The following is a 144,179-nucleotide window of genomic DNA, read 5'->3' as shown; positions in this document are numbered from 1 at the left end:
AGGAATGATGGTTTCTATCCTGGGATATCAAAGTTTTCAAATTTGACTACTCAATTTTTAAATAAAAAAATAGTAATAACAGTTACCCTTAAAAATAAGAATCCAAATTTATTCTTATATGCCAGAATTCTATTCTGCGATAGCGTGTTCATTTTGGTCAAACACTGATCTTAACTAGATGACTCAGCAAAATTGTCTATTTATAAACCCTCTTTCTCTGATACCCTAATCCCATTTCCCTCTACCTGGAGTGTTTTGAAACAAATCTTCAACATTTTATCATTTTATTGAGAAATATTTCAATCAGTTCAGTTCAGTTCAGTCGCTCAGTCATGTCCGACTCTTTGCAACCCCATGAACAGCAGCACACCAGGCCTCCCTGTCCATCACCGACTTCTGGAGTCCACCCAAACCCATGTCCATTGAGTCGGTGATGCCATCCAACCATTTCATCCTCTGTCGTCCCCTTCTCCTCCTGCCCTCAATCTTTCCCCACATCAGGGTCTTTTCCAATGAGTCAGCTCTTCTCATCAGGTGGCCAAAGTACTGGAGTTTCAGCTTCAACATCAATCCTTCCAATGATTTCCTTTAGGATGGACTGGTTGGATCTCCTTGCAGTCCAAGGGACTCTCGAGAGTCTTCTCTAACACCACAGTTCAAAAGCATCAATTCTTCAGCGCTCAACTTTCTTTATAGTCCAACTCTGACATCCATACATGACCATTGGAAAAACCATAGCTTTGACTAGATGGACCAACCAGTTCATTCTGAAGGAGATCAGCCTTGGGATTTCTTTGGAAGGAATGATGCTAAAGCTGAAACTCCAGTACTTTGGCCACCTCGTGTGAAGAGTTGAGTCATTGGGAAAGACTCTGACGCTGGGAGGGATTGGGGGCAGGAGGAGAAGGGGACGACAGAGGATGAGATGGCTGGATGGCATCACGGACTCGATGGACCTGAGTCTGAGTGAACTCCGGGAGTTGGTGATGGACAGGGAGGCCTGGTGTGCTGCGATTCATGGGGTCGCAAAGAGTCGGACACGACTGAGCAACTGAACTGATCTGAACTGACTAGATGGACCTTTGTTGGCAAAGTAATGTCTCTGCTTTTGTATATGCTATCTAGGTTGATCATAACTTTTCTTCCAAGGAGTAAGCGTCTTTTAATTTCATGGCTGCAGTCACCATCTGCAGTGATTTGGGAGCCCCCCAAAATAAAGTCAGCCATTGTTTCCACTGTTTCCCCATCTATTTGCCATGAAGAGATGGGACCAGATGCCATGATCTTAGTTTTCTGATGTTGAGTTTTAAGCCAATTTTTTTCACTCTCCTCTTTCACTTTCATCAAGAGGCTCTTTACTTCTTCTTCACTTTCTGCCATAAGGGTGGTGTCAGCTGCATACCTGAGGTTATTGATATTTCTCCCAATAATTTGATTCCAGCTTGTGCTTCTTCCAGCCCAGTGTTTCTCATGATGTACTCTGCATATAACTTAAATAAGCTCTCTAAAATAATAATAATAATGACTCAGTATTTTCACACCTAAAACATTAACAATATCTTCTTAATAGAGTCCAGGATCTAATTAGCACACAGAGTCTCTTGCCTGTTTTGTATACTCAAATGTCAGTACACATACATGTTTATTTATTTTATAATTTGTTTATTTGAGTCATGATCCTACTAAGATATATATATATTACAATTAGTTGATATAACAATTAAGTCTCAATGTGTGGGTTCACTTTTCTGTTTCAATTTTTTAAAAATTAAGGATTGCATTTAATTGTTGAGGAAAATAGGTTATTGTTTTGTTCCACGGGCTGTTTTCTGATCCCTGAAGTGTTATATTTACATGTCTTTTTCCTCTCTGTATTTCTCATAGAGACTTCAACATTTAAGGAATCATAAGAGAAAGAGGGTTTATGAGCAGACAAGTTTGCTGAGTGACCTAGTGAGAGGGAGAAAGGGGTGATAATAGAGATTTAGGAAATGGAGCAAACAGGACTTACAAGTGTTTCATAGAAATCAATTATCTCCCCTCTTCTCTACATTGTATTTTTACATGTAAATGAATCATTTCACAGCTTTTTAACCTTAGTCTCCCAAATATTTATCTAAATCTCATACTTCTACAATAAGCCAGTTTCATATTCCTAATGCTCATGACAAGTCAAATGTCTTTTTTTATTGGAATATAATTGCTTTATGATGTTGTGTTAGTTTCTGCTGTACAATAGCGTGAACCAGCCATAGGTATGCATATCCCCCCTCCCTCTCATTCCCCTATTCCATCCCTCTAGGGCATCACCTCGGAGAAGGCAATGGCACCCCACTCCAGCACTCTTGCCTGGAAAATCCCATGGACGGAGGAGCCTGGTGGGCTGCAGTCCATGGGGTCGCTAGAGTCGGACATGACTAAGCGACTTCACTTTCACTTTTCACTTTCATGCATTGGAGAAGGAAATGGCAACCCACTCCAGGGTTCTTGCCTGGAGAATCCCAGGGACAGGGGAGCCTGGTGGGCTGCCGTCTGTGGGGTCGCACAGAGTCGGATACGACTGAAGCGACTTAGCAGCAGCAGCAGTAGGGCATCGCCGAGCACCCAGCTGAACCCACTCTGCTAAACAGCAGCTTCCTGCCACTATGTATTTTACATGTGGTAATGTACACACGTCAATGCTACTCTCTCGATCCGTCCCTTCCTCTCCTCGCCCCACCGTGTTCACAAGTCTGCTTTCTGTGTCTGCACCTCTGTTCTTTCCCTGTAAATAGGTTCATCCGTACCATTTTTTAAAAATTAAATTCAAACATCTCTTTTTTAAAAACCAAATATATCTTCTACTGAACTTAGCTCCTCGTCTAGTATGCTTTATCTTCCTGAATGTCACCATTGTCACAAACCCAGGAATTGTGCAGGACCTTGTCTCTACTCTCATTCACTAAGTCAACCACTTGCCAAGTCCTGTTTGCTCCATGTCCTAAATCTCTATATATTATCACCCCTTCCCCTTTCCTATGCCCTGTTCTTAGTTGAGACTTTCATCTTCTCACACCAAGTTTTTTTGTCTCACTCTGTATTATTAGCATAGACCAAGTTATGGTAATAGATCCAAAGATACAATGACTCAACATCATAAAAGCTTATTTCTGGTTCACAGGACAGCCCAAGAGTGTATTTTAAGATAATAGGGAGGCCTGTAACGATGGCAGCACCAAAATCTTCATGACTTGGTTTCCAAAGTCTCAACCTAGTCAGTCAGGAAGAAGAAAAGCGTAAAACCCAAGATAAGCCAGCCTTTAGTGGACCTGACCAAAACGTAGCACAATTCACTTCCACACACATTTCACAGAATAAGGACACACAGCCACACAGAGACTGAGAAATGTGGTCCAGTAATGTATCCAGGCCAAAGAAGCCCAGTTTGGAAAACAGCTGATCTTCTTTGCCAAATACCTGTTATTTATTCATCGTTCACATTGCCACCAGAGTGTTCCAACAGGAAAGCTAGGTAATATTTGTTGAGTGGGTGAGTGAGGCTGTCAGTAAGCAAGACGCTATTGCTGCTGCTGCTGTTGCTGCTGCTGCTAAGTCGCTTCAGTCGTGTCCTACTCTGTGTGACCCCATAGATGGCAGCCCACCAGGCTCCCCTGTCCCTGGGATTCTCCAGTCAAGAACACTGGAGTGGGTTGCCATTTCCTTCTCCAATGCATGCAAGTGAAAAGTGAAGTCGCTCAGTCGTGTCCGACTCTTCACGACCCCATGGACTGCAGCCTACCAGGCTCCTCTGCCCATGGGATTTTCTAGGCAAGAGTACTGGAGTGGGGTGCCATTGCCTTCTTAAGAAGCTATAAAGATTCTCCTCAAAATTCTCCAACAGCTCTCCATCCATCGCAGGGTAAAAACTGTCACTTACCACTGCATCAAGGCCCATACTTCTCCGCTTCTGATATCCTTCCAGCCTCATTTCACATCATTCACCTCTTCTTGTGCTTGTACTCAGCCAGATTGGACCATTCGCCATTGCCCAAATTAGCCAAGTTCTCACATATGTTATGTACACGTTTCTTCTCCCTTTTCCATCCACGAAACTCCCACTCATCCATCCCTCAAGCCTCAATTCAAGAGCCATTTCCTCTTGGAGGCCTTCAACAGCACCTCACCTCCACTTCCACGCCAGGCCAAATAAGAGGCTGGCTTCACCTTTGGCACTTCAGTGCCTTGTAGTGACCCCTGTTCTGTGCTTATAGGACCTGTCTCTCCGCTGGGTAGCGAGCTAGCCAATGGGAAGCAGCGGGGGTGCCACCTGTTCTCTTCCTATCAGTGATAGGGTGGCAACCACTTAGGCAGTTTTAACTTTCTCCCTTTCAAATTCCACCAGTTTGTAGAAGTACAGCCAAAAAAAAAAAAAACACACACACACACACACAACAACAAAAAAGCATATAGACAAATGCATTAGATAGGTAAATACAAAATTTCCTCCTCCTGTTGGGTAAATGGCACCCTCACCGTCACCCACAATTACCCAGACCATGTACGGATGTCTGTATATACAATCTGATGGGGATTGCCTTATCTCCCCTCATCATTTACATTTAAATCCTCAAATCTTATACATTCTACATTCTTAATATCACCAAGTTCCCTTCCTCTCTGAGTTCCACCTTGGCAAGTTCAGCCCTTCTCCTCACTCTTCCTTTCTCCTAAAGGAACTCGCCTTCATCCTACACAGTGTTTTCATGCTACTGCAGATCTGGAACTTTCCATGACACTCTCATCGGTCCCTGGACTTCCAGGTAGCTTAGCTTTAAAGAATCCACCAGCCAATGAAGGTGATGCAGGAGACTCAGTTTCAACGCCTGGGTCGGGAAGAACCCCTGGAGGAGGAAGTGGCAACCCACTCCAGTATTCTTGCCTGGGAAATCCCATGGACAGAGGAGCCTGGTGGGCTGCAGTCCATGGAGTCACAGAGTCGGACACGACTTAGCAACTAAACCGCACGACCACACACTACGCAGGAACAGACAAAAACTTCTTCCAAACTGACACTGACCCCTGGCCTTTCTCACTAAGGTCAACCAGTATTCCATTAAAAAGTTTCAACCACACCATGGGGCATTCTTTCCTTCTGACTCATATTACCCAGAAGCCTCTGGTTTCCCAGAATTTATGTTAAGTAGTGGCTGTCAGAGATGATAATATTTGCCAACAGTCCCTGGGGCACACTGCTTTACATTTTCCTGAAACAAATAGGGGATTATTTTGTCCATATTTCTCATTTCTATGGGCTTTTGCATGTATTAATTCCCCCTCCTCTGGCATTAAACAGCAACATATTCCCAGTAAATCATGAAAATTACATTATTGTCTTCTAAACATCAGTTGCCAATTAAGGTTGACAAACAAGCTCTCTGACATTCTCTTGAACATCTTACTCACGTGTGGGTACAAATGTCTCACTCATTTTGAGAAATACTCATCAGAGGCAAGCAGGCAGAAGTAAATACTTGAAAATTTGATTTTTAGCAACTTCCCTTCATCACCTATTCAGTTCTATATGCCTGCATTGTTGTCCCAAACAATAATGTTTGAAACTGTCCAGATTAAAAAAAAGTATCATGCTGCAATCATTGTTGATCTAATCACATCAAAATACTCACTGTTGTTATCTTTTCTCTCTGGCCTATTTTCATCCTTTTTTTGTACCCCAGGAGTGTGCTTTATCATACTTCCTCCTACCCATAGGTTAGTATATCCAGATTTTAGCTTTAATGTAACATTCCCAAATGCCAACATCTCCTCTATGAAATTTCCACGATGCTATCCTGCCCAGCATAATCTTTCTGTCCCCAATGCAGTCCCTGTTCTAATATCTAGTACTGCATTTATAGACATTATTTAGAGTCTTAACTCCCCTACTTCACTACAAGGTCCTTAAGAAAAGAATACACATGCTCTTACTATGTTATCTTTACAGGGTCTATCAAGAGTATTGGGTTTATAGATTTTCATTAAGCATTTGTTGAAGAAATACATTTCCCCTGGATGTAAATGATTGTCCTAGTTAAACTGTCGCTGTAAAAAGTTTTAGTGAATAATTCAGACGGATTTGGAAGAAGGTTTTCACAATTATTTGTACAGTATTTGATACATACAATGTAACCCAAGTTCCACTATTCTAAAGATTCACCATCTTTGCTTAGAAGACTCTTAGTCATGGCTGGTGTATAAGCTTCTTGAGGAAAGGAAGGACGTTGCCATTGTTCCCCTCTGTGTGCCTGGTATGTAGTCAGTACTCAACACACACAAAAAAACCAAATTAATCCTTCTAGATTCAGCTCAATTTCTTTCAAAAGCTTTTCTAACCAACTCTGGTTTCATTTATGCCTGATGCTACATGTATATGTGTATAAGTTGTTGTTGTTCAGTTGCCAAATCATGTCCGACTCTTCACAATCCCATAGACATCAGCACACCAGGCTTCTCTGTCCTTCATTATCTGCTGGAGTTTGCGCAAATTCATGTCCACTGAGCCAGTGATGCTATCCAATCATCTTATCATCTGTCAAGCCTTCTCCTCCTGCCCTCAATCTTTCCCAACATCAGGGTCTTTTCCAGTGAGTCAACTCTTCACATCGGGTGGCCAAAGTACTGGAGCTTCAGTTTCAGCACCAGTCCTTCCAATGAATATTCAGGGTTGATTTCCTTTAGGATTGACTGGCTTGATGTTGCTGTCTGAGGGACTCTCAAGAGTCTTCTCCAACACCAGAGTTTGAAAGCATCAGTTCTTTGGTGCTCAGCCTTTTTATTCATTTATTTTTAAATTGAAGGCTAATTGCTTTACAGAATTTTTGTTGTTTGTTCTCAAACATCAACATGAATCAGCCATGGGTGTACATATGTCCCCTCCCTTTTGAACCTCCCTCCCATCTCCTTCCCTGCATTCCTTGAGACATACAGAAAATTCCCATTGGCTATCTATTTTACATATAGGAATGTAAGTTTCCATGTTACTCTCTCCATACATCTCACCCTCTCCTCCCCTCTTCCTGTGTCCTTTTTGGTACAGGTCTTACATCCATACATGACTACTGGAAAAACCATCGCTTTGACTATACAGAGCTTCGTTGGCCAAGTGATGCCTCTGCTTTTAAATACACTGTCTATGTTTGTCATCGTTTTCCCTCTAAGGAGCAAGTCTCTTTTAATTTCATGGCTGCAGTCACCGTCTGCAGTGATTTTGGAGCCCACGAAAATAAAATCTATCACTGCTTCCACTTTTCCCCCCTTCTATTTGCCATGAAGTGATGGGACTGAAAACCATGATCTTAGTTTTTTTTCACTCCCTTCTTTCATCTTCATCAAGAGGCTATTTGATTCCTCTTTGCTTTCTGCCATTAGAGTGGTATCATGCATACGTAGATATATTCATATATACAGACACGTTTGCTTAAAGAAAGGATGTTGTATACATGTATACATCCTTTCTTTAAGCAATCCAATATAACAATCATCTAAAGAAAACATTATTATTCCCTTTTTATTAATGAGAAAGCTCAGAGTTAGATATCTTTAAATAATCAGGTAACAATCTGAGTGGCAGACCTCGAAATCCAATGTGAATGGGTCTAATTCCATATGGTTCTTTTTACTGCACCACAGTGTCTCTTATCATTTCATGAGACTTACAATTTTCTTCACTTTCCAAAATCAACAGCATAGTAATACAATCCTTCCAGGATTAGCATTAACTTTAATAGCTATACTCCTTTGGGATCTATTTCTCTCTGGTCCTTACTTTGTGGTACACTCTGCTTGGGAAAGTGTTCTCCAGTGCTAAGAGCTCCCATTCTAGTGCTGGGCTATCTTGGCTCCCTTTTCTGTATATGAAGTGAAGTAATAATGTCTTTTTCTTGGACTTCTCTCAATTCTTGTAGTTTAATAAAGCTTACCAAAACACACTAAAATTTTCCCCCCTCTGGTCACACTTCCTCCTTTCCATTGATGACCTCTTTCTTATTATGGCCCAACTCTTTTCTAATAATATGTATTTCATTTTATCATTAATTAGCTCACTCTCCATTTTATTTAATTATACAAGCAATACATCCTCATTGTAGAAATGCTACAAAATACATATAAATAAAAGGAAAATATTAATAAGGAGAAATTCCACTACCTAGGGAAAAACCCTAGTACTGCAGCAGTCTTCATCTTGCTTTAGTTTTATCTATTTAAATATATTTATATAAGTATATATACAGGTTTTAAAAAATAAAATTGTATTATACACCTGAGTCAGCTTTAATTTTAAAAGTTTCTTTTAGTGTTCTATGGACATTAAAAATATAAAAGTTTTGTTTTGTAAGAAATAAGATTTGTTACACATCTAAATATATATTATCAATGTATATTATTCAATTGTTTCATAATCATATATACTTCTGTTTATTTGGTTAGTAAAGACTCAGAGGAATATGCTAATGTTTCCCTGCACTATTGTTTGGAACCTTTTTTTCACACATAACAAATAGATTTAGCATTATGTATTTTGTCATTTTGTTCTTCAATGCATATCATTTGATTGCAGTTAAGTATTTACCGAGGTTTGAAACTGTCAACAATAAAACAATCTCTTTGTCCTATTTGTCGATTTTTATAGGAATGCAAAAACTTTCTATGTAAATTGGGAGTCCTGCTTTAGTTTTGTTTGTATTTGTGTGGTATGCGTGAAAAGTGTGTCCAGCTCTTTGAGACTCTATGGACTGTAGCTGGCCAGGCTCCCTTGTCCATGGAATTCTCCAGGCAAGAATATTGGAGGGGGCTGCATGCCCTCCTCCAGGGGATCCTCCCCACCCACCGATCAAACCTGAACCTTCTGAAGTGGCAGGCAGGTTCTTTAACACTAGTGTCACCTGGGAAGCTCTTGAATGACATATTTTTGCCAGTTTTTGCATTTTTAATCCAACATTTATAACAGCTCCTGGCATGTGGTAGGCATTCAGTAATTTGATCCAAGGATTGACTGAATCAATAAATGCTGATTAACCTTTGTTACCTCATCTTAGATGTCTGTTGTAAACAGAATCTTATTTGATTTTGTTTTTTGACTGACTGCAGCCATTAAATTAAAAGACGCTTACTCCTTGGAAGGAAAGTTATGACCAACCTAGATAGCATATTATAAAGCAGAGACATTACTTTGCCAACAAAGGTCTGTCTAGTCAAGGCTATGGTTTTTCCAGTAGTCATGTATGGATGTAAGAGTTGGACTATAAAGAAAGCTGAGTGCCAAAGAATTGATGCTTTTGAACTGTGGTGTTGGAGAAGATTCTTGAGCGTCCCTTGGACTGCAAGGAGATCCAACCAGTCTATCCTAAAGGAAATCAGTCCTGAATGTTCACTGGAAGGACTGATGTTGAAGCTGAAACTCCAATACTTTGGCCACCTGATAGGAAGAACTGACTCATTGGAAGAGACCCTGATGCTGGGAAAGATTGAAGGTGGGAGGAGAAGGGGATGACAGAGGATGAGATGATTGGATGGCAACACTGACTCATGGACATGAGTTTGAGTAAACTCCGGGGGTTGGTGATGGAGAGGGAGGCCTTGGTGCTGCAGTCCATGGGGTTGCAAAGAGTCAGACATGACTGAGCGACTGAACTGAACTGAATAATCTTTACCTTTATTGGTGATTTTATCCCACTTGTATTTATTTTTAGGTCATATACATTTGGATCTACTTCTTGTATGTTTTCAAATGTTTCATTACCATTTTCTAACTTTCAGCTGATGCTCTAATAATTTTTCCTCCAGTTAGGAATTTGGAATATTTTAGTTCTGCCAGTGGTTATCTTTTTTAAAAAACTACTTAAATCCATGCTTCTCTTCTATATTCTCAAATGTCTCTGGTCACAAATGAACGGTATCCATTGGTGTCTCCTATAAACGTTATGGAAATCAGCGTGTGTGTATGAATATATATTGGTGGCTCAGTGGTAAAGAATCCGCCGTCATGAAGGAGATGTGGGTTCAATCTCTGGGTGGGGAAGATCCCCTGGAGAAGGAAATGGCAATCTACTCTAGTGTTTTTGTCTGGGAAATTCCATGCTTGGAGGAGCCTGGCAGGCTATAGTCCATGGGGTTGCAAAGAGTCAGACACAACTTAGCAAGTAAAACAGCAATATATATATATTTACCCTCTTACCACCTCCCTTCCAGCTGCCATTTAACCCATTTTGGGTTAGTAAGATACGTTATTGTTATTTATCTCCGTAATCTATTATATTCTTTCTAGTTCTCTAATCACTTTGTCCTTTACCTGTGTTCTCAAAAAGCTTCTTACTTGCCTTTCATTGAGTTAATTCTCTACAGTATCGATTCTGCTCTTTATTGCGTCTTATGCCACCGTAATTTCTCTTATACTCTTCCTTGTTTCCTCACATATCAGTCTCACATTTCCATTTTATTTTCATCTTGTTGTCTCACCATAACATCTTTTATAGCTTATTCAAAGAATTCACAATTTCCTTAAGTACCCTGAAAACACTGAGCAAATATTCCCTAACATTTAATTGTCTTTCTTAAAGTATGCTCATTCTGTGTTTGGAAATACTATGGTAATCCTCTAATGTATGTGGCAGAATTTTTTCACATATCTCAATTTTGTTTCATTGCTCTTTAGTCACTTTTGAAACCATTCATTTAACTGAAAATATGTATATTAGTGGAATATATATAATGTATTATATATACATTAGTGGAAGATCTCCACAGGTTTGGCCCTGGAAGAAAAATGGTGAAATGGAAAAAAAAAAATCCTAACTTACTAGCACTAGCTTACAGTTTCATCCTCTAGCGTGAAAGGCAGACTTTAAGTAGGTGAGGAAGTAAATATCCAAAATGAGAGGCGGAGGTGGGAGGGACCAAGCAACAAGGGGGAAGGAGGGTTCCCTGTTTGGGGTGAGGCTTTCATTGGCCTGCAAGCATGCTCAGTCGCTCAGTCCTGTCTGGCTCTTTGTAACCCTACTGACTGTAGCCCTCCAGGCTCCTCTGTCCATGGGATTTCCCAGGTAAGAATACTGGAAAGGGTTGCCATTCCCTTCTCCAGGGGTCTTCCCAACCCAGGGATCAAACCCAGGTCTCCTGCACTGCAGGCAGATTCTTTATCATCTGAGCCACCGCGGAAGCCTTCATGGGCTTGGACTGGGCCTTCTAACCGTCTCTTGCTGGTTGTAGGAAGTTGCCCACATGAAGACTGATCTCTTTGCAGATGTTGTACCTAAGATGGCCAAGAATTTTAGGCAGTTCTGAAATGGAGAATTCAGAAAAGATGGGGTTCCAATAAGATACAAAGGTAGCATCTTCCACAAGGTCATAAAAGATTTCAGGATGGAGATTTTGTTAATGCAGATGGTACTGGAGTTGCCTGTATTTTTCCAAGGGCAATTTGCAGATGAAAATTTTAAGTTTAGACATAGCTCCAGGCCTGCTTCCCATGGTAAACCAGTACAAATGGCTGCCAGTTTTTCATCACCAGCTCTAAGTGCAATTAGCTAGATGGAAAGCATGTGGTATTTGGAAAAATCACTGAGAGACTTCTGGCCATCAGAAAGATTGAGAATGTTCTCCAAGGCCCCAACAATAAACCCAAGCTGCCTGTGATGATCTCACAATGAAGGGAGATGTAGACCAGAGGGAGACTGAATCAGACCCTCCACCTCTGCCACTATAGGCCTTCCCTTGCTCAGGGTAATGCTCTTCAGTAAGATAAACTGGACTGGCCCCTTGTTGGCTGCACTGCTGGCTGCTGCCCCATTTGGTCAAGAGACCTTGGAAGCCTCACAGATTCAGAACCCAAGATTTCATGTTTAAGCTTTCAACTGTAAATAAAGTTGTTTTTGAAAAAAGAAAAGAAATATCCAAAATGGATCAGGACAAATTATCAAAGAAAAAGAAAGGAGTCTTATGAGAGAAAACCTGGGAGAACCTACCTTACATTGGGTGATCCAAGACATCTCTTTTTTTGTAAACAATACAGATTTTATTAAAATGTTCCTACAGTGAAACACTGTATAATATACAGTTTTACTGATACACATGCCGAGAAGTGACATTTAAGATAAGATTTGGAGGATGGAAATAAGCAATCTATATGAAGAAAGAGTGTAAGAGTGAACAAGGTAAAAAAAATCCCCAGCACATGTGAAAGCCCTGAGGCCAGAGTCATTGGCACTCCTCTACCCTCAGCACTCTGGAAGAGACAAAGTTCAAGAGGTCGGTAAAAACCAGGCCATGCCCAGCCTTATACAAGCTTGGCTTTTCTTGGAAATGTTAAAATAAATTACTAGGATCTGTAAGGGAAAGGAGTGTATGATCTGATTGGCCTTGTGAATGCACTAAGCTGCTGTCTGAAGCATGGAGCAGAAAGACAAAAGTAGAAGCTGGGGACCAGTTAGGAGGCTGGGTTGGGAATCCGGATGAGAAATTATAGTCGTTTGGATCATGGCAGAGGGATTCAAATTATATTTTGGAATTAGAACCTTGGAGTAGATAGACTGGATTAAATGTGGCAAGGAAGGGCTTATTAAACAAGAGGAAGAAATAACAAGGCTTGAGGCGTGAGCAACTGGATTGACAGTGCTGCTGTTTACTGAGATGTGAAAGGCTAGTGAAGGAACAGGTTTAAAGCCGAAAGTCAAGAGTTTGGGACAGGTTACATTTGTGATTCACTTGAAAAATGGATAAAATTGAGATTCTAAGGAAAGATCTGGGAGAGAAATATAAATTTGGGAGTTGGGATCCAGAGGTATTTAATATCTCATAAATGCATTAGAGCATCTCAGGTAAAGTACAGAGAGAAATGGTCATGTACCATAGTGTGGGGGCCTCCACAGTTTAGATGTATCAGTTCAGTTCAGTTGCTCAGTCGTGTCCGACTCTTTGCAACCCCATGAACTGCAGCACGCCAGGTCTCCCTGTCCATCACCAACACCTGGAGTTCACCCAAACCCACGTCCACTGAGTTGGTGATGCCATCCAATCATCTCATCCTCTGTCGTCCCCTTCTCCTCCCACCTTCAATCTTTCCCAGCATCAGGGTCTTTTCCAATGAGTCAGCTCTTCACATCAGGTGGCCAAAGTATTGGAGTTTCAGCTTCAGCATCAGTCCTTCCAATGAACACCCAGGACTGATCTCCTTTAGGATGGACTGGTTGGATCTCCTTGCAGTCCAAGGGACTCTCATGAGTCTTCTCCAACACCTGGTAAAGAAGAAAAAAGTGAGAACAAAATCTGAGGACTGTGGAGCCACAGAAGCAAGGAAAGGAAAATATTTTAAGAAGAAAAAGTGGTTGTCTTTCATTTACAATTGCAAAGTAAGATAATTCTTCACACTTTTTCTCTTAAGGACTTTCCTCCAAACCACAAGGACAATGAGAACAGAAACACAAATTCAACTTTAATGAATCCTGGAGACATCTGCAAATCATAAAAATATGAAGAATGGAAAAGATACGGGTGAATAGTAACAACCTATCAGAAAACAGTAGAAAGTAAAACTTAAATGCCTGCCATGAAAGATACTGATGAGAAGAAAGTCAATTTATTCTGCCAAACCCCCAAAAAGGGGTGCAAAAAGCAGAGTGTTATAGACAGAGGGGTCAAACTGAAAACAGAGCTTTGAGATCTGGATCTTTTGCTTCTTATTATGAATGCACAGCCAAGCAATATTTCCAAGCAATATCTGGAAAGACATTTCCATTAATGTGAGCAAAAATAACCAAAGAAACTTTAAAAATGAAGTTGAAGAAGAAAAAGACAATGAAAAGAGCGGATGAAAACGTAGAAATTTTAAAAACTGTAAGGACTTCCCTCAGAATAATGAGAATATGTGTGCCTATAAATCAACAACAGGAAGCCACGCAGAAGAGAAATTCAGAGAACAAGCAAGAGATTCTGGAAATGAAAATGTAACTTAAATTCTTTTTAAAAAATCAATAGGACTGGAAGATAAAGTCAAGAAAATTCATCAGAAAGTAGAACAAGGAGAGAAAAGATGTTTAAAAATCCAAAAATTCACATATGACTAAGAGGAGTTCCAGAAAGAGAGAACAGAGAGAGCAGTGGGAGGAAAATTATCAAAGACACACACACAACAATTTCCAGAAGACATGAAACTCTAAATTTAAAAGAGCTACTATCACAGAAAATGAATTTTTTTTAAAAGTCCCTAGGGCACATGATTTTAGAGCACCAAAAGTAAAAAGATTCTGAAAGCTTCCAAAGAGAGAGAGAGGAAAAATGGGGGGGGGGGAGGGGCTGTAAAAGAAACAGAAATCCAATGCTATGAACTTTACATCAGAGGTGGCACCATCATGGAAAAGTTGGGAACCTGGCTGCCTGGGTTAGAATCCTGACTTTAATTTACATCCTTTAGTCAAGGCTATGGTTTTTCCTGTGGCCATGTATGGATGTGAGAGTTGGACTGTGAAGAAAGCTGAGTGCTGAAGAATTGATGCATTTGAAGTGTGGTGTTGGAGAAGACTCTTGAGAGTCCCTTGGACTGCAAGGAGATCCAACCAGTCCCTTCTGAAGGAGATCAGCCCTGGGATTTCTTTGGAAGCAATGATGCTGAAGCTGAAGCTCCAGTACTTTGGCCACCTCATGCGAAGAGTTGACTCATTGGAAAAGACTCTGATGCTGGGAGGGATTGGGGGCAGGAGGAGAAGGGGACAACTGAGGATGAGATGGCTGGATGGCATCACAGACTCGATGGACGTGAGTCTGAGTGAACTCCCGGAGATGGTGATGGACAGGGAGGCCTGGCGTGCTGCTATTCATGGGGTCGCAAAGAGTCGAACACGACTGAGCCACTGAACTGAACTGAATGATGTAACATTGCACAGTTAATAACTATTTATGTCTCAGTTTCCTCATCTGAAAAATGGCACTAACAGTAGCATTGTCTCACAGAGTCGGACACGACTGAGCGACTTCACTTTCACTTTTCACTTTCACGCATTGGAGAAGGAAATTCCTTCTCACAACTGGAGAAGGCAACCCACTCCAGTGTTCTTGCCTGGAGAATCCCAGGGACAGGGGAGCCTGATGGGCTGCCGTCTCTGGGGTCGCGCAGAGTCAGACACGACTGAAGCGACTTAGCAGCAGTGGCATAGGGTTGATATAAGGACTTTGTTGTTGTTTAGTTGATAAGTCGTGTCCGACTCTTCTGCAACCTGGTGGACTACAGCCCCCCAAGCTCCTCTGTCCATGGGATTTCCCAGGCAAGAATACTGAAGGGGTTTGCCATTTCCATCTCCAAGGGATTTTCCTGACCCAGAGATCATACCAGCATCTCCTGCGTCTCCTGCATTGGCAGGTGGGTTCTAAGCCACTGGGGAAGCCTGGTATAAGGACTAGATGAGTTAATATATGTAAAGTGCTCAGAATATTGTCTGGAACCCAATATTCCCAATTTAAATATCTCCTACATAAAGTTAAAGAAGACAAATTGAACAGGACTTCAAAATTCTATGGCTAGGGACTTCCTTGGTGGTCCAGTGGTTAAGAATTCACCCTATAATGCACGGGACAGCGGTTCAGTCCCTGGTCAGGGAACTAAGATCTCACATGCCATGGGGCAGCTAAGCCAGTGTGCCACAACCAAGACCAGACACAGTCAAATAAATAAATAATTTTTTTTTAATTCTAAGGATCAGTTGCTGCTGAAAAGTCATAACTAAAACGCTTAAACAAGTATGAAAATAGAAAAAACATCTTTTCAGATGTGCAAAATAGCAAGGAAAAAGAATTTATTTCCTCTGTACCTTTCCTTAGGAAGTTCCAGAATTATAAGCATCACTAAAACAAGAATTAAATCAAGAAAGAGAAAGACACAGCAGCCAGGAAGGGACTGGAAGATAAAGGGGGGAGGAATGTAACACAAGGGAAAAGGAAAGTCCCAGGATCATATCAGGCCAAGAGGGCAACCACTGACAATCCAGAGATGGCTCCAGGGAAATAAATGGAATGAATGTGTTACAGTTGGGTTTGCCCACATGGAACACTACTTGAAAGAGAGGAGGAAAAATACCAAAGGGTACAAGGCACAAGGAAATGGACAAATGGAAGCAGATTAGGCAATTACTAACTACGGAAAAACCAAAAGTTATTTAAAAAACAATCAGCACAGTGCTTGGCAAAGAGAGCATTATTTATTTAGTCCAGTGATACAAATATTTAATAGTGATTTAACTGAAAAATGTGATATATCGACACCAAGAGCATTGAAAAGGGGTAAAAATATGGGAATATGTGTGCTAAATGGCATCTTCCAAATAGTAAATAAATATAAACTTCAAAATTAAAAAATAAAGAGAGTGCATATTGACACATCATTTAGATACATAGAGATTATTATCAGATTGGGTATTCACCTCCAAACAGTGTGTATAGATTCTTCTTGCTAATCTTGAGCACCCCCAACACCACCTTTTAGATCCAACTGGAAGGTTGATGATGGGTGTTCTCATAACCACTCCAAAAGAAGTTTACAAAAGGCTGGAGAGAGCAGAGACCAGAGCCCGCCCCAGGGTCAGGTTGGGGTGGGGGAATTTTTCTCTGCTGTTGGACTTCCGTATTTCATTCTCTTGTCACAGGAAAGCAATTTTCCATGCCTTGCGCTTAGTCGCTCAGTCATGTCCTACTCCTTGCGACCCCATGGACTGTAGCTTACCAGGCTCCTCTGTCCATGGGGGTTCTCCAGGCAAAAATACTGGAGTGGGTTGCCATGCCCTTCTCCAGGGGATCTTCCCAATCCAGGAATCGAATCCAGGTCTCCTCCATTGCAGGCAGATCTTTACCACCTGAGCCACCAGGGAAGACTACTGAGATGGATCAAAGAAAATTCCCAATTGGCCCTTGAGAGATCCCCTCGAAAAGGGAATAGCTACCCACTCAGTATTATTGCCTGGAGAATTCCATGGACAGAGGAGCCTAATGGGCTATAGTCCATGGCGTAGCAAAGAGTCAGACACGACTGAACGACGAACACTTTCGTATTATTATTACAGCCACACCCCCCATCCTCACTCATAAGCTTAATCATTTTAAATTAAGGTGTGTCAAGAGAGTTTCCAGGATTTACCTTCTTCTCTGTCACTTCTGTCTGGTCCCATTGCACTATAGCTAATAGAAATTCTTTGAATTTTGTGGAATATAGTCGGCACCATTCCCTGGTTTCAAAACAAATTAGTTGGGGATATTTTGGTTTTGTTTCTTCAATGTCTTACCCATTTCTAATTCTGAGAAAGCTTCAGAATTTTGTACTTAAGCTACCATCTTTCCCAGAAATCTGTGGCAACTGGCAAGGTTTCCTGATTCTCCTAAATGTGTTTAACACATATCTAAATATTTTTACAAAATGTATAAAAAATAGACCTTTTCAAATTCATAACCTAAAAAGGACTTATGCTTCAACCTATATTACTTCACACCACTTAGTCCTGTATTGATTCAATTATACATTGTTAGCAAGGATGTTTAAAATTCTAATGCAAACAAAAGGTGGTATACCCACACAATGGAATATTATTTGACCACAAAAACGAATGAAGTACACCATGGATAAAATGTGAAAGAAGCCAGTTACAAGCGGCCATATGCTGTATGATTTCATTTATACGAAATGTCCAAACTAGACAAATCTGTAGAGACATAAAGTACTTTACTGTTTCCCAGGAGGTGTGGGGAAGGAAAATGGGGAGTGACTGCGAACAGATACAAGTGATGAAAATGTTTTGGAATTAAAAAGTGGTGATGTTTGCACAACTTTCTGAATACACTGAAACTACTGAAGTATATATTTTAACAGTGTGAATTTTATGGTATGCGAATTACAACTCAATAAACAATATCTCTTGCAATCTCCCTGGGGGCTTGAGACCTGTTGAAAAATTTCAAGCGATAGCATACACAATTGAATGCAAAAAAAAAAAAAAAAAACCAAAAAACACGGTACTATGGAGAAAATCCCAAGCCCTAAATTACCTAAGGTAGAGTTTTATGTACCAATAATAGAATAAAAAATATTATTAAATGTTAAAACAAAATGGAATTTCTGAAATGCATATTGCATGCTACCATTTGTATAAAAAAAAAGAAAATAGAGGCTATATAAATGATTTTATGTATACATAAAATATCTTTAGGCAATACATAAAAGTTGGTTACAGTGGTTACCTCCAAAAAGAACTGGCTAAGGAGAGTATAACAAGGTGGTGAGACTTTTCGCTATATACTTTATACCACATATACTGTATCAAACTTCAGGAGATGGCGAGGGATAGGGAGGCCTAGGCTGCAGTTCATGGGGTCGAAAAGCGTCGGTCATGACTGGGCAACTGAACAACAACTGTATAAACCATAAACTTTTTAAACCATATGAATGGAATAATCATTCAAAATAAATCAAAATTATTCTTGCCTAATTATACTTCATATTACAAATGCAGTCTCCACTAGAATTGTGGATTTGTCTATTTCTCCTTTCAGTTGTATTAGCTTTGCTTTCATATAGTTGAAACTCTAATGTCAGATGTACACACATTTAAAGCAATTACGGCTTCTTAATGAGTTGACCTATTTTATACTAAGAAATGTCCCTCTCTCGCAGACATAGAGAACAAACTCGTGGACACAGTAGGGGGAAGGAGTAAAAGTGAAAGTGTTAGTTGTTCCATGGTGTTCAACTTTTTGCAACCCTATGAACTGTAGCCCATCAGGCTCCTCTGCCCATGGAATTCTCCAGGCAAGGATACTAGAGTGGGTTGCCATTTCCTTCTCCAGGGGATTTTCCCGACCCAGGGATCAAACCTTAGTCTCCTGCATTGCAGGAGGATTCATTACCATCTGAGCTACCAGGGCAGGAGGGGGTGAGACAAATTGAGAGAGCAACATGGAAACATATACTTTACCATATGTAAAACAGATTGCCAGCGGGAAGTTACTATATGGTGCAGGAGCTCAAACCGGTTCTCTGTGACAACTCAGAGGGATGGGATGGCAAGTGGTGTGGTAGGGGGGTTTAAGAGGGAGAGGACATATGTATGTCTATGGCTGATTCATGTTGAGGTTTGACAGAAAACAAAATTCTGTAAAGCAATTATCCTTCAATTAAAAAAAAAGAAACGTCCCACTATATTTTGTAATATTTCTTGTTTATAAGTTTATATTGTCTGATATTAGTATACCCAGGTTTCTTTTTATTAGAATTTGCATAGTATATTTTTCCCTATTCTTTCACTTTAAACCTGTCTTTATATAAAAAATGAGTTATCGAATTTGACAATCATGCTTTCTCTTCTATCTTTTAATAGATTATAACATTTTCAAAAACTATTTTAAGATTATTTTCTACTAATTTCATCACTGTTATTTCCAGGTCTATTTTATCAGTCAATTATTTTGGTAATAGACTTTTTTAAAAAGCAGTTTTGGGTTCACAGCAAAATTGAAGGGAAAGTTCCCATATACATCCTGCCCTAACAAATGCATAGTCTTCCCGTTATTAGCATTCCACACCAGAGTGGAAAATCTGTTACATTTAATAAACCTTGACACATCATTATCACCCAAAGTCCATAGTTTAAATCAGGGTTCACTCTTTGTGTTGTATATTCTATGGATTTTAACAAATGTTTAATTGCTATTATAAGTTCATGCAAAATGGTTTCACTGCCCTAAAATTCTTTGTTCCACCCATTCATCCCTTTCTCCCTCTAATCTTTGGCAACCACTGATTTTTTTTAACTGTCTCCATAATTTTGCCTTTTCCAGAATGTCATATAATTGGAATCACAATATATAACCTTTTCAGATTGGCTTCTTTCACTTAGTAATACACATTTAAGTTTCTTCCATGTCTTTTCAAGACATGATAGCTCATTCTTTTTAGTGCTGAATAATATTCTGTTGTGTGAACATTTCACAGTTTATTTACCTGTTCACCTACTGAAGGACATCTTGGTTGCTTCTGAGGTTTGGCAATAGTGAATAAAGCTGCTGTAAACATCTGCATGCAAGTTTCTGTGTAGAGATAAGCCTAGAAATCCTATGAGGTTGAAAATATGCCAGAAGAGGAAAGGTATTAGGGCGTCCCTGGTGACTCAGATGGTAAAAAATCCACCTGCAATGTGGGAGACCTGGGTTCCATCCCTGGGTTGGGAAGATCGCCTGGAGGAAGGCAGGGCAGCCCACTATAGTATTCTTGCCTGGAGAATCCCCCTGGTGGGCTACAGTCCATGGGGTTGCAAAGAGTGGAACACGACTGAGCGACTAAGCACACAGAGGAAAGGTATAAGACTAAATAAGTAAAAATAATGAAGCAGTAGAGAGCGGGATGCTGAAAACCAGAGATTTGGGAGACATTTGAAAATTGGAAACGGAAGGATCAAGTCTAAGAGAATGATAGCTGCTAGCTGAAGTGGAGGGAAAGAAAAGATCTATGAAAGCGATCATGTCAGGGAACTGTGGGTCTATCAGATGAGAACCTCCCAGGAATCCTAAGATTAAGGGGTAGGCCTGAAAAATTCCATGGACAGATGAAGCTGGCAGGCTACAGTCCATGCGGTTGCAAAGAATTAGATACAACTGAGTGAATGAGCACACAGGAAATCAGAAAGTAAGGTGCTAGTCATCAGTGAAGAGGAACAGATGACCAGGAAACTGCAAGATGGAGGAGTACTGAATTGCAAAGTCTAATGCCATAGACTTCAGAGGGGATGTGTTTTTTTGGTTTTGGTTTTTCAGGACAAGAGAAGTAACAGTGAGGAGCAAGGACCATGCCTATCCCATCACTCCATCCCTACCAAACCTTGAGTTATCTGCAATGTAAAAGTAAAGTCCACTTCCCCTTGAGGAGGTTACGGGGAAAGCAGTGCCTTGGAGGGAGGTCAGATATGAGTTATAGATTACTAATGACAGTTAATATCATGAAACAGAAAAAAATCACCCAAGCAAGCTGTTGGTGTAAAAGAAGGGAAGAGGGAAAAGATCAGAACCCTGGGAAACATGGGCATCAAAATCTCACACTGAATTTTTAATTATTTTGAATTAAAATAACACATGTATATAATTTTTTTGGCCATGCTGTGAAGCATGCAGGACCTTAGTTCCCCCACCAAGGACTGAATCTGTGCCCCCTGCACTGGAATGCAGAGCAGAGTCCTAACCACTGCACCTCCAGGGAAGTTCCATGTGTACATAATCTTAAACTTCAAATAATGCTAAAAGGCTTATACTGAAAAGGGACAGATTCCTACCTCTGCCTTTCTTCATGCCCTGACCTTACTCTCCAGAGGGTCAAATCCATTGTCAGCTAGTCTTGTTTTGCTTGGTATTTGCCTCCATATGTTTAATTAACCATTATGCTTCTCTCTCTTGATTCATCAATGTTAGACTTTAGGTATTAACCATTGCCTTTCCATTATGGTGGACGAGGGCTTAACTCATCCATAACATCATCTTTGTTCACACACCACCACCGCACCTCAGCCAACGTCTTAGTAATTTTCGATAAAACCACTGATCAGTGTTTACCTTCTAGTAATGCATGTTAATGCTTCTGAGGAAACTTTGCTATCATATGTTCTTTCTGTATTATTCAACCCTTCATTTTGCACAGAATCAATAAATATCCCATCTTTTCATTTGTTTGATTTTCAATGTACTTCTAACATTTTTTTGCCCAAATGTTCTAACATCTCTGTCATCTACCATCAATAACTTACTGCATAGACTCAAACACATCAGTCCCATTTATTTCCCCTGGAGATCTTTCTCCCTGAAGACTCCACATTTCTGCTTCTTGGCTGGTGTTTCTCTAGGCGTGCTGCACAGCTCTTATTTTTAGGACTTCTCTTTGCTGCTTTCCCTCCCCTTTTCCAGATCCCATGTCTTCCTCTTTCTTGGTTTACTTCTGCATTTTTGTTGAACATATTCTCATATACCTTCCTAAGAGAAGTCGCATGGGAGATAGAGTTTCTGAAACCCTAAACTCCTGAAAATTTGTGTATTCTACTTTTGTACTTGATTGATAACTTGATGAGGTATAGAATTTGATATATTTTTTACATATACGATTTTTGAATGTGGATTTATAATGGAATTAATGCATTAGATATTATAAATAGAAAAATGAGATGTGAGGGAGTAGAGACAAGGGCAGATGTCCTTTTTGAGCTTGGGACTTCCCTGGGGGTTCAGACGGTAAAGCGTCTGTCTACAATGTGGGAGACCCGGGTTTGATCCCTGGGTTGGGAAGATCTCCTGGAGAAGGAAATGGCAATCCACTCCAGGACTATTGCCTGGAAAATCCCATGGACAGAGGAGCCTAATAGGCTACAGTCCATGGGGTTGCAAAGACTCGGACACAACTGAGTGACTTCACTTTAAAAAGCAAGAGGAGAGAGATAACTAAATATGGTGCAAAAGAGAGTTTTTTTTTTTAATTTCTTCACAATATAAATATGAAGGAATTTAATAATATTTGTGTATTTCAAGGGCTTCCCAGGTGGCTCAGTGGTAAAGAATCCACTTGTCAATGTAGGAGATGTGGGTTCGATTCCTGGATCAGAAATATGTCCTGCAGAAGGAAATGGCAAGTCACTCCAGTATTCTTGCCTAGGAAATCCCATGGACAGAGGAGCCTGGCAGGCTACATAGTCCAAGAGGTCTCAGAAGAGTCAGGCATGACTTAGTGACCAAACAACAACAACATTTATGTCAAAAGAGACTAAAGAAGAACAGAAAGAGAAGCCAGTAAAACATGATCTTTTCCCTAGGAAAGAGAGGGATAAAGGCATAGTTGAAAAGTTAGCCTTAAACAAGAAGAAAAATATTTTTTCCTCTAAAATTAGAGGAAGGCAGATTGAGGGAGGTAGAGGGTTTGTTGATGATGGCCATAAGAAGGTCAGGATGTTGAGGCAGTCCACACAGCACAGTGACCTTAATTTTCTCTCTTCAGTAGAGGCATGCATGGGTTCTGAGAGAGAGAATAGAGACGATGGGAGCAATAGACTGAGTAGGGAAGCAGAAGTTTAGGGATGGGAGAAAGCTGGATTAGTTGAGTTCAGTTCAGTTGCTCAGTCATGTTCAACCCTTTGTGACCACATGGACTGCAGCATGCCAGGCTTACCTGTCCATCAACAACTCCTGCAGCTTACTCAAACTCATGCCCATTGAGTTGGTGATGCCATCCAACCATCTCATCCTCTGTTGTCCTCGTTCTCCTCCCACCTTCAATCTTTCCCAGCATCAGGGTCTTTTCCAGTGAGTCAGTTCTTCACATCAGGTGGCCAAAGTATTGGAGTTTCAGCTTCAACATCAATCATTCCAATGAATATTCAGGACTGATTTCCTTTAGGATGGACTGGTTGGATCCCCTTGCTGTCCAAGGGACCTTCAAGAGTCTTCTCCAACACCACAGTTCAAAAGCATCAATTCTTTGCCGCTCAGCTTTCTTTATAGTCCAACTCTCAAATCCATACATGACAACTGGAAAAACCACAGCTTTGACTAAATGGACCTTTGTTGGCAAAGTAATGTCTCTGCTTTTTAATATGCTCTCTAGGTTGGTCATAGCTTTTCTTCCAAGGAGCATCTTTTAATTCCATAGCAGTAGTCACCATATGCAGTGATTTGGGAGCCCCCAAAATAAAAGTCTGTCACTGCTTCCATTGTTTCCCCATCTATTTGCCATGAAGTGATGGGACCAGATGCCATGATCTTAGTTTTCTGAATGTTGAGTTTTAAGCCAACTTTTTCACTCTCCTCTTTCACTTTCACCAAGATGCTCTTTAGTTCTTCACTTTCTGCTGTAAGGGTGGTGTCATTTGCATATCTAAGGTTATTGATATTTCTGCCAGCAATCTTGATTCCAGTTTGTGCTTCATCCAGTCCAGCATTTCTCATGATGTACTATGCATATAAGTTAAATAAGCAGGGTAAAACCTTGATGTACTCCTTTCCCGATTTGGAACCAGGCTGTTGTTCCATGTCCAGTTCTAACTTGCTTCTTGACCTACATACAGATTTCTCAAGAGGCAGGTAAGATGGTCTGGTATTCTCATCTCTTTCATAATTTTCCAGTTTGTTGTGACCCACACAAAGGCTTTGGCATAGTCAATAAAGCAGAAGTAGATGTTTTCCTGGAACTCTTTTGCTTTTTTGATGATGCAACAGATGTTGGCAATTTGATCTCTGGTTCCTCTGCCTTTTCTAAAACCAGCTTGAACACCTGGAAGTTCACGGTTCATGTACTGTTGAAGGCTGGCTTGGAGAATTTTGAGCATTACTTTGTTAGTGTGTGAGATGAGTGCAATTGTGCGGTAGTTTGAGCATTCTTTGGCATTGCTTTTCTTTGGGATTCGAATGAAAACTGACCTTTTCCAGTCCTGTGCCCATTGCTGAGTTTTCCAAATTTGCTGGCATATTGAGTGTAGCACTTTCACAGCATCATCTTTCAGGATTTGAAATAGCTCATCTGGAATTCCATCACCTCCACAAGCTTTGTTTGTAGTGATGCTTCCTAAGGCCCACTTGACTTCATAATCCAGGATGTCTGGCTCTAGGTGAGTAATCACACCATTGTGATTACCTGGGTCATTAAGATCTTTTTGTATAGTTCTCCTAAGTATTCTTCTTAATATCTTCTGCTTCTGTTAGGTCCATACTATTTCTGCCCTTTATTGTGCCCATCTTTGCATGAAATGTTCCCTTGGTATCTCCAATTTTCTTTAAGAGATCTCTAGTCTTTCCCATGGAGAAAGCAATGGCAATCCACTCCAGTACTCTTGCCTGGAGAATCCCATGGATGAAGGAGCCTTATAGGCTGCAGTCCATGGGGTCATGAAGAGTCTGACAGGACTGAGCAACTTCACTTTCACTTTTCAGTTTCATGCATTGGAGAAGGAAACGGCAGTCCACTCCAGTGTTCTTGCCTGGAGAATCCCAGGGACGGCAGAGCCTGGTGGGTCTATGGCAGAGCCTGGTGGGTCTATGGGGTCGCACAGAGTCAGACACGACTGAAGTAACTTAGCAGCAGCAGCATTCTTTCGCACTCTATTGTTTTCTTCTATTTCTTTGCACTGAGAAGGATAGCAGAGTATAATAAAGTTGGTTAGCAAAGTATAAAAGGATTGCCAAGTAGCTGAGTTACAAAAATAATTGCTACTCACTATCTTTCTCTATATTTTAGAATGGTAAGTCAGCCTCATTGGAAAAGACCCTGATGCTAGGAAAGATTGAAGGCAAAATGAGAAGAGGGCAGTGGAGGGTGAGATGGTTAGATAGCATCACTAATTCAATGGACATGAGTTTGAGCAAACTCTGGGAGGACAGAAGAAAACAGAGGAGCCTGGTGTGCTGCAGTTCATAGGTCACAAAAGAGACATGATTTAGTGACTGAACAACAAGTCAGATAGGTGTCCAAGCCAAACACTTTAAGTTCCCTTTCCATGCTGCCAGGATGAATCAGGGTCAGCTTTGAATGGGAAAGCCAGAAGTAGAGAGAGAACATGTTGGATCTCCTTGTGCCTAACAGGTCTTTACTGAATATGAAGTTCCCACTTCCCCACAAGTGACCCTCCCACCCTAAGATCAAGTTGCTAAGGGTGCCCAGGCAATGTACCGAGCTGCCTGAATCACAAGCGCTGTGGAATTGCTTCAAAAACATGCTGCACAGGTGGTGACAGAGCCAAGGAAGAGAGAACATGTTTAATAACTTGTTTACAGGGCTTTTTGTTGTTACGTGTCATTTTCTCTCACAAGATATGATTTATGCAAAGCACTGCCAAATATGTTTAGCAACATGCCCTGTTTCCAGGGAAATCTACTATACTATATTCAAAGCTGTAAATGCAAAAATGTGCATTTTTTTTTCAGATGAAGAAACTGAGGCACAGAGTGGGTGAGTAAGGCCAGAGCTAGTAAGCAGTGGCATAGAGAATTAATGTGATGATATGACTTGGTCCAAATCATGAACTCTACTCCCATTTTACCTGAAGTATACACACACATTTTGTACACTCAAGCATTCACTCAGCTATTACATATGGAAGAGTTGTACACTTGGAGAGAGGAAGGGAGGAGACAAAGAGGATGGGAGAAGAGAAAGTCTCTCAAGTCCACCATAGACAAAGAGCTGGCAGAGCGCTAGCATCCATCTGAGAAGAAACTGATAACACAATATAAACCAAATGCACCGCAAATGGAGTCTTCTTTGAGGCTCCCTTGTAAAAACTGTGACCCAGCCCCTGCTTATATATCTCAAAACGTACAGCTAAAAGCAAACTTAAGTTCTTCTTCAAGCTATAATTCTTCTGTTGGAAATTCTGTTAGCTAGAACTGCACTGTCCAATAAAATGCAAACCTTACAAGTAATTTTTAGTTCTCCAGTAGCCATGTGTTTTAAAAATAGGTGAAATATTTATAATAATACATTAATTTAGCCCAGTATACCTGAAAGTTATTTTAACATTTGATCAATATAATGATTACTGAAAGAGATATTTTACATCCCATTTCTCACACTAATTCTCCAAAATCTGGTACATAACTTATACTTCCAGCAAATCTCAATTTGGACGAGTCATGAATTTCAAGTGCTCAACAGCCACATGTGGCTAGTGGCGATGGTATTGAACAGTGAAGAGCTGAAAGTTACTTATTGGGAGGCAAACTCGGCCTTCAAATATTCCATTCATAAATTCTGGTTATACTCCATGGAGTGAGAGAGTACAACTCACCCCTTTCAGGGGCCTTAGCCTCTTTAGGTTTACAGCTAGGGTATAGATCTAGAATTGAAGCAACTTGCCCAAGGTCATCCACTGAGTGATAGGAAACCCAAGATGAGCACTCAGATGTTCTAACTCCCAGGGCTGTGCTCCTTGGAAAACACCATGCTGTTAATACTTTCTCTCGCATGGCAGACTTCAAATGTTTTACAACATTTGGAAATACCCTTGGACTTCTTTTCTCAAGGAAAACTCTTTTAGTTGACCTCCATATGTGCCTCTCAGACCTGCGCCTTGCCTAATAGGGTATTTCGCATATTGTAAGCGCTGTAAAAATGGTTTTTAATCAAATGAGATTTGTGCATTGTACAAGCAGTACATATAGAAATTATTATTCAACTGCCATTATGTAGTTATTCAAACATTGTCACATGTACACCATGTAAAAGCACTGGGTCAGATGATCATAAAGGAAAAATGAAACTTGAGATGACCTAATTTGCCCTCGTGACATCAGATAATCGCTCGATTATTTTCTAATGTTCTTGAATTCCGTGCTACAGAATATGGTATAGTCTTTTTCTGGGAATCGGTGTTAAACACCCTGGTCTTCATTATCCAGAATGTATCCCTCTGGAGAGTTAAGGCAATCTTTTCTCATTTCTATGTGACAGAACTTTCCTCCATTTCCCCTAATTTGTCACAGATTACTGTGAATGATTCTGAGACCTCATTTTCAAGTTCCTTCATCACTCTGAAGATTAATTTGTTTGGAACTTTGTTTTAGGTAAATGTCCTCTTACTTGCCTATTCCCAATCAAAGCTCTTACTTCAGTGATCCTCAAAGTGTGGCCTCCAGCCCCTGCAGAATATTGAGATCCTTTCAGCAAAACAAATGAATACATTTCCTGTCAGTAATAAATTTCAAACTTTAGAATAAAAATTAATATATTTTTTAAATTTTTATTTTTACTTTATTTTACTTTACAATACTGTATTGGTTTTGCCATACACCAACATGAATCCACCATGGGTGTACATGCGATCCCAAACATGAACCCCCCTCCCACTTCCCTCCCCACAACATCCCTCTGGGTCATCCCCGTGCACCAGCACCAAGCATGCTATATCCTGCATCGGACATAGACTGGTGATTCAATTCTTACATGACAGTATACATGTTTCAATGCCATTCTCCCAAATCATCCCACCCTCTCCCTCTCCCTCTGAGTCCAAAAGTCCGATATACACATCTGTGTCTTTTTGGCTGTCTTGCATAGAGGGTCATCATTGCCATCTTTCTAAATTCCATATATATGTGTTAGTATACTGTATTGGTGTTATTTTTTAAAACTTATATCTGCCACCATTAACTTGACAGCTTTCCAATATTTAAAGACTTTTCTAATGAGCCTAGAGTGATATTAGCAACCATGATTTTTTTTTTAACATTGCGTAAGGAAATGTGTCAACATTCGGAAGACCTACACAATTCAGTGAACCAATATTTTCCAAATAATCCATGTATGATGTTACAAAGTCATGCATGGGTGAAAGATCCATTCAAAGAACAGGATGAATCAATGTGTTTGCATTAATATAGAATACAAAATGTTCAGTGAAGGTTTCCAATTCCACATTGTCCCTAACTTTAAGGAAATTACAACTTGGTGGATTGGTAGTACCAAATAAAAATATCTACCCTGGTAGCTCAGACAGTAAAGAATCTACCTGCAATGCAGGAGACCCAGGTTCAGTCCTTGGGTTGGGAAGATCCTCTGGAAAGGAGCATGGCAACCCACTCCAGTATTCTTGCCTGTAGAATTCCATGGACAGAGGAGCTTGGCAGGCTACAATCTGTGGGGTCACAAGGAGTCAGACATGACTGAGCAACTTTCACTTCACTTAACTCCACTTAACAATTATCTGAAAAGGTTGTTAACATACTTCTTTTCCTAACTACATACGTATGTGAGGCCATATTTTCCTCACATACTATAACCAAAAACCATACCATAATAGATCAAATGCAAAAGCATGTATGAAAGTCCACGTAAAAAAAGATATGAAAAAATGTTTTTTTAAAAGCTGCTCTTATCACTAAATTTCTGTTTTGGAAAGCATATCATCTTCATCAAAAATGCTATCTTAATATGTAGTGAATGTATTTATTGTTACTTTTTAAATTAGTAAACATATGTCAGGTAATAAGGCTTGAGTTTTAATTCCCCCTTCTTTTTTAGCTATAAAGCATCTTTCTTTTGGGGCTTCCCTGGTGGGTCAGTGGTAAAGAATCCACTGCCTGCCATTGCAGGAAATGCAGGTTTGATCTTAGGGTCAGGAAGATCCCCTGGAGAAGGAAATGGCAACCCACTCGAGTATTCTTACCTGGGAAATTTCATGGACAAAGGAGCCTGGCGAGCTACAGTCCGTGGGATCGCAGAAGTGTCAGACACCACTCAGTGGCTAAAAAACAACGAGCTACACATGTAGACCTCACCCTGATACCTCATCTGAAGAGGCCTCCCCTGCTTATACTCAGTCTTATCTCCTGTCTGTTTCCATCAGAGTATTTGGCTTGGTTCTGTAATTACCTCATTTACTTCTTTACCATCTACTAGCTTTCTCCATCTGGAGAAGGCAGTGGCACCCCACTCCAGTACTCTTGCCTGGAGAATCCCATGGATGGAGGAGCCTGGGAGGCTGTAGTCCATGGGGTCATGAAGAGTCGGACACTTACTGAGCAACTTCACTTTCACTTTTCACTTTCATGCATTGGAGAAGGAAACGGCAACCCACTCCAGTGTTCTTGCCTGGAGAATCCCAGGGACGGGGGAGCCTGGTGGGCTGCCGTGGTGGGGTGGCACAGAGTGGGACACGCCCGAAATGACTTAGCAGCAGCAGCAGCAGCTTTCTCCATCCACAAAGGACACGTGTGCACTGCCAGTGGTGGGCACAGGAATAGAACCTTAATTGGGGCTTCCTATGTGGCTCAGCCGTAAAGTCTACGTGACAATTTAGGAGATGGGTTCAATCCCTGGGTTGCGAAGATCCCCTGGAGAAGGAAATGGCAACCCACTCCAGTATTCTTGCCTGGAGAATCCTGTAGACAGAGAGCTTGGTAGGCTACACAGTCCATGGGGTCACAAAAGAGTCAGACATGCTTAGTGACTAAACAACAACATTGACCTACAGCACTATGTTAATTCCAGATCCTGGAATGCTTCACAAATTTGCAGAAGCCATGCTAATCTCTATATCATTCCACTTTTACTATATGTAATGCCAAAACTAGTACTGAATTTTAGTTTCTAATATGGTAAATATCAATAGGTAAAGCACACAAACAAAAGCTCGTTGAGATCCTCGATAAATGTTAAGAGTATAAAGGAATTCTGAAACCAAACACTTGAAATGTGCTCCTTACACCATTGTTCTACCCATTCCAGGCTGAAGACCATGTTCCCTTAAAGAAATGAAAGGTTTCCTTAAGTTGTTACAGGAAGTAGCATGTATAACACCATAATTAATGGCCTTGGGTCGGCAATCAGATTGACCTGGATTTAAGTCCTGGTTCTACTACTTACTAATTTTGCTATGTTCAACAAGTTGTTAACCCTTTCTGTACCTCAATTTCTCATGTATCAGATGGATATAATCATACTTCCTACCTTATGAGAATTAAATGGCAAAACTTGTTACACTTTTTAATCCAGAATGCTCATTGTCATCGCAAAGTTTTATACTAACAGTTGAAAGTAATATGGTGCTACTGTAATAATGGGAGATATTCTAAAGCCTTGAAATTCTCTTCCTTCATCAGGAAGTCATTTTTTTTCCAGATGACTGCAACACCAGTTCAGTTTTTCTCCAAACCAACCAAGAAACTTGTCAAGATTTCTAGGTGCTAGAAACTTTAAACATCAAATCTTTTCTGTTGGAAAACTGAAAGGCATGTGTTATGCCTACATGATTGGTCAGTTTTCTGAGGATATCTCTGTAATAAAATTCATATCCAGGAAAAGGCCCAATTACAAAGGTTAAATCAAAGGGTTAACATGAGCAGGTGAGCAAAGTGATTACCCAGTACTGACTCTGAGGATGAGCTTAACCATTATGTATCTGGTGATGACTCTCCCATGTTTCAAAATTGCTTTTACTGTGGGTATACAAGACAATAGACCTAATCAGATACTATTTTCTGTCCATGCCACTTTGGATACTGTAAGTCACAGAGCATTTGAAACAGGTTTTTACATATTGCATGCATGCTTAGTCACTCAGTCACATCCGACTCTTTGAGACCACCTGGACTTTAGCCCACCAGGCTCCTCTGCCCATGGAGTTCTCCAGGCAAGAATACTGGAATGGATAGCCATTCTCTTCTCCAGGGGATCTTTCTGACCCAGGGATGGAACCCGGGTCTCTTGCATTGCGTGTGAATTCTTTAAAGTCTGAGCCACCAGAGGAACTATTTACATATTAAACCTGCATAAAACACTGTAATATGAAATTGACATAATCATGTTTGGACCTATGATAATGCTAATTTTTCACTCAGTGTTGTTGACAAACAGCAGGAACTTTATATATAGCTGAGGGAGTCCCATGAATGTTCTTGGTTTAATATCTTATTAAGGTACTTGTAGCTAATTGCAATCAGATATATTTTGCTTTTCAAGCACTCACCCACGTTTAAGGCTTTAAACTCAGCATGAAAATCAGACATTTATTAATTTATCTTCAAGTTTGCTGACTCCAATCACTTCCATTTTTCTGTTGTCCATGTAGTGGTTTTTATTTTTAATATCAGATGGTATACTTTTTGTTGTAAGATTTCTATGCGATTCTCTTCATAATTTCTGTTTCTCTGCTGAGAACTTTTTCCATTCAGTTCAAGTATGTTTATCTCTTGAAGTATAATTATAACAGTTGTATTTACATCTGATAATTCTAACATCTGGGTTATCTGGAGGCTGGCTTCTCAACATTTTTTTCTTAGAAAAAGTATTCTTGGTTCTTCCTGGTTATGCAAGTTTGGATATTGGTTTATACGCCTCTGATCTTGTTGGAACTTGGGGGGATGGGGAAACATTTTGTTTGATTGTTTAGTTAAGCAATCAACCCAATAAGGCTCAGACTGCAAATTCTGCCTCACTTTTTGTGAGTGGGGGCTCCGACCTCAGTTTCATTTGTGAAGGCTGCTATGGTGCCTTAGGTCTGTCCTATGCATGCCCGCTCAGAAGTGAGCCCAGGACACGTGGAATGTCACACAAAGAATTAGAAGGTTTTCTAACTCTGGATTTTCCTCAGGATACCTTCAAGATGTCCCCACTCTCCCCAGCTGCATGCTGTCTGACTCAGATGAAACTCTTTTTTTCTGGTTCCTCTGGCACGTAAGCTGGATGTCTCCAGCCATGTACAGCTCCACATGAGGCCCACTCTTAAGGCTGAGCTGTAAGAGAAAAGAGAAATCATGGGAAATCCTCATACAAGTTGCTTTTCCAAGTTTTGACACTCCTTCATAGTCTGCTTGCTTTTGTTTACTTTTCAGGGTTTGTAGGTACTATACTTGGAGAAGGCAATGGCACCCCACTCCTGTGCTCTTGCCTGGAAACCCCATGGCCGAAGGAGCCTGGCAGGCTGCAGTTGGAGAAGGAAATGGCAGCCCACTCCAGTGTTCTTGCCTGGAGAATCCCAGGGACGAGGGAGCCCGGTGGGCTGCCGGCTGTGGGGTTGCACAGAGTCGGACGCGACTGAAGCGACTTAGCAGCAGCAGGAGCAGCAGCAGCAGCAGGTACCATACTTGACTTCCACATTTGCTTCAGAGGTTGCCATTAGCAAGAACTGAGTGTTCTGGGCACAATTGACTGGATCTGTAAGTTCCCTGCCTACTTCTCCAAATGCTTTCTTCCACCACTCTGCACTGTCACCTACTCTACACCAGCCTTTTTCTTCTTACAGTTTCCTACATGACTAAGTTTGCACCTACAACAAGCTATGGAGCTCGCTCTTCCCTCTACCTGAAATCTGTTTCCCTGCTCTTAAATAAACACTCCATGACCTTTTCTGACTTCTGAGTGTGCTTAGTTGCTAAGTCGTGCCCAACTCTTAGCCACCCATGGACTGTACCCTGCTAAGTTCCTCTGTCCATGGGGATTCTCTAAGGCAAGAATACTGGAGTGGGTTGCCATGCCCTCCTCCCTGGGATCTTCCCAACCCAGGGATCAAACCCAGGTCTCCCTGGGTTTGCAGGCGGATTCTTTACTGTCTGAGCCACCAGGGAAGCTTTCTGACTTCTACACTACCATAACGCCCACTGGACATGGAAAGCATGCAACATGTCCTTGTTGGATGGCTAGCTGGCCTGCTTAACTGATAATCAGTTACTTTGAAGAGTCCAGGTATTCTGGTCCAAGCAAAAATAAAATGTGAGTTTAGTTGATCAATTTAATAATAAATTAGTAAATAGAAAGATCTCTCATTCTGTCTTGATATGAAAATGTGTCAACAGCTTACTATCATACCTGTCAAGAAATTTGCAAGATATATTTTCCTCTTTTATGGCCCTTGTAGCTCACTTGGTAAAGAATCTGCCTGCAGTGCAGGAGACCTGGGTTCGATCCCTGGGTTGGGAAGATCCCCTGGAGAAGGAAATGGCAACCCACTCCAGTATCATTGCCTGGAAAATCTCATGGACAGAGGAGCCTGGTGAGCTGCAGTCCATGGGGTCGCAAAGAGCTGGGCATGACTGAGTGACTAACATTTATGGTTCAAACAATTTAGTATTTCTCTTTGCAATTCATTTTGCATGACATACCCTGAGCTGAAGCTTGCTTTTCTCCTGTCAGTAATAAACAATATAGGCATGACTTCATTACCGCTAGTTGTTGAGGCTTTGTTTGCTTTGTAAATTCGATTCTGTTTAACAGGTAGGAAACAACCCTGTTAAAATCTGGATCTACTTACTAGTTGTCAGATGGGAAATTTAAGGACTCTGAACTTCAGCCTTTGTGCAGAAAATGAAATACAACTATCTGCCCTGAAGGGTAGGTAAAGTACATGAAATACCTACCACAGCATCTGGCATATACTGCAGACTCAAAAGAGCATTTTCTATTTTCCCATCCGTCCGCCAGCCCCCAGTACTGAGAGTCAGTTTGAGCTCTCCCATGCATTACTTCCTGCTTTCCCTTCTTTTCTTACTTCAGCTTCCTCTCTCTGTGTTTCATTTCGGTCTCTAGGTACCAGACCTATCATCACAGAATTCCCGTGAATTTTAAATATGTGCCTTCAGGTTTTCTGATGTAGAGCTGTGTTTGATTTTCCTGAAAAAGATTCAAGTTGCTTGAGGTTTTCAAGGACCTCCTAGTCAAGAATTTACCTCAATAAATCATGTTCATAGTGATATTTTTGTTTTAATCTTGTTGGATTTTTAATAGAAACAATGGCTTCAGTCTTCTCCAAGGACAGCTAAAACACATTAAATATCTGCTGGGTCTGGCAAAAGGGAAATTTTAGCTTATATGCACCTACTATTTTATAAAAAGACTAAGACTTATTTTCTCCTTCAAACATTCATTACTATACAGTACTAATCATCATAACAAGCCCATGCATTATTCATATGAATTGTGATAGCTATACACAGTACACAATTAGCCAATTAATTAAAGAACACTTGTGGGTCCCTTGTTGAATATAACCATGCAAAATGTTTTCTGACCAAGTATACTTTCATGGAAATATTGAATAAAACTGGGAAGTTTGATAATTTTCATATCCATAAAATTTAAATACATTTATCTTCCTTACCGATAATAAGAATTAGAAAACTAGGAAATCTTTCATTTCAAAAATGTTATAATAGAAAAGGAAAGCATGAGTTTCACAGTATCTATGGGTCATATTTTTGCCTTTGCATACTGTTCACTGACTACGCTAATGCCTTTGACTGTGTGGATCATAATAAACTGTGGAAAATTCTTCAAGAGATGAAAATACCAGATCACTTTACCTGCCTTCTGAGAAATCTGTATGCAGGTCATGGAGCAACAGTTAGAATCGGACATGGAACAACAGACTGATTCCAAATTGGGACAGGAGTACAACAAGGCTATATACTGTCACCTTGCTTATCTAACTTATATGCAGAGCACATCATGTGAAATGCCAGGCTGGATGAAGCACAAGCTGGAATCAAGACTGCTGGGAGAAATATCAATAACCTCAGATATGCAGATGACACCACCCTTAAGGCAGAAAGCAAAGAGGAACTAAAGAGCCTCTTGATGAAAGTGAAAGAGAGTGAAAAGGCTTAGCTTAAAACTCAACATTCAAAAAACTAAGATCATGGCATCCGGTCCCATCACTTCATGGCAAATAGATGGGGAAACAGTGACAGACTTTATTTTCTTGGGCTCCAAAATCACTGCAGATGGTGACTGCAGCCCTGAAATTAAAAGACACTTGCTCCTTGGAAGAAAAGCCATGACAAACCCAGACAGCCTATTAAAAAGCAGGGACATGCCAACAAAGTCCGCCTAGTCAAAACTATGGTTTTTCCCATAGTCCCATATGGATGTGAGAGTTGGACCATAAAGTTGAGCACCGAAGAACTGGTGCTTTTGATTTGTGGTGTTGGAGAAGACTCTTGAGAGTCCATTGGACTGCAAGGAAATCAAACCAGTCAATCCTAAAGGAAATCAGTCCTGAATATTCATTGGAAGGACTGATGCTGAAGCTGAAGCTCCAATACTTTGGCCACCTGATACGAAGAACTGACTCACTGGAAAAGACCCTGATGCTGGGAAAGATTGAAGGCAGGAGGAGAAGGGGACAACAGAGGATGAGATGGTTGGACGGCATCACTGATGCAATGGACATGAGTTAGAGCAAGCTCCAGGAGCTGGTGATGGACTGGGAAGCCTGGTGTGCTACAGTCCATGGGGTCACAGAGAGTCGGACACAACAGAGCAACTGAACTGAACTGATAGATTATATTTACCTGGGAAATATTAAATAGAAAAATATGACTAGCTCATTTTTTCCCAAGTCTCAGTTATTTCAAGAATAAACACTATGGTAAAAGCGTAGCTTATTTCCTTGAAAACTAGGTTGGAGACTTATTTATCAAAGCTTAAAGGAGCAAGTCACAAAAATATTCCAATGAGAGGTTCAGGAGATATTCCCAGTAAGTTTAACCCTTTAGCCAAGACCAATGGATACATGCAATATGGTTTTCTAAACTGATTTGCCAGTTCGCACGTTAGGGAAGCCCATTCAGATACCTTAAATTCTTTCTAAAGTAAAATGCACTAGGAAAAAGAAGCCATGGACTCAGAATAAAAACAAAAAGCAAGACTGTCAAGGAAATCTTTTAAACCACGTAAAACCCCATTTTAAAAAAAGCTAATAGATAACATTTTCTTTCAAAATTTTATGTCCAGTTATACATAACTGCCTTGCTAGGAAAAGAAACTGGTCACTAGCAAATACCAGTTAAACAATGGCCAGATAAATAGTTGCAAATTTCTATTGTATTGACTTAATTTAAATATACCGTTTCCCTTTGATCACAAAGTTAAACGTCTTATTTCTTGAATGGAGTAACAGAAGAGTGTGTGTGTGTGGTGGGGGGGGGGGTCCCCTCTTTGTGAAAAGACATTTCTTTCACTGTTATACAGTTCCACAGGATTTTGCTTATGAGTTAAGAATATAAAGCACTAGGCCATAAATTTCACTTTTCTTGAGTAACTCAAAATTTACAACTTGTTTCCTATCAATAAATCGTAAGTGACATTTCCTTTCAGCTTTACAGAAGTGTTTATGGCCATAACAGAGCTTTAACGTCTACTGAAAAGTGCTATCAAATATTGCCAAAATACACACACACACATTTAGTAAGACTGAAAGAAATTTAAAAATGAACACAACTCTAACAATGAAGAGAAACAGATTATTTATACAGATTTTGCCAAACCAATTTAGAAAATAACATACCTTAGAACATTGTAACTATTTTGAGTAGCAGTCTTTAAAAAATTTTCCCTAGATATACTAACGTGAGCACCTGCGTCCTCAGTAATGTCCGACTCTTCATGACCCCATGGACTGTAGCCCATCACGTCCCTCTGTCCACGGGATTTTCTAGGCAAAAATACTGGAGTGGGTCACCATTTGCTTCTCCAGGGGATTTTCCTAACCCAGGGATGGAACCCGGGTCTCCTATGTCTCCTGCATTGCAAGGTGAATTCTTTACTGCTTGGGCCAAGGCTCAGATATACCAACAGTAACCCTAAAAACTCAGGAATCAATATAGTTGTAAAAGGCGAGAACAAAATTTCATACAGGATGAGTGCATCTTGCTAATTAAAAGGATGAACAATTCTAACTACTGTTTCAGGGGAGGCCTATCTGGACTTACCCTATTCAACAGCGCAACCTCTGCTTCCATGTACTTGGTTCGTCCTTACCCTGTTCACATTCCCCACCCCTCTCCCCACACAGCATTTATTAACTTGTAAGTGGTGTGGTGACCATTCATTATCTGTTATTCTCCCTTACTAGAATGTAAGATCTATGAGGACAGGGATCTATTGTTCACTCATTTGTATCGCACATATCTAGATCAGCACCTGATGCGTATCAAGTGCTCAAGAAAACTGAGTGACTTAGTTTAGTTTCTTTATTGCGTCATGCTGTTTTGTCGCTGTTTTGCTTTTTTTTTTTTCCAGTTTGCTTTATTCTTAACTCCCTCTTCTTTGCTCAACAAAGCCTTCCCGGTTTTGTTGTTGTTCAGTCACTACGTCATATCCGACTCTATGCAACCCCATGGACCCTCATGTACTTTATTCACTATCTCCCAGTTTGCTCACATTCACGTCCATGAAGTCAGTGATGCTATCTAACCATCTCATCCTCTGCTGCCCACTTCTCCTTTTGACTTCAATCTTTCCCAGCATCAGGGTCTTGTCCTTCCAAAGCATAAACTAGAATACAATTGATGATGCGATGTAACAAATTGTCCCCAAATCTCAGTGGAAGCTAATCTTTACTTCTTGCTCATGCTAATACCTAACACATTCAATACAGGGGGAGGATTTGAGGAAGTTTTGCTCCATATAGTCACTCACAGCCAGGCTGACAGTTGCTCCACCTGGAACACATCATGTCCTTGGTCACTGTAGTAGAGAAGCCTAAGGATTGTACAAGGGATTTTATTTTCACTGCTTTTCCTTGGAAGTGTCATACCACTTCTCACTGCTAACTCACGGGAATAAATTAGTCAGAAGGGCTCCTTCTAACTTAACGGGGGTGGAAATTTAGAGGAGCATATGGAAGGTGTGGTAATCATCATCGTGTCACGTATCAATATTATAACTATTTAAATAAAGTCCATTTTCTCTATTAGAATGGAAACTCCTGAAGGGCCAGAGGTTGTTGGTTGGATCTCTAATATAATCCAAACATCTACGGACTTGACAAACATTTGTTGAATAAAAAGTTTAAAACCAAGTATTAAAAATAATTAACCTTTTTAATTTTTTAAAGAAAACAAATACTGTCCATAAGAAAGCATTTCTGTTTTTATGTCCATCAGTAGCCAAATGGAATTTTGATATAAACATTTCCATCATACCAACTTGGATAAATGCACAACTTAGAAAATAATTCAATAATGCACGTATCAAGAGTCTACCAACAAATTCATTAATATCCAAGATTCATTACTGAATGTCAAAGTCAACCAAGGTTAAGATTTTCATTATGATGAACTGTAAAATTCCAGTGCCAACTGGTTGCCTGAATCAAACTGTTTAATCCCTAAAACTGGAATCTAGCACTCTCAAACACGTAGTTCACCCAGCCACCCAGACCTCACTACACACACACCCTCTCACACTCTCTTTTAAAAACTGCCCATTAGGGCATTATAATGGAAAAAGAAAATAGAAACTGAAAGAGCATTTGTAAACATGGGATATCACTTAGACAACAGAGTAGGCAGAAAAATCCTAAAAGTGTACATGAAAGCCGATAAATGATAAGCTACAGAAAGCCACATTTAACCATTTTAAGAATTTCACAACAGTGAGCAGATTTGACAAACTGAAACACCAGAGCCAGGACTATGAGCTTTGCTCCACTCCAGGACAAACAAAATCTCTAACCATTTTAAGAACAGATGAGAATCCACATGTAACAAAGGAGATATAAACATTATTTTTAATTGAAAAAATGAAAAATATAAATCCTTGTTAAACATTTCATTTAAAAATATGCAGCTTTATTTTAAAATGTGGTAATGCTCAAAAATGGCAGTTGACTTCACTCATATATGTAAAAATGTTGGTAAAATATCAATACATTGGTTTATAAGTTATGTACTGCCCTCCAACTAAATTTTTTTTCACCAAACTTCTTAACTGTCAAGAAAAGTCTTATGTCCTAAGCCCACCATTATTAAACATGGTTAAGTTCCAGAGCTAAAAGCGAACCATTCAAGAAATAGGTTTTGATGTGACAGAAGCCTCATGAGCACAGATATAGAGGCAGCTAAGCGATAAACCAACAGTAACTTTCTTTTTTGCAGGTGTTTAATTCACTCTAAATTGAGCAACTGTTTGGGAATTATAGAGTGAAAAGCTCATCCTTCTTTTCCAACTTATAAGGGAAATAGAAAGGTGATGATGAAATTAACTACTAATAGTGTTTCATACATTCTGTTTAGCACATAATTCCAAAATGCAAATGTTTGAAAGTTTTTGAAGAGAAATATCTACAATCTTAAGCCTGTCTATGCTAAATAAATGTAACTGTCTGATTCACCTAGATATGTATTATTCTGATGCCAACAATATTTAAACGTCTCTGACTGACCACTGAATTGGAAAGGGCTCTCCAGTACACACACAATCTGCATCTGCAGCACTAGAAAGAATCCAATCAATGTCCATTTTCTGATGTAATTTAACATTCTACAAATCCATGAAGAGAAATACTAAGCTTAAAGGCTTTGAGAGCATGCACAGTACAAATTTCACCATTTAAAGAAAATATATACATGAATATACAAGAAAAAAAAACAGGATTGTATAGTCACTGAAGTAGTAATAATGGCTATTTCCAGGTGGTGGGATTATGAGTGAAGATTTTTCATGGGAAACTGTTCTCAACATAGCTAACTTAAAAACCAAAGGGTATTACCAACCAATGAAATTACTGTCCTTTACGACTTCACATTACAAACTTTTAAAGCTACCAACATATGTATTTGTCAGAGTGGCTACATATATTCTGATACACTTGGAAGATCTCTTAAAAGATGGAAAAATAGCAAGATCATAAAAGAATATATTTACTCTAAAATTAAAAACCACTGATAATCATTAGGTTTCCTACAGATATATAATTCCATAGGAAAATCAGTCTCTTTCATCTCATCTTTACAAGTTTTTAAATGTTTTTCTCTATTATCTTTTTTGCTAGTTTTTTATGTATTTATACCAGTTTGGACTGAATATTTACACTATTTCCATTCACAAACATTCCTCTCTGAACTAGTAACAGCACTGCTTATCAAAACTTACACTCAAGCCATTTAAGACTAAGTTTTAGATCTGTGGCTAATTATCTGGCAAGAATAAAAGAATAAGAAAAGTTTCATATTAGCAGCAAATTAACTAGATTTAAGGGTCTTGATTTGTTGTGAGCCTTTGGAAGCCTGCATATTAAACACCGGTGATTTTTAAATTCTCAATGGAAATGGTGATGGCATTCACTTAACCAAACTAGCTCAAATTAAGGGTAGTGAGAACATGCAATTAAAAAAAAAAACTACAGTAAATTCCTATTTTTCAGACATCTCCAAGATCATCTTATAAATCAGAATGATCTTAGACTCCAGTATGGTTTTCATCCATACTTAAATATCTAAAAAGAAAAAAAATGTGTGTACTCACACACACACACACTTTTCATACTTTATATATTATTCACTTTTTAAAAGTTAGAGAAAATGTAAACTTGAAATAACATTGTTACATAAATGATCTGCTTTAACATTTTTATAAGCTACACTTTCACTTATTACCTTACTATGCTTTGTGAAAGGATATGCCTTACTTAGTCTTTGCACTCTTAAAAATATGAGAAATAACAAGATTAAGTTCAGGAACATAAAGTCTTTAGACTATTGTGAAATATCAATTTTTAAAGAGCATAAGTCACAATGATCAGATGAAGCTTCCCATGTTGATGGCGTATTACAGAATCAAAGAATGGAAAAGCCACAAAATTGAAATCTGAGATATCAAATCCATTCTGGGCAATTATCTTCAGATACCCCACTTAGTAGAGTATATATATATAGATATATGCATGATTTTTCAAAAATCGTGAACATTTTGGGATTAGCATATTATTTAATATGTGCAATTTAAATTGTGCTTAAAACAATTTACTAAGTATTAGACTAAGATCCTAAAAAAGCTAGATGCCTCTCAAACATGAGTAGATTGGTACTCTACTCCCAAACTGATAAGGGCCCATGTTTTTATGTAACTGTAGGCTTTGAAGGACAGCAGGGGGTTCAAAAAAAACCTTACAAAAAACTTATTAATCACATTTGGCTGCCCATCATTAAAATGTCAGTGAACCTAAGCAATTTAAATTATAAATATTCTCATTTAATAAAACACCCACACAATGACAAGAATGAGACTTTAATCAGTTTTAAGTGGAGTTTATAACACTAAGAGATAAAGGGTTGTTAACAAACACAATAACAAATGGACATCTGATTGGCAGGAGGCATTATCCTGTACACATCGTATTTTTTTGTGCATCCTCAGTGCATAGCATTTACACACAGAGCCACTGCTGCACAGCACAAGAGTATCTGAAGAGGCTGAATCAGAGTAAGGCTGTTGAACAGACTGAAGTTTTTTAGTATATATAATCTATATGAAAACAGATTGAACTTTTGAACTGGCAGGGTAGAAGGCAACTCTGCCAAACACTGCAGTTAAAGCCCCCACTTTAGTGCACAGTTCCACCCCTTCCATCTGCATGCATGACACATTAACAGTATTTAAAGGTAAACGAGGCACTTTGTGGCAACCACAGCCATCGTTATGAACATATTGCACAAATTTTCTAGAACTAAACAGTAACTTGTACCCTACTTTTATTTTTTAAAGCTGAAACATTTGATGCTGCCGGTAAACTCCACTCAAGTTTATAACCTGTGCCACAGTGAAGAATGGTGATGCTATTTACTCAACTACCCTTTAATAATTATGGCAGAAAGATGTTCAAGAGGAGCTACAGAGGACTTGGGATGGTACAGGGCCCAATTGTAAGCTTTCTTAAAAGTGATGCCTTCAAGTAACTTCAGACAAGTAAGCGGCTGCACATCCAAAAAGTCTAAGAAAACATTCCAGAAACTCAAGAGATTTACCTACAGAATGCATTTCAGGCTAATCATGAATACTGTCATAAATAAAGTTTTAATTAGGACTCGGAAACCTTTCAGTCATAGCAATTCTTGTCAAATTCTATGGGCATGGTAACTGAAATAAAGGAGAGTAGTATGTATAATATATATTTATATATATATAATATATATAATGCCATTTTTCCATTTCCAATGACTACACCATAAAATGTAAGCAAGGCTTCTCAAAAACATTGAAACATTCAAAATCAAAACCCTCATTCAGACCTTCACATTCCAAAGGAAAAATAATAACAGTGCAAAAGCCCATTATAATGTCATTATTTATGACCTGGCCCTCCATGTTACATATTGGAACAATACAAGTTATGCTTTAATATACTGTGCCCAAAACTGTAACAAATAACAGTATTAATAACTATCTTCAAAACACAAATAGTTGATTTTCATTTTAGTCAACACTTTTCAGCTTTTATGAAAGACAAGGTGAGATAAATTTCAATGATGAGAGCTGAGGAATAGGTGTCTCTAACTTTACCAATTTAACTTATGAGCAGTCAATCAATTCTCTACATATCAATGTTTAAATATCAATGTGTAAATACTAACCGCTTTGTTAAAAAACTTTAAAACCTTATTTTTTGAATGAAACTGACAAGGTATGGAAAACATGTCAAGATCATTTTCCAAAGAATATTTTAGATGAAGCTCTGCCTAATCTATTTACCATCAAACTCTATAAATGCTGCTCTAGTAGGTCCTACGCAATCTGTATTTGTAAATTAACTAGGTCAGACCACAGCTAGTGAACAATTTCAGCACCAATAAGTTATTGAAAATGAGATTTTACACCATTAAGAAATAAATTGGCTGGATAGTCAAACATTTCAAGGTCAAGGTGTAATTTGAAAGATATCAAATTTCTGGGAAAAAAATTATTTTTAATCATATCTTCACATTAACTTTACAATAGTAGTTGTACTCTGCTTAAAATCATATGCAGTCTGGGCATATCAAATATATGATATTTAAGAAGTGAAATTGAAGCCCTAATCCTAACTCTAGCACTATGAAGAAATGATTCAACACTGCACATTTAAAAAAATCTATTCTTTCAATAGCAAATTGATAAAAGCATTATGTGGGACAATTTCTACTGAAAAAGTAAATGACTTATTATTTGTGCAGTGTTGAAAATTTACTGCAACTCTAATTTCCTTTTTAACACAAATAACGTCCTTTTAAATATAAACATTATATGTATTCAATATTCAAGTAAAATTCCCTAACAGTTAATGACATTTAAAAAATGTGCAAAACTGCAAAACTCATTGTAATAGAATGTGTAAGGTCAAAAGGGTGGAACGGCTGACATCTATTGGATTGAATAAGTGCATCATAAATTTTTAAAGAAAAAAAAAAACCGCTTACTGTAGAATCTCAAATTGAAATTTCCTGTGCAGCATTACAAAATATTGTATATTTAATGAGAAAAAAGAAGCTTGTAGGCAGCACATGAAGCATCCACAGCAGGTACATGATTGAAAACTAATAACATAAGTGTAAGTTGTTGACTGATGTAGGTACTAATAGCATCTGACTTTTAGCACTGGCCTTGATTACACAGGAGATGGAGCAGTCATTACAACTGAGAAAACATATTTAATAAATCATTGTCGATTTTTATAATGTTTCAAGCCCATTCTTTGTTGATAGCCTCCACATTTGTATGGTTAAGTCATTGTTGCTGTGTTTCTTATCTATGACCACATTACTTTTATATCCCTTCATTTGTGGATTCTTAAGATGTTGTGGAAGGTTCATTCCTGTACCCCAATACAGATTCACTCCCTCTAGCTGCCTTTTCTAGCACCAATATGCTTAAAAAAAATAAAATGCACAAATAACAAGCAGTGACAGCGGCCAATTCTTCAAACGTCCAGATTAATAACTGTAGCATGCTAAAGAAAGGTGCGTGTAAATAGCTGGAGATGGTATATGGTCCAGAATCCAGCACACAACAAATGCCTTTCTGAGCATTCCCTCCGTTCCCCTAACCCGAATACATGCATTAGAATGTAGCAAAACCTTTTAGAAACTCCTCTTAGCCAACTGCAAACTTATCTGTTGCCACAAGTGCAAAGGGGTAGGATGTGAACCTGTGTATCACAAAGCTCTTTAGCCACTTCAGTTGGTGACAGAACACAAAATGAGAAATTCCTACGTATACACATCAGTCTGTCTCCACTTTTTATAAAACTGGAATAAAATGGGAAAGTGCCATCTTTATTCATCCTAATTGAATTTTAAATGTCCTTTTGACACAAAAAGGTATATACATGACACTACACAATCTTTTTTCAACTGGACAACAAGTGTCAAAACCCTGTGGATGTATAGGGTAAAACAAGATTGGTCAGGAAAAGAGAATTGTTCCTATAACTGGTAATCTGACACAATGTCCTATTGCCATTTAAAAAAAAAAAAAAAAAGGTCCATTTTCAGTTTATTCAAGTTTGTTTTCATGGTGTTTTATCCCTCTTGATAAAAAAAAAAAATCAGACTTTTGTAATTTGTGTATGCTGATCTTCATCAAAAGGTTCATTCTCTGGGTCAGAGTCAGTGGTGTCAGAATATCTGTAATGATCAGGTTCATTGTCACTGACATCTGGTGTTACAGACGTTGAACTGCTAGCCTCTGGATTTGATGACTCCTCTACTGTTTTTGTGAAGTACAGCTTCACCTAGAGAAAGAAGAGAAAGTGTAAATGGAAAATCCATAAATCTGACCACTCTCAAAGATACATATCTTTATCGGATTCATTTTTAAGTACTATGACATACATAACCCTTAAAGAGCCTTTTCAATGACCTTCTCAAGATTTCCTACATTTTCTTTCTTGGCATACACTGAAAAGAAACTGGGATGTTAATATACTATGTGTTTTTTTAAATAAGCATAAACTACAGGCATTAATGAAATAATTCTACAAAAGAAAGGTACTGATTTCAATAGTCCACATAATATTTTTTCGATCACAAAATTCAACTCACATAGAGTTGAGTTTCAAAAGAATATTTCACTTACAGCCTGTCTGAAATTCAATGTATTTTCTAATACAGATAATATTAACAATGATGTTTAGGATTCCATTCACCCTAAAAACTTCACTGAAAGGGAGTAATAAAAAAGTTAATATCATACAGTGCTCTAAATAGTGAACCAACAACCTTTATAAGCAGAGGTGAAATAACTGTCAAAACAACTCTACAGGATAGGTCTTTCTGTTTTAAAAGAGAGAAAGCTATAGTTCAGCAAGGCTAGGACACTTGCTAAAGGCCACATATCTAGTAGGCAGTGGACATGGGATTTAAATTAGATCTGACATCCAATTCTTTGATCAGGCTATTATAGTGTCCTAGCTTTCATTCTTGCCCTCCTCTTGCCTTTATTTTAAAGGAGAGGACAGAGTAAACTTTTAAAGACAAAAATCAGATTACCTCTCTCCTGTGGAGAACACACTCAATGTATTCACACTTGGACTGATGTGTGTTAGTCAAAATGATTTCTTATCTATTGCTCTTCAAATACACTAAGCTCACTCTTGTCCCAGGGTTCCTACACCTGCTCTTTCCTCTTTTCCCAGGTATTTTATAGCTCCCTCATTTCACTTAGGCCTCTAATTAAAGTCAACTTCTTGGAGAGGCCTTCTCTAACCATCCCACTAAAAAATACACCAAGGCCACTCTCTCTCCTATCTCTGCTTTATTTTTCCAAAGCACTTACCATTATATGATATTATATGTGTTTGCTGATAACTGCAATAGCTTTTATTTGTAATAATAAATATAAAACCTCTTGTAACATTAAAACAAAAAAATAAAATTAGAGGAAGTCACACGTTAAAAGCTAGTAACTGAGGAAAATGTTCACAGAGAAAAGAAAGTAAACAAACTTACAAATTCTAAAAGACACTTCAAAACACTTTAATTATAAGATCTAAAGGTACTTATTAGCTCCATTTTCACTTGAAACAGGTAGCCCCTCTTTATTTTTATTACTACTAGCAATATCCTTAAACTTAGGTGAAGAGAAGTGGGAAGGAACTCAGCCCTTTAGGAATGATTCATGTGGAATGTTTTCACTGCTTCTACCATTCTCCCTCTCCATTTTATTGGGATGGAATGAAGAGAGAATTTTTAAAAAGAAAGGAAGAGGGTGTGGCGAAAGGGAGAGAGAAAAATCAAGTACAATAGAGAAGAAGAAATGAGGATAAGAAACAAATGGCAAACAACCGTTAGGGAATGTTCACAAGTCAGATTTTTAACCTGATTTGAATTCGCATCTAGAAATGTAAACAGAAGTACACAGATACATGTGACATACAGATAAAAGTAAAATGAGCCAAATGATTCCGTAACAAGAGGAGGTAGGCAGAGTTCAAAAACAGAAGAAGAGGAGAGGATGATCAGAGAAGGCCTTTCAGAGCACATGAGATTGAAGCGAAGGTTAGAATGTAAGGACAGCCAAGTGAAGGGCAGGCAGAGGCTGAGGGCTGGAGCACTACGGGGAGAAGGAAACGAATTGGAAAGACGTGAGGCAACTGAAGAACTGACAAGAGACCAGTCTGAGTGAGCTGCAGGAAGAGAATGTGGCTAGACTAGACGCAGAAAGTAGTCCCATGCTAAATTATACAGCTCTCTGTAGGGCCCATCAAAAAACCACAGATCTTTAAAAAGTATAAACAAGACTGATGATTACAATCAAGTCATTTTTAAGATAGCTCTAAGGAGTTGAGAATAAAATGGAGAGGGAGAATGGTAGAAGCAGTGAAAACATTCCATATGAATCATTCCTAAAGGGCTGAGTTCCTTCCCACTTCTTTCTTCACCTATTCCTACTTCATATTCAACTTAAATCCCCTCCCCAACTTCTGCCCCATATTTCACCAAACTGCAAAGAACAGGGTAAGGAAAAGGTAGCCTTTTGACTCTCTGTGCACCCTGCATTTCATTAGAAAGTTTTAGGTTACTGCTAGGTAAACAATGCTTACGAATATACTTAATTTAAAAATTAACCATTCAAGTCTTTCACCAGCTATATACCTAGAATAAAACAAACACACAGAGCCACTCACCAACTTCTCAATATGGTTTTAACTGACCTTAAAATTTGGAGAAAAGTATCGGTTGGCCTTGTCTTTATTTGCTTTGTCGAGATCATTTTTTGTTAAAGTGAGCACTAGATATTCCTTGTCATTATCTGCACGCTCTATACTGCAAATACTATCAATTTCTTGATCACATAGACTTCCATTTTCTACTTTTTCTGAGGTTTCCTCTGGTCCTGGTATGAAGAATGTGTTTACCCAAAAGTGAAACATTTTGTCCTTTAAAAAAAAAAAAAGGCATATTTGAATTTTTTTTTTTTAAAGACAATGCTAATTTATTCAACATTTGTCCTAGGAAGTGAACAAATCATGCCATGTACTATTTAATATTCTGAACAAAGGTAAACACAAAAACTAATACTGGACAATCTATGGGTTATCTATCTATAGCATCTAATTCCCATAGGAAGTTTCCTTTAATTCTAATCTAGACCAAAAATGTATTTCCACAAGTGCTAAAATAAACTTACTTTAATACCTTAAGTAAAATACCTTTTCTAGTCTAATGTTAGTTTTTTAAAGTGTTGAGTTTATATTATATGCTAAAAAAATTCAGAAATGGATTTAATTTCCTCTGTGTTTCAACAAGCTATTACAAAATTTACTTTAACAAAAGCTCTTGAAATGTCAGTTCAACTTTCCAATGAAGCACTGAAGGGTGTTATGAACTTCAACTTTTCGTTGTTACAAAATGCCTGCCTAAAAAAAAAATCACTTCTTACTAATAATGAGGTCTTGTAAATAAAAAAAAAAAAATCACATCAGAAATTCACTACTTCAAACCTTTCCTGATCAACGTAGAAACTGTTCTCTCTCTAGATTAGTGGAACTGGCCTGTATACATCATTTGACAATTAATGATGTACAACCCTGTGACATCTTATCTGGTACCTTAAACTGCCATTTAAATCTTTTATTCTAATTTATCTTCAAGTTTATTTTCCTGGGAAGATGGTAAGAACCTTAAGAAACTTATCTCTTAAATGTTTTTGTATCTTTTAACAGCACCTAGCACAGCAATAATGTGGTAGAAATCTGTTAAAACTGTTTTATTAATTTCAATTATTTTAGAAAAGTTACTGAGTTAGTAACTACACACATACTTAAGAGTCCGAAGAAAATAAACTAGCAAAATTTAAAACTTCAAAAACTGTGGATTGTGCTAATGCACTAATTATAGAAAAACTGCTTTGTTTAAAACAAACCAAACTCTTGCAACATGCAAGGAAAATCACATAAAATGAAAATAAATAAGGTAATTCAAGATAACAAAGTATTATAAATATTTAACTTAACCTTCAATTTTACATGTGTTAATGTAAATTGGAAGAATAAGAATTAGTGCAGTCCTAGAAGTATAGAAAAAGTGATACAGGTGTTTATTTTTAAAAGCAAAATATAAAATTTTTATGTGTGCTAGTCTTATGATGAATAAAAGAAAAAATTTACCTTAACTGCAAAACAATTATTAATACCTCTTGGATTATTGAAAAATATATTTTCAAAGTTATGGAGATATACTTAACTTTTATTTATATAGTACACATAGGAAATGGGTTTCTGGTGAAAAAAAATCAGTTTTACATCTTGTGATTTTCCAGCTACTTGGATTCTGGATAAAAAAAATATATTTCTTCTGATAAGCAAAATAGAAGTCAAAATTCTTGCAGTTAATGAAGCCTCCTCATTTTCTCTCAACAACAACAACAAAAAGCTAAAATTCAGGAAAATGAAATCAGTCTGACTATGGAGACTGTCTAAAAATTAGTGATACACTACTACCTGGTATGTTTAGGAGGCAGTAACAATACACACAGCTACTGTTTCTGCTCATTACTACCTAAATATTTTGTACCTTAGGCTCACCTTAAACGTTCACACTTAGTATTTTAAACCAAGACTGTTTGTTTTAAAATGAGCTCCTATATTCTCTAAACATAGCTCAGTGAGATGCAAACCTCACTAACTTTCTAAACGTGTATATTTAAATACCACATTTTTTCATTCTTTATTACTTCCTCTTCATATTTATTCCTCGCCTAGCTGAAAATTGAAATAAATTTACTTCCTCAGTAAATCTGAGGAAGCTAAATATAAAATGACCCAGTCTCAACAAGCATTAACCAAAATGGGGGAAACAGATTTTATTTATACAAACAGACCAAAATGTTTTTTCAAACTCGTGCCCCATGCTTACTTCTCAGTTTAATCAATCGTCTCTTCTAACAGGACTGTAGCCGATTGAATGGGGTACATATGCAATCTTCAATACTTTTATAGAGTTTATTTGCATAAGCCAAGTTAAGAAAAATTCATCTCAAATTACAAAGTCAGATGGCCTTTTCCTTCTGCTAGGGCTATGTACCACTATAACGGCTGACTGATGCCATAGTAAGCAAAGCATGTGCAGATTTAGTAGAAAACTATTCATGATTTATTAGATGTCAGACAGAAAACACATCTTTTAGTCTCTCCTTTCAGAATGATTTCTGCCCAACTAAATGCTTTAAGCAAAAGATCTGAGGTTACTATTCAAGGTATGGCTATTTTGGATATTTTTCCCAACAAAAGTAAAGAGCAAACCTTTTTTAGCATCTTGTTCTGTTTGTGGAAGAACTCTACTTTGATGTCACCACACACAGGCAGCGGCTGAGGGAACTCAAAGTACATGAACTTGTCTTCCCGTCGTGTGGGTCCTGAATTGGAGGAATATATCTTCACCTTTAGCTGGCAGACCACAAACTGAGGATCTGCATGGTCAAATACATACTAGTATCACTTCACAGGAAATGTTTTTAACTGTCAAAAGCTATTTTGATGATTAGTATTAGCAGCAGACACAAAGTAGTAATTTTGCATCTTTAATGCCCCAACTAAAACAAATCAATGGTTACAAAATAACAGAGATACATAGATAGAAATAAATCAGTGGAAATAAACTACAGCAAAATATAATCAATACCAGATTTTCCCTAATTTGTACCATCAATATGAGGTAATATTAAAAGGAACTTTTAAAACAGGTATTTGCTGCAGTATTTTAAAGTCTGTAAAACAGAATAAAAACCACAAAATACCAATCCTTACACATTCAGAAGAAAATATAACCTATAACAAAGTTATAGTACATTCCATAAACACAAGTTTCAATAATTATAAAAATATTAACCATATTTCATTTTACCTATAATTCATATTTTATTTTTAAAGGTATATAAAGCCACCACCACAAGAAACAGGAGGAAAGAGATTTGAAGCGTTTGCAAAGAAATGCAACAGACATCAAGTACAAATTATAGCACAATCTCCCTCTCTTTGAAACACATTCCATTTTCATTAACAAGTATTTTGACTTTGGTCCATGTCTGTTTTAAAATATATGGTAAAAAATAATAATAATAATAAAAATAAAATAAGCTCAAAATATATCATGTTTATATTAGCAATGCAATTAAAAGGCAGCTAAGTGTGAAAAGAAAGGCTTATGTGTTTTATTTTTTAAATCGACTCATAAATACATTTATGCTAATGACACTGATGACAGAATTTGGCTTCCAGTCACGGACACTAAGATCCTAGCAGTTAAGAAAGAAAGTAATTAAACTGAGGGGGGAAGAAATGGGTTTTTAAATTTTCAAAACATACCAAGATAATTACGAAATAAAAACATAAGCTTGCATAAAGTGAATGAGAAATATATAAATATATAGACATAAAGTTCTCATCACCAAAAGACATCATTCTTAAATATGGGGGGAAAAATGTATCACATTCTTTATCAATGTGACCGAAGCTCTGGACAAGGCAAAAAGCTTATTCAAGCTAAATAAATATTCCAGTACAATAAACACCTACTGGCTCATCTATACAATATTTAATGCAGTATCATCAATCACATAATAAATAAATAGTAAGCGATAAAAAGTATGAGTGTTTACTGCAATATGGATTTGAGAGACACTGATGAGAAAAAGGAACTCTAAAAAGAGAAATGTTACACTAACAACCTATCAATAATCTTCACTTCCTTGACTAAAGATTCAAAGTACAATGCGCTATTTTACAAGACTTAATTTGATACTGAAAATTTCACTGAGAAGTCCAGCTTGAAGAAGCGAACAAAGTATGATTTTAAAACTGTGATAAAAACCAAACAGGATGAAAATGCCTTGTAATCATATTCATTCAAACTCCACTAATTCAGAATCTGATCATCTTAATCTTAGGAGTTTAAAAAGCAAACTCACTGTGAAATCTGAATTAACAGATCTTAATTAACCTACGTCTAAAATGTGCACCTTCAAGAATTTCCGAGCTGTATAAATATTCTCATTAGAAGTTAGTGTTACTTAGACATTTCCTCAAAAAACTAGGCTCAAGTTTTAGTAAGCGAAAAACATTCCCTCACATCCCTAAAGAAGACAATTTTCTTTACAGTATGAATTTCACATTTTAGATAGGTAAGACCACACTTAACAGAAGTCCAACATCAGTATGGTTCTTTTGACTAAGACACGACTGATATATATATATGTCTTTGATAGGACAAACGGTGCTCTAATAAAACAGAAATGAAATAAAACTTAGAATTTTATATTATGAGAGAAAAATCAGTGATCATCTTTTATTAACTTTTTTAACCCTTTTAGATATATAGAAGATAGTAACTTTTTTTAAATTCAGAAATATTAAGACAATAATCAAAAAAGAAAAAGGTTGTTAACTCCTGGCAACTTTGCAGAAGATACTTTATTTCCACGTTTTGTTTTCTTCACTGATTCCTCTTCCTCCTCCTAAACCGAAACCATTATGGATCCTGTTTGTCTCAGCCCTCACACCGTTTCTGTCTGAGCCTTCCCACATTCTCAGCTCAGTTCAGTTGCTCAGTCGTGTCCGACTCTTTGCGACCCCATGAATCGCAGCACGCCAGGCCTCCCTGTCCATCACCAACTCCCGGAGTTCACTCAGACTCACATCCATCAAGTCAGTGATGCCATCCAGCCATCTCATCCTCTGTTGTCCCCTTCTCCTCCTGTCCCCCAGTCCCTCCCAGCATCAGAGTCTTTTCCAATGAGTCAACTCTTCACATGAGGTGGCCAAAGTACTGGAGTTCCAGCTTTTAGCATCAGTCCTTCCAAAGAACACCCAGGACTGATTCCATATTCTAGCCCTATATCAAATTTATATGAAAGGTTTAACTACCATGTCTCGTTCCTGATGCTTCCAACAGTATGACATATCTTTCATATAAGTTCAAATCCATACTTTCAAGTACCAATTGAATATGTTCATGTAAACAGCTCACCTTTACCTGATTTAAAACATATGTTTAAAACCAAAATATCAACATTCATGTCTCCAAGTCTCAGATTCCTTTTTCTTTCTTCCCTTTTCTGTGACTTATTCACCTGACCAGAGTAAAATATTTAGATATAAATGGCAAAAGAAAAACTAATCATTTGACTGCCCCAGCAAAGCATACCTGGCTTAAAGAAAGTCATGTAATTCAACTGTTTAATTTTCCACTGTTTTTCCTTCCCTCATGCAGTCACTACTTTCTACAAAACTGTACCTAACTACAGCTTACGCCTCTGCTACGATCACTGACAACACAGCATGTATCAAATCAAGTCCAACATGCCTGTTCGGAGTCTTCTAACAATCAGCCACACATTGTATTCCTATTCTGTTCTCCATCTCTATATTCTTGTCCAGCTCATTTCCTTCTGCTGTGCTTCAATTCAAGCTATTTCCTACTGCCTGTAATTTTCTTTAGTTTAAAGGCCAATCTAAATTGCATGCTTTCTCCAATGTTCAATAAAGAGCTGGACTTCCTTCACAAAAGTATTTGACAACTCCCCCCAACTTGATTTTTCTGAATATACTATTTGTAATTTACACGTATAACCACACATTTAGTTATATATTACAGCTTTACTAGACAGTATTGAATCATAGTATGTAAACAAAGAACTAGAAAATTGGTAAAGATTAAACAGATCTCAGTAGTAACTTGCAAAGTTTAAATATAATACTAAGAGGTCCAATATACACAGACACACACAACACACATGGTTTAAAGGGAGAGCACAACTGCAGAGAAGAACTGACAGACGTTTGCTAGAGAGACCAATATGGAAAAATAAAGTAGAGTAGATAAAATTACTGAACTAAATGTGTATTTCTGTAATATTTTGTACCTTGCCATTTGGCTCTTACACTGATATCTAACACTACAGGAAGAACATGAGTTTTTTTGCGTTTTTTTTTTTTCCCCTTTCCCTTCTCTGCTATAAATCTAAGTTCGTATGTCAATCACCTCTTGACAGCATAGTACCTTGTACTCAGCAGTTTTTAAAATTGTACTGAGATGACAAAAACATCAATGAGGTCTCTTTGAAGTCTTCCACGTGCTATGTTAAGGTCTTTGATAAATAAAATTAACTTGCCCTAAGAATACAGGAAAGATCTAATGAAGGTGATCACACCTGACAACATAAACAACATAAAGAAATTAACTCCCTAGGTATAAATTAATTCAGCATCACAAGGCTTTTAAGTTACATAAATACTGTAAGAAGAAAACTTTAGGCTAAAAAATAAAACCACCAACAAATTGCAAAGTATCAATGAAATACTGTTAGAGGTATTAGAAAAATAACACAGTTACATCTTACCTAGAAACTATAAAACTGTATTCTAAATAAACAAAACACAGTTCTTAAACATGAAATGCAACAGGAAATGGCAACCCACTCCAGTATTCTTGCCAGGAAAATCCCATAGACAGAGGAGCCTGGCGGGCTACAGTCCATGGCGTCACAAAGAGTCAGAAAGAACTGAGCACACACAGACACAAACATGAAAATACGACTAATCACTTCCAAGACAGAAACTAATACAAAAGACTCTGTAACAGAAAAAAGCAGCACAGTCTGTTCTTTTCCAGGGCTGTATTAACACTTCCACATGTTCTCTCGTGACCGCCTGCTCAGGGTCAAGGTTTTAAGGTTCCTATCAGTCTAGCTTAAGAACTCTGGCAAAGAATAGGAGAGAAGCAGAAAAGGACCAGGAGACCTGAGGTAGGCTTACAGAAGTCAGGATGAGAGAGAAAGGCAGACATCAATGACATGATCTTCTTTAAGCACTTTTCTAGGAAGTTTCAGATTTCAGAATATCCTCGTATTATTGATAAAGACAAAGAGGTGCGGTAGATGATGTGCCCTTGGTTACACAGCACATTAATGACAACTCTAGCACTGGAGGGAGACTCACGGGTCTCAGTCACTTAGTCATGTCCAACTCTGTGACCCCAGGGACTGACTGCAGCCTGACAGGCTCCTCTGTCTATGGGATTTGCTGGGCAAGAATACTGGAAAGACTTGCCATTTCCTCCTCCAAAGCAATCACGCTCGAGGGCACCCATGGATCAAATCCACGTCTCCTGTACTGGTAGGTGATTCTTTACTACTGAGCCATTTGGGAAGCCTCTTTAGCACTGGAACTCAGATCTAAAGCTAGGCTTTCTCTAATATTCCACACTCAATCAATATGCTTCAGCATGTTGCTATGTCTTATAACAGTTTTCTTTTTAACATCCTTATCACCATTTCTATTAACATCTGGTCTTCCTAAGATACTGAGGAATTGGTTCCTACCCTAACACCACTGAAGTGCTGAATCTCAATGCTACTCATACTGAATCACTGACAGGACAAGCTTTAAGTCACCAAGTCAGAATATAGGCTGCATTTGGTGGTTGTGGCATGGACTACTTCTTTCATAAATATAATATGGCTTCAAAGTCTTTCAGACCCAATGGTCTGGGCTTCCTTAGGCCAATGTGTGCTGAACAGCTGAGTTAAGTAATCAGTTTTGACACCTCAGAAATATACAAACTTGCATAAAGTTTAAGTGTGATAAATTTCTTTATAGACTTTTCATAAACTTCTACATATGTTAAGAAAAGTGTTACAGTAAATGAGAGGATGAGGATCTGGAGCACTTACTGCAAGTTCCACCACTGAACATGGGAATAGTTTCAAACATCATCTTGTGAAACAACAGTGCCACTGGTCTGTAATCCAGATGATTCTTTAACAGGTAGCTATAATAATACACATAGCGCCTCTGACTGGGAATAGTTACTCCCTGGTGAACAGACAAAAAAAGACAGAAAGGCAAAGTCAGAAGAAAAGTTTCATTGTGTCTGCTGAAGTACATATATACATTAAAAATTTGACCTTAAATGATCTAACATTTAAACCTAGCTTGGTAATAGAGTAAATCAAAGCAACATCAATATGAAGGAAATATCATAGTAACTCTCCTCCCTTAAAATCAATTATCATAGCACTCCCATCTATTCAATGGTCACAACAACCTTTGAACTATGCACCCAATAAGCAAAGGCCAGTGCATATCCAAAACAACTGTCAAAAGCCTTCCCACACAGGGTTCCCCCCAAGGATTTATAGAACAAAATTCCTCACGAACCTGGATACCTATTTTCTAGGCAAAAGAATCAGCAAACTAAATAAAGACATATTGCCTTTATGAGACAGAAACAGCAGCAGCAAAAAAGATGTTGGCTTTAGAACCCAACAAAAACAAGAGTATGTGGCTGACACAAATGTATGCTATAATCTGATAACAACGGTACTTAGAGGTGTCCCTGAGCTATGTTACCTTGGAAATACATAATGTTTTAGAAAAGTTAAGTATGTTCTTGTTCAATTGCGAAGTCACGTCTGACTCTTTGCGATCCCATGAACTGCAGCATGTCAGGCTTCTCTGTCTTTCACTATCTCCTGGAGCTTGTTCAAAATCATGTCCACTGAGTTGGTGAGGCCATCTAACCATCTCATCCTCTGTCATCCCCTTCTCCTCTTGCCCTCAAACTTTCCCAGCATCAGGGTCTTTTCCAATGAGTTAGCTCTTCGCATCAATCAGGTGGCCAAAGTACTGGAGCTTCAGCTTTAGCATCTGTCCTTCTAATGAATATTCAGGGTTGATTTCCTTAAGGATTGACTGGTTTGATCTCCTTGCTGTCCAAGGGACACTCAAATATACAAATGCTAAAAAAAATATACAATTCATGTGGTGTTTAAATGGAGACCCTGACTTACCTCAAGAAAAAAAAAAAATCTAATGTGGGCAGCAACGCATTCACTAATGGGCTGAGTAAATGAGGTATTAGGGAACTTACTGAAGGTTTCTTTTCCTGTTACACAATATTACTTTAGGAAAATTTAAACATTCAACCTAGAATTTGCAGTATTTCTCTTTTAGATGTTATATCAGCATCTAAATTGCCCTATGTTGTAAAATCTCTGGACTTTTATGCTTTCCTTCTCCAATGAATAGTAGAAAGCACATTTATGTAAGTTTAAAGATAAGTATGTTGAATGGCAGGTATATAGGTATTCATTTCAGCACTTTCATAAAGGTTAGTATGATTTTATTACAATTAAAAAAATACATAAAGTGCCAAATAATGGACAAAAGTCACTTCAAAATCTAAGATTATGGCTATAGCACAAAGATCATTTAATCAGGAGACTTGGATGTGAATGCTGATAGTCAAAATACAAATTTTGTTTCTTCAGGAAAATGAAGACAATAATACTACCTTCACGAGATTCTCATGGGGATTAAACACTAAATGAAGTTTACACAAAACCATGCTAAAACAACAAAATGTTACAGAAATCCGAATCAGTGATTTTAGAAATTCTACCAAGTATTTAAGGTATAATTTTTGGAACTGTAGTAATATTTTTAGTTCTACGTATTTTCTTAAACAAACAGAACTAAAGCTGTGTTATTTTAAGAGCTGCTACAAATACCAATGTAAAAATTTATCATTAAATTTTAAAAACTGTTAAGCTTAAAATTATTCTCTATATCATATTACTTAATTCCACTTAACCTTGTCCCCCCAAAAAACCCTTTTCATGTTTATCAAGATAAAATACAGAATTGCAAAGCAGGTTGGGGGAAACAGCACACAGAAGATGGATGGGGGGGAATCTTTTTTGAACCATGTATATTTATAACCTAGTCTAAAAATTAAAATCAAATTAAAATTTAAAAATTAAATCAATGGAAACCTTTAAGACGACCAAGCTGTCAAGTTATTTATTGGGGTTTAGTGGAATGAAAGATGATCTTTTTCGTCCTCATCTTCATTCTTGATATAAGTGTGCATGAAATAACTAGAAGATTTTCAAAGTTTTAATTTTATTCAAGTAGCAAGTGATTGGTAGTTTATCTGCAATACAGGTTTTAGAAACTCAGTTAATCCTTAACAAAAAGGCAAACGCATAGAGAAAAAATACTATGAATCTAATAGCTGCCAGCAATGAATGAGTAGTTAATGTGTAATTACAAGAATCAAAATTACTGACACATTTCAAAGAAAAATGCTGGAAAATGTAATTTAAATGTATTGTTTTACTATCAAATTATGTATAATTAGTCTTCTGTATCTTAACTTTGCAATCCTTATCTGTTAGCTAACCAGCATCTCAAATTCAATGTGCCCAAATTAACAGAAATTTAAAACTTGTGGAGAGATCAAAAGCTTCACAGATACAGACAAGCAAATGCTCAGAGTTCAGCACCACCAAGTCAGGTTAGTTTTCTGTTAGGTCTCTGTATTTGGTAATACATAAACTCTAGCTTTGTTTGGGGAAAAAAAAAGTTGGAAGGTCCAAATGTGTACTATAAGCCCTTGAGATGTTGTCCTCACTCTATTCTTGTCTCTCACAGCAGAGATGCACCTAACTAAAATTTAAATAACAATACAATGAATCACAATGTAATCTAAGATTTGAAATAAAACGACTAAAACTTCCACACTAAGTTGACAATGTGATTTATAACGTTTTAAACATCATATATCCTGAGTGCATACACTGGAAACGATTCATGTGCACGTTTTACCTACAGCATCTTGAATATTAAGATTAAATTTAAATATATATACATATTTTTTAAAAATCTAAGAAATGAACTTACTGATCTTAAAAAAAAAGGGCTGACCTTTAAAAGCTCTTGAAGATTAAAAATTACATGTTCAAATTTTTCCATTTTTCATTAAATTAAGACTAATAAAATCAATTCTATTCTTGAATTAGTAATTTTAAAGCTAAACTGGTCTATAACTACATCCCTAAAATATAGTTCTACTCTCTACCACTAAACATTCTCCTAGAAAATTACTTATATTCTTAACTTTGTTTCCTCAAGTAAAACATTAAAATCACTTTAATTTTAGCTAAACTCAGCATTCTACGGTTGGCTTAGCATCACATTCCTGGCCATCATCTCAAAAAGCAGCCACTGCCTCTTCAATCCCCTTTTATTCACTGGCCAGGAGGATGTTTAGTGTTCCTCCCACTTTTCCTCCTAACTTACATTTCTACTGTCTTTACTTAGCCTCACCAATGCCAAATCTGTATCATTCAATAACTCTTTCCCCTGGGATACACTTATTAACACCTGACTATAATGTTTTCAGCATTTTGTTTATCCACCTCTCTTTCTGTCCAGTCCCAAACATCACCGTCAAATAACTAAGTTCTCATTTTACTGGAAACCCTGAGGTAACCCAACGTGAGCACCCTCAGAATTATTTTCTCTCACCTTAAAATCTTTTTAGTGCTGATATTTTATAGAAGTGTCTCTTCATGTTCACACTGGTTCCATTTTTGCAAGTGTTCTATTAATTATCGCCTCTCTGACATCGGCCTTTATTCTCTCCACCTGTCCATCCTAATAAAAAGCTCAGATAACTCATCCTTTATCCAAAATAAGCAAACAACTCTAAGACCAAAAACCTATTCTCTCCCCAAATCTTATATCCCTCTCAAACTTCCATCTTCTCTCTCTTTATAAACTCTTGAAGAGAAGTCTCCTTAACTCTTGGAAATCTGTTAGCATAAGGCTGATTTCTTAAAGGTCTTTAGTTCTAATGGTCAATAGTGGTCATTTTCTATTGTTTTCCTACCACCATTGTGGCTCATTTGTTTGGCTGCCATTCTGAAAACTCCCTGCTTCTTTCACAGGATACACTCTCTAAAGGTATTTTCTTATCTTTATTGGCTATTTCTTCTCTTCTCGTCCCCCCAAAATCAATCTCAGCTATCCCCTCTTTATATCAATCCTATCTACTTCAGTCTCAGTTCAGTCGCTCAGTCGTGTCCGACTCTGCGATGCCATGAACTGCAGCACACCAGGCCTCCCTGTCCATCACCAACTGCCGGAGTGCACCCAAACCCACGTCCATTGAGTCGGTGATGCCATCCAACCATCTCATCCTCTGTTGTCCCCTTCTCCTCCTGCCCTCAATCTTTCCCAGCATCAGGGTCTTTTCAAATGAGTCAGCTCTCCAAATCAGGTGGCCAAAGTACTAGAGCTTCAGCTTCAACATCAGTCCTTCCAATGAACACCCAGGACTGATCTCTTTTAGGATGGACTGGCTGGATCTCCTTGCAGCCCAAGGGACTCAAGAGTCTTCTCCAACACCACAGTTCAAAAGCATCAATTCTTCAGCACTCAGCTTTCTTTATAGTCCAACTCTCACATCCATACATGACCACTGGAAAAACCATAGCCTTGACTAGACGGACCTTTGTTGGCAAAGTAATCTCTCTGCTTTTTAGTATGCTGTCTAGGTTGGTCGTAACTTTCCTTCCAAGGAGTAAGCGTCTTTTAATTTCATGGCTGCAGTCACCATCTGCAGTGATTTTGGAGCCCCCAAAAATAAAGTCAGCCACTGTTTCCCCATCTACTTCAGTAGTTTAATTATAAATCTTACACATTAACTCCAAAAACTGTGTCTCTCAATATGACTTCACTCCTCACTCCCAGTCCAGAATTCACATGGCTGGACATTTTGAGCTGGAAAGTACGTGAAAAACAATATATCAATATATCAGAACTGAAGCTTTCATATTCTTGCATGGACCAACATCTGTTAGTTACTCACTGTTTTCTCCAGCATCTGAGGGCCAAATCTCTTCTAATACCATCACTATCATAGAGCAAAGGAAACACACTTTTCATTTGACAAAAATATAAGATTAATCACATAAACAATTAATTCAAAATGTTAAATGGCTTCCCAGTGTCTACCCAAATAAGAACAAGTTTATCAAATACTGTAATTCTTCATGTTTGTTGTTTAGTTGCTAAGTCATGTCCAACTCTTTCACAACCCCAGGTTCCTCTGTCCATGGGATTTCCTAGGCAAGGATACTGGAGTAGGTTGCCATTTCCTTGTCCAGGGAATCTTCCTAAACCAGGGATCAAACCTCCATCTTCTGCTTGGCAGGCAGATTCTTAACCACTGAGCCACACCAGAGAAGCTCGTAATTTTTTAACAAACGTAAAAATAAAGTCCAACTTCATTTTCTACTCTTATCTCCCACAACTCCTTTCCACATACTCTTACTTTTGGCCAAACTTTTAACCTCCCCTGTATTATGCTTTCTGGTTTTAAAAATGTTATCCTTATCACACTGAGGTAGGAGGGCAATGTGAGCAGTCCTCTGGGAAGTTACATCCCTTCCAACACCTGGATCAATTTAAATAACATAATTATTTGATGCTTCAAGGTATTATAGCAGGCTGAAATACAAATCTGGTACTTAATTCTTGAAGGCTCCTACACATTTTCACTCTTAGATGGTCTATTCAGACTTTGTATTTCACCTTGAAACATTTATGATAACACACTTATTAAGAAAGTCATGGTACATATACACAAAGGAATATTACTCAGCTATGAAAAAGAACACATTTGAATCAGTTCTAATGACGTGGATGAAACCGGAGCCTATTATACAGAGGAAGCCAGAAAGAAAAACATCAATACAGTATATTAATGCATATATATGGAATTTAGAAAGATGGTTATGATGGAATTTAGAAAGATGTCTCACCCTATAGGTGAGACAGTGAAAGAGACACAGATAGAACAGACTTTTGGACTCTGTGGGAGAAGGAGAGGGTGGGATGACTTGAGAGAAAAGCAGTGAAGCATGTATATTACCATATGTGAAACAGATCACCAGTGCAAGTTCCATGCGTGAATCAGGGCACTCAAAGCCGGTGCACTGGGACAACCCAGAGGGCGGGGATGGGGAGGGAGGCGGGAGGGGGGTTCGGGATGGGGCCACATGTACACCTGTGGCTGACTCATGTCAGTGTAAGCAAAACCACCACAAGACTGTAAAGTAATTAGCCTCCAATTAAAACAATTTTTAAAAAACTGTCCATTTTCCACTGACATTTTCAAATTCATTAGCATAGATCTGAACATAATTTTTAATACCACGTTCACACTGTAGTTCTACCTCCTCTCTCAAACCTAACATCTGATTTTTCTGTTTTCTCTTTTTCCTTTGATTGGCTTCCAAAAAGATGTATTGATTTTAATGGCATTTTTATACAATCAGTGTTTGGATTTATTAGTTCAAATGGCTTACTGTTTGCTAACTCATAAATTTATATTTTCATCTTTATTAATCCATCTCTCTACAATTTGCTATTATCTTAAAAATACCTAATATGAATTTCTATTTCTTCAATGACCAAAAATTATTTGAGTTTTTAAGTTTCCAAATAGTTGATTTAGTTTGATTAAACATTTTAACAAATTTTCTCATTCTACTGAATTATAACAAAGGGACGGAGCTTATATAGTTCTACTTGGAGATGAGATTTTTACAGTTGGCCTAATGAATTATTAATATTTATAACTTTTTAAAATGAGAAAACCAATATATTTTATGGGAGTTTATTATATTATTCAAGGACTCTACATATCTTCTTATTTTGTATCTTTCTGGTCTTCAAGTGAGGGCTCCCCAGGTTGCTCAGTGGTAAAGAATCTGCTTGCCAATGCAGGAGACACGGGTTTGATCCCTGCGTCCAGAAGATCCCCTGGAGGAGGCAACAGCAATGCACTCCAGTATTTTTACCTGGTGTATCCCATGGATAGAGAAGCCTGGCGGGCTGCAGTACACGGGGTTACAAAGACTCGGACACGACTGAGCAAAGGAGCACGCACGTACAATCTTAAAGTACGTTAAAAAGATTTCTACTAGCATTGCCATCAATTTTTCTAATTTCTTCCAGTTTTTGCTTAATATATTGTGATGTTATGTTTAACACCCTATCATTGCTAAATCTGCATTGTGGAGTGTGCCCTGTGTTAATACAAAATGGTATTCTTGGTCTAGTTTTACACATTTTGCTGTGCATCAACCCTCTTATATCATCTTCTTCAAGATGAACTTACAATCTAGATTCCTCAGTTTAAAAAGTAATTTTCTTCCTCAGTACTCACTGGGACATCTAAACTCAGAAACAATGTAAATGTTTTAACATGACACTGTTTGCTTGAAAATTTGGAAACCCATGTTTCAGAGTGATCACAGTAAGATTATTACAGTAAAGTAATTCAACAAAGGAAGAAATATGGTTCTTAAGAATGGTGATTATTACAATGACATCACATAACAGTGTATGCTTAGGTGCTCAGTCGTGTCTGACTCTGTGCAACCCCATGGACACAAGTTATTGTATATTAAGCTACAACTACAACCACTTTATAAGATAGATCTCTTCTATTTTAAGGATAAGAAAACAGTCCTAATGTACATAATCACTTTGTTAAAATACAAGATCTGAACCTAAATAAGAGTCTTTTTTTTTTTTTTTTACTCCTATGTCCTGGGTTTTCTAACAGTATGCATGCTAACTATGTAAACTGAAAGATGTCACAACCTCTCAGAACTCTTGTTTTTCCCACTGACAAAAGACCTCCAAAGTTTAGAGTACTACTGTGCTTCAGTTTGATGAAACTAACTATAAACAGTGTGCTGAATAGTGGTACACTAACCACAGAATCCTTGAGAATAATATGAAACAGAAAACTGCTGCTTTTCTCTTTGTGTAGCTACAGGTTTATATGCTGTCTACTTTGGCAACTGCAATGGGAAGAGAGCAACGATGCTCTCTATGTAGCATCCTTTCCCCTTTGGGACGCTCGCTCTCTCCCTGTGACTTGCGGGGAGAAAGAGGTGGGGCCTAGTCTTCAGCTTTGGATATATGCCCCAAGCCTCTGGCTAGAATGTTTGTTTAAGGATCGGGACATACCCTAGTTCAGGTAAACTGGAACCTAAACCAGAAATTTTTGCTTGAATTGTAGCTCTCATCCCACTGCAGTTGCTAAAGTAGCACGCAAACCCGGAGCTACTACCTTGCCATTACTTGTGAAAAGTCTGCCTAAAATAAAGTATAGAAAGATGAAAAACGAGAGTTGAGAGACAGATTTCTGACATATGGTAAACATCTAGCTCCAGGTCAGAGTTTTTGGGTTTACACAAGCCAATAACTGTCTCCTCATGTTTAAGCTATTTTGAGTTGGGTTTCTGTGACTTGAAACTGAAAGAGTTCTAATACATTAAAATACACTTTTTTTTCCTTTTTAAAAATGTCTATTTTTACTTTGGCTTTGGGGATCATAATAATAAAACTAATTTGGATAGGAGAACATAGTACAGTAAAAAGAATACTGGACTAGAGGTTAGGAGACATGGTTTTCAGTTATTACACAGATTAAATGACCAGGGGAAAATGATCTTTGCAAATCTATTTTACCATTTATATTAAATGGGTTCTGAATTAAATAACTGCTAAGATTCTTCATGGCTCAGTGGTAAGGAAACCACCTGCCAATGCACGAGACAAGGGTTTTGAGCCCTGATCAGTAAGATCATCTGGAGAAGGCAATGGCAACCCACTCCGGTATTCTTGTGTGCGAAATCCCACAGACAGAGGAGCCTGGGGGGCTCTGGTCCATGAGGGTGCAAAAGAGTCCGACATGACTTAGTGACTAAACAACAAAAGATTCTTCAAGGTATAATAACAACTTTATGCATATTTAGATCGGATAACAGCGAAACACAAGTTTAGCCCAGGAGAATTACTGCGTTAGAAAAAATAAAAACCTTATAGTCAGCTTTATTAAGCCAAAAAAGAGGATAATTATAGCTTACTTTGTTTGAAATGAAAAGATGAGAAATTTTCATTAGGTTACCATATGGGGAAACTTAATAAATAGACCAGAAAAAAATAACCTGATTATACTAGCACATAAATTCATTCCTCAAAGAAACTAGAAAACTTCCTCTTCTTGGGGTCACTCAGAATAAAGTGTCTATTACTTTCTAGAAGACAGAAGTCTTCATTAAAGATAAGCTAATGAATTCATGTATAGAGATCATAACACACAAGAACTTTAATAACTGCTTTGAAAACAAACCCTATCAAAAAGAAAATCAAAATCTCAAAATTTTTTCCTAAAAGTTAAAGTAAGTAAGTATTAATGCATACTTAATCTGCCACCATTCTAGAAGGGAGAAGACAAAAGAAAGAGAGGAAAAGCAGAGATTTGGGGTATGTTTGTCAGGAATAGAAGTTTGTCTCTCTGAATTCAGAAATATGGGGCATCTTTCCAAAATATACACTTACCAGTATTGGTAGGGCATTTTAATTCAATTCATAGTTGGTGATAAATATGGTTATCTATTTTAATTCTGAAATATAAGTACAAATGCAGATAGGGTAAGTCATAGACTAGATGGGAAGCAACCCTAGAAGCTTTATTTGAGTGGGAACCATCAACAGCTCATTTTAGACTTTTTGCCATGTGCTCATAAGGTAAAGACCAAATATGCAAAGAAATGATTCCTAGAAAAGTAATAACATGATTGCTTTCTTATAAATTACTGAATGAAAGAGTCTTCCCTCAGGGAGTTATCCTACTCTCAGAAAACTTTTTTAAGTAAAAGGTTATCAGTTGTACTTTTACTTCTCTGCAACAATCAAACCCTGAAGTATTATTTGGGTATTACTAACTGCACATTTTATGGTGAAGAGGCACCTACTACTCTACCATCTAATTTGTACCAAGTATACTGAGAAAAATGGCAAGACCGCACTAGATTAATCTGAGGAGAATCTCTGCAAAGTCGATAAATCTTAAAACAAAAACAGGACAACTAGCTCCTCTTTCTTCAAATCAAGGGGGAGGAGTGGGGAGGAGCAACATGGTAGAGAGGGTAGAGGAGAGGGAGGGGAAGGGGGAAAAGGGAGAAGAAATGTCTTGCTCCTATAAAAATGTCAAAAAGATATAACTTTCTTCAGTATCTTAGCGTTTCTCTGTAGTTAAAGTTGGGCTTCCCTGACAGCTCAGACGGTTAAGGATACAAGCAAAAGAACATTAAAGATAGTTCTAATAAAATTAATCCTACACAAACTGCAAAACCGATAAAATGCATGTATCTTCTATAATTGTGGTTCACAATTTCAAAAATTCAAATTCACAGACTCAACCTAAAATACTGGTAAGAGGATAAATCTCTTAGCAGATGTTTCAAGAATAAAACTACTTTGGATAATCAATTATATTTATTATAAGATACTTATTTCTCTGGAAAAATTCCACAGTTAGATAACATCAGCTTTAATATGCTCCACCAAGTTTTCTTATGATAAGATTTCTCATTTTTATTTTCCATTAAGTTTTCTTATGAGAAAGACATTTTTAAAAGTTAAAAATATATTATTATACATATTATTATTTCTAACCATCAAATGAAGTCATACTTGTAGTTTGCAACAGAAAAAGTAAGACTGTTGTATTACCTCTATCAAACAATTTTTTCCATTCCAAAAAAACCTGAAAACTACGAAGCAGGCCATGAAAGGACTGGAGGCGCCACTTCTCTTCAGCATATGACGTCTCAGCTTAGCCAGCTACCAGTTTTCATCAAATACATGCACGGTGACACAAGCAATAACTCCTGATTTGGAGTCCTTTTTGGAAACTTCAGAGGACATTAATATTTTCAAAACGGTGAAGTTTCTTGGCCCAGAAAAAGGCTTCTGAAACAATCTCATTATTCTGTAGACAGAGAGTACACCTTAATGCCTAGCAAAACATGGTTTTATGGCTCTGGTAAAATCAGAATCTACCTGTCACTGTGACTCCATCCTGAGTTCACCAGAATGCACTAATGTATAAGACTCTACCATTAATCCAAAGAGAAAGCTTATCTACTGTTGTGAAAGTATCCTACTGCTTCACAAGAGCCAAGTTTTGAATCACAGACTGTGCAAGAGGATTTGTCACAAAAAAATCTACTGTTGAGAGAGGTGCCAAATTCAGGAAAGTCAGGACTTTAAATAAAGAATTCTTATCAGGTTTTTGTCAACAAGTGGTAGCATCTATGCAATTCTTTGCTACACATTAAGTTCACTGGCTTTAGGAAGACAAATACTATAGCATAATATACGAATTCATTAACACAACTTAACCCTTCAATATTGAAACAAAACTGTGGAGTCATAACCCTTTCCTTCCTAACACATGCAGGATCTTGCCAAAAATGATCTCAATAACTAGAAGACAAAGAAAACTATGCAAAATGAATTTATCTGAAAAGTCTTAGAGAATTCTTATTTGCTAACACAAGCCTACTTTTATCTGGCCAAAAAAAAAAAAAAAAATCCCAGTTTGCTCTTTCATGAGATAGGGTTCTGAGCATTTGTTTTCACCAAGAATGAAGTCAAAGCTAACTGGATATCAACTATGACATAAAAATTGCCAAGTCAAAGACAATGGCATAGTTTCAATGTGTTAAAGGCTAAACAGTAGGACTCTTTCATAAAATTTACTACTGAGCAGAACACCAAAGTTTAATTTTGGTTAATCTGTACCACTTGGATTTACTCATTACTCTCAAGCAGTGGCCACTGATTCTGGCATAAAAAAGTGAAACAAAATTCAGAGAATATTTATAGATTTTTTTCATATTTTTTAAAAGGTGTATAACATAAATAGTTTAAAAGTCCCTACCTTAAAGCTAGTTCTATGAAGAACAAGCTAGAAAGACTGCCAGGAGAAGTATCAGTAACCTCAGATATGCAGATGACACCACCCTTATGGCAGAAAGTGAAGAAGAACTAAAGAGCTTCTTGATGAAAGTGAAAGAGGAGAGTGAAAAAGTTGGCTTAAAGCTCAACATTCAGAACACTAAGATTATGGCATCTGGTCCCATCACTTCATGGTAAATAGATGGGGAAACAGTGGCTGACTTTATTTTTTGGGGTTCCAAAATCACTGCAGATGGTGACTGCAGCCATGAAATTAAAAGACACTTCCTCCTTGGAAGAAAAGCTATGACCAACCTGGATAGCATATTAAAAAGCACAGACATTACTTTGCCAACAAAGGTCCATCTAGTCAAGGCTATGGTTTTTCCAGTAGTCATGTATGGATGTGAGAGTTGGACTATAAAGAAAGCTGAGCACCAAAGAATGGATGTTTTTGAACTGTGGTGTCGGGAGAAGACTCTTGAGAGTCCCTTGCACTTCAAGGAGATCAGTCCTGGGTGTTCATTGGAAGGACTGATGTTGAAGCTGAAACTCTAAACTCAAATACCTGATTTGGAGAGCTGACTCATTTGAAAAGACCCTGATGCTGGGAAAAATTGAAGGCGGGAACAGAAGGGGACAACAGAGGAGGAGATGGTTGGATGGCATCACTGACTCAATGGACATGAGTTTGGGTAAACTCCGGAGTTGGTGATGGACAGGGAAGCCTCACATGCTTCGGTCCATAGGGTCTCAAAGAGTCAGACACGACTGAGTGACTGAACTGAACTGAAAGCTAGTTCTGGCTTCACATTACACAGTTTTCTATTTTTATTTTAAATTCTTTTTACCTTCTTTCTTTTCAATGACCAAACTGTGTGGTGCTCATCAACCCTGTTTTACATTTCTACCACTGCTTCGGTGACTGTACTTTAATTTGATCCATCTGTCTAGCTCTTCTTCTCAGTCAGTCTCTTTTCCTTGTGCTGTCCTACATTTATTCACTTAAGTACAGAAAAATGTACCTTCTGTATTTTCAGTTAGTAAAAGCAGCTGTTTCCCTCTACATGAAGAAAGAATGAACCAAAATAAACACCTCAGGTTCTCCGCTCTGGAATTCATTTTAGTGCTATCATTTCATGGTACACTCAGTATACAGAAATGTATAACAAATTATTATAATCAATATTCACCAAATCATGCATTAACAGTAAGATTCAATTTTGTAAACTATCATCAATACACCATGCTTTGGTATCTTTAGATATAATTCAAAAAAGTAACAACAAACAAAACAGGTGAGGAAGAAGTGAAGGAACAAAAATCAGTGCGACTATACAGCTGAAAACGATAGTTATGATCACCTATGTTTCTGTTTTGAAGTTAAATTAAATGGAAATTAAACTCAAAGAAAGCCCTCCTCATTGCAAAAATTACTAAAACTATAATAAATTTTCACATAAAGTTCGGATGTCTTTCTCAATAGAGCTCTCTTTCCCCTATAAATACTTTGTCTTTTTCTTTCTTGGAGACAGAAATGTACAAACTCCCTTTGCAAGGAATGTAAACATGTTTTGTCATACTTACTATCCAAAGAAATAAATTCCTTGAAAATCACTGTAAAAATTCTCCAAGAGTTCACTTGTATTACACAAATTTGTCAATGATTTTTAGCAGCCTTTGGTTTTCTGAATAAGAGAAGAACCTTTGACTAATCTTAATTATAATTTCACTTACAAATATTCAAATCAAAAAACAATCTTTATGTATTATAAAGGTAAAGATCACTCATATTTTACTAAGTAATGATATCCAAGCTATTATCCACAGACATTTTATTTTCAAGCAAGCTTCAGGAATATAAATCTTACTTTTGATCAACGTGCTACTTTTTAAAATACTTTGTAAAGATTTCATGAGACCGAACTTTGCAATCCTGTTAATAGGTAAGATCTGCCAGCATGATATGCAAATGCAGGAATGAAGAGAAAAACTTGAATGAATCTGCCATTTGCTCATATGAAAGTTAAGGTAGCATACTGACTTAAATGTTTAGAGGAAGGAAAATAAGGGTTACCAATTATCTTTGTGAGAATTTATTTTCCAATAAATTCTCAGATCTAAGAAGACAGAAGGAAAAAAAAATCAAACGTAACTTACCTTTTTGTCTCTGGTCCTTACTTCCCCATAGAAATCTAGGGCCTCTTGTGCCTTTAAAAATTTGCCCCGATGTAACAAATATGCACAAATCATTACACCAGTTCGTCCCTTTCCAGCTTTACAGTGAATTGCTGCAACATGATTGTCATCTTCACTTAGCCATTGGTCAAGATCTTCACAAAAGGGTTTGATAAGTTCTAACTGTGGTGGATTATGGTCTTCAAAGGGATACTGTGCAACTGTGATAAAAAGATAACCGCAGAATAAGAAAATAATCTCACTTGAATTGCTTATTACAAGTAGGCTAACTTTAGAAATGTTGCATACAAATAGTTTAAAAATATCTGAACTATAGAGGAAAAGAATTTATTGTCTGATAATTTTCTAATTTTCGAACAGAAAATAATCTCTCATTAACTCAAATTTATCCATTCGACAGGTAAGACAAGTATTATTTTCCTCACTCTATGATGGAGGCAATGGAGGAGCAACATATCAGAGGTCACAACATAACGGAGGAAGAGGCAAACTCAGAATGAAACGTCGCACGAGCCTCTTAGCAGGGCTCTCAATACGTTTCCTAGCAAAAGGAACTGTAACATCTATAATATCGCATTATCACAAAACATGTATTCCAAAGAAAGTACAGATCACTAATAAGTCAACAATGCAGAAGACTGCATTTTATGCTTGACGTGACAGAAAGGCCAAGCATATTATTTTAAAGATGGTCTCGAAAATGCAACTGTTGCGTACACACAATTCTAAAGACATTCACAAAAGACACTTAAAAAATTTTTCTTTTATAATGTATGCAACTACAGCAAAGTTTATAGAGCAAAGTTTCAGGACTTTTCACATAAGTTATAAGAACTCAAAATTTCTCTGCTCCCCATAGTTGGGGCTGAGGTTTTAAAAAAGTTTTTCTAGAAATAGGACTTTAAATATATCAACTTAAATTTTACCTTATTGGTCTCTGCCTAGGTTCCACTCTATAAAAATCCTGACTAACATTCAACTAATTATCCTTTGTGTCACTTAAATATGTGAAAAGTATGTCTTTTATATCTTCAACCAAATCATTCATAATGTGACACGAGATATACTCAATGAAGCCTTTGGTCTGACAGAACAGCTCTTCAGACAATGACTACTACTACAGGGAGTCGTCAGGACAGCTCTGATTTGGTCATCTGCCCAGCTGAACCATCATTTCATCTTCATTTCCCCAGTGGCATCCAAAAATATCCAGGAAAACCTGTTAAATGTCTATTCGAAGGTGGATAAAGGTCGATTAAGACACTCTTTGACCAGTAAACAGCAAAAATCCACTAAAAATGAAACATTCTTAGTAATAAATCTACCCTAGCTCTCAGTTATTAGCACTTCTAAATTCTTAAACCAACTGTTTGAAAGTCTGTCCCTAAATATTTAGGAAGGAACAATGGCAAATGTATTAATCTGTAGCTCAGGCATCAACTTTCTCTTTGTGACTACCACAGCAGCATCTTGCCAAGCTTCTCAACGTTTCAGGTCTCTCGGGGTTCAAAGAGTTTCACAAACACAAATGAAAGTTTTTGTGGACTCTGAGATAAAATATGCTACACCTGGAGAATAACTCACTTAAAGCAGTTTTTGCTTTCATCTATCAGGCTCCGTTTATCCATATTTCATTATACCCTTTTCCACTGTGCAGGTCATGTTCCATTACAGAATTAAGCCATTCTCCTTTCTCCCTGTAATCTCTTACTATTATGCCAAATGCCTCAAATCACAGATATAACCCTCTATTCTGTTAGTCTATAAACTTCTCCTAGTTTTCAGTTAATTCAATTTAGTCATCCTCATTTACATGATACTTATTTCCAAAAACACAACAGCAAAGTTAATTTCACATTTTCTCAGACCATCTTTAACATAAATATATTACTTAATACTTGTGATTATTCATTATTGGTATGACAGTAAAATTTAGACTGTTGGCTTCAAGTTATCTAACATAATATGTGTACCTGTACTTACCTCTGCAATTAAATTTGGCGGTATCATAATGTCTTTCAGCACATCTAAAAGAAAAATTTTAATTTGATATAAAATTATCTTCTGCACTTGAGGGAAAAAAGTGCAATTGTAACAAACATTTTCTGAACCTTTATAATATACCAGGCATTATGTTAAATATCTTATATTAACTACTTTTTTTAATCCTAAGAGTCCTATGAAGTAGGTCCCATTCTTTAATCCACATTTTACAATTAAGGAAATCTAGGTTTAAAATGCTAAGTGTACACAATCAGAGCTTATACATTGGTTACAAAACCTGTAATGTCACTAATATAAAACAGGGCAAATTCACCTGCATCCACACCATCACCATTTCCTTTATGAAAATTATACATGCTAAAGGATTTGTTTTTTATTTCACAAGTATGTGTAAATAACTAACTAGTTTCAATTTTATCTTTGCCTTATAATTGAGCATACATAGTTTTCTCAAACTATTAGTATAAAAGGTGTATGTTAAAAGTTAAAAAAAAAAGTAGGGGAAAATTTAAAGCAAAGAATAAAAGTGAATGATGCTAATCTACTCAAACACAGCATTTACTCAGTTATTTTAAACCTGATCTTTCCCTCTGTAGATAAGCCAAAGGTCATCTTTTTCAATAATCTCTCAGATTGTTTTAATTAAAGTCTGAGAGTAATGAAAGAGTAGTAAGTAAAATCAATACAGAAAAACATTGACTTAGCATATTTACAGCATGCTAAAATTTGTCTTTTTACCAGTAGTCACACATTTGCTATCACGCACTGGCTGACTCATGATTAACAGGCCACATTTATAGGCTCAGAAAGGGATTCCATACATTAGAGTTTATGGTCAGCAGCATCCTGGTAACTCCAACGACTAGCCAAACCAGGTATTTTCAAAAATTTAGCACTTTAAAACAAATAAAGCCTCTTAATCCGACATTGCAAAATCCCCAAATTTTTAAACATCTGAAATTTTCTCTTAACTGTATGGTAAGCTCAACTGCAGGAGAACTAGGTCTGAGTTTATAAAAATGTGTAGTCTTTAATTAATAGAAATACATTTAGAACGAAGAGTGAAACAATCTATTCTAGGTACTGTTCCAAATCCTGCTGGGGTGTTATGTAATACAGAATATATGTTTCCATGTTAACGTTCTAAAAAAACTGAAAAATTCTGAATGCTGAAACAAAACTAGTTCAAAGAGTTTCAAATAAGCAGTTATGGACCTGTGTTTTACATTTAAAAATCCTGAGAACATCTGTAAAGTTCTTTTATTTTAAACGGTTTTTAAACTGAAATCCACATGAAGATAGGGAATCTCCTGGCAGTCAAATGGTTAGGATGGTGCTCTCATTGCCGAGGGCCCAGGTTCAATCTCTCGTCGGGGAACTAATATCCTACAAGCCTTGTGGTTGTGGCCAAATAAAAAAAAACGTCACATGAAAGTTGAAATAACTCTAAGCAAACTGCAATCCACTAATTTTTAACTGGTCAGATCTGAAACAAATCAACTTTTATACTACCACTGAAAACCAAGTTTTCCCATTTTAGGATATTATAATTCAGTATATTGACTTTGCTAGAAAGAAAATTTATTTAATAATGACATGCATACATACACATCCTTGCTAAATAATTTCATATTCACTTAAATTTTTTAAAAATGACATGATAAAGAGAACTAACCATGGTACAGATTAAAGAGGAGTATGGTCAATAGTGAAGAATCCGTGAAAAATGAAAGTATCTGATTCTGTGACCCCATGGACTGCAGCCTGCCAGGCTCCTCCGTCCATGGACTCCTCCAGGCAAGAATACTAGAGTGGGTTGCCATTTCCTTCTCCAGGGGATCTTCCTGACCCAGGGATAAAATCCAGGTCTCCTACATTGTAGGCAGATCCTTTACCATCTGAGCTACCAGGGAAGCGAGGAATCATGTAAAGATAGAGCTTAGGAGACAAGGGGAGCACTGTATGCCAGGAAACAATTCTAAGAAACCGATCTCATGACAGCAGAACAAAAATAAACATTCTGAATTTTATACAGCTTTAGTTATCTATAAAATTCCCATACTTTTCCAGCAGCTCACACACTATGACTACCTTCATACTTTGATTCTCAAGTAATATTGTTAACAGGAAAAAAACAGAGGGAAAGTGAAAACAATGAGCTACTAAATGTCTACTAGATGTGCATACCGTACAACCAAGATCCCTTGTTTTCAAATTCATCCTCACAATCATATAAGAGTTAGTATTATCTCCAGTTTATATATGAGCATTACAAAACTTGCCCCAGACCACAATATATACATGGAAGAGCCCAGCACTTCTGATTACAAAAGCTGAACTTTTTTCAGTACTGTTTCACACTTCCACATAAAATAAAGAATATAAAACAGTTTAGAAAACAATAACAAATTTTAGTCAAAGTCAGCATTCCTACAAGAGCATTATTTGGCAACACAGAACCAACAAATAGTGATAATGAAAACATGACTAAAAAATTGCAAAAATCTCTACAAGTATGGATAGGGCGTATGTAAAAACATATACTGGGTCTGGTAGGGATAAAAGTGATCTGGGAAGAGGTTAGTAGGGTAAAAAAGAAGACCCTCAATTAAAACCTTCTCTGATAACTGCACAAATACACACATACACTATTCCTTATAAAATTTTTTGTGGTATATTAGTGATAGGACAAGTTTTTCAAATCAAACCAAAATTGAATATACATGAATGGGAAATGGGATTTAACCAAGACAAGTGTTAGGAAGATTTAACCATTTATGCTTTCTTATAAAGAGAACTCAAAAGACATCTTTTTAAAATCATCATCTCCTTTAGCTTTTAACAGATAAGAAAAATGAAGATACACTGAAAGAGTTTTTATGAAGCAGCAAAAAATTAAGAAAGGGATAAGATTAATAGGGAAAGCTTCCAGAGAAGTGAGACTTGCCATAGATTCAGCTAGGCATGTAGGTCTCTACTTTCTTCAACAGAACTATCCCTATCTTACAAAAGAAAACTTAATAGATAACAATTAATAACAGCTAAAAGTTTACCACAAAAGGATGGAGAGTTGTATGTTAAAGAGAATATATGATGAAACAGTCAACCTTTTAAAAATTAGTATCTAAGGAACATTCAACTTCCTCAGAGGCAAGAACTATATTGCATCTTTCTACCCTATCTTCCCCCTCCTCACCTTACCCCCCTCAGAAGATAGATTATAGAGGAACATACAAAGATGAAATACACACACTTGCACAAAACAAACTGATTAATGTACTAATTCACCAAGTATATCTGAATTTGGTTAATGATTTGAAGCTAATTCTGTCCTTTCTTAAAATAACCTTACTGAATGCCCAATAATATAGAGATATAAACATAGTCAATTATTAGAAAGTCCACGTTAAGAACTCATCTACATCCACATTATGTCATAGTTGCCATAAAAACTTTTAATATACTATTGAATATAGTTATGTTAAGCATAAGTATTTTAAGGTCTTTCCACTTACACATGGTTTCAAAGACATATATCACATGTTATTAATATCCTAAAAATAAAAGAAACAAAATAGAAATATCTGCTACTTATCAGACTCACTTACCCAGAGCCAGAAATATAAACAGGGATAGGTAAAGAAGATTGAAAAATGATGTCAGAAATCAAAACATTCTACAACTTGGTAATTCTAGAAATTTCTGAAGTAAGTAAAATTTGGGGAGATTAAAACAAACAAAAAAATCAGAAAGGGAATATTGGTATCAACAGTGGACGGTCTGCTAACATATGTACCTGTGTGACCTTGTTCAACTCACTTAACTTCTCTAGGCCTCAGATTCCCCATCTGTAAAATGAGAAGGTTGGACTAAATGATCTCTTTCAGGTACTTTCCAGTTCTATGATTCCATTAAATGGATGGGGGAATAAGCGAGTATAAAATATGTGCACCAAAAGCTACTCTCAACTAATAATGAGACAATTCATTAACTTGAGAGTCCAATGTTTGGATATACAAACAGGCAATCAAGTTTCCAGGTTAGATCCCAATGCCAACTTTAACCAAGTAACACAAGTGACCCACAATACTGACAGGACAAACCTAAGTTCTAAATTCTGGAAGCAGGAAGCCACTGCATACAGGAATGAAAAGTATTTCCTTTCTTTTCTTTGGATATAATGTTAAAGTCTTCCTTCTGGGGCTCTACATGCTCAATCCCGAGAATCTAAATCCAAAAGGACTCATTTAGTGGACTCCAGCTTTGAAAGTTAGTTCATGACCTCTTTTTTTTTTTTTTTTTTTAACTTAAATTCTGAATCCATTTGTTCAAAAATTACAAAACTCTGTAACTTATTTTCCTCCACATAAACCTCTGGCACCTGCAACAAAAGTTGTTGCAGAAGAGGTTAATCCAGAAAAGAGAAAGATATATGCACAGATCATTTGTAAACTGCTGCTGCTGCTAAGTCACTTCAGTCATGTCCAACTCTGTGTGACCCCACAGACGGCAGCCCACCAGGCTCCCCCGTCCCTGGGATTCTCCAGGCAAGAACACTGGAGTGGGTTGCCATTTCCTTCTCCCATGCATGAAAGTGAAAAGTGAAAGTGAAGTCACTCAGTCGTGTCCAACTCTTCGCAACCCCATGGACCGCAGCCTACCAGGCTCCTCCGTCCATGGGATTTTCCAGGTAAGAGTACTGGAGTGGGGTGCCACCTAAACTAAGTTTCTACAGCACCTGTTACTTTCTTTCATTTGATTATTTTAACACCACCGCTCCCTCCACACACCATAATCTGACCATAATGGACCCAATCTGGCCAAATCTGGCTTAATTACGGCACGTTCCCAGACAGTATTACACCACCAAGCTTCTCACATGCCATGCTCTAGGTCTACAACACCATCTTCCCTCCTCCTAAGCCTGCAGGTCAACCTTCACGATTCCTTTCACCTCAGCTCAAGCATTCCGTTCTTTATGAAATCTCCCCTGTAATAGGCAATCACTATTTTGACTGTTGTCCACATAGCTCTCTTCTATACAAGAGTTACCTCTTCTATCATACTTTGTCTACTTTTTACATTAGACTAATTACTTGAGGGCTGGAATGACATCTTATTCACCTCTGCACTAGCTAACGTTTTAGAATGTCCAACAGGTAACAGCCACTCAGTAAATGTCTGCTTCTTTGTGGATCTGAGGAAATCATTTTACAACTAAGAGACACAACACCTGTGCCTATGTCACTCTCAGATCTTCTGAAGTCTTATCAGAGCACAAAGATCACCAAATTAAAGGTAAATAAGCAACATCCCATAAGCCAATAAGGCACTGCTGCTGCTGTTAAGTCGCTTCAGTTGTGTCCGACTCTGTGCGACCCCACAGACGGCAGCCCACCAGGCTCTGCCGTCCCTGGGATTCTCCAGGGAAAAACACTGGAGTGGGTTGCCATTTCCTTCTCCAATGTGTGAAATTGAAAAGTGAAAGTGAAGTTGCTCAGTCGTGTCAGACTCTTCATGACCCCATGGACTGTAGCCTACCAGGCTCCTCCATCCATGGGATTTTCCAGGCAAGAGTACTGGAGTGGCTCGCCATTGCCTTCTCCCAATAAGGCACAGAGACGCTTTAATTTTTTGGTGAATATTTGAAAGCCCACTCTAGAAAAGAATCTTCTTACATCTGATAAACTCTACAGAAATTAAATAGTGGACAGTATACATAACTTGGGATTAAAAATTTTTCCAATGCACCATTTATACATATCACCCAGGAAAAATAAAAGCCGTGTAGAAACATAACACATTTTATATATCATTTTTTAGAATTAGAAAATGGTCAATATTTGGGGAAGAAAAAATGGTCAAGGGCAAAAAAGGGAAGATATTAATATTTTCCTCACATTTTTCTTTCCTTTTCTTTTTTTTCCCACATCTCTACCCACAAAGTCAAAAGGAAAAGTTAAAGATAAGGTCAGCTAGCTGAATTAAGAGGCAATCCTTATACCCCTGCCTCAAACAAGAAGAACCACCCATTTTAACAATTTTAGGTAACTTATTTATCTTATATACAGTTAGAGAATATACTAATAACTTTTTCAATCAATTGACCTAGAGACACAGAATAAAATTATATTAGAAGCTTCTCTCCATAGAAGATGGCATTGATGCTTTAACAGAAGCTCTGTGTGAATTACACTTCCAGTTACCACATGGTTATGGGCGCAAAGATGGGCTAGATGCCAAGTCATTTAAAGCAGATCAAGCAACATGAATCTGTGCTGACACTGTTTTACCTCATCACTACACTTTCTAAAATGACCTAACAATGCTCTCAATCAGACTTCGTGAACTAATTGTTTTAGGAATACAATTCTGTTAAATTTTATCTTTAATTCTACTTCACTCTAACAAGGAAACAACTTTCACTCAATAGTTATTTTAGAAGATATTTGCAAGCATACAAACAAGAAAATATACTTACAGATTGTATATCTTGTAATGGTTTTTATGCTTTGAATCCAAAAACCTTAAAACAAAACAAACAAACAAAAAGCCACCATTAACAAAAATGAGCTAACATTTGAAATTACATTAATACTATTGAGAAAAACAAAAAGACAGATTCTATTTTTCCTAATCTCAAATGTAATTTAAGAAAAATAAACTCCAATAAATATTCCCTCCATGGGTTTAAGCTAGTAAGCAGTTCCTTCTTATATAATTATTATATTACACAGATTTATACAATCTGCAGTAAAGCCATAGCTTTTCATAAAATGAATATTTTCATAATCTCTCTTTAGCCTAACATAATGAAGTTGAGTGTTAAGAAATAACTTCTTTAAAAAGCATTATTAGCATTTAGCTCAAGTTACCTAGCTTATACATTTTTCTGAGTCACATGCAATCAAGTAATATTAAAAATAATCCTGGTAACTCAGTCATCAATTCTTTCAAACTAAAAACATTTGATATTTGAAAGATGCAAGTAATAACTACTAGTTTTATACAGTGTATTAAACATTTCCACATACATATTCTTATTTGATGCTCACAAACATCTGAGAGGTAGAGCTTATTCACATTTTACAGATGAGGAAAAGTAGGTAAAAGAAATTACAGGACTTGCCTGAGGTCATACAGCTACTACGTCAAAAATCAACACCAAAGACCTGGCTCTCAACAATTAGTGGAGAAACTAAACAACAATTACAGCCAACACTTTATGTGCCAGGCACTACTCTCGATACTTTATACATATAAACTTATCAAATCCTGTGAGGGAAGTAACAGAGGGATTAGAAATTTGTAAAGCTGAAGAAATAGAATAAATAGAAGAACAAATGGAAAACAGCAGAGACAATTTTAAAAGACCTAAATCTAGGAGATGCAACATATGAATAGGTATCCCAGAGCAAAGGATGGAAAATACAGAAGAAATCCATGATATAATTCAAGAAAAAGACCCCAAACTGAAGGTCGTGAATTTCCAAACTGAAAGGGTATAATGAATATTTTTAAAAAAAATTAAAACAGATCCAAATAAAGGCATGCATATTTTAGCGAAGTTTTGGAATACTGAAGAGATAAACTAAGATCCTAGAAACTGCCTGAATCAGGTTTCATTAAAAAAATCTGGAATCAGAATAACTTCATACTTTTTAATGGCAACACCAGCAGCTAGAAAACAATTAGACAAAACCTTGTGACTTTACATTATTCCTAGTCTAGAATTCCACAGCTGCTGCTGCTGCTAAGTCGCTTCAGTCACGTCCGACTCTGTGCAACCCCATAGACGGCAGCCCAGCAGGCTCCCCCGTCCCTGGGATTCTCTAGGCAAGAACACTGGAGTGGGTTGCCATTTCCTTCTCCAGAATTCCACAGCAAGATACACTATAAAACAAGTGTGAATCTGTAATAAAGGCATTTTTAAATAAGCAAAGTCTCAAATAATTTTGATTTCCACATATTCTTTCACTCAGGAAATTATGAGAAAATTATGAGAAAATGTGTTCCACCAAGACAGGGGTGGGAAACCTATGGAAAAAGATGACGAATTCCAGAAACTGAAGAACTCAACTCATGAGAAGAAAACAGAAAACAGGGAACCCCTGAATGAACAGTGAAGGAACATCTCAAGTAGACAGTCATAGAGCAAGCTCAGAGAACAGCTAAGCCAGTTTAGGGACGAACAGAAGGTTCCTGAAGAAGACGAAATTGATATAACGCCAAATGTGCTCAAACATTTCCAGAGATTCAAACTTAGAGGCAAGTTAATAGATAAATTAAAGTTAAGAAGGCAGAGACTAAATGAGAGAGAGAGAAAGGAGAAAGGGAGAAAGAAGGGGAAACAAAATGCGTAGGAAAGACCAGCTATAATATACTATATCGTTTACACTGAGTTCAGTCGCTCAGTCGTCTCTGACTCTTTGTGAACCCATGGACTGCAGCACGCCAGGCTTCCCTGTCCATCAACGACTATGGACAACAAACTCCAAACTCATGTCCATGAGTCGGTGATGCCATCCAACCATCTTATCCTCTGTCGTCCCCTTCTCCTCCTGCCTTCAATTTTTTCCAGCATCAAGGTCATCTCCAATGAGTCAGTTCTTCGCATCAAGTGGCCAAAGTATTGGAGATTCAGCTTCAACATCAGCCCTTCCAGTGAACACCCAGGACTGGTCTCCTTTAGGATGGACTGGTTGGACCTCCTTGGAGTCCAAGTGTCTCTGAAGAGTCTTCTCCAACACCACAGTTCAAAAGCATCAACTCTTTGCCGCTCAGCTTTCTTTATAGTCCAACTGTCACATCCATACATGACCACTGGAAAAACCATAGCCTTGACTAGATGGACCTTTGTCACCAAAATAATGTCTCTGCTTTTTAATACGCTGTCTAGGTTGGTCATAGCTTTTCTTCCAAGGAGCAAGTGTCTTTTAATTTCAGGGCTGCAATCACCAACTGCAGTGATTCTGGACCCCAGAAAAATAAAGTGAGGTACTGCTTCCCCATCTATTTGCCATGATATGATGGGACTGGATGTCATGATCTTAGTTTTCTGAATGTTGAGTTTTAAGACATCTTTTTCACTCTCCTCTTTCACTTCCATCAAGAGGCTCTTTAGTTCTTCTTCACTTTCTGCCATTAGGGTGGTGTTATCTGCATATCTGAGGTTACTGATACTTTGCCCAGCAATCTTGATTCCAGCTTGTGCTTCATCCAGCCCAGTGTTTCTCATGATGTACTCTGCACAGAAGTTAAATAAACAGAGTGACAATGTAGAGCCTTGACGTACTCCTTTTCCTATTTGCAACCAGTCTGTTTTTCCATGTCCAGTTCTAACTGTTGCTTCCTAATCTGCACATAGGTTTCTCAAGAGACAGGTCAGGTGGTCTGACATTTCCATCTCTTTCAGAATTTTCCACAGTTTATTGTGATCCACAGAGTCAAAGGCTTTGGCATAGTCAATAAAGCAGAAGTAGATGCTTTCTGAAACTCTCTTGCTTTTTTGATGATACAACGAATATTGGTTAATTTGGTCTCTGGTTCCTCTGCCTTTTCTAAAATCACCTTGAACATCTGGAAGTTTACAGTTCACATATTGTTGAAGCCTGGCTTGGAGAATTTTGAGCATTACTTTGTTAGTGTGTGAAATGAGTGCAATTGTGCAGTAGTTTGAGCATTCTTTGGCATTGCCTTTCTTTGGGATTGGTATGAAAACTGACCTTTTCCTGTCCTGTGGTCACTGCTGACTTTTCCAAATTTGCTGGTATATTGAGTGCAGCACTTTCACAGCATCATCTTTCAGGATTTGAAATAGCTCCACTGGAATTCCATCACCTCCACTCGCTTTGTTCATAATGATGCTTCCTAAAGCCCATTTGACTTCACATTCCAGGATGTCTGGCTCTAGGTGAGCGATCACAGCATTGTGATTATCTGGGCCGTGAAGATCTTTTTTGTACAGTTCTTCTGTGTATTCTTGCCACCTCTTCTTAATATCTTCTGCTTCTGTTGAGTCCTTACCATTTCTGTCCTTTATTGAGCCCATCTTTGCATGAAATGTTCCCTTGGTATCTCTAATTTTCTTGAAGAGATCTCTAGTCTTTCCAATTTTATTGTTTTCCTCTATTTCTTTGCATTGACTACTGAAGGCTTTCTTATCTCTCCTTGCTATTCTTTGGAACTCTGCAGGCAAATGGGTTTAACTATAAATGACATTTATCTAGTTATAACATAAAAACTCAATATTGATAAAATCAAAATTACAATATAACCACTGGAAGTATGGGAGAATGAAAACATGTGGCTGGATTAAGGGGAAAAAAAAAGTCCATAAACTTGAATGTGAAAAAGTATGTTACACAGTCAATCAAGCAGTACTTAAAACTTTATCACTAACTGATGTCACATTATGGTTTTCAAAGACACCAAAATATTATTTACAATCAACACTGCAGAATTAACATTAGACCTGCCAATAGATTTAAACGTGTTTATAACTATTATTATATAGGTATTTTAAAATACTTTATAACCACTATAATAAAAATACAATAGGCATATTTATAATCCTATGAATTTTATTTTATCAATTTAAATCATTCTAAGAAACAGTTCATAAGCTTCAACAGACTGTCTACAAGATACACGGCATAAGATTATGAACTCTTGCCATGGGGCAGTGGTTGTTAATAAACCCTATAAATCTATCTGATTCTAGTATTTCATATGTACATATTTAAGGTATGTGTAAATTTTCCTAATTCTTTTTTTTTAACCCACTACTTCAACCAACCCCGGAAGCATTGATTTTGCTATGAAGACTTCTATTGAACTATAAATAATATTACAAGAAAAAGTGGTATGTTAGAGACCCTTTCATTCCTATCTCTTTTACCTTCTTTATCTTCTATATTCTTGGATATTTCTCAATTTGTACTTTTGGATTTTTCTTTAAAATTAGGTAAAATTTACATATAGTGAAATACATAGATCTCAGGTACACAACTCTATGAATTCTGAAACAACCACTCCAATCAAAATATAGGACACTTCTTCCATCCCAGAAAATTCCCTCATGCCCAATTGCAGCGAAGCCCCACCAAGCTCTCAGGTAGCTACTACTATTTCATGAAGTATGCATTGTTTTTTAACTGACTTCCTTCACTCATTTTTTTAATTTATCCATGGTGTAACATGTATCACTAGCTCATTTCTTTTATTCCAATTATTATTCTGTTGTATGAACATACCACCACTGATCCACTCTTCTTTGATGGATATCTGGGATTTTATAGTTTGGGGTTATTATGAACCAAGTGCATAAACATTCTTGAGCAAGTCTTTTATGGGGACATATGCTTTCACTCTCTTGAGTAAATAATAGCTAGGCGTAGAACTGCTGGGTCACAGAGTAGATAGGGGTGGGTGTTCACTTATCTCTGTGAGAAACTACTGAACACCTTTCCAGAGTGCTGTTCTATTCCACAGATCTACCACATTTTAAGAGTTTCAGTTGCTCCACAGTCTTATCAACATTTGGCACTGTTGGTTTTTTAAAAAAATTCTAGTCCTTCATTTGTTTATTAGTCATTTTTATACTTCCTTTTGTGAAATATCTAAGTTATTGGCTCATTTTATCCCCCAACTGGATTGTCTTTTTTATTACTGATCTAAAGGAGTCTTCTATATATTCTGGGTATAAGTCCTTTGTCAGATATTTGCTTCCTGTGTACAACTTGCCTTTCCATTTCGTTAATAATGTGCTTTGATTATCAACAACTTTAAATTTTTATAAAATCCAATATACCATATTTTTCTTTTGTTTAGAACCTTGTAGTCTCTCTGAGAAATCTTCCCATGCACAAAAACAGTTCATAAAGATATTCTCTATCTTTTGTTATAGAAGCTGTATACATACTTTTAGACTTTTCTCAGTTTCTATTTTAATTTGGTTCTATTTAATTTGGTTTAATAGATAATGCTAAGGATAATTAGAGTATCTAAAACATGGACAAATGATTTCAAGGACAGTGATCATAAAATTTAATAAACAACAGCTCATTGCTACCTGCAGTATCTTCCACCATGGGGTGCTTATGAGAGAAAATGAATAAGCAAAAAATAATCTACAAAATACAATTTTCTCTCAGAAAGCCTACAATGTAAATGTGAGCAGAGGAGGGGAGGGGAGATATTATGGAAGATTAACATTTCATTTTTACTTCATTCTGAGTTTGGTAACTTTATGATTTGAATCCAAATACATAAACCTACACTATATTAATAGGAATGTACACATCCTATTGCCCAGCTCCAGGGAATACTATTCAAAGGCGGTAGTCCTATACACTTAAACTGGAGCCCAAAGTAGTGGCAGGACACATACCAAAATGGTCATAGTGGTTATCCTGGGTTTACAGGGAGAGATGGGTGCTTTCATGATTTACTTTCAACACTTCCACAATTCTGTTGTTAAAATATAAGCACATACTACTCTCAAAAGAAAAAAGTTTTCTGCCCTAATTTATTTCCCCTAAAAAGTAAGAATTGATGAAGTTATATCACATTGTTCTACCTCCAAAGAGTAGGCTTCATGAAAGTCTAGGTTCTTTTAAACAGTATTTTTTAGAGTTTACATAAAATTATTATTTTTATATACTGTTTTGAAGTACAAAAAACAAGAATCAAAGTTTTTTTATGTGACAACAGTCCTCTTTGAGAAATAATTAGTTTTAATGAGATTCATGCAATCCCTATTTATAACGACTCGGGAGGTTTTTCTTAATTGTATTTTCATTCAAACTGAGCCTGTCCTGAGGATATTAAAAAAAAAATTTTACTAGCACACACTTGGTGCCAAATCACAAATCTGACATCACTGAGAAATGATGTCAGCAAAACCAGAAACGATTCATTAAAATGCTGGTAATGTGTTATTCCTCTAAACCCCTCGTAGATGTTCCAGCTGAAAAGCTTTTTCTTCAATTTCATCAACACACTTTTATGTTACTTTAGCTAATAACTACTTTGTTTATAATGTATATTCAAAGATAACTGTTATCTTTTTTTAATGTTCAAGGATTATTTATTATGGGCACAACTGCTAAGAATTTCTGCTTCCCATTCTTTTATTTTTCTACATTCCTTTCAGGAAGGACAAAGGCTTACTAAATAGTCTCATTTGATTCCTCATCAGTTCAGTTCAGTTCAGTCGCTCAGTCGTGTCCAACTCTTTGTGACCCCATGAATCACAGAACACATACTGAAAAATAAAATCACTTCAGTTCTAAAAAAGAAAAGTATCTGTAAGGGTAAACTTTCATTAAATTAAATATTCCATAAAATAATAATGACTGAGCTAGTAAAATGAAAATAGATTTGAGTAGGCAAATAGGTACCAAACTGGTGGTGGCCTATTGAGGTGCAATGTTAAGGCTATTAGAACAATATCCAGGTTGGAGACTGAGAAAGAATATGACGATTGATTACCAATGTCTGCCATTAGTGAGGGAGAGAGGATAAAATAAAAATGTTCACCCTGCCATCTCCAGAAGACATCAATACAACTTATGGGTTGTCGTCACTCAGTCACTAAGTTGTGTCCAACTCTGCAACCTCACAGAATGCAGCACGCCAGGCTGCCCTGTCTTTCACTATCAATTTAGAAAAAGAAAATTTGAACATTATAAATTATTATACAGTAGGCAAAGTTACTGTAACCAGATACAAATCTATTATGAATAAGCCTTAAAAAGCTTTGTTCTAAAAATATTTTTTTACACTGGCATTCAATATAAAGGGGCCATCTCTTAAAACTTCTCTTACAGGAGCATGTATATACTTTCGACGATTATAAGGTACTGGTATAGGCATTTGTCCTTTGTAAATAACTGCAAAATTGGGGGAAAATACATGAGGAACTAAACAAAAGGCAGCAGAGGCCTATGATCTTCAAGGAAAAAGAAACCTTACCTGCCTCGTGCAAAACCTGTATGCAGGTTTTTCTCTAAGTTTACCCTTATAGATACTTTTCTTTTTTAGAACTGAAGTGATTTTATTTTTAAGTGTGTGTTATAAGGAATCAAATGAGATTATTTACGTAGTAAGCTTTTGTCATTCCTGAATGGAATAATAAATAATCTTTGAACATTAAAAAAGAAAAACAATTATCTCTGAATATACATTATAAACAAAGTAGTCAAGAAGCAACAGTTAGACTCAGACATGGAACAATGGACTGGTTCAAAACTGGGAAAGGAGTACGTCAAGGCTGTATTTTGTCACACTCATTGCTTAACTTCTATGCAGAGTACACCATGCGGAATACCAGGGCAGATGCAGGCACAAGCTGGAATCAAGATTGCCAGGAGAAGTATCAATAACTTCAGATATGCAGATGACACCACCAATGGCAGAAAGCGAAGAGGAACTAAAGAGCTCCTGATGAAGTTGAAAGAGAAGAGTGAAAAAGCTGGCTTAAAACTCAACATTCAAAAAACTAAGATCATGGCATCTGGTCCCATCACTTCATGGCAAATAGATGGGGAAAAAATGGAAACACTGACAGACTATTTTCTTGGGCTCCAAAATCACTGAGGATGGTGACTGCAGCCATGAAACTAAAAGATGCTTGCTCCTTGGAAGAAAAACTATGACAAACCTAGACAGCATATTAGAAATCAGAGACATTACTTTGCCAACAAAGCTCTGTATAGTCAAAGCCTCGGTTTTTCCAGTAGTCATGCATGGATGTGAGAGTTGGACCGTAAAGAAGGCTGAGTGCCAAAGAATTGATGCTTTTGAACTGCAGTGTTGGAAAAGACTCTTGAGAGTCCCTCGGACTGCAAGGAGATCATATCAGTCAATCCTAAAGGAAATCAACCCTGATTATTCTATTGGAAGGACTGGTGCTGAAACTGAAGCTCCAATACTTTGGCTACCTGATGCAAAGAGCTAACTCATTGGAAAAGACCCAGATGCTGGGAAAGATGGAAGGCAGGAGGAAAAGGGGACGACAGAGGATGAGATGGTCGGAATCGCATCACTGACTCAATGGACATGAGTTTGAGCAAGCACCAGGAGATGGTGAAGGACACAGAAGCCTGGTGTCTTGCAGTCCATGGGGTCGCAAACAGTCAGATCAACTAAGCGACTGAACAACAACCCCAAGCCTGCCTTGTTTTCAGCTTGAAGACTCTTTTGACAGGGCAGAAGGAAATGGAACAAAGGTTTCGCTGAGGTAAACAGACAGAAACTGGCGTTCTGGATGGTGAAGCAGCTAGGGTTTGCGGAACAGAAAAGCAGGAAAAGGAGGATGGACAGATGGAGGGACTTCGAAGACTGTGTGGAAATTAACCTCAGGGCCTTGGCATGGGTTAGGCTGCATAGCTGCAGGTTCTGGAAGCATAATGGAGATAACATCAGAGAAAGAACAGTACTGGGAGAAAGAGTTCTGTCCAGCCAGAATGGAGAGACTTTAGGTATTCAGCTGAGACCCTAGAAAGCCACACCTGAGGAATAAGGACCATGACACGAAGCAAAAGACAAAACTGAAACAGGCCTACCTTAACAAAGAAAACCAAGCCTGATGATACAAGATTAGCCATTAATTTAAATGCCTGCCAAAATGAAACTCAGCACACTTAAAGTAACAATTCAGACTTCCTACAACATAAAACATTCATCATACAATTAAAACTTATTAGGCATGCAAAGCAGGAAAATATGATCTATGACCAAGAAGGAAAAAAAAAAGCAGTCAACAGAAACCAATTCCAAGACAAACCAGATGTTGGAATTAGCAGACATGGATTCTGAAGCAGCTATTATAAAAACATACAAGAATGTAAAAGAAAATGATTATAGCTTAAGTGGAAAGATGAAAAATCTTAGCAAAGGCATAGAGATTATAAAAGACAAATTCTAGGTCTCAAAAGTACAGTATCTGAAAAGAAAAATCTACTCGCAAGACTGAGGACTGCAGAAGATGTGGGAGATTGAGTTTTCTAAGAATGGACATACCCATTACACATGCTCCTCTTAAACATAACCTTAACAATAGTCTCTTTTAAGTGGTGGAGTCTACGGTCCATCCCCCTTGAACTTGGGCACACTTCTGTGATTACCTCAACCAACTGAGTACTGGCAGAAGTGAGATAAAGCTATTTCTAATGCTAGGTCATAAAAAATGCCATATACTTCTACCATGGACTCTGGATCTTCACTTTCAAGAAGGTGCCATGCTATGAGGAAGCTCAAAATAGCCTACATGGAAAGGCCAGGTGTAGGGTTCTGGCCAACAGCCCCATTAAAGACCTAGATAACAGACAGCCTATACCAGATACATGAGTGAAAACACAAACAGATGATTCAGCCCTCAATCTGCCAAAACTCATCTCCTGTCAATGAGTTTTCCCAACTAAGGCCCCAAATATTCTGGAGCAGAAACAAGTCATTTCCACCATGCCTTGTCCAGATTTCTGACTCACTTAATCTGCGAGTACAAAATAAATAAATGTTCTATGCTATTTATGTTTAAAGATGGTTTGTTATAGGTATCAGCTGGAAAATAAAGATATGAATTTGGTAACACATAGTAGTTAATTATTTAACACAGAGAACAGAAGAAAGAAATTAAAAAACAAAAATTTAAAGACATCATGGCTAAAAATTTCCCACCCACAGTATATAAAACATCAACTTAGAGACACTACAAGCTCAATAAACTCCAAATAAGACAAATATAAAAAGAACCAAACTATGCCTATCATAATCAAAACCACTGAAAACCCAAGGGAAAAAACAAAAGGCGTCAAGAAAAAGATACATTATATATCTAGGAGAATACAAGTATGAATAATGGCTGACTTCTCATCAGATCCAATGAAGCATTCAAAAACAACAACAAAGTCATCACAGAAGTCTATATCCAGCAAAACGCCTTTCAAAAACAATCAACAAACATAAAGGATTTGTCACCAGCAAACTTGTTCCTAGGCTGAAGGGAACTAATTCCAGATGAAAACCTTGACTCTAAAGAAATAAACAAAAAGCATCAAAAATAGTAAATACAGGACTAAGTATTAAAGGACATCTTTTTTCTTGATCTCACTGAAAGATAACTGGTTAAAGCAAATAAAATAACATTGTATTCTGCGGTTTACTACATACATAGACATAAAATACATGACAAAAATCATACAAAAGAAATGGAGGAAAACAGAATTTTACTGTTGTAGGGCTCTTATATTTTAATGCTTACAATAACAACTCTAAGAGAACTGTAACAAGCTGTGTTCTATAATTCCGAGAACAAACTCTAAATATATACAGATACACACACACACACAAAACTAAAAAATAGAAGAATTTAAATGGAATACTTTAAAATATTCTACTAACCCCAAAGAGGACAGAAAAAAAGGAATGAGGGAGAAGGAGGAAATAGGAATGAATGGAATAAAATGGGAATGAATGAACAACTAAACACAAACAGGAAGGTGTTAAGACTGAAAGAAAACATAGTAATCATCATATTAAATATAAATGGACTAAACACTCCAATTAAGAAAGTCAGTGATTATAAGGCAAGTTCAAAATTACAAATACTTGCTATACAAGCTGGCACACTCTGCAAGCAATGAATACACTATGCAACGCTAAAAGGTGAAAGAAGCCAGATTACGTAAATCAAATGCAAAACCAAATCTAGAGGCAACCAACTCTAGAGGCTCTATACGTTAACACCATGCTGCTGAATTCATTCCAACAGACGAGAAAGAATCTAGGTAGCAAGATAAGCTTTTACTGGCTCTTAGAAGGTATCAGAAATTCAGTTATTATTTTGGTGAAGTTACTGGTGGTCCACAGAGTCTGATCTTCTATCTTTCAGAATTAAACTTGATCATGTCAACATATTGAGCAGTGTTTTTTCCCCCCAGGAAATCAGAACCTGTATTGTATGACCGATGTATAATTATTATAATGATCATAATGGCAATATGTTAATTTATTGAAAAATCCAATTGCCATAAGAACTAAATCATTCATTTAAGATCATATCTCACCATAAGGAGATCTGAGAAGTGTAATCAGAATGTTGCTGAGTAAGTGTGAACTCAAATAAGAGAAGTTAAATGAAGCAATTTTTAATAGACAGATATTCTGATGCTTCCATCTCCACAAAAGGAATAGCTTTCCCAAAACTATCTGAAGTTCATTGGCTAAGACTTCCTTTCTCTTGGCAGCGTTTTTCCTGTATTTCAATAGCCAACCAATCTTTCTTTACACTGAAAGGCTTTACGTAGATGAAGTTAACATATTCCACTGGACTAATCTGAAGTCTTACTCTAAGTTCTAAGAGTCCTTCTGTTTGTTAAAGGTGAACTAGTATATTTCTGCTCTGTGCCAGTATTTACAGATTAGAGCATTCTATCATTTGCAAGTGCTTGGACAACTGATAAAATATCATCCAAAAAATATTTCTTGAAAACTTGCAAAGTGACAAACACTACTGTAGATACACTGGTAACAAAACTCCAAGTATGAACAACCACAATCATTAATAAAAACTGCTTCCAGCAGCTTGACAGAAACCCAGCAAACCCGGTTTTACAAAGGTTCCCATTCAGAAAGCAGTCTAAGGACACCGGACAGTTCCTGCCAATCCAGCGGAGGCTAAGAAGAAACCAATTACTTTACATGCTGCATGGTCCTGCAGCAAAGCAACTATTTGGAAACTACATTTAAGTCATCTGCTGTATCCACGTTCAATCGATATTTGCCCTTACAACCCTAACAAACCTACAGCTGCTACTGCTACTACTGAAACGTGAAATTGGATTGCTGTTTTTCTTTTCAACACATAAATCGTATCATGCTTCATCCCATTAAACAAAGGTAAACTTCAAATACTCTACTAGGTTGGTGCAAATGTCATTGCTGTTTCAGACTGTGAATTTTATCGTTATAACTAGGCTCAAACACATCTTTATTAATCAAAATGGGAACCATTATAATAAATACATTTGTGTCAATGAGAAGTAAGTTTGTTTACTCCTGTAGCATAAAAATCTGAGCTTCAGGATTTGACGAACTCTTGGAGAACATTTTCTGCCTCCTGCTGGTTGTAGAAGTGTTTTGCCTGCAAAAAGTTGAGATACTTGAAGAAATGGCAGTTGGCTGGTGAGACGTCAGGTGAATATGGTAGATGAGGCAAAATTTTGTGGTACAGTTTATTCAACTTTTGAAGTGCTGGCTGTCTGATGTGTGGTTGGGTGCTGCTGTGGAGGAAAATCGGGCCCTTTCTGTTGACCAATGGCAGCTGCAGGCAATGCAGTATTCAGTGCATCTCATTGATTTGCTGAGCATACTTGTCAGATAAAATGGTTTCGCCAGGCTTCAGAAAGCTATAGCGGATCAGACTGGAAACAGACCACCAGCAGTGATCATGACCTTTATTTGGTGGAAATCGGTCTTTGGGGAAGTGCTTTGGAGCTTCTTTTCAGTTCAACCACTGAGCTAGCTGTTGTCGCCTGTCATATAAAATCACTTGTTATAGAAGAGCTGTAACAAACCTAGACAGCAAATTAAAAAGCAGAGACATCACTTTACTAACAAACATCCATCTAGTCAAAGCTATGGTTTTTCCAGCAGTCATTTACAGATGTGAGAGCTGGACCACGGAAAAGGCTGAGCACCAAAGAACTGATGCTTTCGAATTGTGGTGCTGGAGAAGACTCTTGAGAGTCTCTCAGACAGCAAGGAGACCAAACTAGTCAAATCTAAAGGAAATCAACCCTGAATATTCATTGGAAGGCCTGATGCTGAAGCTGAAGCTCCAATACTTCAGCCACCAGATGCAAAGAGCCGACTCACTGGAAAAGATCCAATTGCTTGGAAAGATGGAAGGCAGGAGGAGAAGGGGGCAACAGAGGATGAGCTACTTGGATGGTATCACTGATTCAATGGACATGAGTTTGAGCAAACTCTGGGAGATAGTGAAAAACAGGGAAGCCTGGCATGCTATAGTACATGGGGTTACAGAGAGTCAGACATGACTTAATGACTCAGTTCAGTTCAGTAGCTCAGTCGTGTCTGACTCTTTGCAACCCCATGAACCTCAGGATATCATCAACTCCAATGCTGGAGGTCTCCCTGTCCATCATCAACTCCTGGAGTCCACCCATAACCCATGTCCATTGAGTCGGTGACACCATCCAACAATCTCGTCCTCTGTCGTCCCCTTCTCCTCCTGCCCTCAATCTTTACAAGCATCAGGGTCTTTTCAAGCAGTCAGCTCTTCGTATCAGGTGGCCAAAGTACTGGAGTTTCAGCTTCAAATTCAGTCCTTCCAATGAACACCCAGAACTGATCTCCTTTAGGATGGACTGGTTAGATCTCCTTGAAGTCCAAGGGACTCTCAAGAGTCTTCTCCAACATCACAGTTCACAAGCATCAATTCTTCAGTGCTCAGCTTTCTTTATAGTCCAACTCTGATATCCATACATGACCACTGGAAAAACCATAGCCTTGACTAGACAGACATTTCTTGACAAAGTCATGTCTCTGCTTTTGAATACACTGTCTAGGTTGGTCATAACTTTTCTTCCAAGGAGTAAGCGTCTTTTAATTTCATGGCTGCAGTCACCATCTGCAGTGATTCTGGAGCCCAGAAAAATAAAGTCAGCCACTGTTTCCACTGTTTCCCCATCTATTTCCCATGAAAGGATAGGATCAGATGCCATGATCTTTGTTTTCTGAATGTTGAGCTTTAAGCCAACTTTTTCATTCTCCTCTTTCACTTCCATCAAGAGGCTCTTTAGTTCTTTTTCACTTTCTGCCATAAGGGTGGTGTCAACTGCATATCTGAGGTTATTGATATTTCTCCTGGCAATCTTGATTCCAGCTTGTGCTTCATCCAGCCCAGCATTTCTCATGGCGTACTCTGAATATAAGTTAAATAAGCAGGGTGACAATATACAGCCTTGATGTACTTCTTTTCCTACTTGGAACCAGTCTGTTGTTCCATGTCCAGTTCTAACTCTTGCTTCCTGGTCTGCAAATAGGTTTCTCAAGAGGCAGGTCAGGTGGTCTGGTATTCCCATCTCTTGCAGAATTTTCCACAGTTTATTGTGATCCACACAGTCAAAGGCTTTGGCATAGTCAAAAAAGCAGTAATACATGTTTTTCTGGAACTCTTTTGATGATCCAGCAGATGTTGGCAATTTGATCTCTGGTTCCTCTGCCTTTTCTAAAACCAGCTTGAACATCTGGAAGTTTACAGTTCACCTATTGCTGAAGCCTGGCTTGGAAAATTTTGAGCATTACTTTCCTAGCATGTGAGATGAGTGCAATTGTGCAGTAGTTTGAGCATTCTTTGGCATTGCCTTTCTTTGGGATTGGAATGAAAACTGACCTTTTCCAGTCCTGTGGCCACTGCTGAGTTTTCCAAATTTGCTGGCATATTGAATACAGCACTTTCACAGCATCACCTTTCAGGATTTGAAATAGCTCAACTGGAATTCTATCAACTCCACTAGCTTTGTGCGTAGTGATACTTCATAAGGCCCACCTGGCTTCACATTCCAGGATGTCTGCCTCTAGGTAAGTGATGACATCACACCATTGTGATTATCTGGGTCATGAAGATCTTTTTTGTATATTTCTTCTGTGTATTCTTGCCACTTCTTCTTAATATCTTCTGCTTCTGTTAGGTCCATACCATTTCTGTCCTTTACTGTGCCCATCTCAGCACGAAATGTTCCCTTAGTATCTCTAATTTTCTTGAAGAGATCTCTAGTATTTCCCATTCTATTGTTTTCCTCTATTTCTTTGCACTGATCACTGAGGAAGGCTTTCTTATCTCTTCTTTGGAACTCTGCATTCAGATGCTTATATCTTTCCTTTTCTCCTTTGCTTTTCGCTCCCCTTCTTTTCACAGCTATTTGTAAGGCCTCCTCAGACAGCCATTTTGCTTTTTTGCATTTCTTTTTCTTGGGATGGTCTTGATTCCTGTCTCCTGTAAAATGTCACAAACCTCCGTCCATAGTTCATCAGATACTCTGTCTATCAGATCTAGTCCCTTAAATCTATTTCTCACTTCCACTGTATAGACATAAGGGATTTGATTTAGGTCATACCTGAATGGTCTAGTGGTTTTCTCCACCTTCTTCAATTTAGTCTGAATTTGGCAATAAGGAGTTCATGATCTGAGCCACAGTCAGCTCCCGGTCTTGTTTTTGTTGACTGTATAGAGCTTCTCCGTCTTTGGCTGCAAAGAATATAATCAATCTGATTTCGGTGTTGACCATCTGGTGATGTCCATGTATAGAGTCTTCTCTTTTGTTGTTGGAAACAGGTGTTTGCTATGACCAATGCATTCTCTTGGCAGAGCTCTATTAGCCTTTGCCCTGCTTCATTCTGTACTCCAAGGCCAAATCTGCTTGTTACTCCAGGTGTTTCTTGACTTCCTAGTTTTGTATTCCAGTCCCCTATAATGAAAAGGACGTCTTTTTTGGGTGTTAGTTCTAAAAGGACTTGTAGGTCTTCACAGAACTGTTCAGCTTCTTCAGACTTAATGACTAAACTACAACATATAAGTCATTAGCAAAAAAACACAAAGCAAGAAATGTGCATTAAAATGATGTATAACGTAACTACATTTATTTAAGAATGTATTTCTATTATCAATGGCCAAGATCAACAATGTATAACCACAAATACTTTTACACCAACCTAACAGTCCTTAACTATTTTCTCCTAGTCATTTTCAGGTTGTCACAATCAAAATTAGTTATATATCTGATAAAAGAAAAGTATCTTGTTGAAAATGTACTCTTGCCTGCACAGTAGTACTTTTCCAACGTTATCTCAAGTTAAACAGAAAGGCAAAAATAAGAGCTTTATATTAAATTCAGGTGAAAAACAGTAATCTCCACAACTAAAGGAAATCTATTTTATCCAAAGAGGTATAAGATTCAAAGGAAAAGAGGTTTCTGGGGCTTACCGGGTGGTTCAGACAGTGAGGAATCTGCCTGTGATGCAGGAGATTCAGGTTCAGCCCCTGCGTTGGGAGGATCCCCTGGAGAAGGGAATGGCAACCCACTCCAGTGTTCTTGCCTAGAGAATCCCATGGACAGAAGAGCCTAGTGGGCTACCGTCCACAAAGAGTTATACAGGACTGTGTGACAACACTTTAGGGTTCTATCTATAATCCATTTTCAGTTAATTTTTGTGCACAGGCATACCTCAGAGGTGTTTTGAGTTCGGCTTCCTGGTGGCTCAGATGGTAAAGAATCTGCCTGGAATGCAGGGGACCTGGGTTCGATCCCTGGCTCAAGAAGATCCCCCCAAGAAGGGAATGGCAACCCACTCCAGTGTGCTTGCCTGGAGAATTCCATGTACAGAGGAGCTGGTGGGCTACAATCCATGAGGTCACAAGAAGTCGGACACAACTGAGCAACTACACACACTAGACTATGGCAATAAAATGGCTATAGCATTCTGGCTTCCCAGTGCATATAAAAGTTAAGTTTACACTACACTATAGTCTATTAAGTGTTGAAAGGCACTATATGCCTAAAGAAATGATGTACATACCTTAACTGAAAAATACCTTATTGCCAAAAAGTGCTAACCATCACTTGACAATGAATAGCTTCCATAAACTTTCAATTTGTTTTAAAAAAAAAAGGCAGGATCTGTGAAGTGCAATAAGTGAAGCACAATAAAATGAGGTATGCCGGTGGTAGAAGAAAGGTTCATTTTACTTTTATACTGAGTTACAGTTGCTTCTGTATCATTCTGTTAACAAGAGTATCCTTTCCCCAGTGAACTACCTCTGTACCTTTGTCAATAAACGATGTGTGTGTTTTTCTGCAATCTCTATTCTGCTCTACTGACCTATAAATACACGAGCCAGCCATTCCACTCACAGATAGCCAATAGAAACGAAAACACACATCCACAAAAATCTTGTACGTGAATACTCACAGCAGCTTTGTTTTTAATAGACACAAACTGAAAACAAATGTCCACCACAGGTAAATGGATAAATTATATCATATCTATAAAATGGAATATCATTCAGCAAGAAAAAGAACAAAATTAATAATAAAAGCAACAGGGATGAATTTCAAAAATACTATGCTAAAAGAAAGAAGCCAGACCCCAAAGAGTACATATTACATGACTGCATTTATGTAAAATTCTAGAACAGGCAAAACTCATCTACAGAGTGATAAACTTGCAGACTGCCTGCAGGGCAGCCCCAGAAGCTGGGCTGGGGACTGACTGCAAAGGGGCATTAAGAAACTTTTTATGGTAATAGAAATGTTCTCAATCTTGATTGTGGTAATGTTTTTACATGGGTGTATACAGCTGTACACTTAAAACAGGTAAATGTTGTTGCATGCAAATTATACCTTTAAAAAGTTGGTTTTTAAGAGTATATGATTATAATTATCAACTTGTAAAATACAACTCACCTCAAAAAAGTCTCAAATTTACTTTGATTAACAGCAGAAACAGCAACAGAAGAAGCACATCATATTCAGGAATTACAACTTTTTAGAAAGAAATGCAAAATGGCACCATCTACAATAGCACTGTATAACAGAACTTTCCACAATGATGGAAATGTTCTATATCTGGGCTATCCACCACAGAAGACACTAGCCACATGTGGCTACTGAACACTTGAAATGTGACTATTGCAAAAGAAAGTAAGTAAATTTATTTTTAATTACTGTAAACTTAATAAATAGCTACATGTAGCTAGTGGCTACCATATGGGTTAGCACAAGTCTAAAAGATGTATCGGCGAAAAAAATCCAATGGAACATGCTATGCATGCTTCTTAGAAAGTATGTTCTTGGGATAGAGCATAAAATTGAAACACAAGAACGATACATTAATAACTAGGGACTTCACAACTGTCAAAATACCTACTGAAAACAATATTTTCAAGTACATGCAATTTTCTAACAAATTTTTGATATGCTTGATTTTCTTTTATCAGTAGACTAATAAAGAAGGGAACTACAATTTTGGATGTATTTCTAACCAAGAATGAGGAACAAGTTTGAGTGGAAATGCCAGGAAACAGGGAGAAAGTATTCATATAATTTTAGAATTCACGTCAGACAAGGAAGGAAATACTGGCATAGTTAGATATGATACAGATCAGTAAAACGGATTTCAAAAGCTTCATTTAAATAACAGGCTATGAATTCATAACTCAGTATCTAAAAGGAAAGACCACAGAGAGGTTTTAAAAACTAAACTTCTGTATAAACAATTACAAATGACCCTAGTTTAAAAAAGACAAAAGAGGAAAAACAAAAATTATTTAAGACCAATAAATACAGCTATAGAGAATTTACCCAGATTAGATTAAATATATATACATATATATATATGTATATATATCTCCAGAAAAAAAGGGAGGAAATATTTACAGATGAATATAAAACAGTAGCATATATAAAGGAAAATAAAAATGGTAAAGACAAAAGAAAAGGCTTGGAGTGCAAAGCAATGTTTAAACCAAAAAGAACAATAAATGAGACAGAATTCCACAAGTTAGCTAGCTATATAATGCTCGAGGCAGAAAAAAAGCAGGAACTCCTAAATTTCCTTTTCACTTCTATTTTCTCTGTCCAAGAAAATATTGCTCTGAATGAATAACTCAAGAGTGATGGATGCATGATATTTTCTGGATTAAAAGTTTTATTTGCAATTTAAACAAGGCTATTTCTTAACAAACAGCTACAAACAAAAATCTTTTCATATTCCATGATTATATATATTAGTAAAGCAGAGAGCAATCAATGATTCAAAACAGAGATAAACCACCAAGCTTATCACTGCTTTATCTGAATCTTATAAAATTCAAATGTAAGAGTAGCATTATAAAAATTGTCTGAAAAAAATAGTACCACTAATTTCCAAAGAGTTTGTAAAAATCAATAATCACAGCAAGGTCAGCACACACAAACCAACCAAGGAGAAACTTGTAAACCAGTAAAGATCACCAAATTGCTTAAACTCACACAGAAATACAATCAAAAATTACATTACAACAAACTGCAAAAAGTTTTAAGCTTGGTAATATTTATTTCACCAAGACTGTGAAGACATCTTGGGGGGAAGATGCATACATGTTGGTGAGAATATAAAATGATACCATTTTTAAGTTTAAACCATGGACTCACTGCAAAGAAATTTACCTTAAGGATATAAGTACTTGCAAAAGGACACCAAGACAAATGTGTGAAATTTCTGTTTAGAGCACTGTTTTCAATAGCAATAACTGGAAGCACCCTAAAACATGTATCTGAGTGGGCTGTTTATTATGCTATGGTCATAAAATGGAAGACAACCAATAAGAGAATCAATTTCATCTCCACACCAATATGGAAAATTCCAAAGTATGTTAAATGAAAAAATAATAATATGAAGTATGTTCTCATTTGTATTTCTTAAAGGGTGAGTATAACATGAAAACAATTTTTTAAAGAATATATGAAATTTTTAATTGTAGGTAAGAGAGTCTGAGGATGTGTGTGACGTGTAAAACAGGAGAAATGTGTAAGGGATATTTGCCATCTCTAGGCTGTTTAGCATCCAAAACTATTCCAATCTGGAGAGAATTTCAAGAAATAAACAAATACTCCCTTCCCCATCTTTCTCACATTACACGTGCAAGGTCTAAGATCAATTAGGTCCTCATGTTCTGGACACTGAATCCCAGGTAGTAAGAACAAGGTACAGATGAGTCAAGGAATTATTCAGAGAGCTCTCCAGCGGAGCTTAAAGTTTATGAACCCACTCATCAATATTTAGTCATGGTGGTAGTATCTGGGACAGCAAATATCTAAGCAGCAATGTCCTCAGCTGGGGGTGCTCTTCTTTATAACCTCTTGACTTGATCTGCTTCTCTTAGCTTCTGACAGTCTTCAAAGCCTGGTTCTCTGTGAGCTATTTTTTTTTTTTTTTTTTAGAATTCTCTTCTAATTAAGAGTTACTTTTTGTCACGTGCAATCAAGAACCCTGACCTCTTTTATTTTCCTGTAGTTTTTTTTATAAGTGAGGGTTGGTGAAATCATACTTTTTTTGAGTGTTCCCTTTAATATGTGAACTTTACTGTAATTTCTTATCTAGCACTGTGGGCAACAGTGAGACAGGCAGGAGAATAAACAATCTATTTAAAAGAAAATATCACAGCATTTTTTCAAGGAGCAAGTTCTCTCAAAGAACTTGAATATTACTTAGGGAAACATTCAGCATGACTGCCCCTCCCACTTCCTCCTCTCTCCTCCCAAGGATTTCATGCCCACAATTGGCTCACTGCCTTCTAAGTTTGATACAATGGAAAGGCGGAAAAAAGCAAGAAAACAGCACTTTCCAAAGGGAAATGGGAAAATTTAACTGTGGATACTTGGAAAGTTGAGACTGAGAACTTGAATGAGAGCAGAGTAATACTCTCAAAACTTAAAAATACTAGAATTCAAATCTTCTAATTTTTTACCTTATTTCAAATAATTTCATATATATATATAAAAATCTGAATTAGTTGTGAGAATAAACACTGTCTTATTAAGTAAGTCTTTACTTTCCTCATTCCATGGAATAGTCCTAAATAAGCTTCCGACATGCAAAATTTTTTATTTTACTGGCATAATCTGTCTGGTGTAACTATTTTAGAACTCTGGAGTCTATTCAAAAGTTTGCAGTTTTCAGGAGAGAAGGCCTGGACAGTAAATCACAATTAATTTCAATTTCAGCTCCTGGTGTGGTAGTAGTTAGCCACCCATCATCCCCTCCCAGCAGGCAGCCACACATGCATTCCTAGAGCAGTCTGATGCAGCTTGTGGGACTCCATCCTCCAGATATTAGAGATCTGTGTCTGGCTCCTTGACAGCTGCTTCTGATTATGATTATGGATGTGCACACACAAGCAGGCTGCCATTGCTGCAATCCCCAGCAACAGAAATGGCTTCCAGGGCATTTAAAGATCCACAGCCTATTTTCTTTTCCCTTTTCTTCTTCCAGGAGCTGGGCATTTAAGAAGTATGACATCCATGCATAGGATGAATGTTAAGTCTTTCTGTGTGAACATTAGCTTTCAACTCCTTTGCGTAAATAGCCAAAGGGCTGTACTGCTTGATTATAGCAATTATGTGTAGCTTTGTAAGAAACCACAATCTTCCCAAAGCAGCTATATCATACTGTGTGCTGTGGACTTTTCATATACTGCCATACTGAATAGGAACAGAGTTTCTGTGTGCTACATGCTGGATAATTCTACCTATGCAACATTCTGGAAAAGCTGAAATTGTGGAGACCATAAAAACATCAGTGGTTGCCAGAGGCTGGGGACAGATAGATGAACAGGCAAAACATAGACCACTTTGAGGGCAGTGAAACTACTCTGTATGATACTGTAGTAGTGAATGTATACTTATATAATTTGCACAAATCCACAGGCTGCACAATATCAAGAGTGAGCCATAACATAGACTATATATATTCTCTGCGTAATGATGAGCCAATGTTGGTTCATCAACTTAACAAATGTACCACTCTGGTTGACGACACTGATAATGAGGAAGCTATGCACATAGAGTAGGGGTATACAAGAAATCTCTGTACTTTCTGCTCAATACAGCTGTGAACATAACATGGCTCTTAAAAAAAAAACACTCCACAGCTAATGATATGCCAAGATAAAAGACAAAGTGTTTTCTTCTGAAGCAAATGACAAGGCAGCAGGCCTACTTTTGCCACTTCTATTCTAACGAAGTATTGAATGTTCAAGCCAGAGTAATTAAGCAAGAAGGAAAAACGCATTCAAATCAGAAAGAAGTACAATTACCTATTTCCAGATGACATGATCTTATACAAAGAAAATTCTTAAGATGCCACACACACACATACAAAAAAAAAAACCTGTCAGAATAAATAAATTCAGCAAAGTAGCAGCATACAAAATTAACATACAAAAATCAGGTGCATTTTTATATAATAAACAGTCCAAAAAGGGAAATTAAGAAAACAATGCTATTTATGATAGCATCAAAAAGGATAAAATACCTAGGAATTACCTTAACCAAGGAGGTGAAATACTTGCACATAGAAAGCTAAAAAATACTGCTGAAGAAAATCAAAGACCTAAATAAATAGAAAGACATCCCATATTCCTGGATTAGAAGACTTTATATTATTAAGGTTTCAATACTATATTATGCAATTCCTATCAAAATTGCAACAACTTTTTGCATGAATAAAAACTTCCATCCTAAAACTCAGGGACCCTCACAGGACCCTAAGTAGCCAAATTAACCTTGAAATAGAAGAGCAATGTTGTAGGACTCAATTCCCGATTTCAAAATGTACTTTGTACAATGCTACAATTGGCAATCCACTCCAGTATTTGGAGAAGTCCGCGGACAGAGGAGCCTGGTGAGCTACAGTCCATGCAAAAGAGTCGGACACAACTGAGCACGCACGCAACAATGTATGGCACTGGCATAAAGACAGACGTATACCAATGGAACAGACTAGAGAGCTCAAAAATAAAACTTTGCATATATGGTCAAATGATTTTGACTTGTTTGCTAAAACCATTCAACAGGGAAAGGAGAGTCTTTTCAACAAATGGTGATGGGAAAGGAAAGCTGGATATCCACTTGTCAAAGCACTAAGTTGGATCTTTATCTTTTATCATATACAAAAATTAACTCAAAATGGATCAAAGACTACACCAAAGACCTAAAACTATAAAACTCTTAAAGGGAAAGACAGGAAAAATTCATGACAATGAATTTAGCAATGATTCCTTGGATTCAACACCAAAGACACAGGCAACAAAAAAAGATAATACTGAACTGCATCAAAATTTAAAACTTTTATGTACCAAAGAACAGTATCAACATAGTAAGAAGGCAATCAATAGGATGGAAAAAAATATTTGCAAATCACATTATCTAGTAAATGATTAACATCCATTATATATAGAACTCAAAAACAAACAAAAAATCCAATTCATAAACTAGCCAAGGGCTCAAATAGACATATCTCCAAAGAAGATACACAAATGGTGATTAAGCACATGAAAAGACGCTCAGCATCGTTTATCATCAGAGAAATGCAAATCAAAACCACAATGGGATATCACTTTATACCCATTAGGACAGCTGTTATCCAAAAAACCCCAAACAAACAAAAAACCCCGGGAAAAAAGTGTTGGCAGTGAGGGTTTGGAGAAGTTGCAACACTTGTGCGTCGCTAGTAGGAATGTAAAATGATACGGCCACTGTAGAAAACGGTCAGATAGCTCCTCAAAAAAGCAAGCAGAGGATGATCATGTGACCCAGCAATCCCACTTCAGAGTGTGCCTTAAATTAGAAGCAGAGACTCAAACAGATACTGGCACACCCATGCTCATAGTAACGTTATCTACAATAGTCAATAGGTGGAAGTAACCCAAGTGTCAATCGACAGATGAACAGATAAACAGAATGTGGTATATACACATAATAGAAGGACACATGCCACAACGGGGGTAAAACGACGTAAAATAAGTCCCCCAAAGATAAATATGATATGGAAACTTATGTAATATATAAGAACATGAATATATATATAAGAATATATATATATGTCTGACTCTTTGCGACCCCATGAACCGCAGCACGCCAGGCCTCCCTGTCCATCATCAACTCCCAGAGTCCACCCAAACACATGTCCATTGAGTCGGTGATGCCATCCAACCATCTCGTCCTCTGTGGTCCCCTTCTCCTCCTGCTCTCAATCTTTCCCAGCATCAGGGTCTTTTCCAAGGAGTCAGCTCTTCATATCAGGTGGACAAAGTATTGGAGTTTCAGCTTCAACATCAGTCTTTCCAATGAACACCCAGGACTATCTCCTTTAGGATGGACTGATTGGATCTCCTTGTAGACCAAGGGACTCTCAAGAGTCTTTTCTAACACCACAAAAGGATCAATTCTTCTGTGCTCACCTTTCTTTATAGTCTAACTCTCACATCCATACATGACCACTGGAAAAGCCACATTCCTAATCCTTTCTAAATGATCCTGAAAGCTTTTGAGAAATTCTCATTCTTCTTCATATTTTTTTTTAACTTCTTAATAATTTGCCTGGTATTGACCTATTTTCACTTATTGTGCTTGGCACTAGTAGGTCTTTTCAATCTAGAGACTCAAAACCTTGAGAAATGTTCTAGTATGATACTAGAAAAGACTTTCCTAGATGATTTCCCACACTGAGCGGGGAACAACACTGTGTTAGGCCAAACAAGGAAAACAACAGGCTAAATGAGCAGGAGTTTCTCGTTTTTGTCCTCTGATATACAAGATTTTATGGTTATTAAGGAAATCAGCTTTGGAATCTGACAGACCTGGACTCAATCCTCAGCCTGTTCTTACCAGCTGTGGCACTTGGGGAAGTTAGCTTCTTTCAAACCATCTATGAAATGGAGATAGGTTTACTGTAGCAATTTAGTAAGAGAACACATGCAAACTGCTTATACAACAGTAATACATATATATAAATGCAAATAAATGTCACCTATTATTAAAATATCAAAGATTAGATTGGTACAGATAATTTGATCACTGTCAAATCCATCATGGCTCTGCAATTTGTAAAGAATAAAGACTAACAAAAGAAGCAGGAGGAGTCTCTGGGGACAGAGTTTTCTTCTGGGGCGATAAAATGTTTTGGAACGTGACAGAGGTGGTGGTTATAAAACATTGTGAAGACACTAAATGTCCCTGAACTGTACACTCTGAAGTGGGCAGTTTCATGTTATGTGATTTACATCTGAATAAAGAAAAAAGGAAGCAAGAAACAGACAGGCAATGAGGGAAGAAGTCAAAAGTTGTTGGAAAGGGAGAAGGGAATTGATATCCTCCTAAATTATTTTTGAAGCTTTCCTATAATCAATCTCTTTTCAACCTTTTTAAACTGAATAACCAATAATGGTAATGCTGAGAAAACAAACATGTCCTTTTTTTATTGAAAATCAACATAACGTTGATTGAGAGATCATTATATAATTAAGAGAAAAATATTTGAAAAGTTTCTTCAGGAAGAAAATGCATAAAACAAGAAAAGGGAAGATGGACTTTTGAATCGGCAATATGGCTGCTTACACACGGGTGAAAAAGCTGATCTTTCCAAGAAAAGAGGAGGAAGTGATTTATTTCCTAATGACAGACAAGAGGAAAATATTGTTATATACAACTTTTTCATTTCAACATTTCCAAAACTGTGCTCCATGGAACACTGTTGAGAGAAATGTTATTTACTATACTACAAAAGAAAAGAAAGAGATAAAGGGGAGGGAAAGAGGAGAAGAGAAAGGGAAAGAAGAAAAAAAAGGAAAGGAACATATTAGAGTTTCATTCTTGGGAGAATTACAATGCATAATAGCACATTAAAGGTTCTGCAGTAAGAAAGCCAGTTCACCCCTATTAAATTTACACTTCTATGATTTATTACATACAGAACAATTCTTAAACTATGTCTACTAAACATATGAAGCATCATCAATTTGTTAAAGATTGCCTAGATTTATACAGGTAACATAAATTATTAACAGATAACTTCAATATTAACCTGAGAAATAAGATTAATATACATATCAAAGAACAATAAATCACCCAAATAAAACATTGCTTCACATTACCAGCTGGTCAGAGCAAGAATTTTAGAGGCAAGAAAGAAAGGAGAGAGAAGGCAGCATTAAGATGAAAAGAAGAAAAAACAATCTGGGAAGAGTTAGTTTTTCCATTTCCATTCTATGAAATGACCCTGTCTTGCCCTGTCAATTCTAACTGCTTATTAAAGAAAACACCTGCAGTAAAGATAGTAAAAAAAATTTCAACTTGGTTCACTTTTCCTCCACTTTTATTCTTTACATTAATTCCTGATCCCAGGAGGTAATCTCAAAAGGAGAAGTTAAATATCTGAATACCTCAAGTATAAAATTTTACATTGCTGTAACGAATTATATCTATAAACAGTTAATACTTTAAGCATGAAGGTATCTGGAATATGAGTTTTACTCAAAGCAATGATGTACAGCAACAACAAAGTCTGAATTCTGAACAATATTTCTTGTTTGGGGGGAAAAATCATAGGAATCATAGGAAACACATGGGATTAAAGACGAAAAGGTAATTGTAAATACTCTTTAGATATCCCAGTTTCTAAATCCCAAAGTTCACTGTTAACAGAAAAGATGTAAGAAAATAAAGACATTTTTTCACTGAGGTGTTACCATCTTTGAATGAAAAAAAAAAAAATCACTACTAGTGATTAGTACTAGTGTCTCCAACATCATGAGAAATGCTGGACTGGATAAAGCATAAGCTGGAGTCAAGATTGCCAGGAAAATTATCAATAACCTCAGATATGCAGAATGACACCACCCTTATGGCAGAAAGCAAAGAAGAACTAAAGAGCCTCTTAATGAAAATGAAAGAGGAGAGTGAAAAAGTTGCCTTAAAATTCAACTTTCAGAAAACTAAGATCATGGCACCTGGTCCCATCACTTCATGGCAAACAGATGGAAAAACAATGGAAACAGTGACATACTATTTAGGGGGGCTCCAAAATCACTGCAGATGGTGACTGCAGCCATAAAATTAAAAGATGCTTGCTCCTTGGAAGAAAAGTTATGACCAACCTAGACAGCATATTAAAAAGCAGAGATATTACTTTGCCAACAAAGTTCCACCCAGTCAAAGCTGTGGTTTTTCCAGTAGTCATGTATGGATGTGAGAGTTGGACTATAAAGAAAGCTGAGCGCAGAACTGATACTTTTGAACTGTGGTGTTGGAGAAGACTCTTGAGAGTCCCTTGGTCTGCAAGGAGATCTAACCAGTCCATCCTAAAGGAGATCAGTCCTGGGTGTTCATTGGAATGACTGATGTTGAAGCTGAAACTCCAATACTTTGGCCACTTGATACGAAGAGCTGACTCCTTGGAAAAGACCCTGATGCTGGGAAAGATTGAGGGCAGGAGAAGGGGACGACAGAGGACAAGATGGTTGAATGGCATCACCGACTGAATGGACATGGGTTTGAGTAAACTCTGGGAGTTGGTGATGGACAGGGAGGCCTGGCATGCAGCGGTTCATGGGGTCGCAAAGAGTGGGACACAATTGAGCAATCGAACTGAACTCCAATATTGTGCAAGCTATTCAAGGAAATCAATTATCTAGGTACTAGAGACGGTCATTTCCACAGAGAGGTTAATCCTAACACACAAACTACTTACGAATTATTCATTTTCATTTTAGCTCATAGGAAAAGACACAACTTCCTTCATGGTCACTCTGTTCACCTTTCTCATAAACTAAGGGGGGAGGGGTAAACTGATAACAGCAAAGCATTATGGCCATTTATCCATCGATCAAAAAACAAAGGAAAAAAAGAAAAAAAAAACAAGTACAGCGTAGTTATTATCTTCAGTTGATGATTCTTCATTTTCATGTGCTACAACCATTACTCACTAGGGTGACAAGCCCAGTTGGTGACAAGATCAGTTGGCTAAAGTAACCACTGGCTAACCTTTTTCTATGGAGAAGGCAATGGTACCCCACTCCAGTACTTTTGCCTGGAAAATCCCATGGGCGGAGCCTGGTGGGCTGCAGACCATGGGGCTGCTAAGAGTCAGACACGACTGAGCAACTTCCCTTTCACTTTTCACTTTCATGCATTGGCGAAGGAAATGGCAACCCACTCCAGTGTTCTTGCCTGGAGAATCCCAGGGACGGGGGAGCCTGGTGGGCTGTCGTCTATGGGGTCGCACAGAGTCGGACACAACTGAAGTGACTTAGCAGCAACCTTTTTCTAAGAGTGACATCTGAAAAAGTTAAAAGCTAGATAAAATAAATTAGATCCATTAAAGGAGACAGAATAAACCTCAACCGCTGTTCCTGATTACAAGCCAAATGTATATGAATCTTAATTCAGAGGCATAAAGGCAGAGGTTTCTGAAGTCAGAAGATGACAGATCAAAATACTTCCCAGCACAGTATTTTCTTGATGGAGTTATTATAACTTAACATTGTATAGGAGTCAGTGACTAAAACCATCCCAAATGAAAAGAAATGCAAGAAGGTGGTCTGAGGAGGTTTTACAAATAGCTAAGGAAAGAGGAGAAGTGAAAAGCAAGGTAGAAAGGGAAAGTTATATCCCACTGAACACAGAGTTTCATAGAATAGCAAAGGGAGAAAAGGAGGGTTTCTTAAATGAACACTGCAAAGAAGTAGAGAAAAACAATAGAATGGGAAAGACTAGAGATCTCTTCAAGAAAATGGAGAGATCAAGGGAACATTTCAAACAAAGATGAGTACAGTAAAGGACAGAAATGACAAGGACAACAGAAGCAAAAGAGATTAAGAAGAGGTGGAAAGAATACACAGAAGAACTATACCAAAAATGTCTTACTGATCTGGATAACCATGATGGTATGGACACTCACCCAGAGCCAGATATCCTGGAACGTGAAGTTAAGTGGGCCTAGGAAGCATTACTACAAACAAATTCCAGCAGAACTATTTCAAATCCTAAAAGATGATGCTGTTAAAGTGCTGCACTAAATCTGACAGCAAATTTGGAAAACTCAGCAGTGGCCACAGGACTGGAAAAGAACAGTTTTCATTCCAATTCCAATAAAAAGCAATGCCAAAAAATGTTCAAACCATCATACAATTTTGCTCATTTCACATGCTAGTGAGGTTATGGTCAAAATCATTCAAGCTAGGCTTCAGTGGTATATGAGCCAAGAACTTCCAGATGTATAAGCTGGGTTTAGAAAAGGCAGAGGAACCAGAGATCAAATTGCCAACATTCGCTGGATCATAGAAAAATCAAGAGAATTCCAGAGAAACATATACTTCTGATTCATTGACTACATTAAAGCCTTTGTGTGGATCACAACAAACTGCAGAAAGTTCTTAAAGAGATGGGAATACCTGTCTCCTGACAGGTTTACCTGTTGTAAAGAAGGTAAACCTGTTGTCAAGGAGCAACCATTAGAACCTTATATGGAACAACAGGCTGGTTCAAAATTGGGAAAGGAGTATGACAAGGCTGTATATTGTTAATTTAACTTATATGCAGAGTATATCATGCAAAACGCTGGACTGGATCAATCACAAACTAAAATCAAGATTGTGGGGAGAAATATTAACAACCTCAGATATGCAGATGGTACCACCCTAATGGCTGAAAGCAAAGAGGAACTAAAGAGACTCTTGATGAGCGTGAAAGAGCTGGCTTAAAACTCAACATTCAAAAAACTAAGAGATTATTTGAAGATTTATAACTTCTCTATTTTTTGTTTTAGAAATAAGAAACTAGGGGGGAAAAAAAACTAAGATCATGGCATCTAGTCCCATCACTTCATGGCAAATAGAAAGGAAAAATGTGGAAGCAGTGACAGATTTTACTGTCTTGGGCTCCAAAATCACTATGGACAGTGACTGCAGCCATGAAATTAAAAGATGCTTGCTCTTTGGGAGGAAAGCTATGAGAAACCTAAAGAGTGCATTCAAAAGCAAAGACACCATTTTGCCGAGAAAGGTCTGTCTAGTCAAAGCTGTGGTTTTTCCAGCGGTCATGTATGGATGTGAGAGTTGGACCGTGAAGAAGGCTGAGTGCCAAAGAACTGATGCTTTTCAACTGTGGTGTTGGAGAAGACTCTTGAGACTCCCTTGGACTTCAAGGAGATCAAACCAGTCAATCCTAAAGGAAATCAACCCTGAATATTCACTGGAAGTACTGATGCTGAAGCTGAAGCTCCAGTACTTGGCTACCTGATGTGAAGAGTTGGCTCACTGGGAAAGACCCTGTTACTGGGAAAGACTGAAGGCAGGAGGAGAAGCGGGCAGAGGATGAGATGGTTAAGTAGTATCACTGACCCAATGGACATGAATTTGAACAAACTCTGGGAGATGGTGGACAGGGAAGCCCGGTATGCTGCAGTCCAGGGGTCGAACATGTCGTGGTGACAAAACAATACACCACCACCAATGATCTGATGATCATATGTAAATCATGCACACAGAACCAGAAACTGGACTTATCAGTAACCGGAAAGATGACCGATCAGCCTCAGCATTAATCCACAGTCAGAAGAGACAAATTCACATTCAGAAGAGAACAATGTAGAAATTAGCACACCAAATTAACTTACCAAAAGGGTATTCTTACAGTGACTGGAAAATGTATCCTCTACTCAAGAGTGTTCATACTCTTTTTATGTATGAGTATCAATCTGACTTGTTTGAATTAGTAGTTGGTTGAATGCAGAATTACAGTAATGTTAAGTAGATCGACTTGAGAAATGTTTCTTCTAGGCCACAAAGAGGCCTGATAAACTACTCCTTCAGCGTAACAGCAAACATGTTTCACGACAGCACTGCTTGTTTCCAAGATTCTCCATCTCTCTTGAGTCAAAATTTACTTCTCTTAATCTTTTTTCTATCATTCACTGTATTTCTGTACAGTGGTATTAACATTGACTAAGCCATATCAAGCTGTTGCTCCCATTCTTCCACTGTGTCCTGCCCAACTACTAGAAGGCAAACTCATTTCTTAATCACAGGCTCTTAAATCATTCCTCTGACAGCCTCATGTACCAACCACAAAGTAGTCTGGGAGTTTTTCTGTCGATACTGAAGTTTAATTCTGAACACAATATAAGCATTACAAAAACCCAACTGGGTACAACCCAATACGGCAAAAATGTACACAGACTTTGGTTCAAAGCAAATTGCTAAAAATTAACCACTGAAAAAACTATGGTTGGTTCATATAAGAGTATATAGATAGTTTAAACATTAAGACAACTATTTTAAAAGAATCCTATATCTGCATAATGCTTTACAAAGTGCTTTCCTGCCCATTGTAACATTTACTTCTCATCACCACCACATACTTAAACTGGAAGTCTCCAAAAAGGATACTTCTGAAAGAGGGTACAAGGGATGATAGAAAATTTAAACTTTTAAAAGCCAATTACACCTCTACTGACATTTTACAGTTTATTTATACACAAATTTTTTGTTCTGAAATTAGAAAACATATTGACTATTTACAAAGCAGACACAAATTTCTTCTTTCATAAAATATATTATGTACTCTTAGGTCATAAATGTATTTAAGGTTATTTAAATGAGCCTTGAGAACTATTGCTCAGATATGAATGATTATTCCTCTTAAAAACGATGCAAACCTGAAAAGCAGACACCTAGGCTTTGGTGTCTAACAGATTCCTTTCCAGATCCCCTGCCCTAAATACTTCTCCAGGTCCTCTGTACATTCATGCCCCTTTATTAACTGTTCTACGTAAAATTACATCATTTACGTATACCTTAGCATAAATAAATTTAAGTGAATAAATCCACTCAAGGATTTTAAGGCTAATACCCAACTGTGAAATAAAAGACAAAAATAGTGCAATGGAACCCAGATATTAAACTGGTAAGGGGCATTTTATGGAGTCCAGGAAATCATAACACATATACCTGATTATGTAAAGGTCAGTTCTTATCTAATGAGTTTTATCCCACTGACACCGAGTAGGTACATGAAGCAAAATAAATAAAGCAGTTATAGATCATCAACGTGATAAAAATAAACTCAACATCAAAAAGTACATCTTTTTCTGTGGTTTAGAAATTTTCCTAAATGAAAATACAACATGAATATACATCAATATTTGAAACGGAAAGTTAAAAGCTCTTACCTGACTACATCGTCTATATTGTTCCTGTACACGCCTTCAAGTCTTTCTGCAGGAAACCCCATAGCAATAATGTTTGGATAAATATCTGAGTGCTTAAGTTAAGGAAACATGCAACAATGTAAACCACATGTACACATTTTAAAACATTAGCTTACTGAAATATACAATGCAAACCTCATGTAAATGTTTTAAAACATTAGCTGATTATAAAAAGCTTTCCCACTACAAACCATGTTAATAATAAGGCTGTCAAATGTATTTATTTATAAGCCATCATGTGTAGTTAAGAAATACAGGTAAATACACTGATCCCCAAAAATACCAATGGCAACCAACTCCAGTATTCTGGCCTGGAAAATCCCATCAACGGAGGAGGCTGGTGGGCTATGGTCCATGGGGTCCCAAAGAGTCGGAGACGACTGAGCAACTAACACACAATCATACAACAGTGATTATTAAATCTTACTCAGTATGTTTAGAATGCATCTAAGGTAAAAGGTAACTTTCATATTTACAATACTAAAACATCCAGACAAAATCCAAAAATCAAAAAAAACAAGAAACAGCTGCACAATTTCTTTTTCAGAGAAAAGTAGACACAGTTAAGAGTTCGAAAATTAGATTTAAGAACAAGTTATTCCCCTAATCAGATGCATAAATTGGACAACTGACCCTTTTTAGACTTCAATTTCCTATTTTACATGGTGAGGAGGTTGAGAAAACCACAATGATCTATCTTAACCCTTGGTATTTATGATGATAATACTGAACTGAGGTAGAAACTTAATCTCATATCCAAACAAGGTAATCAATACTTAGCGTGCCCATTCTGTTAACTTATATACAACAGCTGCATAAAACAAACTTCTACACTCAAGAAAAATTTATATAAAACTATAAAGCAGCAGAGATTATCCACATATCTGCGGATTTTGTCCATCAGACTGGCTCTCATTTCTTGAGCTCCATCAATTCTCTCCAATCTCATGATTTTCTGACAAAGATGTTTCAAACCAGCCAATCTTAACTGCTTTAAACCACTCAAGACTATCTCCAAAGCTCTATGCTCACCTATTGGACCCATTTATCTTCCAAATACAATACAAAATTTATCAAATTCAGTGCCTTTTTAGAGATCTTTTTAATTTCTGCTGCATTCACATTAGTGAGCTTATTTCAGTATTATTTTCAATCCAAGATAACTACTTAAATTACTAAAACCTTTCATTTTGATATTGTAATTTAAGAAAAGATTACCTATTTATTATATGTTCTATATAATTATTAGTACTGCTTGGACAGATCTAAACAATATTTTAAGGAAAAAAATGTGCATAACAGAGTATATAGTATGCCACCTTTGTCTAAAAGAAATACTTTATAAACTAATTTTTTACACATATATTTGCCTGAACTGGAATGCTCCAACACACATAAAGATAACTGAGAGACTAATAAAAATGGTTGCTTCATAGAGAGGAGGAGGAGGAGGCAAGCACATACTGAAACAAATCTGATTAAATATCAAATTGGTAACCAGGAGAAAGGATTTATTTCAAGGGTTATCTAGACACTGTAATTTTACTGTACTTCTGGGCAGGAAGTTTTCTAAGAAAAAAGAGCTACAAAGAAATTTCAAACCTTTCCAGTAATTTCTAATGACATCAGTATTAATATCTTCAAACTTTTCCTTTATATAATAGGAAAAAAATCAATGAAGTTATGTTAACGACTTGAAGGTTTGTGATTATTACTGTAAGAGAAAAGAGATACCATTATAAAATCAAGAAACCAAGTGATAACTGAAAATATTAACGTGAACTCATGCTCGCAGACATTTACATTGTCTAGGTCTTTCCAAAGAAGCAGCCTAAAAGTGTGTCACCTGAGCAGCAGCAAACACTTCTAGAACCCTGATTTCATCTTTAATGTCATACTGCACTAAAAGGTATCAACTCCTTGAAAAAACAGTTGACGTCAGATCTGGGGGCAGGGAAAGCATACATACGTTAGTGGCCTATATCAAACAGACATAGGAGCTAGCATGAAGCATGGCTAAATTTGTGACAAACTGAGCATCAGGGGAAAAATGTAAATGGTAGTAAATCAAAGAATCCTGAATAAAATGGAAATGAATCCCCGAGTCTATAAAGATACTGAATACAGAAAAAGTTATAACAAAACAAAAAATTATTTTCACTTTTAAGCTTTGCTATGTGTCTACTGGAATAGTTACTTTCTTTACTTTGAAACTGGTAAAGGGGGAGATAAAGGATTTATCCTACTTTTCCTGTAGGAACTCTATTTCAGGGCAACTCAATAGCTCCATTTCATAAAGCAAACACAACAGAAAACACCAGTTAATCAAAATAAAAATTCTAGAAAAATCAATTAGAATCAGAAAAATCAAACTTTGAAAGCCCTAATAAAATTACTGACTTAGGCAAGGATCAACAAATGGTACTAAATCAATAGGTGAGTGGATAATAAGGAACTGAACTTTCTAACAGAGGCAAAGTGATACCACACAATATATCTTCTAATGTATGAAAACACCACATAATGTATCTTCTAATGTAAGAAGACAAACATAATTGAATAATGCACAGAAAAGACTGTCATCACCCAATTTCAGTGGTCAGTCTCAGCATTACCAAGCAAGTTAAGCTGAGATCACATAACTTTTGATGTGATGCAATATGAAGGACACAGTATCATCTATGAGGGCCGAATTATCCTCAATCTGAGAATCCACGAAGCACTTACATATAAATTTTAACTTACAGATATGAGATAGAACAAGCTAAATGACATTATGTGTATAAACTGGACAATTCAAAAAGTCTGTAGGACGTGACTCAGTATCTTTTAAATTATCTTTTTTAAAAAAAGTCAAGTATCATTTCACAGCTGAAGAGAGGAGAAGTGGGTAGCTGCCCTTGGTTTAGAAAGACTCAGGGTTCTAAAAGTCAAGTTCACTGGTATAATCCTGTTCTGGTTACTGTTTCAGAGCAACCAGCCATTAAGGATATTTTTGAACCAACTAGAGAAATTTTAAATATGATCTAAGTATTGGCTGAGATAAAGATTTACAGAAATGGAAAAGTAGACATTACTGACTGGAAAAAGAAAAGGTTTCAAAAGAGAAGATACAATGTGATACTATTTTAATAAAAGAAAACATATACAGCATACTAGTATAACTAAAATATGTAGACAGAAAGATTACAAACTAAAGTACTGAAGGTAATACTATCTAGGGAGTAGGAATATTGGAGAAGGCAATGGCACCCCACTCCAGTACTCTTGCCTGGAAAATCCCGTGGATGGAGGAGCCTGGTGGGCCGCAGTCCATGGGGTCACTAAGAGTCAGACATGACTGAGCGACTTCCCTTTCACTTTTCACTTGCATGCATTGGAGAAGGAAATGGCAACCCACCCCAGTGTTCTTGCCTGGAGAATCCCAGGGACGGGGGAGCCTGATTGGCTGCCATCTATGGGGTCACACAGAGTCGGACGCAACTGAAGCAACTTAGCAGCAGCAGTAGCAATATATAGTTTTTCTCATTTTTGCTTGTTTTAATATGATCACCTATACTGTTTCTATAACAGGTTTAAAAAACTGTTTTATAATTATCTCCGAATCTATTTCCTAAGTGTAACAAAATAGTCTTGCCCTGTATGACTTACAATCAGCTTTGTATGTAATTTTTTAAAAAGCTGAATTTCTTAAAAAATAATGATAAAAAAAGGATATAAGCCAGGGATAATTTTTGTCACTTTAAGAATACACAAATTCACCCTCAACCTCAAAGGGTTCCATTAGGATCATTTTTAACATCACAAATATTAGCCATCATCTATCATTCTCACATAAGAAAGCAGCCCCACCTAAAAAAGTAATTCCTAATTACCAAAATGTTTTAGGTGTCCACTCACCAAAAAAAAAAAAAAAAAAAAAAATGAAGAGACAAGAGGCTCAAATCAAGCCTGAAGCGCTACAATTCCTGAACATGAATAATCTTTACTTTTTAACTGTCTTATAGAATACAAACATAAGAAAATGGAAATTAACAGAAAAAAAAAAAATGAGGCAGCAGTAGGGAACAGCAAGCAGTGGCAACTACCACAAATCTGGAATTTCTAACTAAATAATTATAAACACATTTTACTAAAAAATATAAACTGAAATTATGCCAAGGTTTTCTGAGCAATGCAACAGAAATTTTTTATGTAAAAAAGTTTTATTCCTACTAACAAACTTACCTGACCTAACCATTAATTTCAGTGGGAATGCTAGTAAGCTTCCAGCCTTATAGGAAAGCATGTAAGTGAGGGAAGGGATAAATTAGGAATTTAGGGTTTATACATACACACTACTATATACAAAATAGATAATCAACAAGGACCTACTGTACAGCACAGGGAATCATATTCATCTTGAATATCCTATAATGGAAAAGAACCTGAAAAAGAATATATATATATGTATATACATACATAATTGAATTACTCTGCTGTACTCCTGAAACACTGTAAATCAACTGCACATCAATAACTTTTTAAAAAAGCACAGAAATGTAAAGCCCCTTGAAATGCAGTCATTTTAACAAAGACTAAATTTAGATTTATCCTTCTACTACGAATATTAACAAAGTAAATAAGGTTGCAAAGGGCTTGGTTTACTTATTTAAGAAAAATACTTGTCAGTAACTACACATGAATGGGGATACTCATCGGCTCCCTCCTTTACTCAATTATCCAAACACACACTGAACGTTCACATACTGAACATTGTGCACGGGACAGAGATCATAAGTCTAAGTAAGCAAAGACTACCACACTCTGCTGCTGCTGCTAAGTCGCTTCAGTCGTGTCCGACTCTGTGTTACCCCATAGACAGCAGCCCACCAGGCTCCTCAGTCCATGGGATTTTCCAGGCAAGAAGACTGGAGTGGGGTGCTATTGCCTTCTCCACCACACTCTAGGAGTTCCTATTCTATCAAGGCAGACAGACACACAAACCTACAACTATGCCAAAGGCCCCATTATATATACATAAGATCAAGACGTTTTAAGAGCAAGACAAAGAAGGATTAATTCTGCAGAGGTAGAGATAAAATAGGTAATATGTTAGAAATCACAAAGCAGATGGGTAATATGTTAGAAATCCTTAAGAAATAAGGCATACATCAGAAAAAAGAAGAAACAAAAGCAATTACAACATTCTAAAAAGAGGGTAGAACAGATACATGGAAATACTGGGTTGGTCAAAAAGTTCATTCAGAAAAAAAAAAGTTCATTCAGGTTTTTCCATACCATCTACGGAAAAACTCAAAGGAACTTTTTGGCCAACCCAACACATAAAATATTCAGAAAAAGCGAGCAGTCCAGTACAGCTCACACACAAAGCTTTATGCAGAAGGTGGCAGGACTGACTAAGATTAGGTCTCGGTTTAAGGATGCTGTGACAGGAAGTTCAAGTCAATCAGACAGATAAGGAGTCAAAGGCCAGGATCAACAGGGGAGTTTCTAGCAGAGCAACAACCCATGGCTCTGCAATCTCTTACTGAGCAACAATCCAACTCTTCCTGTAACAGAACTGAGGAATCAAGCCTTCTTAAAGTTTCATTTTCCTCACTTACACCTTCCTTATTCATACAGTCTGAAATGTTACCCAATACTTTGGCATCCATCATAAATTAGAAAAACAGAGACCACGTCCCAGACAGTATGCCAAATACATTCTCATTTAATCCTAACAATCCTTTGAAGTAACGTTACTTCACAGATGATGACAGGGAAAGTTACTCAGTTGTGTCTGACTCTGCAAGCCCAAGGACTATACAGTCCATGGAATTCTCCCGGCCAGAACTTTTCCTTCTCCAGGGGATCTTCCCAACCCAGGAATCGAACCCAGATCTCCCACATTGCAGGCGGATTCTTTACCAGCTGAGCCACAAGGAAAGTCTACAGATGATGAAACTGTGGATCAAAATGAATGGTCCCAAAGCCATCAGTAGTTAATGTATGTAACTTCAAATGGAAGTAATTTACTAATCAAACATTAAAAAACTTCTAAAAGACAACAGAAAAATCTACTGGTATTTCCAAAACTGATGTCAGCAACTAATGACTACTCAATTTTGAGGCAAACATTTCTTAAGCCAAGAATTGTATAAAATAAAATCTTTCTTACATACAACTTTTTTGCTTCCCGTTAAAATTTTTATGACATACATTTTTAGATGATTTCAACCAAACAGGAATAACCAAGGGAGGAAATATTAGAATAGACTTAACTTGCACTTACTGGATATAATAATAAGTAGAAGGGGCTAATAAAAGTACCCATCATATAGGGTTAAGGATTAAATGATTTAATATATGAACAATGCCTAGAACATAATGATGTTTGTCTATCAACTGAACAAATGGTATAATACCAGATCTTGGGAGCTCACTGTAACTGTTCAGTTGTTTTCCAATGACACTGACTTGCTGAATAACCTAACCCTTCTAAAGAACATTAAAGCCTAACAGAAACTTTAACTCTTTATAATCTTTAGTATATTGCTTTTTTATTTAACTTAAGAACATATGCAAAATGTAACTCCAAAGGGGGTTAAAAGCCTTTATTCCCTGCATCAGTGGCTAATGCACATGAAATAAGGAGACAGGTAAGAAATGCATACATGGTCCTCCCTTGCCCAGGATGAACGCCACCATAGCTACAGGAGATCTGATAAACACTGGTAGTCTCCATCCCACTCCCCCTCCCTCAAACAAACATGTCAAATTTGTTTTGTTTCACTTTAATAGAGGTATGTGAAGTCGCTCAGTCGTGACTGACTCTGCGACCCCATGGACTGTAGCCCACCAAGCTCCTCCGTCCATGGGATTCTCTAGGCAAGAATACTGGAGTGGGTTGCCATTTCCTTCTCCATAATAGAGGTATAACTGAATACAATTAAATGCACAGATCTTAAGTGGCTGGTTTATGAGTTCTGATAATTATACACAGTATAGCATATTTGAGTCAAGTGCTGCAACGATCCTTCTCACATCACAGAATACTGTCCCAAAGAAAAAAACTTAAGTTTTAGAATACAATAATTTTAAAAATAACATCCACAGAAGTTGATTCAACCTATAACTGACCTATTATTCTTACAATGTGGCTATGATAAAAGGTAAACAATTTTTTATTGGCTGTTCTAAGCATCCAAGCATAACTGAAAAAACTAAAAATATGTTCCAAGTTACCTCTAATTAACAAAACATCTTTTAAAAGAAAACTTGTGGGGGCTTCTGGTGGCTCAGTGGTAAAGAATCCACTTGCCAATGCAGGAGACACAGGTTCGACCCCCGGTCCGGGAAGATCCCACAGGCTGTAGAGCAACTAAGCCTGTGTGCCACAACTACTGAGCCTGTGCTCTGAGCCCAGGAACTGCAGGTACTGAAGCCTGTGTGCCCTGGAGAGCGTGCTCCACAATGAGAGGAGCCACCACCATGAGGAGCTCCCACAACGATGAAGACCCAGCACTGCCAAAAATAGATAATAAATAAATGAATAACTACAAAAAGCTCTAAAAGATGTGGGCTGAGATCTCATGAGTCTACCTTACCTCAAAAGTTTATTTGAGCCTAAATTAATGGGGTTCATATGCTAAATTAACCTTGAATTTTCAAATAGAGGATAACAACCAAATATAGCTCCCTAAGATATTTTGTTTTACTACTTTCCATGCTATTGCATATTAAAATGGTAAGGGAGGGAAAAACAGGCCCCCTGAGCCTTATTTTACAACAATGTGTTCCCGACACAAAAGCTGTATCTTATTTGAAGCATAATGACTAACAGTAAAGCAGTTCTGAAAAGTTTCTCTGTAGTACTCCATATAGCATATATTAATAGATACGCTTGTCCCTTTACAACTTAAAAACTGAAATGCAGTCTTAAATTACAAATCACTAACTACTTATTTTTCCTGCTATAATTATTTCTAGGAAAATTATTTCCATAAGTCACATAAAAGTTATTTTTAGAATCTAGTTAACTGAAAGGTGTGCAATATGAAGCTAGAAACTATCCCATACATGGAACATGCCAGGTCAAATAAAAGTGACATATAGATTTAGAGACTACCAAAGAGTGTCCAGAGCAGATCTGAAGTGGCCCAGATCACAAAAGGAACGTTGAGCTAAACTGGCAGCAGGAGCAAAGGAATCAAGTCAGACTAACAAGACAACAATCGAAAAACAAGTTAGCAAATACCAGCACTTCACCATTTAATCTCATTTTCTAGGAATAGCTGGAGCTTTTCTCGGCTATCTGGGAGTGCTTTCAACTCACAGGCACTTAAGGCTCAGGTGAGAAGAAAAATTCAGCCACTGATTCATTAGTTACATCAGATTTACATTCCTTTCAACAAATTTTAACAGGTTTAAATTTAACAAATACTTTCCAAATATGTCACAGTTATATCCATGTTATCAACTTTTATAATCAATTATGCTTTAAATACCAGCCATGCTCATAGACTTCTATGACTTTCTCATTTAATAAAAGATTTTATATTTCTTACTAGATTTTTTTTTTTCCTTAAAAAGTGTGTTAAATGTTTGGATCTTGTTTCTAAACTGATGATTCACATTGGGAGGAAAGCAGAAATAGAAGGTGCTTGGATTTCCCAGTTGATAAAGTGTTAATTATTTATTATTTAAGAACATCTGCCCTAATATATGTCATACAATCATCCCTCTACAAACCAAATTAATGCAGCCTAAAATTTTATTTTCTAAAGTGAAAAGGGCACAGAGGTACAAAAGCATGAGCTACAGAAGTAATGAGAAAGAATGCTCTAAAAGATGGGAATTTTAAGAATAAAGGAGAAATGAACAGAACACTGGAAATATTTTCTAGGTGAAAGGCCCTGTTCTAAGCACTTAATGTATATACTGTTTTTTAATATAGAATACCAGAATTCTATCCTTAGCTTTGCAACTTAAGCCTAGACTTCAGGTTAAGTTACTGAATCTCTGAACCTCAAATACTTTTGTTTTTCTATAAAATAGTAAGACTTGCTGCAATTTCTTCACTGGTTGTTTCAAAGATCAGATGAGATATGAGGAAATATCTTTAAATTATAAAACTGCAAAGGGGTCTACAGTTGTAAATAAGGGACTGTAACTATTTGAAGTTGCATAAGTTAGAAATGTCCTGTTTTTTTTTTCTAGTTTAAATGTCTCATTACAAGGCAACTCAATACAGTGTCTTCATAAAAAATTATAAAAGGAATTTCAATATATTAACTTAAATTCACTTTAGCATAAATTTTAGGTTCCACTGAACACTTTTAAACTTTCTGCTAGTACTGCAAAACCAGAAAGCCAAATAACTGAGGAACTACTAAAGTTTTCTATTTCTCCAAGCAATTTAAGCCTCTCAACTTTCTTTGATGTTTTTATACTATACCAACTCTTCTTGACAGAAAAGTCTACATAAATTTATATCTCACTTTGTAAATGAAAACATCACATTCTTCAAAGGTAATATTAAGAACTGCTAGTAAATCTTCCACTTAGAAGCAACCCTATCAATTGGTTCACTTGGCAAGAAATTCGCAAGTTGTAATACAGAGCTGTGAAGCTGCTGTACCTTTTCACTCTGGCAATCCTACTCTAACACTACACTCTACAAACACAAGCCAAAGGAAAAGGTAAACTATGCAAAGATACTTACAGTAGTGCTGTTTAGCAAATCACGATATTTAGCCTGATGAAATATTACCTGTACAGCTTTTAAAATAAGTACCTATAGACATAAAAAATGTTTATAAAAGAGCTCACAGAACAATATGGAAACAATGATTCATAAGATCTAATTATGTTCATATGTACATTAACAGGGAAAGATAAATTCCAGTTGACAGATATAAAACAGAAGTAACTTTTTTCTATTAAACCATTCAAATTTAAGAATAATTCTGAAAATATTTCAAGCCAGATACATTAAGATTCCACTAAGTTAAAAAAAAAAATCTTTTTAAAGGAATAATCAAGGCACTGTGAACTTTTAACTATTTAAATTTAAGCAAATTAGAACCACAGAAAAATACGTTATCAAGTCACTGATGTGTGTATGCTTAGTCGCTCAATCGTGTCCCAGTCTTTGCAACCCCATGAACTAATAACACAGAAAAATATCTTATCAAGTCACTGATAATATGAGCAATACTCTTAAAATCCAAAGCATTATTTATTAGTGCATTGAGCTGAGGTGTTTAGTGTATTAGTACCCTCAACTAACTGAATCAGTTTTTCTCCAGAGTAGTTGTTAATTATGAAATAATATATCCAACAACTGTTCAAGCCTGCATCTGTGAACCTCTAAAAATTTAAGTTGCTCAACTAACTGATTTTAACGAGTACACCGAACAATTACCTTCTTCCTAGGTCTCTGGATGAATACGATAAGACTGATTTCCTGTTTCAGAACTCTGCTGCTGTTAAAATACACACACACACACATACCCCTCCCTACAGTGCTGCTCCCACTAAAAAACATCTAAGATTGACTACTAATAACAAATAATAACGTTCAAAAAGATTATCAGTTCAACAACATGCATTAGACACTTATCAACATTATAAACTTGAACTAAGCCAAATAAAAGCATATCAAGACTGTAAAAATTGAAATTACTTCACTCCGTTATTACACTAAAGTACATAAGAGGGTGTCTTTTATGTTCTACTATTCATACTCAATGTTAAGATTTACGCATTACTTCTGTAGTATCATTCTATGACAAAAGTCATTCTTTTACCATTTAATAGAAGTAATTACCTAAAACATCAGTTTTGGCTACTGTATAGCTATGCAAAAAGATAAAAGGTCATTAACTTTTACAGAAAACAAGACATTCAAAGAGTTAAGGTACAGAAGATGACAAGGGATTTGTCAGTAGTAAGACAACAAAAGCCTAGTAGCATTCAGTGCCAGTTCACTCAGTATTAGCAAACTGCATTCTGGAAGGAAAAAAAAGATGCCAAGAGTTGTAACTGAATTGACCTTTTAGATACAATCATGAACAAATTTTCTAACATTCAAAACTACCACACACTAGCTAAGAAAAAACAGTTCTAATACAAATGTGTCTTCAACAAGTACATTTTCCTTCTATTAATTCAGCCAAAACTGCAAAATTTTTAAATTAACTTCTAACAATCAAATCTACCTTTTAAAGAAAGTCATTAATTTGATCCATTTTAAAGGAAAAAAAGCTCCAAACAAGTATGTACTTACTGCTTCATTTTATATTTGGCTTTAATATTATAAAATCTATAGCTTAAGTCAGAAAATCATTTAGAAATTACCTACTTTTTTCCTCAACCAGCAAAAACAGTGTTGCCTCAGTGCAGTATTTTAAATCTGGGTAAGAACAGCATGAACTAGAAATTCAGGTAGATTTTAAAATATGAAGGCAAACATATTGGCATTTGTTCCTCTACTGGTAAGAATCATGTTACTGATCTTATGATAAGTGCCTTGTTCTAATACTGTGTGATTCATATTCCCACTGATGGTATTTTAACCATACCAATTTAAAATTGCTTGAATAAGTGTATTATCCAAAAGAACTTAAATTACATATTTGCTAAAATACTAGCAAAAATTCATCTTAAGATTTAATAAGATAGTTTTAGAATATACTAACAGCTACAAGAATAAGTCTACATAGATGGCTTTGAACTGTTATCAGTCTTAATTCTAGACAGTGTGTTCCATTTCAGTATGAACCCAATTATTGCAACTAGGGGAAGAGATACAATTACTGACCATGATTAGTTATAGAATCTTCATATCCAAAGGAGAACACAGTAAAAAATCTTGGAAAATAATTAAGCTGAAACATTAAAAAAACTGAGTAACTTTTTCATCCAGTAAATAAACTTTTAAAAACACAACATTTAACACAGAGAAAGACAAAAATACCAACAGTTAGATGGAAAGGAGAGAAATGAAGAAGGGGGGAAAGCTCTTATTAATATCTCACACCCTTTAAATACTATTAAGTAAACAGAACAGGTGAAGACTTTTAAACCTCGAGTATTTAGACAGAAAATCTCACCTACATATGCACCACATTCCATGTAAGAGCTATAATTTAGGTATGTACTACCTATCCACCGCCTGCCCACCGCCCTACCAAAAAGGACATCATTCCTTTCATGGCCTACAATTCAAGAATGAACAAATTCTATAAACTGATACTAGTAAAACAATTTGCTTTAATCAGACATTAATTTTAAATTGGCAAGACATTTCTTACACAAACTAGAAACCCCAGATACAAAGCTACATTTAAGAACATAAATTCAAAATCATATCTAAATATTACATCTGATCATATTAATCACACTTGGCATGGTAACAAACTTCTCAGTAAAAAACAATGTCAACATAATAAAGTAGATTAAAATTAATCAGATCCTATTAAGCCCAATATGCAATTTTAAAGACGGCTAAGAAACGAAGACTAAATTCTTAGGGATGATAAGAAATTAACAACCACTGCTGTGGTTGAAAATGTAACACCAAGATTTTAGAGGAAACTCATTTACTAGCATAAAGACAAGAACTGAGCTACAGAAAAAAGCGAAGACTTGAAAAATATTTAAGTAAATTTTTAAGGAAGAGTTATTCTATCCAATTCCTGGTTGAGTTCTAGAATAATGAAATTCTATAAATCAACTCTTAGGAAACCTAAAGCTTAAAAACCTTATACAATCACAGTACCAAAATCTTGTATAACATAATATCTCAAGTTAAAACATTATGTTTCCACTTACATATCCAAACAATCTTAAAAAAAAATGATAAGTCAGACTTTCATTACATAATATTTAGTTCCCAACCACTATCTTCAAATTTTAGTAGAAAAATATCAACACTGGCATAACCATTGTTTTATTTTTGCAAAAGCTTAAAATTTGATATTTATTTTTAAAAATTAAAATTAATAGATGATTCCAAAAGGAGAAGTCTCAAAGCCACTTATATCACTAGATTATCTTAACTTTTTCCTATATTTTTGTAACAGATGGCAAGCCTTACTTCTTGGACATTATACAATAATCACAATCTGTGTGACCTTTTCAGCACCAAAAGGAATCCAAATAGCCTTAATAACCACTAACAGTATGGAGGCTCCTTAAAAAACTAAAAACAGAGTTAGCATATGATTATTCAATCCCATTCCTGGTCACATATCTGGAGAAAAACAGGACTGAAAAGGATACACGAACCTCAAAGTTCACTGCAGCACTGCTTACAGCAGCCGAGACATGGAAGGAACCTCAATGCCCATCAACACAGGACTGGATAAAGGAAGTGTGATACATATACACGACAGAATATTACTCAGCCATCAAAAAGGATGAAATACTGCCACCTGCAGCAACATGGACGTGCCGAGAAACTGTCACAGTGAGGAGAGCCAGAGAGAGAGGAACCGCATATGCCATCCCTTATCTTATATTCAGTGTCTAAAAAGAAAGGATACAAATGAACCTATTTATAAATCAGAATCTGCCTCACAGACTAAAGAGAACAAACTCATGGCTCAGGTGGGGTGGGAAAGCAAGGGAAAGGGATAGCAGTTAGGGAGTTTCAGATCACCATGTACACATCGCTATGTTCAAAATGCATAATCAACATGAACATATTCTATAGCACAGGGAACTCTGTTCAATGTTATGTGGCAGCCTGGAGGGGAGGGGAGTTTGGGGGGAAATGAATACATATATATGTATTGAGTCCCTCTGCTGCCACCTGAATATTGCTGCCGACTATCACTATATTGTTAACTAGCTAAATTCCAATATAAAATAACAACTTTTAAAATTTTAAAAGAAAAAAAGAGGGCAAGGACTCAAATCAAAAAGCTAGAAATGAAAAAGGAGAACTGACACTGCAGAAATACAATGGATGTGAAAGAGGTTACTTGAAGCCCATACGCCAATAAAATGAACAACCTGGAAGAAATGAACAAATTCTTAGAAATGCACAACTTTCCAAGAACCAGGAAGAAACAGAAAATATTAACAGACCAATCAGAAGTAATGAATTTGAAACTGTGATTAAAAATCTTCCAAAGTCCAGGACCACATTGCTACACAAAAAATTCTATCAAACATTTAGAGAAGAGCTAACACCTATCCTTCTCAAACTCTTCCACAATACTGCAGAGGGAAAAACACTGTCGAACTCTTTCTATGAGGCCACCATCACCCTGATACTAAAACCAGACAAAGATAACAAAAAGAAGATTACAGCCCAACATCACTGATGAACACAGATGCAAAAGTCCTCCATAAAACGATACAGAAAAATCTGAACACTTTGGCCAATCCAAAACTAGCAAACTGAATTCAGATCCACTTTAAAAGGATCATATACCATGATCAAGTGGAATTTATCTCAAGGATGCAAGGATTCTTCAATATATGCAAATCAATCAATGTGACATTCCACATTAACAAATTTAAGAATAAAAACCACATGGGGCAGTTGCTGGCAGTCCAGTGGGTAAGAATCCACCTTGCAATGCAAGGGACACGTTCAATACCATGTTCCAGGGAGCATCCAAGCCTGTGCACCCAACTACTGAGCCCTTACTCTAGAGCCCATGAGCTGCAATTACTAAGCCCACGCACTGCAATTTTGAAGACTACACACCTAGAGCCTGTGCTCCACAACCAGAGACAGCATTGCAATGAGAAGCCCACACACTGCAATGAAGAGTAGCCCCCGCTTGCTACAACTAGAGTAAGCTTATGTGCAGCGATGAAGACCCATCACAGCAGAATATTTTAAAAATATATTTTTAAAAAATGGTCATCTTATAGATGCAGAAAAACTTTTGACAAAATTCAACACCCATTTATGATTAAAAAAAAAAAAGGCTCTCTAGAAAGTGGGCATAGATGGAACCTATCTTAACATATTAAAGGTCACATATGGCAAACCCACAGCAATCATTATTTTCAATGGTAAAAAACTGAAAGCATTTCCTCCAAGATCAGGAACAAGACAAAGGTGCCCACTCTCATCACTATTACTCAACACAGTCTTGGAAGTACAAGCCACAGCAATCAAAGAAGAAGAAATTAAAGGAATTCAAATTGGAAAAGAAGTAATACTGTCACTGTTTACAGATGACATGATACTATACTTACAAAATCCTAAAGATTCTATCAGAAAACTATTAGAGCTAATCAATAAATTTAGTAAAGCTGCAGGATACAAAACAAAGAGAAATCTCTTGCATTCCTATACAGTAACAATGAAAGATCAGAAAGAGAAATTAAGGAAACAATTCCATTTACCACTGCAACAAAAAGAAATAAAATCCAATCCTAAGGAGGCAAAAGACTGTACAGAAACCTGTAAGATACTGATTAAAGAAATCAAAGACCACACACACACACGGAGAGATACACCATGTTCTTGGACTGGAAGAATCAATATTGTGAAGGCGACTATACAACTCAAAGCAATCTACATATTCAATGCAATCCCTATCAAATTACCAATGGCATTTCCACAGAACTAGAACAGAAAATCTTACAATTTGTATGGAAACACAAAAGACTCCGAACAGACAAAGCAATCTTGAGAAAGAAGAACAGAGCTGGGGGAATCAGGCTCCCTAACTTCAGACTATACTACAAAGCTACAGAAATCAAGACAGTATGGTACTGGCACAAAAACAGAAATATAGATTAATGGAACAGGACAGAAAGCCCAGAAATAAACCCATACACCTATGGTTAATTAATCTATGACAAAAAACGACAAGAATATACAACCAAGAAAAGACAGTCTCAATAGGTGATGCTGGGAAAACTGGATGGCTACATGCAAAACAATGAAATCAGAACACTCTCAAACACCATACACAAAAGTAAACTCAAAATGGATTAAAGATCAAAACGTAAAGCCTGACACTACAGAACTCTTAAGGGAAAACAAAGGCAGAACACTCTTTAACATTAATCACAGCAAGATCTTTTTTGACCAACCCCTAATGAAAATAAAAACAAAAATAAACAAATGGGACCTAATGAAACATAAAAGCTTTTGCAGAGCACAGGAAATCATAAATAAGATGAAAGGGAGAATGGGAGAAAATATTTGCAAACAAAGCAACTGACAACAGATTAGTCTCCAAAATACACAAACAGCTCATGCAGCTCAGTATCAAAAAGATAAACAACCCAACAGAAAAATGGGAAGAAGACCTAAACAGGAATTTCTCCAAAGAAGACATACAGACGGCCAGTAAACACATGAAAAGATGCTCAACACTGCTGCTGCTAAGTCACTTCAGTCGTGTCCGACTCTGTGCGACCCCGCAGATGGCAGCCCACCAGGCTCCTCTGTCCCTGGGATTCTCCAGGCAAGAACACTGGAGTGGGTTGCCATCTCCTTCTCCAATGCATGAAAGTGAAAAGTGAAAGTGAAGTCGCTCAGTCGTGTCCGACCCTCAGTGACCCCATGGACTGCAGCCTTCCAGGCTCCTCCGTCCATGGGATTTTCCAGGCAAGAGTGCTGGAGTGGGGTGCCATTGCCTTCTCTGCAACACTGCTAATGCAAATAAAAACTACAGTGAGGTATCACCTCACACTGGTTAGAACAGCCATGATCAAAAATTCTACAAACAATCAATGCTGGAGAGGGTGTGGAGAAAAGGGAATCCTCCGACGCTGTTGGTGGGAGTGTAAATTGGTATAGCCACTATGGAGAACAGTATGCAAGTTCCTTCAAAAACTAAAAATAAAACCACCATATTACACAGCAATCCTACTACTGGGCATATAACCTAAGAAAATAGTAATTCAAAAAGACACACGTACCTCAATGTTCACTGCAGCACTATTCACAATGACATGGAAGCAACCTATATGTCCATCAACAGATGAATGGATAGAGAAGATATGATGCATATAAACAAGGGAATACTACTCAGTCATAAAAAGGAATGAAATTATGCCATTTGCAGATAAGTGAATGGAACTAAAATCCCTGCAGATGGTAACTGCAGCCATGAAATTAAGACGCTTACTCCTTGGAAGAAAAGTTATGACCAACCTAGATAGTATATTCAAAAGCAGAGACATTACTTTGCCAACAAAGGTCCATCTAGTCAAGGCTATGGTTTTTCCAGTGGTCAGGTATGGATGTGAGATTTGGACTCTGAAGGCAGCTGAGTGCCAAAGAATTGATGCTTTTGAACTGTGGTGTTGAAGACTCTTGAGAATCCCTTGGACCGCAAGGCGATTCAACAAGTCCATTCTAAAGGAGATCAGTCCTGGGTGTTCTTTGGAAGGAATGATGCTAAAGCTGAAACTCCAGTACTCTGGCCACCTCATGCGAAGAGTTGACTCATTGGAAAAGACTCTGATGCTGGGAGGGATTGGGGGCAGGAGGAAAAGGGGACCAACAGAGGATGAGATGGCTGGATGGCATCACCAACTTGATGGACGTGAGTTTGGGTGAACTCCGGGAGATGGTGATAGACCGGGAGGCCTGGCCGTGCTGCAATTCATGGGGTCGCAAAGAGTCGGACCCAACTGAGTGACCGAACTGACTGACTGAACGGACCTAGAGATTGTCATACAGAGTGAAGCAAGTCAGAAAAACACATACTATACATTAATGCATATATGTGGAATTTAGAAAAATGATATAGATGAACTTATTTGCAAAGCACAAATAGACACAGAGGTAGAGAAAGAGGACAAACCTAAGAATACCAAAGGGGAAGTGGAGGTGGGATAGATTGGGACCCTGGGATCGGCACATATACACTATTACGTATAACATCCATAACTAATGACAACTGACTGTGTAGCATAGCACAGAGGATTCTACTCAGTGTGCCATGGTGACCTAAGCAGGAAGGAAGTCCAAGGAAGCAGGCATATATGGATATGTGTAGCTGATTCACTTTGCTACAGAGCAGAAACACAATGCTGTTCAGCAACTATACACACTCCCCCAAAAAGGAATTGAAACAATTATATCTCATTTGGAAAATGTTACACTAAAAAGTAATTTTGTTGAAAAAAGAGAAAGTGTTTCTTTTTCAATATTTTTGTTCTAACTACATGAATTAATAAATTCACTGAGAATAATCATTTACCTAATAAGGTTAAACTCATTTCCATGTTTTTGTAACTGATAGTTAAAAATAAAATTTTATATAGACTATCACAAAAATTAATAATTATTAATGCAAATACACAGCAAACCTGCATCAATTACTCTCACCAACTACTACGACCAAGGCAACCAAGTAAATATAAATTGCTATCATTCAAAACATGCTCTAGGGCCGGGGTCCCTAAGCTCAGGGATACAATGCCTGATGATCCGAGGTGGAACCGCTGTAATAAATAACAGAAATAAACTGCACAATAAATGCAATGTTCTTCAATCATCCCCAAACCATCTCCCCTATTCTGGCAAATACAAAAATTATCTTCCATGGAATCAGTCCCTGGTGCCAAAAAGGTTGGGGACTGCCACTCTAGGGAACAGAAACATCTCGACAAGTCAAACCCTTTCTAATTAAAGAGAGGAAAGCAACAGGGTTATAATAACTTTAACACAAAATGATGCCATAGTTTAATCAAATGACTTCTGTATCCACTTTCAACACAACAGAAGTAATACTCCTACCACAGCAAAAGAAAATTTGACAGATCAAAAGTAGCTAAATTCTATTTTGCCTCACTTCAATATTACTAAAATATGCTTAAATTTTAAATATGCAATACCTATCATACAGTAAGGGAAAAAAAGCTGCTAGACATTAAACTTCAGCTACTTTTGTGTAACAGGTTATAATCTTGTGAATCAAAATAATGACAGCCTTTTCGAATATTTAGGGTATCTTAAATTCACAGTAAGGAAAATCAGAAAAGAACAGGAAAAAAAATTTGCCAAATATTAGAAAAATGTTTAATGTGTAACTACAGAGAAACAAATATTTCTGGTGATTCTGCCATTTAAAATAATTAACGAAATTATGAGCTGCTTTGGAAGTTGTTAAAACACACACACACCTTCAAGTTCAAACATACACACACACCTTGCAGTTCAAACACACACACACCTTGCAGTTCAAACACACACACCTTTAAGCTCACTATGATGAATAATATTTTAAAATAGATTGATATCAACAAAAACTAAAAGCTAACATGGAAACATGAAGTTCCAGAGAAATAAAATTCTTTAAGTAGTTTTTATAAAATTTTCTTAAGAAAATGGAGTTTTTTATTCATATCCTGAAATAAACACCATATTTATTCAATTAAATTATAGCAACAAGTGCTATTTATTTTTCTTAAATGTGAAGTTATCACATGATTAGCAGCCCTGGTTTTAAAATATTTATCAGTATCTCTGACTAGCTCCTATAATTTCATAAAGAATCAAAAGAGTCAAAACTTAAATTTCATAAGGATTTTTAAAATAGGCCTTGACATCTGCCTGTGCAAAGTTGACAAGCAAAGCAAACTGTAATATCAAGCGAACAGAAGAAAATAATCATAGCAAACAATCTATTCCTAGAACACTTTCGTAATTATGTTTGTTCTAAAAACAAAACAAAACTCAGAATCCACTAAGCTACTCCCTTGGCATCTTCCCGTCTCCGGACTAAACTAAAACTCTGTCCCAATTTTCTCTAAAAACTTCACACATTAATGCAAGTTTCTAAATGTAGATAAGTAAAGCACTTATTCAATGGGCTGACAGCAAATTTAGGGTCTCAGAAAGAATGTAACACATCCATCAGAGAACCTTAGCTGGCCCTACTTTCTTCATCTGGAAAGAAACAAGACATTTTTAGAACTTGTCAGAAATTTGCCATTTTACATCAGCATATGTAACCACATCTGATTATAAGAAAAGCAGCTTTAGAATTAAAAAAGTGTAAGATTAAAGAATGCATTGAACACCACAAAACAAGTATCCTGTAAGTAAAGTATCTCCTAATTACGTAACTACTTTTAAAACTAGTGGCAATATAAAAATGAAAAAAAAAAAAAGCTTTAATAAAGCATATCCATCCTCTTAGAGAAGTTTTATGTAACATCTTTCTGAATACCTCATATAGTGCAATATACTTAACTTGAAAATATCTTCAGCCTTTTCTGACAGAAGTTCAAAGCAACACTTTCACAATCAGCCAAGTAACACATGAGCCTTCTTCAAATAAACCTTTTTTTGTTACCAGGGAACTTCTGTGGAAAAATTTCTTAAAAAGAATACTAGCCTAGCAGCAGTCAAAAAATACAGATGTTAAAAGCCTAGCTCTATCATTTATTAGCAATTTGACCTTCTTAAATACCACAACCTAAGGGCAAAGGTACTGACTTGTATAAAATATCATACTTATTATATACCAAACACTTAAACCTCTAAATCAGAGTTTCTCAACCTCAGCGATGTTAGCAATTTGAGCTAGACAATTATTTGTTGTGGATGAGGCTGTTCTGTGCATTGTAGGATGCTTAGCAGCATTCCTTGCCTCTATGCCAAGACAGATGACAATAGCTTCCGCCCTTTGCCCCTCTTCCCCAAGCTATGACCACCAAAAATGTCTCTGACATTGCCAAATACCCAGACAAGGCAGACGGGGATCACCCCCAGCTGGCAACCAATATTCTGAAAATATATTCTTCCAACCAACCTAAAAAAAGTACACACAAGGGTTTTTACCACGTTAGAGATATGAAAACCAAGGTTCACCAAGGTTAAGTATTTTGTCTTTTATTACATAACTGATAAATAGCCAAGCAAGGACTTAAGCTAGACTTTAAATATAGCTAATTTCCAAATCTATACACCTTCCATTCCACTACGCTTTTGTAAAACTCATTGTCTTCATCTGCAAAAATTAGAGTAACAATCGCCATCTGAGCTATTTCGTATTTATAAATAAAATGATATGTATGTGTAAATTCTATTAAACTAAAGGAGGTAACATATTAAGGATTTGCTTGACAGGAGATTCCCCTGATGCTGGGAAAGATTGAAGGCGGGAGGAGAAGGGGACAACAGAGGATGAGATGATTGGATGGCATCACCGACTCAATGGACATGAGTTTGAGTAAACTCCAGGAGCACAAGGAGGCCTGGTGAGCTGCAGTCCATGGGGTCGCAGAGTCGGACGCGACTGAGCAACTGAACTGAACTGAACTGACAGGAGATAATGTAATACAGTGGTTCACGAAGTGTGATCCCCAGACTACCATCATCAGTATCGTCTGGGAACTTAATGAAATATAAATTCCCAGGCCCCAACTCAGATGTTAACGAATCTGAAACTCTGGAGGTGGGGCAAGTAATCTATGACTTAAGTCTTGCAAGTTTTTTACATGCCCATCTAAAGTTTGAGAACCACTGATGTACGTAACGGGAAAAATTCTGCATCATCAGGTGCCTAAAAACCCAGCACCCTCTTTGGACTTAATCTTCTGGTAGCCTTTAACAAGTTACTGATTTTTTTTTTTTTTTTTTTTGGAGCTACAATTCCTGTATTAAAAAATGAGGAAAAGTAATGCTTGTACCATATTTTAGGCTGCTCCTTTTTTCTTGCAAAATCAAATGTATTAACAATTATTAAAGGCTTTGTTAGTGAAAAATGCTAAAACAAATATAAGACACAGGGTATATGCTAGCTAATTCTATTTCATTTTTCAAAAAACATCCCTTCTGGCTTAAGTCCTCATTTCTTCATCTCTCATATTTCATAAATGAAAAAGTGAAAATGTTAAATAAATTTTACAACAAAGCTAAGTTAAGCCTGACAAAGTATTATTTTCACATAATAAAAGAAAAAAAGTCTACACATTTCACTTTAACTCTGATAGATTCAAAGTCACTGATAAATACATATTTTAAAAATAATACCTAAAAAATATCAAGCGTGGTAACATTCCCCAAACTTCATTTTAAACGTAGAATAAAGATTTCCATTCTATTTATTTAATCTCCAGTAAGTTCCAAATAAATACAATACTCAAACAGAAGTGTCTCACTAAATTCATGACAGCAAAAGAATTTTAAATGAAAAGAAAAAATATATATATATTTAAAACAAGGACTTGTTTGCAATTCAACATGTATGCTGTACTTATAAATCACTTTAAGAATATATCTGATTCGGGACTTCCCTGGTGGTCCAATAGTTAAGAACTCATCTTCCAACGCAGGAGACAAAGGCTCAATTCCTGGCCAGGAAATTAAGGTCATACGTGCCGCAGGGCAACTAAGCCTGCGTGCCACACGAGAGCCCGTGTGCACAACTAGAGAATCCATGCACCACAATTCCTAAGCCCATGTGCTTTAGAGCCTGGGCTCCACAACAAGGAAGCCCGTGGGCCACAACCAGAGAAAGCCCAATCACTGCAACAAAGACCCAGAACAGCCAAGATTTTTTTTTAAATTTAGGAAAAAAACCATATATATCTGATGTAAGGACTACCTGCTTCAAATCACAACCAATTTACAACACCTTAAATAATTACATCTTCCTTAAAAGATCAAAAATACTAAATATATAAAATTAGCAGAATGCAATTAACACTAGTTAATATTTAATTTGGTTATTAAATTATTAATGATTTAATAATTTAGTCAATTAATTAGTAATTAATACTAAAGAAGTGAGAACCTTATTCTACTCAGCCTAAAAACCTACAAAAAGCAAAAGAAATAAAACTGAAAGCTATTCTGAAGGGCTTTAATAACACTAATAAATCAACTGTATGTTTGGGGTAGTGATATAAAACAAAATTTAGGTGCATGTAACACAATACAGAGAAGCGAGGGAATTGTAGACAATTAAGTTTTCCTAGAAGTTGTCAAAATGCACAGTTCAATTCTGCAACCTAGACTTGGACCAAAAATACAGCTGGTTTACCTAACATATAACAAAACATGTAGAAATCATGTAATCAGATAGTTGCATACATAATTAGACAGCACAATTCATTTTGTAATACAAAACAAATAAGGAAAAAACAAAAACCTCCCTGGTAATCAAGTGCTTCAGTACTGAGGGCACTGTGACACAGCAAGGAGTCCCGAACAGGGAAAGAAAAAAAAGACTGATCACTATACACAAGAAACGAATGGCCTCTAATAGGCAGGTCTCAAGCTTATTCCATTTTCCCCACACCTGGTAAGAATAAATTAAGAAAAAAATCTTTTAGTTCTTCCCATTTCTAGGGCCTAAAACTGGATCAAAAGTGAAAATGGGAAATAATACAAAGGTTTAACCTAAATATAACTCCCATATTAATGCACTGCCAGATTATTTTAAGTGCAAATAATAATGTAATAAATGTAACTTGGCGTTCAAAGCTGCATGACTCCAAAAATCTGAACTTAAAATGTTACAGTGCCTTCAATGATAGTTTATGTAACTGTTGTATCATATAATGTTTTGAGACAGAGATTATTCTGCGAATAAATTTTTGATATTTTAGTTGACCTGTCTTTAACGCTAAAGAAAATTTAATATTTTAACAAATTTTTAATGTTATAATGAAATTTTATTTTTCTACTTCATATAGAGGAAGTTTTCATCATACCTTAGTATTTAAAGCAAAGAGTCTTTGATTAGTATGATTAATGCTTCCATAGTATGAGGCAGCAGAGGGTCAAGCTACTTGTGATGAAACAGCAAAATCAGACATTTTATACTCAGAGCTCCTAAAGGAATACTCCTATTTTAAAAAATACTCATAGCATGAACCAATTTATATGGCAACATATCCAAAACTGAGGAAATTCAGTTAAAATCACTGCTCCTCCCATACATGAAAAGACAAATAATTTCTCATACACGGGTAACCTGGAATTATAATTTTTAACAGCAGCAGTGCCCATTTAAATATTTACAAGGTGGCAAGTTCTATGCCATTACTTATCTCATTTATTCTTCAAAATAAACATTATATGGGTGGGTACCATTATCCCAATTTCACAAATAATACAGATTGAGAAAAGTTAAGCAACCTACACACAGTCATTCAGCTACTAAGTGTCAGAGTCAGGATTCCAACACAGGCAGTGTCGGTTCCAGAGCCTACACTGCCACCTTAAAATCTAAAATGAAACAATGTACAAACAATGTGTGGAAATAACTCATACTCAATATTTTAATGTAATTTAAAACAGATTTAACCTTATTTAAAACTTATAAAACCATCCCACTAGGTGAATTCTTTAATGAGAAATTCAACTTTTAGAAATATTACTATGATTGCCTAACTTTGTATTCACATACATAAAAGTATTCAAACACTTTTAAGTTAGATTCACTGTCCATAGCTGAAGTGATGACTACTATAATCACTAAGTGTGTAACAACTTAAAGTATGATATATAAATAGTCTTTTTTCCCACACTACATACAGGTTAAGAATAATTTTCTGCTGGAAGGTATTGCCATAGTATCCAAATCTGCCAAAAGGACCAATAAGCACACACCTAATACCCTGAAGATGTCCACTCATCTCTGAATGCAAACTGTTGCAAATGAAGTGAATCTGCCTTAACTATACTGAACTAAATTGAAACTTTCCAGACGAAATTCATTCACCCCTAAGTTATGTTTATTCTTCTTAAATCAGTGTTTTTCCAACAGTCTTTTTAATTCCAATGCAAATTATTTTAAAAGTACCAAACTGCTAATAGCTTTTCTGTAGCCAATGAAAAAATTCCAAAAAGTAGGGAATAGTAGGTGAACAGTCAAATCCAATATACTGATTTCACCTTTCCTAAGTATTTTAAGTAAAACTGAATATTTACTGAAATAATTTCTGACCCCAATCTCACAGTCTGATACATCTTAAGCCACTATCCTTAGAATAAATCCTAACAGAAATCAGACCACATAAGAATATTGACTTTACTTAAAATCATGTTTATCTAACAAAAAAAGAGAGGAGAAAAGAGTGACAGTTCTATGAAATACAAATAGAACTTCGGAACAAAGAGTGTCTACAGGAAAAAAAGTATACCAAATACATTTCCTTCATTATCATTAGCAACATTTTTCTGAAAGCTAACCTCTTAATAGCACAGCCAAGGCCTAACATTTCAAGTTAAGTGAAAAACTGTCATAAACGTGCAAACTTCTAAAGTTCTTTTTACAAACTAATTTCACATACAATATTAATATAAAAACATTTCCTATGCTGCTGTCTTACTAGAAAGGTTGAGGTAAAAATTTAAAAATAGAATGTCTGAGACTGATTTAATGTAGAAATTTTGTGAACTGATTTTCCCATAATAAATACTCTTACATTAAAAGTCACTGAAATGATTACTTAAGTGGCTTAAAAATTAAAAAGTATTAAGCTATCACCACATGAACAAATAGCAAATGGGGCAAATCTCAAAATGAGGACATCTGAAAATCAGACTTCCAAAAAGTATTTTGTGACTTTAAGAGGTCTGCATTGTTTTTTTCGTGGTCTATGGAAAAAAGGAGATACTATACTATACCACACAAAAATTAAAATATCACCAGCTACCTTCAATGTTGTTAAAATTCTAAAAGGTAATATATACAAATGCATCTTTCTTTACTATCTCTCTAAAACTATATTTTAAATTAACGTGGTTATGTCTCACCATATTTTATATTTACTATTTCTTTAGTGTATCATAAACAATGTTAAATCTGCACTGATGACTACTATACTATAGTGAAAACTTTTACAATGAACAGCAATAAATTCCTTTTTCCTTACATTAAGAATTACATAAACCGTAAATTTCTCAGATGTGCTTTATTCTTTAGTACGCTTTATGAAAATGAAGTTTGTAGATTATCCTGTAACAATTAGGTGGCCCAGTCATTTTGTACAGGAAAGAGATACAACTTAACTGATATAAAAAGTGTAAAATAAAAACTTTTGAGTAGAATCTTTTTTAAAAAAAATCTTCACTATACAGTCATTTCAGTAATCACTAATCTTAAAAGATAACAGCTAACTTCAACAGTCACTATACTCTCTATGAATTAAAAAGTTTCCCCTACGAACATTAATTATTTGAAAAGATGCAAACTTATCAAACAATTAAAATTCAATAGAAGCCTAAAGTGTCCATGAAATCTAAAAACAATGAATTTTTTATAGTCTCATGTTCAGTACTACTTTTCAGACTAATATTAAGGATAAACCCCAACCAACAAATTATTTTTAGAATAATTCAATTTTGCAAAAAAAAAAAAAAACCACCATAGTCCTCAATTTTCCTTTAAGGAAGTCACTTCATTACTGACTTCTATAAAAATACTCCAATCACTACTTTCATTAAAGAACTGAACTTTGAGAAGGCTAACTGTTGAAATAGATACTACAACTTGTCAGAGAAAAAGCCTTCAATGGCCATTTTAATTTTTCCCCCACCACAAACACAAAACACTGAAGTGAAACCAAGCAAACCAGAGCCTTAGTGTATCAAAATTATTGGAAGTGCAACTATCAAAAAGGCAAACCCTTTACTGACTTTCCTAACATGATTTTTTTTCATATCAACATTTGGCTCAATAAAACCACAACTCTAGAAATTAAGTGTTATTAGTCATTTGATGCAATATATGATAATGCTTTCTATGCATACCATAACTAAAAGGACAGTTTTAGAGAAAGTTGTAAGTCACATAAATTTCACACACAGAGGCACGCACCCTGAAATCAAAGGAGAAATGGCTAATCGCCGCACTGCTCACATATAAAAACCTGGTAGAATAATGATAGTCTTATAACTCTGTTAATTTTAAATCAAAAATAGCAAAAACACCATTTTTATGCAAAAATAGCATAAACATACTCTGAATACTAAAAGCAATCTGCCAAACAAACAGCATTCTAGAAAATTTTTTGAATGGGGGTTTACTTTAAAAAGTTAAACGTTTAATTAATTTGGTCCTATACATCTAGATGACTGTCAAGTCACACCAATAGACTACTTCTGAAATAGGTTACAAATGAGAAGAACCAAGTTTAAGTATTTTTCATGATTATCTTCTGGGCAAACAGGTCAAGCTGTTTTAGTACTTTTTCAATTAATGCAACTCCAAAATGTCCAAATATTCTTTTAAAATACTATTTTTAAACTTAACAGAAAACTTAAGTTATGTGTGTGGTAAAGCTACTTCTTCAGTAACTTTTACCTTCACTTCATATCAGAAACTTGGGCAAAATCAGCTGCAAATACTATGTATGTATATATGTATGTGCAGATATATAATGCAAAGAAAGAAAACCTCCTCATGTATGTAACATTTTTCTTCAAAAATATCTTCCCCATAGATTTTAGCTAGAGATACAGGCACTTCAGTGTCACTCTACTATTAGGCAAAATGTTTGGTGATACTTGCTAAGGAACCATTTTTTTTTTAGTATACTCTATTAACACCTACACAACTGCTTAGTTTTAACTAAGTACTGTCCACTGCTACAATTCATATCACCAAATTTTTTTGTCTTTAATAGAAACCTTAATAAAATGCTTCAGTCACCTCAGACCAATAACTTAATCCTATTTTTCATGCCTTATACACTGGCCTACCAGTGACTCTCAATTCCTAACATATTTCCCATTCTGCCAAAAAGGAGGGCTCTACCTCCTATCCTTGATCAAAATTTGTTCATTATACCTGAAACTGCGAAGATTCATGCCTTTCAATAACCACTATCTTTTGAAATACAAAAGCCTAACTTTCAGACAGCCAACTGTACCCCAATGAAATTCTTGGGTTTCTGTCTTATTCAACAAGCTGACTCAGTAAATTTAATACACCATATGAAAAAAGCGAACACACCTACAATCCAAAGATGGAGTAAATCCACTCTTGCCAGCATTTCTGGTTATCAGCTGGTAAATTATATTTGATGTTCTACACAAGTCAGAGTAAAATTAACGGATACCCAAAGGTGTCACAGGACCTGAAACCTAAATAAAGCTGAGTATCAATTCAAGTATCACAATCAATACTTAAATTTTAAGTGAAACTGAAGTTTAATCTCTGCAATCACCATTTGCTACACACAATACCCTTGAACCTACATAACATTATCATCTGAGATCAAAAACCACTCAATCTCCATTCTATTACCTGTCAGAAGAGCACTGAATCTACAATGCTACTGAACTGTACATCTCATGTCCTATTCTCCATCATCTTAAAGAGACCATAAAAATAAAAAAGCAAATTTAACAAAATCTAGTCAGCGTCTTTGAGAAGTATCAAAGACTATTGATTTCAAACTGCTAAACTTCTAAACGCGGTTCAAAGTTGTAATTAACTTAGTTTTAACACATAAACCTACTTTTGCCTTCAAATGAGCACCATATATGCTAAAATGATTCTCTCTAAAGTTATGCAAATCAGTTCACAACTCACATTTTAAAAGAATCTATCAATGCAACCCAGGAAACTAAAAACAATCACTGCATGATTCTGATGCAATAAGCCGTACGTGCAACACTAATTTTCCTTTTAATCTGATCTATACCCTTGATCTAGGGCCTAAAGCCAAGATTTAATCGAAATATGCTCAAGCTCAAAGCACCTACTTTTCTGTTCATTTAGTAGACCGGATTACCGAGCTCACTAATCCACTAACAGTGTACTGGATTCTGCGGACAATAGCCCTTAGAAAGAGACCCATCGGTGCCTTGTCACTTGCAACCAGGCAAGAGTTCCGTCTAGCCGAACACACCCTAGGCGGAATGCATTCAAAAGAGACACAAAATACACATCTAGAAACCCGACCGGGGTTAAATGTCACCCGCACTATGGACATTTTTTCGCATCCGTCTATTCCCACGTTATCAGAGAGAGTGACAGAAAGGCAAAGAGGAGCAGCAGCCACAGAAATGGATACAGGTCAAGTCTAAGTCGAATCCATCCTCTTGATATCTCCTTTTGTTTCTGCTAACGATCTCTTTGATGATGGCTGTCATGTCTGGGAGCCTGTGGCTGAAGAAAAAGGAGGAGAGAGATGGCAGAAGCTGCTGGTGGCGGGGCTTCTTCTGCAGGATGGAAATGGCTCTGGACTTGGCGGTGGCTGATGCCCCTCGCTCTGCTGCCGCTTGGCTCTGGACCGCAGCCGGGTAATGGCTGCTGCGGCGGCTGCTGGATGGTTGCAGCGACTGGGCCTGCTTCTCCTCAGCAGCCAGGGGTCTGGCAGCGGCGGCAGCGGAATGGGGAGAAGAATAATCCTCGGAACGGCTGCCTCCTCCGGCGGCCTCCGGAGCCCGGGCCAGGGGGGGTGCGGCGGCGGCGGAGGGGAGGTTTAAAACCGGCCCGGGTCCCTGGATGTGCCGCCGCCGCCGCCGCCGTGTTGGAGGCAGTAGAAGGGGAGAGACCAACTCTCCGGCGTTCCCAGCCCTGGAAATGGTGACAGGCGACTCCGACCCCCTCCCCGGAGCTGCGGCCGCCGCCGCCGCCGCTTCTCCCCCCCGCTCCAGGAGCGGGAGGTGCCGCCGCCGCGCCTCAGCCGGCTCCCGCCCGAGCCCACGGCTTCCACCTTCCCTTTCAGGAGAAGCCGAGAAAGAGGCTGCACGGTTAGAAAAGACGAAGAGGGGGCGAGAAACGCCGCCGCTGCCGCCGCCGCCGGCCGGCCGGCTCCCCGAGGGCGCTGCCCCCGCGGCTGCTCACAGGCGCTGAGAGGGGCTCTGGGCTGCGGCCGCCGCCGTCTCTCATCTCCCTCGCCTGAGCCCGGCCTCGCCTCGCAGCGGCTCAACTCTCAAACTTCCATCATGGCTGCAGCTTCCGAGAGGAGAGATCTGAGCGCAGCCGCGTCCCGGCGCCCGAGCGCGTATCCTGCCGCAGTGCACAAAGAGTCCCGCCACATCACCGCCCGCCGGCCTGCCCGCCCCCTCCGCCGCCGCCGCGCCGGGAGTCCGGGCGCCTCGGGAGCCCGAGGGGAGGAGGGAGGCGTACCCGACCGCGCCAAGGGAGGGAAGGGCAGGGCCGAGACTGTAGGGAGGCGGCAGAAGGTGCAGCTCCGGGTCCCCAACCTGCAGGCGCACTGAGCATGCCCAGTATGACTGCCTAGTGCTAGATCGGGCTTGTTGCGAGGCGCCCGCCTGTAACTGCACTTGCCGCGGCTTCTTCTGCAGCAACGCAGGGTGGGGGGAACGAGCTGAGCCACGGCCGGTGCCCAGCCGGAGGCAGGGTAAACTATTGCGAAGGTGGGCAGGCGGGGGCGGGCAGCGGGGGGAGGGAAGGAGCGCGGTGAAGGTTGAAGCAGGTTTATTCATCTGTCTCACTGACTTGAGGGTGAGACTACCTGCGCACAGGTGGAAAAGACCAGGTGACCGCGCTGGTCAGTGTTCAGGGAAACGCAGGGACAGCCCGTGCAGCGAGGACACCCTTCCCCCCACGCCCAGACTTCCCCGGCACGGCCGGCAGCCTTCCTCTGCTTTTGTACCGATGTCGGATCATAAGCGTTCGCGGGGATTTGACTGCAGGAGCCTCCGCCGAGAAGTCCCACCTCTCCACCCATCCCCGCCCGTGTCCTCAAGGTGTCAGTCTTAGTACAAAGAACAACCCCCTATTGTGTCTCCAGTGTGTATCACCTCACCCGGCTCCCTCTCACCGCCCCACCTCCCGCTCCCCCGGCTACTCGATTCATTTGCCCTAAAAATGAAAGCTCCTAGCAGAGCGCGCTGAGTGTGAGCACATCGCCCCTGAATTTCTAGATCCCCAAAGGCAACTGTCCAGGTGGGCTGAAAGCGGATCCCCAAAGAGGGAATGCGCCCTGCATTCCCCCTGGAGAGCCGAGAATCTCTCCCCTGGGGTTTCCAGCTGAGTTCACCACTCCAATTCAAGCTCGATCCTTAGAGGCTCCTCGACCCGCCCCTTTTGGACCGCTGTGAAAACCTCGCTGGGTGAATCGCCCCGGAGCCAGGTTCTGCGCTCCCCCTAGCTGGGGAGTGCGCGCCGCAGACCCCTGTTGCAGCGCGGGAGGGCGAAGTACGTGATTGTAGGAAGCTGCAGCCCCTGTGAGTGGGCGGAGCCGAGGAGGGTTCAAAAGGAGGTGGAGGGATACGCGGGCCACAGTCGGAACTACTTTCAGGAGGAGGTCACGTGTACTTCTAGTTGGGGAACTTTCCAAATTCCCACTCCCATATGATAGCTGTAGAGGCAAATGCTTCGCTTCCTTTGCCCAGAGTGCTCCCGCCTTGCACCGGCAGCGGGACCCCAAAGCCTCCTGGGTCTCGGTGGAAGAACAGGCTCAGACGAGCCTCCTACTGGAGCGCTGTCGGGGCTGGCGCCGGAGGAGCTGGTTACACAAGCACCCACATCCAAGCACGTGCCCCCGCCTTCCCTCACCTTGGCTGCTGCCGCTGATTCTTACAGATCTCGGAGCGAGGGTTCCCAAGCTGGTCGCACCCTTTGCCCGCTACCCACAGAGCAAGCTAGAGGACCGAAACCTGAGACTCCGAGCTCTGGAATCACTGGCTCTGCCTTCCCAACCGTGGGAGAAGGGACTAGATTTCAGGGGTCTGTCGCATCTTTCTCGCTAGCGCCCTGCCCCTTAGGGCGTAACTTTTCTGGTGCTGTACTCGCGGGGCAAAAGGGTATCTCCTGCAGCAGCCCGCTGCGTGAATTCAACGACGTTGCGACAAACTTTCAGTCAATACTTTCGGGCTGATGAGCGCGCCCCACCTACTGTAGACTCAGCCAAGTGACTTATCTGGTCGGAGAACCTAGTCCATGGCCTTCAGCCCAGAACAACCTTGTCAAGTCTGCTTACAGTTTGGATTGGTTGACCTAAACCGCGAAAGAGCTGGTTCAGAAACGCTGAGAACTAGAGTGCATTTACCCCAACATTGATCGGCCTGTAAAATGAGTTGTCCACCGTCTGCTTGGAGAGAAAGAGGGCATCAATACCAACCTAGGAATTCTTTCTTTCCCCTGGGAAGTAAAACTTAAGGAGAATTTGAGTCCAAAAGAATTTAAGCTGATACCCAGGTTGAGGCACTGGTAGTTTTTTTAGATCTTGAGAATGGGATCAGCTTGCATGTGTACTGCAGTAATTGTGAATATGTGGCTAGGGAAGGTCTAAAGAGAATTTACTCAGTGTATGACAAAGAAAGTGACACATGAGCACATCATAGTTGCAGGCAGCCCCTGAAGACTAGAAACCTCAAGAGAGCTTGCTTAGACGCCACAGACCATTACCTAACTCCAGCACTACTAATTAAACCAGGGATATTTACACTGCTCTTAACAGATCTCTGAGGCTTCATGAAACTTTGAATTTATATGCAACATCCTTCTAAGATAGCCCTACAGGAGTTGCTGTTACTGCTGCTAAGTCACTTCAGTCGTGTCCGACTCTGTGCGACCCCATAGACGGCAGCCCACCAGGCTCCGCTGTCCCTCAGATAGCCACCTGCTGAATCTTCAGTGTTGATATTTATTGAAGCCTGGTTTTGTGCATGGTCCTGGTCAGCTTGGGGGAAGGAGGGGCCACAAGTGAAAAAAGAAATGGAGAGCAACCTAGGAAGAACAGGAGAAAGGCCTCCATTTGGTTTCCAAAGATGAAAGCCCTGTCCACACAGCCTAATGTAAACCAGAGATTTCTCTATTTTATAAATAAAAACAAGAAGTCCGTGATTTTTAGATGTTCCACTAGATTGCATGGCAAGATCCTGAGAGTGGCATTCAATTGATTATCAACTACTGCTTGATGAGGAAAGGGAAAATGAAGATAAAGTTAAATGAAGGCAAGTGATTATAGAGGGGTACAGTGTCCCATGTTTATTTTTCCAGTTTCTGATCTTGTCTCCAGAGTTCAGTTATTAGCACTGCTCTTCCTTACCCACTCCCTATGTGAAGATGAGTCTCACAGCATCTGAGAAGTCCTGAAATCCACTCCCTGGGAAGAAAGTGGATTCAGTCCTGCCCTGTTGGGTGTTAGGTATGAGGAAAGAATCCTTTTCCTTGCTGTGGCACAGAGCTATTCTGGAGCAGAGAGGGTGTACATCACCAGCACTAATGTGCTGGAATATGAGACTGGCCCACAAGCACTTCTATCTGCTGAAGGAAGAAACTGGAAAATGAGTTTTGCTGCTACTCTAAACATCAGGTCCCTCTACTCATCTTCATGGTGAGTTTAAGGACCACCAACGTTGGCAGATATTTGACCAACCTGATGGCAATATCAGGTGGTTATTAGAAGCTGCTGAGTAAAAATTTCTTACCTTTCCCAGTGTTAAGTGTGTTCCTGGAGGAAATCCTTTTTTGTTTGTTTGTTTTTCTTCACTCTGTCCTGCTATCCCCAGAGATCTCCTTACCCAGGTGGTGGAGCTGAAACCTCTAAATAGGTGACCCTATCTAATATACAGAAAGTGTTATTTTTTTTTTTTAATTTCAAGTTCAACTGCCAAGTATCTCTTTGGCTGTACAGGTATTACAATACATTGGTTTCTAAACACTTCAGTTCTACCTGATTGGATTCAGATTGCCCTGTGAGAAATAGAAGCTTGTAACAAAAGGAGAATTCTATAAAGCTTCAGGGAAAGTAACCATATAGAATAATTAGTGAACATGATAAACTAGCTTTAATTATAGTTTCTAACAGCTGATTCCAAAACTGTATTGTTACTGCATCCAGAGAATATCTAAAGAAAGTTCCTTTCTTATTTTCTTTGATAAGTGAAATGACCAACAACTT

The 144,179-nt window shown here is 37.5% G+C and overlaps 2 protein-coding genes across 3 annotated transcripts; one reads left to right on the top strand and one right to left on the bottom strand.

The window, feature by feature from the left end:
* Positions 1 to 38,315: 38,315 nt before the first annotated feature.
* Positions 38,316 to 140,279, bottom strand: PTEN (phosphatase and tensin homolog). 2 transcript variants are annotated; one of them, XM_027960248.3, is made up of 9 exons: positions 139,374 to 140,279; positions 110,376 to 110,460; positions 78,064 to 78,108; positions 71,562 to 71,605; positions 69,540 to 69,778; positions 55,436 to 55,577; positions 50,010 to 50,176; positions 47,421 to 47,645; positions 38,316 to 44,999 (listed from the first exon to the last, which is right to left on the bottom strand). In XM_027960248.3, the coding sequence occupies exons 1-9, from the start codon at positions 139,450 to 139,452 to the stop codon at positions 44,814 to 44,816; spliced, it is 1,212 nt and encodes a 403-aa protein (XP_027816049.1). In that variant the 5' UTR covers positions 139,453 to 140,279; the 3' UTR covers positions 38,316 to 44,813. The 2 variants fall into 2 exon arrangements, with proteins under 2 accessions (XP_027816049.1, XP_042094596.1); XM_042238662.2 differs by lacking the exon at positions 78,064 to 78,108 and having other exon boundaries at positions 139,374 to 139,986.
* Positions 140,280 to 140,926: 647 nt separating this feature from the next.
* On the top strand, positions 140,927 to 142,430 carry KLLN (killin, p53 regulated DNA replication inhibitor). The gene is made up of 2 exons (XM_027960657.2): positions 140,927 to 141,007; positions 141,484 to 142,430. The coding sequence occupies exons 1-2, from the start codon at positions 140,927 to 140,929 to the stop codon at positions 142,021 to 142,023; spliced, it is 621 nt and encodes a 206-aa protein (XP_027816458.1). The 3' UTR covers positions 142,024 to 142,430.
* The last annotated feature ends 1,749 nt before the right edge of the window (positions 142,431 to 144,179 follow it).

Source organism: Ovis aries, chromosome 22 (assembly GCF_016772045.2).
Source record: "Ovis aries strain OAR_USU_Benz2616 breed Rambouillet chromosome 22, ARS-UI_Ramb_v3.0, whole genome shotgun sequence".
Classification (NCBI taxonomy): Eukaryota; Metazoa; Chordata; class Mammalia; order Artiodactyla; family Bovidae; genus Ovis; species Ovis aries.
This window is presented reverse-complemented; position numbering and strand designations above follow the sequence as displayed.

Coding starts and splice junctions, on each gene's coding strand:
- KLLN (XM_027960657.2), top strand. CDS start 140,927: ATGTCGGATCATAAGCGTTCGCGGGGATTTGACTGCAGGAGCCTCCGC. Junction 141,008..141,483: donor CTCTCCACCCATCCCCGCCC/GTGTCCTCAAGG, acceptor ACGTGATTGTAG/GAAGCTGCAGCCCCTGTGAG.
- PTEN (XM_027960248.3), bottom strand. CDS start 139,452: ATGACAGCCATCATCAAAGAGATCGTTAGCAGAAACAAAAGGAGATAT. Junction 50,177..55,435: donor GTTCAGTGGTGGAACTTGCA/GTAAGTGCTCCA, acceptor TTGACCATGCAG/ATCCTCAGTTTGTGGTCTGC. Junction 47,646..50,009: donor AGAACAAGATGCTAAAAAAG/GTTTGCTCTTTA, acceptor TTTTTTTTAAAG/GACAAAATGTTTCACTTTTG.